General features: G+C 30.3%; 14 protein-coding genes and 1 non-coding gene across 24 annotated transcripts in view; 9 read left to right on the forward strand and 6 right to left on the reverse strand.

Moving 5' to 3' along the window:
• LOC133777789 (uncharacterized) overlaps positions 1-1,495 on the forward strand; it is a 3,045-nt gene extending 1,550 nt beyond the window's left edge. The window contains exons 4-6 of the mRNA XM_062217529.1: positions 258-446; positions 790-932; positions 1,085-1,495. Coding sequence (XP_062073513.1) covers positions 258-446; positions 790-932; positions 1,085-1,266 — 514 coding nt within the window. The 3' untranslated portion in view covers positions 1,267-1,495. The remainder of the gene's footprint in view (positions 1-257; positions 447-789; positions 933-1,084) is intronic.
• Positions 1,496-29,390: 27,895 nt separating this feature from the next.
• On the forward strand, positions 29,391-32,807 carry LOC133834212 (uncharacterized). Its single transcript, XM_062263742.1, has 2 exons — positions 29,391-30,755; positions 31,680-32,807. Exons 1-2 carry the CDS (start codon positions 29,625-29,627, stop codon positions 32,655-32,657), a joined length of 2,109 nt encoding a protein of 702 aa, XP_062119726.1. The 5' UTR covers positions 29,391-29,624; the 3' UTR covers positions 32,658-32,807.
• A 12-nt stretch (positions 32,808-32,819) lies between these two features.
• On the reverse strand, positions 32,820-33,603 carry LOC133834217 (cinnamoyl-CoA reductase-like SNL6). 3 transcript variants are annotated; one of them, XM_062263749.1, is made up of 2 exons: positions 33,366-33,603; positions 32,820-33,271 (listed from the first exon to the last, which is right to left on the reverse strand). In XM_062263749.1, exons 1-2 carry the CDS (start codon positions 33,385-33,387, stop codon positions 32,901-32,903), a joined length of 393 nt encoding a protein of 130 aa, XP_062119733.1. In that variant the 5' UTR covers positions 33,388-33,603; the 3' UTR covers positions 32,820-32,900. The 3 variants fall into 3 exon arrangements, with proteins under 3 accessions (XP_062119733.1, XP_062119734.1, XP_062119735.1); XM_062263750.1 differs by having other exon boundaries at positions 32,820-33,268; positions 33,366-33,602; XM_062263751.1 differs by having other exon boundaries at positions 32,820-33,268; positions 33,381-33,601.
• Positions 33,604-34,569: 966 nt separating this feature from the next.
• On the forward strand, positions 34,570-38,521 carry LOC133777792 (uncharacterized). The gene is made up of 7 exons (XM_062217533.1): positions 34,570-34,813; positions 34,925-35,026; positions 35,276-35,315; positions 35,431-35,546; positions 37,304-37,492; positions 37,882-38,024; positions 38,174-38,521. The coding sequence occupies exons 1-7, from the start codon at positions 34,764-34,766 to the stop codon at positions 38,353-38,355; spliced, it is 822 nt and encodes a 273-aa protein (XP_062073517.1). The 5' UTR covers positions 34,570-34,763; the 3' UTR covers positions 38,356-38,521.
• On the forward strand, positions 38,255-64,891 carry LOC133834213 (uncharacterized). Its single transcript, XM_062263743.1, has 3 exons — positions 38,255-38,385; positions 61,896-62,740; positions 63,659-64,891. Exons 2-3 carry the CDS (start codon positions 61,940-61,942, stop codon positions 64,655-64,657), a joined length of 1,800 nt encoding a protein of 599 aa, XP_062119727.1. The 5' UTR covers positions 38,255-38,385; positions 61,896-61,939; the 3' UTR covers positions 64,658-64,891.
• LOC133780898 (small nucleolar RNA R71) lies at positions 44,973-45,079 on the reverse strand. Its single transcript, XR_009869705.1, has one exon. It is a non-coding gene; the product is annotated as a small nucleolar RNA R71 (small nucleolar RNA).
• On the reverse strand, positions 64,805-67,034 carry LOC133834216 (cinnamoyl-CoA reductase-like SNL6). 2 transcript variants are annotated; one of them, XM_062263746.1, is made up of 4 exons: positions 66,197-67,034; positions 65,933-66,087; positions 65,466-65,666; positions 64,805-65,352 (listed from the first exon to the last, which is right to left on the reverse strand). In XM_062263746.1, exons 1-4 carry the CDS (start codon positions 66,309-66,311, stop codon positions 64,918-64,920), a joined length of 906 nt encoding a protein of 301 aa, XP_062119730.1. In that variant the 5' UTR covers positions 66,312-67,034; the 3' UTR covers positions 64,805-64,917. The 2 variants fall into 2 exon arrangements, with proteins under 2 accessions (XP_062119730.1, XP_062119732.1); XM_062263748.1 differs by having other exon boundaries at positions 65,933-66,084; positions 66,197-66,789.
• Positions 67,035-67,778: 744 nt separating this feature from the next.
• Positions 67,779-72,784, reverse strand: LOC133834215 (uncharacterized). 3 transcript variants are annotated; one of them, XM_062263744.1, is made up of 12 exons: positions 72,577-72,777; positions 72,324-72,379; positions 72,153-72,208; positions 71,540-71,669; positions 71,366-71,460; positions 70,659-70,864; positions 70,297-70,485; positions 69,997-70,197; positions 69,257-69,410; positions 69,086-69,149; positions 68,302-68,367; positions 67,779-68,221 (listed from the first exon to the last, which is right to left on the reverse strand). In XM_062263744.1, exons 1-12 carry the CDS (start codon positions 72,651-72,653, stop codon positions 68,145-68,147), a joined length of 1,371 nt encoding a protein of 456 aa, XP_062119728.1. In that variant the 5' UTR covers positions 72,654-72,777; the 3' UTR covers positions 67,779-68,144. The 3 variants fall into 3 exon arrangements, 2 of the variants coding, with proteins under 2 accessions (XP_062119728.1, XP_062119729.1); XM_062263745.1 differs by lacking the exon at positions 72,153-72,208 and having other exon boundaries at positions 71,540-71,665; positions 72,577-72,776; XR_009893322.1 differs by lacking the exon at positions 67,779-68,221 and having other exon boundaries at positions 69,257-69,367; positions 72,577-72,784.
• Positions 72,785-72,927: 143 nt separating this feature from the next.
• LOC133834211 (protein FAR1-RELATED SEQUENCE 4) lies at positions 72,928-76,734 on the forward strand. 4 transcript variants are annotated; one of them, XM_062263738.1, is made up of 4 exons: positions 72,928-73,162; positions 73,630-75,845; positions 76,256-76,309; positions 76,397-76,734. In XM_062263738.1, the coding sequence occupies exons 2-4, from the start codon at positions 73,704-73,706 to the stop codon at positions 76,598-76,600; spliced, it is 2,400 nt and encodes a 799-aa protein (XP_062119722.1). In that variant the 5' UTR covers positions 72,928-73,162; positions 73,630-73,703; the 3' UTR covers positions 76,601-76,734. The 4 variants fall into 4 exon arrangements, with proteins under 4 accessions (XP_062119722.1, XP_062119723.1, XP_062119725.1 ...); XM_062263739.1 differs by having other exon boundaries at positions 73,637-75,845; XM_062263741.1 differs by having other exon boundaries at positions 73,767-75,845.
• Positions 76,735-77,540: 806 nt separating this feature from the next.
• On the forward strand, positions 77,541-80,170 carry LOC133834218 (inositol-tetrakisphosphate 1-kinase 2-like). Its single transcript, XM_062263752.1, has 2 exons — positions 77,541-77,772; positions 79,013-80,170. The coding sequence occupies exon 2, from the start codon at positions 79,017-79,019 to the stop codon at positions 79,953-79,955; it is 939 nt and encodes a 312-aa protein (XP_062119736.1). The 5' UTR covers positions 77,541-77,772; positions 79,013-79,016; the 3' UTR covers positions 79,956-80,170.
• Positions 80,171-86,200: 6,030 nt separating this feature from the next.
• Positions 86,201-87,127, forward strand: LOC133777798 (inositol-tetrakisphosphate 1-kinase 2-like). The gene has a single exon (XM_062217538.1). It carries the CDS (start codon positions 86,201-86,203, stop codon positions 87,125-87,127), a length of 927 nt encoding a protein of 308 aa, XP_062073522.1.
• A 7,420-nt stretch (positions 87,128-94,547) lies between these two features.
• LOC133834219 (transcription factor MYB53-like) lies at positions 94,548-96,628 on the reverse strand. Of its 2 annotated transcripts, XM_062263753.1 has the most exons (4): positions 96,495-96,628; positions 96,128-96,403; positions 94,956-95,903; positions 94,548-94,855 (listed from the first exon to the last, which is right to left on the reverse strand). In XM_062263753.1, the coding sequence occupies exons 2-4, from the start codon at positions 96,388-96,390 to the stop codon at positions 94,816-94,818; spliced, it is 1,251 nt and encodes a 416-aa protein (XP_062119737.1). In that variant the 5' UTR covers positions 96,391-96,403; positions 96,495-96,628; the 3' UTR covers positions 94,548-94,815. The 2 variants fall into 2 exon arrangements, with proteins under 2 accessions (XP_062119737.1, XP_062119738.1); XM_062263754.1 differs by lacking the exon at positions 96,495-96,628 and having other exon boundaries at positions 96,128-96,478.
• Positions 96,629-109,232: 12,604 nt separating this feature from the next.
• Positions 109,233-112,734, forward strand: LOC133834222 (probable arabinosyltransferase ARAD1). Its single transcript, XM_062263756.1, has 9 exons — positions 109,233-109,717; positions 109,843-110,016; positions 110,279-110,436; positions 110,523-110,670; positions 110,993-111,108; positions 111,196-111,334; positions 111,914-112,024; positions 112,115-112,183; positions 112,274-112,734. Exons 1-9 carry the CDS (start codon positions 109,250-109,252, stop codon positions 112,400-112,402), a joined length of 1,512 nt encoding a protein of 503 aa, XP_062119740.1. The 5' UTR covers positions 109,233-109,249; the 3' UTR covers positions 112,403-112,734.
• A 77-nt stretch (positions 112,735-112,811) lies between these two features.
• LOC133777802 (FAS1 domain-containing protein SELMODRAFT_448915) lies at positions 112,812-113,728 on the forward strand. The gene has a single exon (XM_062217544.1). The coding sequence runs from the start codon at positions 112,979-112,981 to the stop codon at positions 113,726-113,728; it is 750 nt and encodes a 249-aa protein (XP_062073528.1). The 5' UTR covers positions 112,812-112,978.
• Positions 113,729-113,898: 170 nt separating this feature from the next.
• Positions 113,899-119,745, reverse strand: LOC133834220 (protein TORMOZ EMBRYO DEFECTIVE). The gene is made up of 14 exons (XM_062263755.1): positions 119,397-119,745; positions 119,123-119,305; positions 118,756-118,905; positions 118,462-118,664; positions 117,979-118,264; positions 117,589-117,723; positions 117,273-117,391; positions 116,545-116,701; positions 116,138-116,384; positions 115,974-116,050; positions 115,244-115,363; positions 114,822-114,952; positions 114,577-114,751; positions 113,899-114,460 (listed from the first exon to the last, which is right to left on the reverse strand). The coding sequence occupies exons 1-14, from the start codon at positions 119,691-119,693 to the stop codon at positions 114,146-114,148; spliced, it is 2,595 nt and encodes an 864-aa protein (XP_062119739.1). The 5' UTR covers positions 119,694-119,745; the 3' UTR covers positions 113,899-114,145.
• Positions 119,746-130,618: the final 10,873 nt, after the last annotated feature.

A 130,618-nucleotide genomic window follows, 5' to 3' on the forward strand; every position in this document is an offset into this window, starting at 1 on the left:
AGAATGATATCTAGCAAGACTAGCATAATTTAGAAAGTACATTGCAACAATGAAAACATAATTATTTTGTATTCGAAGTGAATCAAAGAGTTATAATGCGGCCATTTTAAGTTGGACACTAAACCACTGCACATGCCTATCTCAGTGATTATGTTGTGAGAAATAGGTTTGTTTCACATTGTAGTTGTTGTAGATAGTAACATCTGTGACATTTAGTTTGTCTTCCCTTTAATTTCGCCGAACTTCTTTTCTTGCAGTACCATTCAGCCAGGCTCTTTTCCACCAGAAGTCATTACCTATGACCAGTGGACTCAACAGAAACCAGAAACAAAGCCTATGTTTTCTGGTTGGCTTAAGGGTGCATTTGGAGGTGGAAAGAAAGAGATGCAAGAATCTATACAGCAGAACCTCAATTTTATTCTCAGTACTGCTCCAATTTGGGATAGGTTTGTCATTTATCTATACTATCAAGTATAAATACTTATTTCCTTTTTAAGGTATAAGAGATTGTTGCTTTGGTTGTATGAAGTCCTTATTTTTGAAGTCTTCTTTAAAACTTACCTGGTCATTATTATTGCTTTGTTAAAGAAAGGAGCAAATGCCATTTTTATTGAGGGAAAAAAGATTATTGTTTCTTATCTAATTTTGAAGAAAATTAAAGAAAAGGGGTTGTCAAATATAGTCCATTTGTTTCCATGAACTTTGTTCATTGGTTTCTCCCTTCTTTTTGTCTTAAATAGATATCTGGCTTTCACTAGAGGAAGATTTTACAATTTTGTTTGCACACAGGTTGGAGCTCAAAGGTAATAAATATGTACTTGGAGAATTTCTGGAGTTCAAGGGAAAGCCAGAAGATCTCCATGCCTTGAGAAATATCAAAAGATCGAAAGTCAGTCGTCTGATTATCCAGAAGACGAGCATGCTTGGATTAGGTGAAAATCCATTTCCATTTCTGAATAAAAATTAGCTGTGGTTGAAACATCTAATCTACACACTAACCTTTGTATCTTTTTCTATCAACTTTTTTTTTTTGAGTCTTCAGTTTCTCTTATTCATCATGTGCATTTTTCTTTCGAAATCACAGCGCATTCGACGCTCCAAGTTTTGTACTCGCCTAGGGATTATCGAAGCGAAGGAGCTTCAGCTTCGGAGTGGAAGGAGGTATGCGTGAGGTCGAGTACAGAGGTTGTCTTCCAGCCTCAGAACTCTACAAAAGTCCGCAAGTTCAAACTCTCTTCAGTGACTTCAACCTCGCTCAGTGCCTGAACCTTAAGTAATAATGGCTATGTTGAATAAGTAAGTACTCCATTCCCTCATCTATACCCAAAATGTCAGACTATTTGTACATATGGATATGACAAATTAATTTCATATTAGAGGCAGAGAGATCTCAAAATATGAAGATAACAACCATGCATATTGTAGTAATGAGTATTTTATAAGTATAATAATTTATAAAGGATATATGTAGAAAAAATAATTATTTTATTATTAATTCATAAATGAGAATTTAAATTTCTAAATTTCATGAAGGATTTATTTAAGAAAATGTAACACCCTAAATTCTAGCTTTAGTTGTAGAAAATAGAGATGTTGAACAATAAATGTACGAAATCGTAAAAATTGTTGTCTTATTTATTTATAATTTAAAATAAACATAATCCGGGTTTAAGAAAAATAAATAATAATCTTTACAATAAAATTAAATTAAAACTAGGTAACATTTTATAAAGTTCGTAATTTCCTAAGAAAATAACACACGACTATATGGTCCCCACATATTCACACCAGTCTTGCTATTGGGAATCTGCTCGCCACCGGTCATCTAAGATTAACTTATTCTGCAAAAATAAAAGAAGGTTAACTTATTCTGCAAAAATAAAAGAAAGGAATGAGCTTCTAAGCCCAGTAAGAAAAATACATAGCAATTCTTACATAAATCAATTATAAACTCACAACGAATTATTTCACATGCAATATTATATTCATAACAGAAACCAAGGTCATAATCTATCCTATATCAGCGCCATACTAAAAATTACACATATACCTAGATCATAAATTATATCCCGCAATCATAACATTATTCATAAACACATCATAAATAACAAATCATATAATCAATAGTCATAACAATCATACCATCAGTTCATACAAGAGTTCACAACAACATTAATTTATATTAATATTACAAGATCAAAATATATCCTAAGTCATAGGTCATAATCATAAATCATAGTCATAATAACAAGACAGATATAATAAAATGATAAGTGCTTATACAGGGGTGACAACTAAGCCCCGGACATAAGTCCTTCATACACTGGACACAACTTAGGTCCGCCATAAAATTTTGGCATCCGAGCCTACTGGACATAAGTCTGTCATATATCATTGGACACCTTAGGTCCGGCCACACTTACCCCTTTATTGTACCTGAAATGTTAACTCATACAAAACATAAACTAGGTCATAACTAAACTACTGAATTTTCCTTACCTTGAGTGTGGTGTACAGAAACTATACTTGAGTCATTTATATGCTAATCCCGCTTAGAACCCTATTTCACAAGCATGATACCATTATTAAAACATAAACTAATATATCTAAAACTCAAAAACAATCAAAACTTAGCTATACCTCAACCTTGATCTTGAAGAAAAACCCTAGATCCTTAAATGCTTGCATAGAATAGATCTATGCTATAATAATTATTACCACTAAATATTTAAAAAAACTAAATCTTATTTTATCACTACAACTCAAGTTAAATCTATTCTATAAAATAAAGACAACCTATAATCATATAAATAAAGAGGTCTAAGAGAAAGGTAATCTCAGTTACTACATAAAGAGAGGGAGAATTTTGAGACAAAAATAAGGAGTCTTAGCAATTAATTGCACGGTTATCAATATTATTATTAGCTTTGAAAAAAGAAATAATTAAAATTCTTTCATTTTTATAAGGAAAAAATACCAGTTTGACCTTGTGCTTTTTCTGAATACTCGATTGACTACTGTGTTTTATTAAATGATATTTTGGATCCCATGTTTTGCAAAATAGATCAAAATAAGACATTGAACTTGATTTTGGTAAAATTTATTTTAAATATGACCAAAATGCCTTCAGATTTTATTAATTAATGAATTCATTATATAATTAAAAATATATTTTATAACAAAAAATAATTTAAAAAACTACTTTAAATCTAAATCTAACCAAAATTAATCTTAAATCCTAAATGAAAACAAAATAAAACTAATTCTAAACAAAAAATAAATAAAATATTTAAACTTTTTCTTTCATTTCCCTCAACATTCATCCCCAAATTATTCCAAAATCTTGTTCATCCATAATCATGAAACATAAAAATTACAAATTAGAATTAATGAATCCATAGTTCATAACATATAACCTAGAAATTCAAAACATCAACAAAATTCAATTTAAAATCGTACACCATCATGTCTATATGAACTCAAGAACGTGACCTGCAACTCCAGAAAACTAAATTCAGATTTCAAAATCAAAATTAAAGTACAACAAAATCAAAACCAGATATCACACCCCCCATTTCAAAATCAAAGCCCAAAACCCTTTGTTTGTTCTTCTTCCTTAAATATCAAACCATACATATTACAAAAAATTCATATAGTACAACAAAATAGAAAATCTAGAAAGAGAGAAAACAATTCACACAACACACACCAAGCAACTTCAGTTACATATCCTTGGAAACACAACCTCTTTTCTTAATTATTTTTTATTGAAAATATATTTTTAATTATTAAATTATATCATTAATTAATAAAACCTGAGAGCATTTTGGTCATATTTAAAATAAGTTTAACTAAAATCAATGCAATGCACTATTTTGATCAATTTTGCAAAATATTAGGTCTTAAATGTCATTTATTAACAAAACATAAGAGATGGTTGAGTATTCGAGTAAAACACATAAATCAAACTAGTATTTTTCCTTTGAAGCTGATAAGAATAAGAATGATTTCTATCTTTTTTAATAATAAAGAGATCTTGAAAAATATGGTCTTCTTTGTTATTGAGAAGCAAAACAAAAAATGCATAATATGAAGTTTTAACACAAAAAGGAAAAAGAAAAGGAATTTGAAGTATATATTACTGCTTTTCATAAGAAGAATAGAATTATAATTTCTCTATTACAAGTTAAGAATAAAGTAGAGGGCAAAAGATTAAAAGTAAAAAATAAAGGATATATGTAGAAAAAATAATTATTTTATTATTAATTCATTAATGAGAATTTAAATTTCTAAATTTCATGAAGGATTTATTTAAGAAAAAGATGGAGAATTTTGAGACAAAAAAAAAGGAGTCTATTCAATTAATTGCACCGTTACCAATATTATTATTAGCTTTGAAAAAAGAAAGGATTAAAGCCTGAGAGCATTTTTGTCATATTTAAAATAAGTTTGATCAAAATCAGTGCAATGTACTATTTTGGTCCATTTTGCAAAAGATTAGATCCGAAATGTCATTTAACAAAACATAAATACCAATTGAGTATTCAGGTAAAACACAGAAATCAAATTAATATTTTTCTTTTTTATAATATTTCATTTCACATAATTTATACATACCTTTTTACTTCTTTATCAAATGTTATTGAAGCTTATAAAAATAATAATGATTTCTATTTTTTTTAATAATAAAGAGATCATGAAAAAGATGGTCTTCTACGTCATTGAGAAGCAAAACAAAAAATGCATAATTTGAGGTTTTAACACAAAAGGAAAAAAAAAAAGAATTTGAAGTATACATTATTGCTTTTGATGAGAAAATAGAATTATAATTTCTCTATGCAAGTTAAGAATAAAGTAGATGGGCAAAAGATTAAAAGAAAAAAAAAAAAAGAATGTATGTTACTTGGTGAATGAGAAAAGTTGTAATTGTCACTTTAGTCAAAAAGAAACAAGAAAGGAATGAGAATTAGAACTTAATGTAATTATATGTAATTAATGTAACTTGGTGAATGAGAAAAGTTGTAATTATCACTCTAGGTCAAAAAGAAACAAGAAAAGAATGATAATTATGAATTGTTTAAGAGATGGGTAAATTAACTACTAATTTGTATTGTATTTAAAGATAATATGAAAAAAAAAATATGTGAAAAAAAAGACTTCTGGAATTGAGAAACAAATTAAAAACAAAATGCATCAAAACAAGAATTTGGGTTTGGGCTGTATATTATAAAATTTTCTCTTGTACCGAAGCTGTTAGGTTCAAATTAGACATATAACTTTATTTTGATAAAGAATGTCAAAAATAAAGAAGAATAATAGTATATTGATTGCTTATGAGATGGGTAACTATTTCTTTTTTAGTCCAAATTCATGATAAATATGTTTTTTATCTTTAATAAAGAGATGAAAAGAGCTATAAATTATCATTGAGAATCAATTTTTTTTTAAAATTTTATTTATGTTTATTTTTCTTTTAACTATTTGAAAGAATAAAACTTTAATTTTACAAGTTTTCTTCTATATTTACATATCAGGAAAAAAAATTGATGACTAAATTGTTATAAATCTATGGAAGAGAATTATTCAATAATCGACTACATGTGTATATTGTATTTGCATAGAAATATAATTATACATATGTGTGGTTTATTTGTTTTAAAAATTCTCAACAAAAATTGCCTTTTGCATATTAATTTTATTTTGAACTGAAAATATAAAATTATAAATTATGATTCGGGTTTTCTATCATAAAAAAAATATTATTTTTAATTAAGAGTGTCTTTTTTTTTTTTATAATATATTATAGAGAGAATTTCTTTTTAAGAAATAATATCCATGGTAATTTTGTAGTTATAATAATCTATAACGTGTGTGGTAATAAATTTTAAAAATATATGAGATGTTTATTTAAAAAGGAAAAAACATTAATTGGTGATGATTTTAAAATCAAAGAATGATAAATTTAAAAAACGTAAAAAAATTCACATTTGTATAGAGTAAAATTTGACTTATTAGCACACAAATTATTTTCCTTTACCATATAATGGAAAAAATAAACCAAAAACAAAAACAAAAAATAAAATGAAAAAGCATAGTTTGACTTCTACTTTGAATGAGCTAACTAATAAATAGTAGGCAAAATTTGAGTCCCAAGAAAAGGCTTATAAATATTTTTTTTTTGCCTAATTTAATCCATAATTGCCAAAATTTGATTCTCTATCTTTAAAAATAAATAAAAAGTTATTCGCTCACCAAATATAATAATAATATCCTTTAAAATAATATAAATATATTACAAAAAAAAAACAGTGTAATAATATAAATAATTTACGCACCTTTATTGAAGAAATAAAATGATATGTATGTATTAAAGAAAAATAAATATAATATTTTAAATTCTTTGTAAATCATTGCATAGACCCCACCAATATTGCCCTTTTTCACGTTCATTTGTATTAGTAAACTAGAAAATATAACCGCGCTCCGCACAGTCTTTTGTAATTATTAAAACATATATATTTTAAAATATTTTTTGGGAGATTGTGGGGTGGTGATTCATTTTCATCATACTCGTACAACATGTTCTTTATATGGACATGTGAAGACATCTTGACCATAATTTTTTATTTCATGATGGTGTTCACTGTTATTTGTATAGCGAACCTCCTGTAGGTTTTTGAAAATTTTTGACAAATTAAAGTACTGAAAACAAAGTTAAAAAAGCTTGTTGTACATTTACTTTTATTTATTATTATACGCTTTGCGTAGTTCTTTTTAGAAAAAGTCTAAATTATGTATAAGAAAATTTATATTTTGTGTAAGATTTATTTTGGCCAATTACCTGTTTGAAGTCTTTATTTTTAAAAATTAACTTTTAGATCTCATGTTTTGTCAAAAGAATAAAAATTGGAATTGATAGATTGATTATTTGAACACTGTATTTTCGCTCATTATCCGTTTTGACCCTATATTTTTTAAAATGAACCTTTGGACCATGTATTTATTTAAAATGTTCAAATTTCTTATGAAAATTAAATTATATATTTATGTAATTTTTATTTTCTGTTATATAATTTAATTTTCTGTAAGAGTTCACACTATTTTGAACCTTGTATTTTAGTCGATCACCCATTATAACTTTTATTTTTACAAATTAACTTCTAGACCTCAAGTGTTGTCAAAATATTAAAATAGAAATAGATAAATCGATTATTTGAACACTATATTTTGGCCGATTACTCATTTTGATTATTTATTTTTAAAAAATAACCTGTGGATCATATATTTATTCAAAAGGTTAAAAATTATTTACAAAAAGTAAATTATATAAATATATATAATTTATGTTTTCTATAAGGGTTCACACCATTTTGAACCTTGTATTTTAGTTGTTTACCCATTTGACCATTAATTTTTTTTAAATTAACTTGTGGACCTTGTGTTTTGTCAAAAATTCAAAAATAGGAATATAAAGATAGATTATTTGAACCACGTATAATTTGGTTGATTACTCGTTTGAATATTTTATTGTTAAAAGTTAACATTTGGATCCCGTGTTTTGTCAAAAAGTTAAAATAGATTTTATTATTATTATTATATGTAGATATTTTTATCTATTATAATTTTTATTAAAATAAAAATGAGAAAAAAGAGAACAGACAAAATAGATAAAAAAATTCATTAATAAATTAATAGCCATAAATTAAAAAAGTAATATAAAAAATGAGAAAAAAATATTGTTTACTTATATTTATAATTTAATTAAATAAATGTTGTAATGAAATATCTAATCAAATTTAAATTCAAAATATACATCATTGAAATAAATCAAATTCAAATTAAATTATACATGTTGTTAATATATATTTTTGTAAAACTATTACATTTAAATTAAAAAAAAACACAAATAATTGAAATAAACATTTATTATTTTTGTCGTTGTGCATTATTTTATTTTTAGTAATATTATTTTTAATTCATAATGTGTTCCTTATTTCTAAAAAGAATTTTTCGTGTTTCACATCAACCTCCGTATCTTTTGTTGCTGCGGGAATGTCTACTAAAATTACAATCTATAAAATATTTATTTATTATAGTGAAAACAAATCACAAATCTAAATAATACCATTAGTAATATCTTATTTTCACAAGCTTAGTAAAATATCAAATAAGAGAAAAATCCAATTATAAATAATGATAATTGATGATAATAATTATAATATTTTGTAAAACTATTTACTTTTGAATAAAAACATAATTATACTATAATCAGAAAAATAGATATATAGAGAACCGAAAACTATTATGTAATTTTTAATTAAAATTTTTTAGTATTTTTCAATGATTAACTAGTTAAGATATTTAAGCAAATTAAATTTTTAATTAAATTAATATGTATATATATATTAATATTTTTAATTGTTAAGATATTTTAGAAAATAGAAAATGAATAAAAAAATTAGATTAAATGAGAAAATAGAAAGAGTATTTTGAATAAATTTTAGAGTCTCGCATAATCTCATCGAAACTCTCATTTATATATAGATATAGATATAAATATAAAGATATAGATTTAATATTTACTGAATTATATAGCGAAAAGAAAAATTGAAAATTTGGTACGTGGGTTCTTTAAAATTCACATATATAGTGTAAATCGATATACTCAGAGTTTACTTTCTTTAGTGAAAATAATAATAATTAGAATTTTAAATAAAAATGACATCATCAAGTGAATCAACATCCGATAATAAATAAAAACATAATTATAATATAATAAGAAAAATAGATATATAGATAATCGAAAATTATTACGTAATTTTTAATTAATTTTTTTTAGTATTTTTCAATAAATAAGTAGTTAAGATATTTAAACTAAATAAATTTTTAATCAAATTAATATGTATATATATTGATATTTTCAATTGTTAAGATATTTTAGAAAATAGAAAATGAATAAAAAAATTAGATTAAATGAGAAAATAGAAAGAGTGATTTGAAGAGATTTTAGAGTGCCACATAATCTACTTGAAGCTCTCTTTTATATATATATAGATAGTCGTAGTATATATATATATATATATTTATAGTGATTTAATATAAATAAATAAATAAAAGAGTACTACAAACAAATAAAATGAAATTTTGTCAAAAATAAAAACTTATAAAATGGAAGAATAGAAGACAAACTGGCTTTTGGAAAAAACCAAAAACACCATTAATAATCCCTAATTCAACGGTTAAGGAGGTGACATATTGCTCTTTGTGCAACATTTTAATAATAGCTATATATAATAGTATAGTTAGCTTCATATGATTTTACATGTTTTGCCGCTATTCAACATTTTAGTCATGAGCATAAATTACAAAGAGATGATTTTGATAATTAGCTTGATTGAATTACAGAGTTTAGCTTGATTGGACTTTTAATTAAAACAATGGGATATCCTAAATGAATTTTTATGTATTTAACATTTACTTTACAGTTTTTTTTATAAAGTTATGGTTATTTCATATGAACGTTTTCTGAAGATTAGTATAGTAGTTATTAATGGTCCAATGTCTAGAATAGTTAGGTCGTTACTACTATTAAACAATAAAATTATATTATTTAATAGGAATATTTCTCTAAACACATCTAATATTTCAGTTATATACAACAATATCACCAATATTAGAAAAATTAAATTTGTGTATGCTATCATTGTAATTTTCTTGATTTGTAGCCAAATAATAATATTAAAAAATATAACTATCTAGAATTTATATTAATGTTATATATTATATAAAAAAAAGCATCCGCATGAATATTAATATTATGATATTTTATTATTTTGTGATTTTACATGTTTTGTTTCTATTAGATGAACTAGTCAAACATATAGCATAGTAGAAAATTACTACAGGCTTATATATTCAATTTATGAAGAGTTTAAATATGTGGGAAGTAAGAAAAAAATGATGTTAGAGATAGAAACACTTTTAATAAATTTTATACTTATAAAATTCAAATTATGTAATTTTTTATTAAAAATGATAAACTAATTAAAATATAATAAAAATATGAACCTAAGTGATACAATTGATGAAGCTTGGGGACCCAATTATATTACTTAATTATGCCAAAAAGAAACAAAAAATAAAAAGAAGAAAACTATGAAATGTTTATGAGATGGGTAAACAATTTGTATTGTATTTAAGAAACTAATCAGAATAAAAATAATTTCTATCTCTTATGTTTAATAAATAGATGAAAAAGATAGTCTTCTAAGTCATTGAGAAGTAAAAAAATATATAAGAAGGAGTCACATTGAGTATTTTCTCTTTATAATTTTCCATGAATTACTTTTGTTGGTCAAATAAGAAAGTACTAATAAATAAATAAATATATTATGTATAATGTCAAAAGAAACAAGAAAAGAATAAGAATTGTTGTTGCTTATGAAACGGACAAACAATTTTCATTTTAAAAAAGCCAACAAGAATAAGAATCTCTATCATCTTTAATAAAGAAAAACAAAAATTTACAAAAATACATATAAAATAAGATTTTACAACTATTGATTTTATTGGGCATTAGTCAAATCACAACAATTTCTACACAAACAAATTTAAAGCACACAATTGGTGGCGAATTTTTTGATAACTTGGCAAACAATTTAAATTAATTGTCAAGCTCTTTTTCTTTGTCTTTGTGTGTGTAGTTATAATTGGCATGTGATGGAAAACAAATCAAACAACAAAAGGAAATATAAAATATAAAATAATTACAAAAAAATACCCTACTGAATTTTATTTACAAAAATATCTTCTCACGTCTTCAAAAAATACCAGATATTAAAAGTAATATACCTGAAATGGAAAAATTCATAGATTTACGAATTTTTTATTTTTCTGAGTTTTAAAAAGTAATTTTTTAGTTACTTATGATGCTAATAATTATGATTTGTTAATAATAAATAGATCATGAAAAAGATAATCGTCTACCTCATTGAGAAGCAAAACAAAAAATGCATAATATAAGATTTTAACACAAAAGAAAGAAAAAAAGAATTTGAACTATATATTACTACTTTTGATGAGAAAAATAGAATGAGAATTTCTCTAATGCAAGTTAAGAATAAAGTAAAGTCAAAAGATAAAAAAAAAAAAAAATGTATGAAACTTGGTGAATGAGAAAAATTGTAAATATCACTTTAATTTGGTAAAAAAGAAACAAGAAAAGAATAAGAATTATGAATTGTTTAAGAAATTGGTAAATTAACCATTAATTTGTATTATATTTAAAATTAATATGAATAAGTATAATTTTATCTTTTATTTTTTTAAAAAGAGATGGAACTAAGCAAATTAAAAACAAAATGCATCAATGAAAAACTGTTGAAAAATTTAGGATAAAATTTTCAAGCTACCTAGACATTTTTTTCCTATTCGTTGACTTCTTCTCCAATTGGGTTTATATATATCATTTATTATTTCAGATTGAGACGAATAAAATTAATAATATGTATTAAATATAAGTGTGTCTTTTTTTAATATATATAAATTATACACGTATTATTTGGTCAATTTTTTTTTATAATATTATAGTAATAGTAAATATTTTACCAAATTTTGAGATATTTTAAATAATTTACTAAGCTCAAAAAATAGAATTCGAATAGTTAATTGCACGTAATGTTCTTTTTTTATACATGCACAACTAATTATTTTGAATTTTTATTTTCAGCATTCTAAAATATTTAAAATAAAAATTGAAAATTAGTACCTAGCCTACTATAATTTCACATAAAAATATTTTGGTTGTAATTTCTCTACATGCTAGAATCAAAGACATTTATAATGTTGATCAAATAAATAAAAAGAATGTTATATCACTTTATTTTGATAAAGAATGTCAAAAAAGAAAAAGAGAATAATAGTATATTGATTGCTTATGAGATAGGTAAACTTTTTCTTTTTAGTCCAAATTCATGATAAAGATGTTTTATCTCTTTAATAAAGAGATGAAAAAAGCTAAAATTATCATGGAGGATCAATTTTTTTTAATTATATATATATATGTTTATTTTTCTTATAGTTGTTTGAAAGAATAAAACTTTAACTTTACAAGTTTTCTATAATATTTACATAACAGGAAAAAAATTAATTCATATAGCTATTATATTTATATAGCGATTTAATATAAATAAATAAAAAAAAAGACTAATAAAAACAAATTAAATGAAATTTTGTCAAAAATAAAAACTCATAAAATGGAAGAATAGAAGACAAAGTGGCTTTTGGAAAAAAAACAAAAAACACCATTAATAATCCCTAAATCAGCAGTTATTTTCAGCGGCCAAAATTATATAATTAATTCAACATTTTTTTATTTGACAAAATAATTAATTCAACATTTTATTTATAAAACTGCCCATTTTTCATTTTTTAATGGCCCAAATTTAAGTAGCTAAAAGGGTAGTGGTCAGCATATCTTGCAATTTTCAATACAACATTCAATGCTTAATTTCTTTTATAATTTTCCACTTTAATTTGTTATATATTATTATAAGTTACAGACTTATAATTTTCTTTAGTACTGTAGCTGCTAGGTTCAAATTAGACACATATAGAGATAAAGTTGATCAAACAAATAAAAAGAATGTTATATCACTTTATTTTGATAAAAAGAATATAAAAAAAAAAAGGAGAATAATAGTATATTAATTGCTTATGAGATGGGTAAACTATTTCTTTTTTTAGTCCAAATTCATGGTAAATATGTTTTCTATCTTTAATAAAGATATGAAAAGAGCTATAAATTATCATTGAGAATCAATTTTTTTTTAAAATTTTATTTATGTTTATTTTTCTTTTAACTTTGAAAGAATAAAACTTTAATTTTACAAGTTTAGGGTACCAAATATGTACGATTTTAAAATACAGGGTACTATATGAACATTATTGAAAACAGAGGGTACCAAAATGATACTTTGCAAAAACATAGGGTACCAAATGAGTATATTCTCTAAAAAATATAACTATCGAGAATTTATATTAATGTTATATACATGTAAAAAGAAGCATTGGCATGAATATTAATATTATGATATTTTATATTTTGTTTTATAAAATCTTACACGTAACACATTAATGTGATTTTGCATGTTTTGCTTCTACTATACGAGCTAGTCAAATATATATTATAGTAGATAATTACTACTGGCTTATATATTCATTTTACGAAGAGTTTAAATATGTAAAAAGTAAGAAAAAAATAATGTTACAAATAGAAATACTTTTAAAATTTAATTTATGAAATTTTTTTTATTAAAAATGATAAATTAATTAAAATATAAAGGTCGTGTACCTAAATGATACAATTGATGAAGCTTGGGGACCCCAATTACTATTTACTCAAATAAGAAAGTAATAAAAGAAGAAACTCACTACATATATTACTTAATTATGTTAAAAAGAAACAAAAAAATAAAATAGAGAAAATGATAGTCTTGTAAGTCATTGAGAAGTAAAAAAAAAACAATATAAAAAGGAGTCGCATTGGATATTTTCTCTTTATAATTTTCCATAAATTACTTTTGTTGGTCAAATAAGAAAGTAATAAAAAATAAATAAATATATTACGTATAATATCAAAAGAAACAAGAAAAGAATGAGAATTGTTATTGCTTATGAAATTGACAAACAATTTTCATTTTAACAAAGCCAACAAGAATAAGAATTTCTATCATCTTTAATAAAGAGAAGCACACAATTGGTTGCGAATTTTTTGATAACTTCGTAGACAATTTAAATTAATTGTCAAGCTCTTTTTCTTTTTCTTTTTCTTTTTCTTCTTCTTTGTGTGTACTTTCTATCTATGTTACATGCTTTTCTATTTTTGTTTTATATTTTAAATCATATATATATATATATGTATGTGTGTTGCATGTTGTCTTTTTCAATTCAAAATCAGATCATTTTGCACAAATTCATTCTTCCCATTTTCAAAGCTCAGTAAAAATAATAAAGAGAAGCACACGATTGGTTGTGAATTTTTTGATAACTTCATAGACAATTTAAATTAATTGTCAAGCTCTCTTTCTTTTTCTTCTTCATTGTGTGTGTACTTTATTAGCACACCAAATATAATAATAATATCCTTTAAAATAATATGAATATATTACAAAAAAACGTTTAGGCTTTTAGTTGTACAAAGAAAAATAAATTATATGAAATAATTTACGTACCTTTATTGAAGAAATAAAATAAAATAGTTGTATTAAAGAAAAATAAATATAATGTTTTAAATTATTTGTAAATCATTGCATAGACCCCACCAATATTGCCCTTTTTCACGTTCATTTATATTAGTAAATAGTCGTAGTATTTATATATATAGCAATTTAATATAAATAAATAAAAGAGTAATAAAAACATATGTGTGGCTTATTGCAGGAAAAATAATTGTCAACCAAAATTGCCTTTTGCATATTAATTTTATTTTGAATTGAATATATAAAAATGAAAATTATATGGTTCGGTTTTTCTATCATTAAATAATTATTATTTTTAATTGAGAGTGTTTTTTTTATAATATTTAATAGGGAGAATTTCTTAGTAAGAAATAATCCAATTTCTTTCATCAAAATCAGAAAAAGTGGAAGTAGTACTAGTAAGGTCATCTCTCCAAATAACAGCAATACTTGAAGAAGTGAAAATGACTTTGTGAATGGTATCATTTCATAATTACTTGGTGAATGGGGAAAGTTGTAATTATCATTTTAGGTAAAAAAAAATGAAAAAAGAATAAGAATTATGAATTGTTTAAAAGATAAGTAAATTAACTATTAATTTGTATTGTATTTAAGTCAATAAGAATATGAATAGTTTTATCTTTTATCTTTTAAAAATGAGATGTGAAATAGAAAGATTTCTGGAATTGAGAAGCAAATTAAAACCAAAATATCAAATTAAGTTCAAATTAGACATATATAGAGAGATAAGGTTGATCAAGTAAATAAAAAGAATGTTATATCACTTTGTTTTGATAAAGAATGTGAAAAAGAAAAGAGAAGAATAGTATATTGATTGTTTATGAGATGTTTTCTATCTTTAAAGTGAGTAGATACTTGGCTGAGTTTGTAAGGCAATTAGATGCCAGAAAGAAGTGAGTGAAAATAGAGATGTCGAAATTGAAATGTTGGAAGCAAAATTCAAAAGATGCAAAGAGAATAGTATATGAGTAATGATATGTGCACCCAAAATATATACACAAACATTACACACAGTAGTGATGTAACAGTTTAGCCTAGCCAATCACATTTATTAAAACTGAGACCCACTGTTTTAAAAAGCAGTGACACGTCACTGTGTGTAATGTTTGAGTGTATATTTTTGGTGCACATATCATTACTCATAGTATATATATGCTGAGAAATCCAATACTTTTTGCACAGACAAATCCAAAGCACACAATTGGTGGCGAATATGTTGATAACTTCGCCAGACATTGATTTAAATTAATTGTCACTTTCTATCTATGTTACATGCTTTTCTATTTTTGTTTTATATTTTAAATCATATATATATGTTGCATGTTGTCTTTTTCAATATACTCAAAATCATATTATTTTGCACAAGTCTATTCTTCCCATTTTCAAAACTCAGTAATAATAATAATTGGCATGTGATGGAAAACAAATAAAAAAATAAAAGGAAATATAAAATATAAAATAATTACAAAAAATATCCTAATGAATTTTATTTACAAAAATATATTTTCACGTCTTCAAAAAATACCAGATATTAAAAGTAATATACCTGAAATAGAAAAGTTCACAGAGTTACGAATTTTCTATTTTTCTGAGTTTTCAAAAGTAATTTTTTGGTTATTTATAATGCCAATAATTCTGATTGGTTAATAATAAATAGATCATGAAAAAGATAGTCTTCTACCTCATTGGGAAGTAAAACAAAAAATGCATCATATAAGGTTTCAACACAAAAAGAAGAAAAAAAGAATTTGAACTATATATTACTGCTTTTAATAAGAAAAATAGAATCATAATTTTACTACTGCAAGTTAAGAATAAAGTAGAGTCAAAATATTAAATCATATATATATATATATATTGCATGCTATCTTTTTCATTTCAAAAGTTATGTACTAATTAATGTAATTTTGCATGTTTAATTTGCTTCTATTATATAGAGATAATAACTCATTTCACAATTTCTCTACTGCAAGTTAAGAATAAAATAAATAGGCAAAAGATTAAAAGAAAAAAAAGTGAGAGAATGTAAAAAAAAAAAAAGAATGTATGTTACTTGGTGAATGAGAAAAGTTGTAATTATCACTTTAGGTAAAAAAGAAACAAAAAAAAATGAGAATTATGAATTGTTTAAGAGATGGATAAATTAATCATTAATTTGTATTGTTTTTAAAGTTAATATGAATAAGAATAGTTTTATCTTTTTTTTTTTTAAATGTGAAAAAGAAAGACTTCTGGAATTGAGAAGCATTAAAAACAAAATGCATCAAAACAAGAATTTGGGTTTGGGCTTTATATTATTAAAAATTAGAATAAAATTTTCTCTAAAGTACTGATGAAGCTGTTATATAGAGACAAGATTGATCAAATAAATAAAAAGAATGTTATATCACTTTATTTTGATAAAGAATGTCAAAAAGAAAAAGAGAAGAATAGTATATTGATTGCTTATGAGATGGGTAAATCATTTCTTTTTTAGTCCAAATTCATAGTAAAGATGTTTTCTATCTTTAATAAAGAGATGAAAAGAGCTATAAATTATCATTGAGGATCAATTTTTTTTTTTAATTACAAAAATGTTTAATTTTCTTTTAGTTGTTTGAAAGAATAAAACTTTAACAGGAAAAAAATTAATGACAAAATTGTTATTGATATATGGAAGAGAATTATTCAATAATGTCTACACATGTGTACATTGTATTTTATAGAAATATAATTATACATATGTGTGGCTAAAATTGCCTTTTGCATATTAATTTTATTTTGAATTGAAAATATATATTCTAGTGATCAATTGAAGATTACTACTGGCGTACTGAAGCTAGGTTTAAATTATAAATAAATATAGGGTTGTGTACTCTATAATCATAAATCTGAAATTCTGTGTTTTTCCATAACAAATTTTTCATTTTTTTTTTCACCGGCGAGGAAAAATAAAAAAAAAATCTTTGTCTATTCTGTTCAAAAAAAATGGGGAATGGCTATTCGCTTGAAAGGATTTCCAAATAAGCCCTAATGAATTGACTATGAAGGCGGCTGTTAGCTACATCAGCGCTCAAATTCCTTCATCGTTATTGACCTGGCTTCAATAACTCCAGACGAACTCTGCTTAGAACAAAAAAAAAGTAGTCAAGCCCTGGGAAGGTTCTTCGCTTTGCATCGAATTAAACCACATGCTCCACCGAACCCAAAATGGTACACTTTTCCTACAGGCAAGGGGTTGCTATCAAAAGTCGGCCTACCAACAACTAGGGTTCGCTTCTAGGCAAACCTCCTGGCTGTCTCTGCACCCCTACCTCCTTTATCACTGAGCGGTCATTTAGGGGCCTTAGCTGGTGATCCGGGCTGTTTCCCTCTCGACGATGAAGCTTATCCCCCACCGTCTCACTGGCCGACCTTGAGCTAACTATCGAGATTTTGGGCTATCTGGACACATACTTCGTGAAATGGTTCATGCGTGTTTGTTGCCCGGAGCAACAAGATCCAGTTGGTAAGGATTTAAATATCCCTTAATTTTCATTTTTCTATTTATTTCTATGATCATATATCATAGAGGGCCCCTTTACCATTCTGTACAAATGGGCTATCCCGAACCTGCCTCCGCCGCTGTCGCACGAACCATTTATGATGGCCGCGTCTGGGTGGATTGTGGTGCTACCATTCCTTTAGGATACCTTTCGGCTTCAGTAAAAACTCTTCCCCCTTAGTTTCTATAGATATTTTTTTTTTCTGAATTTGGAATCAAATAATGTCGGTGTTGTATTAATGGGTGACGGTTTGCTGATACAAGAAGGGAGTTCTGTAAAAGCAACAGGACGAATTGCTCAGATACCGGTAAGTGAGGCTTTTTTGGGTCGTGTTATAAATGCCCTGGCTAAACCTATTAATGGTCGAGGTGAAGAAGACGACTAAGCCTATTCGCCCCCCCAAGATATGCCGCCTTCGGGACTTCAACACAAGGAAGAGAGAGAAAGAAAAGTCAGTAACAGCGGAGTAGGTCATTCTACTTACCGGGAAAAGCCATCTTTTTCTCAACAATGTCTTTGTCATTTGATCCAATAGCGTTCCGTTAGATAGGAACAGCTTTGATAAATACTGATAACTCTCAGATGGAGTATTAGAACGGAAAAATCCATTAGATAATGAACTATTGGTTCTAAGCCATCTCTGGCGATAAATCAACAATTCGAAGTACTTTTCTTGCGTATTCTTGAGAAACCAGCGTTTATATATAGATGTAGGAAGATCTGTTTGGGAAGTAAGAAGCCCCTTTGACATCTCTTCATCTGCAAAGAATTCTCGATGTGAAAACACAGAGACAAAGGGCTGATCTTTGAATAGGAAAAAGAGTGGATCTGCAGGGTCCCAAATGAATTGGCTTATTCGAAAAAAGCCTTGTTCTTTGGAAGATCTATCTCGTGTCTGGTACTGCATGGTTCCACTCTGCAAGAACTCCGACCGCAGATCTGGCGCTAATGGCTTCTTCAATCAAGTTGATGTTGTTGTAGCCAAACAACCCCAATTTCCGAGTCACAAACTCCTTCTTCAGTCCTACTCTCCTCGTTCTCTTGAGATAGGGTATCGGATGTTTTGCCATGATGATGATGACAAAAGTCTGTTAGTTTGGGCCTAGGCCTTTCAGAAACCAGTATACCTTGTGCGTCTCAGGCACAGGACATCCTATCGCACACAAGACTCACATATTCTCTTAAAGGCACGCGCACCTGACGGAACGGAATGAAATCTAATGACCGGAAACTTCCTGGGATCGAAGAACATCCTGAGCATAGGCTCGTAAGCGCCCGAGCCATCAGTGAGATACCACTCTGGAAGAGCTAGACATGTACCTGCAGTAGCATTCAAGTAATGTCCTTTGATTTCCCCTGTTTCAGCCTGTGATTTATAAATTGCTTCTGCACAAAATAAGAAACGGTCTCTCCAACGCATAAATGGAAGACAGATGCCGAGAGAAACAGTTTCTTTATTGCGTTGCGAAAAGAGATCGAAGACGCAGATTTTCTAACGCAGTGCGGGCACTGGATGGAAAAGACAGATAAGAGAACAACCCACCGGAAGGGCATACCTCAAGAGCGCCCCAAAGTTTCAAGAGCTCGAGGGGACTTCGGCAGGGTGACCCACTTTCCCCTTTACTTTATGTTCTTGGTATGGATGTATTCTCAAGATATCTGTTGGAATTGGCCTCAAGAAATACAATCAGAGAATCTCCCAGTATGCTAAACAGTGACATCTCTCGTTACATCGAGAATGTGCATCCCGTTATGGATGATGCAGCTTCTCGGTTTGGCGAAGTGTTCTGTAGCAGAGTCGCCGGCAGTTATTCAATAGTATAACATGACTTATATACGCATGTCAACCAGTATCAACATCGACAAATATATCTAGACCCTTATTTATCTTATCTATCTCTATTTATCCACTTTTTTGGTTGAATAAATGAAATGAGTTAACAAGTTCAGATTTGATTTATAGACATAGGATTTCAAAATATTAAGTATTATTAAGTATAATGGGTTGCCAGGGACTCGAACCCGGAACTAGTCGGATGGAGTAGATTATTTTTAGAAAATAAAAAGCAATATATTGATTTTCTTCTCCAGCAACGGGCTCGATGTGGTAGCATCGACCTTTGTAGCGATCAAGGCTGGTAAGCCCGTCAGTCCATACAGTTGTCCATGTACCAGTAGAAGATTCAGCAGCTACCGCAGCCCCAGCTTCTTCAGGGGGAACTCCAGGTTGAGGAGTTACTCGAAATGCTGCCAAGATATCAGTATCTTTGGTTTCATACTCCGGAGTGTAATAAGTCAATTTATAATCTTTAACACCTGCTTTGAATCCAACACTTGCTTTAGTCTCTGTTTGTGGTGACATAAGTCCCTCCCTACAACTCATGAATTAAGAATTCTCGCAATAACAAGGTCTACTCGACATGAATTAGGAGTTAATGAAACCTTATCACAGGAATCTTTCACAAAGTATGTTCGTTATACCTTTCATGACTCGTTTAGGAATAACCAATTCGTGGGGTGGTTGGAGTATCACAGGGGGAACTATAACGAACCCGGGTATTTGATTTCAATCGAAATACTGGAATGGAGCATTAGTTCGTTCTCTCGTTCTTGAATCCATTGGAATGGAATGATGAATCTATTTCTTCTCCTCTTTGCCAATAAAAATAAATCAGAATTTTTGTGGAGAATAGAAGGGAATATTAGATTACAATGATCCCTATCTATAATTCGATTAAATTCTGAATAATCAGGAATACTGCTTTCTTTTTTCGGTTGTAGGTGTAACCAACCCGCTATTAAAGATATGACCGAAAGAACTAATAAAAAAAGAGCTCCATTATACAGATCTCCATTAGTACGTAAACCGATTGTATACCACCACTGATAAACACCCGAATAGGCTATATTCACTGGGCCAAGAGCACCCCCTCGAGTAAAAGCTTCCACAGCCGGTTGGCCAAAATGAGGATCCCAAATTGCATGAGCAATAGGTCTTACATGTAAAGGTTGGGATTTGTTCTTGTTTGTATATCCTTATTTTATATTCTATTAAATTCGTATTTTGTAGCTGCTGCACAACTCCTTATTTACGTGGGGGCTATAAATGTTTTAATTCTATTTGCTGTGATGTTCATGAATGGTTCAGAATATTACAAAGATTTTCATCTTTTGACCCTTGGGGATGGGGTTACTTTGCTGGTTTGTCGCAACTTCGAATATGTAATTCAAAGGGATCAAATAGGAAACGATACTCTGAATCATAGAACTATAATGAAATATATGATCAACCAACATTTCTCAAATTTGAAAAAGAGTCAGAAGAAATGGTTCGATCCTCTTATTTTTATTTCTCGAACCGAGAGATCCATGAATCGGGATCCTAATGCATATAGATACAAATGGTCCAATGGGAGCAAGAATTTACAGGAACATTTTGAACGATCTTTAAGACGAAAAAGAGTCCGCATGATCGTTTGCTCAACCCAAGTAAACCCGAAGGGGCTAACTTCATAGCCCGGTCACTCTAACTGAGGCTTTCTACCTGATCATAGTTACGCAACTCCGACGCTAGGCCTCACTCCATTTAGATTGAGTGAGTCATTGGGTGATCTCCTGCCTCTGGATTGCCTACCAAATGCAACTGGGGACATATCCATACGATTGAGTCCTTGGGTTTCCGAAATAGTGTAAAAAAGAAGTGCTTCAAATCATTGCTATTTGACTCGGACCTGTTCTAAAGAAGTCGAGGCATTTCGAATTGTTTGTTGACACGGACAAAGTCAAGGAAAACCTCCAATTAACCAACCAACAAAACTACTTGTTACAAATAACATCTTGTTGTTGCATCGAAACATATAAATGTTGACTAATCTGACTAACATTTTCTTATTGTATCGGCCCAAAACCTCGCGAATTGATCTTTACGGTGCTTCCTCTATCAATTAGATCCTTTATCCATAGAATAAAGTATCTAGGCATACCTATTTCTTCAGATTCATTTTTCAAAAATTCAAGTTGATTATGTTTCGCCTCTTCCTCGGAGAAAGACAATCAAACAATTCCCAATCATGGTCCTTGCGGATCGGATCATCCATATAATATACAAAAAGAAACTCCAGATATTTGATATCTTTCTCTTTGAATGAGATCTCAATTCCAACACACCTCATGTGGATCTAGCTTTCAACAGCGTAGAACACGTTATGAGAGATGTTGAAGGGGGCTGGTTGGTGAGGTACTTCTTTCGGTTTGAATAGGGGGTAGCCCTTTTTTTGGTTGAAGTAGCCGCGACTTTGGTCGTAGTCAGTTCCATCTGAGGCATTAATTTACCTACTAAAATATCGCCCGTCTCCACCCAAGACCCCAACTACGCTTGGCAATAGGTTTCATCAAGAATGAGAGAAGTAGGTGCAATGATCTTAGTTGACAAATGAGTTGTGGGATGCGCCCGTTGGTGGATCCAAAGATGAAAGGAGTGCCACTGTATCGGGAAGAAAAAAGCTTAGCTTAAGAGATTTGGGAAAATAATGGGATTTTTTTCTATAAATAGAAACGGGAAATAAAAAAAAAAATGCTAACTACCTCATAGATAGCATCCACAAGACACTGAATTCGCCTAGAAATGGGTGCATTTTTTTGCTATCTCTCACGACCTTTCGGTCCCCGGTTTCACTGGAAAATTGGAGGGTCATAAACCGCCCTCTACAGTTGCAAATGTGAAACGGTGCTAAAGCAGGACCCGTGACTATGAAAAATGACTGCTCAATCGAGACTTGAGTCACCTTGGAGTAAAGCCACATACTCAACAACGTTTCTGTCTGAACTGTGGAATCCCTAAAAACATACTATAATAACTTCAAACACAAAGCAAGCAACGTCAACCATTACTGCCAAAGTGTTCGATTCGCGAGTGAGTGGTTGATAAACTACGATTGCAGTTTTCTTTAGGAAGTCCCATAGCTGTGAGGCTTAACAGACAAAGAAAACGGTGGATACTTCCACTAGTTGGGTAGAAGGTGACGACCCTAATGAATCGACTATGAAGGCGGCTGTTAGCTACATCAGCGCTCAAATTCCTTCATCGTTATTGACCTGACTTCGATGATCAACCCCTGGCACATTTAGGTTTTGATCTTCGGCCATCCTGGTCCTCAGGACCCAACACAATATTATTCTTATATATTTCCTTTATTATAAAAGATGCAAAAGGTGTTGATACGTCCTATCCACATAGAAAGCTTACCCTCTTCCACACATTACCGGTGGATGCTAGAACCGCTATCACTTTGGCTGCAGGAGGGGAATGGTTAAGTGAAACTCTCGACGTCTTGTTTGGTAAACGGGATGTTTACCCCAGCGCCGTAGTCTTGCCTAACCGTTCGGTCGGAGATGCCTTTGTATGGTATAGCAAGTTGTTTAGCTACTTGTATCGATTTGCCACAGTGTGGTTAGATACAATGCGCTGGCAGCCTCAGCTTGGCAGGATGGGAATGAAGGTCGAGGGAGCAGGGAAGACAAGGGTGAGTGTATTGTCTTTTTTTTTTATTTAGTATTCATTTTATTTAGCTTATCCATAATATGTGAAAGAGACTTCATCCCTTTGAATATCTAGAGTTGGAAAAGTGAAGATTAGTTTCTGATTATTCAATGAGCATCTTGTATTTCATAAAAATTAGGGGCAATATAATCCTTACGTAAAGGCCATCCTATCCAACTTTCGGGCATTAAGATACGTTTCAGACGTGGATGATTATCATAATAGATTCCCAACATATCATAAGATTCTCTTTCTTGAAAATCCGCGCTTTTCCAAACCCAGAAAACAGACGGAATTCTAGGATTCTGCCTTGGAACAAATACTTTTATGCATACTTCTTCCGGTTGATCTATAGCATACTCTATTCTCGTAAGATGATATACACTAGCTAACAGTCCGCCCGGTGCTACATCATAGGCACATTGGGAACGTAGATAATTGTAACCATATACATATAAAATGACAGCAATGGAATGCCAATCCTCGGGCTTTATTTGTAAAGTCTCTATTCCTTGGTAATCGAAACCCAAAGATCTATGAACTAGCCCATGTTTGATTAACCAAACAGACAAACGACCCTGCATCTTTTTTCTCTCTCCAGCATTTTTTTTTTGTTTTTTTATTTATATACGTATTATTAAGTAATAAGTATTTCACATTTACTCCCCTTTATTTTAGTAGGCGCCAGTCTTCTTCATCTGGCCGCATTGCATCAATACACGTAATGGATCTTGAAGTACTATTTCCGCATCCCCTTGACCAAATCCACCCACATTAGGATTACTCGTTAATGGTTGATCCAGTTTGATGGATTCGGGCTAAGTAGCGCCTTCCCTTCTTCTCCTTTTGGGGAGTTCACTCGCGAAGAAAGCACCTACCCGGGGGAACTGCCTCGAAAGTATCATTTTAGTATCCTGTATTTATAAATAATGTTTATTTGATACCTTATATTTTGAAATCGTATATATTTGGTATCCTGTATTTTAAAATCGTATGTATTTGGTACCATGTATTTCAAAATTGTACATATTTGGTACTATAAACTCAAATTTAATTAATAAAATTTTACCAATTTAATCAAATTACTCTCAATCATACGAGCTACAAATTATATATAACTATTGACAGTTTGGTCATATATAACTCAAATAATATAAATATATTACAAAAAAACAGTGTTAATTAATAATATAAATAATTTACGTACCTTTATTGAAATAAAATGATATGTATGTATTAAAGAAAAAAAAAATAATGTTTTAAATTCTTTGTAAATCATTGCGTAGACCCCACCAATATTGCCCTTTTTCACGTTCATTCATATGAGTGGTAAATATTCGTAGTATATATATATGACAAATTTTGTTAAGGAGCTTCACTTTAACTCCTATCGGTGGGGCTTTCAGTGTTCTCGACCCATGAATAGTTTTCGGCGCGATTTTTTTTTTATGACTGTGTATATTGTAGCTATTTAGAGCATTATGCAAATTTTCAGAAAATTCCGAATAGTTTACAGTACCGAAAACTAAGTTCAAACATGTTGCACGCGTGACTAACTTTTTTTATGTGCGTGGAAAGCAACATGTTTGAACCTAGTTTTCGGTACTGTAAATTATTCGAAATTTTCTAAAAATTTGCAGGATGTTCTAAATAACTACAATATACACGGTCATAAAAAAAATTGCGCCGAAAACTGTTCACAGGTCAAGAAACACTGAGAGCCCTACCAGTAGGGCTTAAAATGAAGCCCCTATAGGAGAATTTCCCTATATATATAGCGATTTAATATAAATAAATAAAAACAAATAAAATGAAATTTTGTCAAAAATAAAAACTTATGAAATGGAAGAATAGAAGACAAACTGGCTTTTGGAAAAAACCAAAAACACCATTAATAATCCCTAATTCAGTGGTTAAGGAGGTGGCATAACGCTTTTAGTGTAACATTCTAATGATAGCTTCATATGATTTTACATGTTTTGCTGCTATTCAACATTTTAGTCATGAGCATAGACTATAAGAAGATCAGTTCCTATTTACATTTTAGTCCTGACCATACATTACAGAGAAATGATTTTGATAATTAGCCTGATTGGATTAGAGAGTTTAGCTTGATTGGACTTTTAATTAAAAGTCAAAAAATGGAAAGAACAAAAAAGTCTCAAAAAATCAAAACGACTGGATTGAATTTATATGAAAGTTAAAGTAAAAAGAAAAAGAAAGACATAAATGAGATTGCTTTACAACTATTGGTTGGTAATGAGTTTTTTGATCACTTAAATATTTGTGTATTCCTGCTTGTGCTTTCATTTATTATGATTATTTATTTTTCATATTTATGATGATTATCTTTCATTTTTTCACTAGTTACTTTTTTTTTTTAAGTGTTATTGACTGAATTAATATATATTCATGCCAGCTATTTTATTTTTTTTAGAATAATAAGCATACCCCATTTTAAAATCAAAATCAAAACTCAATATCCTTTGCTTGTTCTTCTTCATTAAAAATGAAAACATACATATTACAAATAATTCATACAACACAACAAAATAGAAAATCTAGAAAGAGAGAAAATAACATATCCTTGGAAAAACATCTTTTCTTAATTTTTTTAATTTAAAATATATTTTAATTATTAAATTATATCATTAATTAATAAAACCTGCGAGCATTTTGGTCATATTTAAAATAAGTTTGACCAAAATCAGTACAATGTACTATTTTGATCTATTTTGTAAAACAATAGGTGTGAAATGTCATTTCACAAAATATAAGGATCGATTGAGTATTCGGGTAAAACACAGAAGTCAAACTGGTATTTTTCCTTTCACATAATTTATACATACCTACTTACTTCTTTATGAAATGTTATTGAAGCTTATAAGAATAATAATGAGTTCTATCTTCTTTAATAATAAAGAGATCTTAAAAAAGATGGTCTTCTTCCTCATTGAGAAGCAAAACAAAAAATTCATAATACGAGGTTTTAACACAAAAGAAAAAAAGAAAAAGAAAAGGAATTTGAAGTATATATTACTGCTTTTGATGAGAAAATAGAATCATAATTTCTCTACTATAAGTTAAGAATAAAGTAGAGGGCAAAAGATTAAAAGAAAAAAATAAAGGATATATGTAGAAAAAATAATTATTTTATTATTAATTCATTAATGATAATTTAAATTTCTAAATTTCATGAAGGATTTATTTAAGAAAAAGAGGGAGAATTTTGAGACAAAAAAGAGAGTCTATTCAATTAATTGCACCGTTATCAATATTATTATTAGCTTTGAAAAAAGAAAGGATTAAAGCTTGAGAGCATTTTGGTCATATTTAAAATAAGTTTGATCAAAATCAGTGCAATGTACTATTTTGGTCCATTTTGCAAATGATTAGATCCGAAATGTCATTTAACAAAACATAAATACCAATTGAGTATTCAGGTAAAACACAGAAATCAAATTAATATTTTTCTTTTTTATAATATTTCCTTTCACATAATTTATACATACATTTTTACTTCTTTATCAAATGTTATTGAAGCTTATAAGAATAATAATGATTTCTATCTTCTTTAATAATAAAGAGATCATGAAAAAGATGGTCTTCTACGTCATTGAGAAGCAAAACAAAAAATGCTTAATTTGAGGTTTTAACACAAAAGGAAAAAAAAAAAGGAATTTGAAGTATATGTTACTGCTTTTGATGAGAAAATAGAATCATAATTTCTCTATGCAAGTTAAGAATAAAGTGGAGGGCAAAAGATTAAGTGAAAAAAAAAGAAAGAGAATGTATGTTATTTGGTGAAAGAGAAAAGTTGTAATTTTCACTTTAGGTCAAAAAGAAACAAGAAATGAATGAGAATTAGATGGGTAAACTAACCATTAATTTGTATTGTATTTAAAGTTAATATGAACAAGAATGGTTTCATCTTTTATTTTCAATAAAGAGATGTGAAAAAGAAAGACTTCTATCATTGAGAAGTAAAAAAAAAATGCTTGGTGTAAGTTTTTACACACATTAGAAAAAATAAAAAGGAATTTGAGCTATTTATTATTAAAAATTCTAATAAAATTTTCTCAGCTTAAGCAAAGTTTAAATTAGAGATAAATAGAGATAGGGCTGATCACATAAATAAAAAGAATTTTGTTACTTTATTTTTATATAAAGAATGTGAAAAAGAAAGGGGAATAAAGAGATGAGTAAACCATTTACCAAGTTTATGGTAAAGATGTTTCTATAGTTATAATTTGTCATTGATGATCAATTTTTTTAATTATATTTATGTTTATTTTTCTTTTAACTATTTGAAAGAATAAAACTTTAATTTTACAAGTTTTCTACTATATTTACATATGAGGAAAAAAATTGATATGTTATAGATCTATGGAAGAGAATTATTCAATTATCATCTACATGTGTATATTGTATTTTTATAGAAATATAATTATACACGTGTGGCTTATTTGTTTAAAAATTATCAACAAAAATTGCCTTTTGCATATTAATTTTATTTTGAATTGAAAATATAAAATTAAAAAATATGATTCAAATTTTCTATCACCAAAAACTTATTATTTTTAATTAAGGGTGTCTTTTTTTTTTATATAATATATTATAGAGAGAATTTCTTTTTAAGAAATAATTCCAGGTAATTTTGTAGTAATAATAATCTATAACATGTGAAAATAAATTTTAATAATACATGAGATGTTTATTTAAAAAGGAAAAAAACACTTATGGGTGTAGTTTAGAAGCAAACCTTAATTATTCCAAAAAAAATTATTTTTATAAAATAACACCTATATCCTCCTAAACTATTAAACAATTAAATTATATTATTTACTAGGAATATTGTCTAAACACATCTAATAATATTTCAGTTATATACAATAATATTACCAATATTAGAGAAATTAAATTTGTGTATGCTATCATTGTAATTTTCTTGATTTGTAGCCAAATAATAATAAAAAAATATAATTATCTAGAATTTATATTAATGTTATATATATGTAAAAAAAAAAAAGCATTCGCATGAATATTAATATTATGATCTTTATTATTTTGTTTTAAAAAATCTCAAAACACATTAATGTGATTTTACATGTTTTGTTTTAAAAAATCTCAAAACACATTAAAGTGTTATATGAACTAGTCAAATATATATTCTAGTAGAAAATTACTACATGCTTATATATTCAATATATGAAGAGTTTAAATATGTGGGAAGTAAGAAAAAAAATAATGTTAGAGATAATAACACTTTTAATAAATTTTATACTTATAAAAGTTAAATTGTATGATATTTTTTATTAAAAATGATAAACTAATTAAAATATAATAAAAATATAAAGGTCATGAACCTAAGTGATACAATTGATGAAGCTTGGGGACCAAAAAGAAACAAAAAATAAAAAGAAGAAAACTATGAAATGCTTATGAGATGGGTAAACAATTTTGTATTGTATTTATGAAGAATGATTTCTATCTTTTATGTTTAATAAATAGATGAAAAAGATAGTCTTCTAAGTCATTGAGAAGTAAACAAATATATATATAAGGAGTCGCATTGGATATTTTCCCTTTATAATTTTGCATGAATTACTTTTGTTGGTCAAATAAGAAAGTGGTAAAAAATAAATAAATATATTACGTATAATGTCAAAAGAAACAAGAAAAGAATGAGCATTGTTAATTGCTTATGAAATGGGCAAACAATTTTCATTTTAACTAAAATAAGAATCTCTATCATCTTTAATAAAGAGAAACAAAAATTTACAAAAATACATATAGCATAAGGTTTTATTACTATTGATTTTATTGGGAAAATTTTAAAATATTCATATATTTTCTAATAATGTTCATAATAAAGTAGAGATAAAGATAAAAGAAAAGGCAAAAGGCAAAAGTAAAGAATGAATATTACTTTATTTGTTATCCAATTTTTTATATAAATAATTATATATTACAAATTTTTAATTTTTGAATATATAGAAAATTTTCCAAAGGACTATTAATTATTTTAATTCTTTAATAATAAGTTGAGAGAATTGCAAAAGAGAAAAATACACAACAATGCACTATCAATGGGCAAATACTCATTGATTTCAAATTATTATAATTTTCTCAAAATATATGCTTCACATACAGGAAAAAGTTGTATTAAATAATGGGCAAGAAAAGCATTTCATATTATAAAATTTGTGCTCAAAGTAGTACTATATAATGGTATAGCTAGCTTCATGTGATTTTACATGTTTTACTTCTATTGTCTGAATTATTCAAATTGTGTGAGAATTGATGATGGGCACTATTCAGCATTTTAGTCATGGGCATACCCTATATGAACGTAAGTACGCAAATATATGGCGTTGCATAATATGCAAACAGCCAATCATTGCATCAGAAAGTCATTTCGATTGCTTCCAGTGCTGGCATAACATCCACAAAATATGTGCGGAGTTCCCAGAACATATCAATAACTCGTTGCATCTACACCCTCTCAGCCTCCGTAGATCATCATTCGAGAGTTCTATTCGCTGCTTTTATTGTGACAAATCCTTTACAGAAGAAGAATATGCTTACACTTGCAAGGATGACTGTGCTTTCTACATGCATGCCAAATGTGGTTCGATTCCACAACCCACAATAATAAGCAGCTACACTACTGGTGATGGTGAAGATGATGATGACGACTTCGTTCAATTCTCTTGCCATCAACATCCAATGGCACTTGTATTCGAGCTTGGAGATGGTAGTGATGAAGAAGATATTAATCTAGGTAAGAAATGCATAGCATGTCAATTACCTTGGTCCTATCCAGCCTACTCTTGCACATCACTTTCATGTCTAAATTTTTTTCATAAGTCGTGTGTAGATAAACTACCTCGAAAAGTTAAACACCCTTTTCATTCACACAAACCTCTTTCTCTTCAAATCAGTAAGCCTCAATCTTGTGATCTTTGTTGTAAAAGGGATTGCAGACTTATTTTCAGTTGTCGTGAAATCGGGTGTACCTTTAAGATTGGTACCGAATGTGCATTTCTTGATACAATTGTAAAATGTCGAAGTCATGATCATTTGCTTTGTCTTGTGGAAGGAGCATCTTGTGACGATATCAAATGTGATGCTTGTCAAAAATCTTATAAAGAGTTGGACAATCATGCTACATTTGAAATTCAGTTGACTCGATCATTCCTATTTCGTTGCATGGAGTGTAATTTCAACCTTCATTTTATATGCGGACCATTGCCATCTACTATTAAATACAAGTACCACATACACAACTTGACTCTTCTTGATTCAGTCGTTGAGGATAATTGTTACGAATATTATTGCGATGTGTGCGAAGAAGAAAGGAACTCAGATTTTCGTGTTTACAGCTGTTCTAACTGCCAATATGTAGCACACATACATTGTTTGATCCCTCAGGTACAAAATCTCTTATTAAATAATATTTAGATATATACATGTCTTATTTTAGGTTGATACATTATTTAATATCTCTTTTACTATGCAAATATCCATATATGATTTAGTATTATTAATTGAGTAGTGTTTGTTTTTAGAAATATTAAGTAATTTTGAATTTGAGGAAATATTTCACATCCTAAAATATATATATATCAAGTCAATTAACCACCGCGTTTATTTTTTTACTTCTAAGTTATTTAACTATTATTTATATACACATGATTTTTGTCACTTACCAGCTTAACATATATTTATATTTTTAATTAAAAAGAAATCTAATTGATTATGTAGTTATAAAAAAGAGCAAATTAATCATTTATAATATGAAATTTCGTATAAAAGAAATTGTTTTGTAATTAAAATATTTTTATAAATATTCAATACAAAAAGCATCTTAAGAAAAAACCGATTTGAAAATTAATGATAAAAAACAAATAAATAAACTGGGTGTTTGTCATAGAAAAACAAATAGTTTTCCTTAAAAAAAAAAAAGAACATAGTGTTATTAATAAACAAATATTATAATATATATACTAATAAATTTTCACATGAAATAGTATTCTGACATTTTAAAAAAAAAAAATGAATAGATTTTTATAGTATATACATAAACAAATTTGTATTATAAAAAAATAGGGATATTAATTAACGTATTCTTTAAGCTCCAGACAATGAAATTGTAAATTTTGTAAAGTATAATAGCATTATATGCGAAAATTTATTTGTAAATAAAAAATAATAATATCCATTTAGATAATTGTAATAATTTAATAATATGTGATTTAAGCATAGAAAGTATTTTAAAAATTCTAATATATATATTGACTTAGTTTTTATATATATTTTTATTATAAGATACTTACATTTAATATTATGTATTAGATTATGAAGTTGATCAAAGGAGTCAATGACATTAGTAATGATGTGGAGCTTTGGGCTTTAGGAGAAAATAGATGGAAGTGGGACATTGGAATTGATGAAAAAGATTATAATAATAATACTAAAAAAGAGACCGTTAGAGACTTGATGAATTATCTAACCCAAAAAGAAAAGGAGAAGCTACTTCAACCATGGACTTTATGGGGATTTTATGGGGACATACTATATTTGTATGATTATTTCAAAAATGCTAATTCTCGATTTCATCAATTAGGATCTATTGAAGATTTTGAAACAATTAGTGAATTTTTTCAAAAGTTCGATAGTTTGGTGAGGAATGACTTTGATAATGAGTTGTTATTCTATACTCCTAAAGAAGGTATAGAGATAAAGGAGAAGTATTTAAGGCAAAAGGTTAGGGAAGTGGATGGTAAGTACAAGGTACCCAACACATTGGCTCCTATTTTGAAAACATTGCTCGACAGCTATGGAGGAGATCTTGGAGGTTATTCTTGGTTGAGCCCAGCAATGAGGAGTGTATTTGCAACATTACTACTAATTGTCATTGACCAAATGTGTAGAACCAAAATTGAAGACGTGACATGGGATGATCTTAAACAATGGCATTTTTATCTACTTGCCATTTATGTGATTGCACATTTTAAAGTTCTGCCAAAGCTTCGGGAATTGAGAGAGAATTTCATTCGAAAGTATTGGACTTTCAAAGTCATAAGATTAAAACAAGTCTACACAAATCTTATAGATGAGAAGGTTGAATATCTGAAAGCTGAATTAAAAACATGGGAAGAGAATCGTGAGAAGTTCAAGAAGATAGACATAAATGGCATCTTGAGAACTACTGCTTTGCCGCTAAAGAAGATGGCCATCGACGAAGACTTCTCTGTAAGCATTGCTTCGGAACTAAAGCACGAGACTGTTGGTGACAGTTTTTTTGAGCTTTTAGATAAGGAATTTAGCTAAATATGTGTGTTTGTTTGTGTGTGTGCATCGTGTGCTTTCATTTTTTTCATGTTTCTTTCTTTCGTTATTTTTTTTCTTACTATTGTAATTGCTCTACTGAAGCTAAGAATATGTAAGTTCAGTACTTTTGTAATACAGAAGGCTTTCTTAGTTCCATTCCAGTATCACAATTACCTGTTCTTTAATTCCATTTGAGTCTAAACTTGCACAGATCCTAAACATATAAGAAGACAATCTATATAATTAGTGAAGCTGAATAAGACTATTATCAAAGTCAACCATGAGTTTGTTTAGTTTCTTGTTTGTTATTCTCTGTTGGTATACTGACGTATCCTCCTCCAAAGTGGCGACATTGGCCGAGGAGGGCGGCGATAGCATACGAGCCAGCTCAACCGCATCTTGGTTGCAGTTGACGACGCGGTCGAAGCAAAGATAGCGTCCATAGGCAGAGCTATCTTCAAAAACACAGATGTGAGCGTCCACCACAAACTTGAGATCAGCAGTCACCAGTACTCCCTTCAATGCATCCATTATGCTGTGATAGTCCAACAGATCAGAATGAAAGATTCTGACTTTTTTGGATTCAAAAGTCTGCACCAGCAATGGATCCCCTGCTTGAACACACCAGACAACAAAATACATTCATTTGGTTGAATGAAATGAATTAAGTAGAAGATAATTAAACATCCTTGACAGGACAACACCAACCAAAACCAAGCATACTCTCCATGGCCTTGGACTGCTGCTGCTCAGTGCTTAGTCTCCAACGAAGGAATGAATGAATGGTATGAACAAGTCAATGAGCTTCCAACGAAACGCTTGAGAAGAAAGTTAAAATTCATTCTACTGGGCACTGACCCTTATTGTCACTCAAAAAACTCAATCTTTGACTGTTTATACCTCTCTTAGCTCGAGAAAGACGCACACAAAGAGACCTTGGCTCATGGCTCATGGCTCATTTATGGGCCTTTCTCTATTGGGCTGGTTTAGTACTAACAGGCCCATCAAGTTTCTCCCTTTCTTTTCTGAGTTGAGTTTTGAAGACAGAAAGGTCGACATGCGTAAATGTTTTAATGATTATCAACTCCCTCCCCAACCAGACCAGTCCTAAGTTCACAGGCCTCAGCCTCAGCATCAACTGCCCAGCCAGTCGCTCAGCTCAGGCCCATCAAGAGCCCGCACCCACATACCCAAATTTGATTTTTAATTCAAAGGTAAACACCTTCTCCATCTGTTGAGAAACCAAAGTAGAGATTTTTTTTTTCTTTCTTTCTTTATTGTGGAAGAATAATAGAATTTCATATCTTTGCTTTTGTAAGTCTTCTGATTTGGATTTTGTTAAACCCATTTGATATGGCTACACAGGTATCAAGAAATTCACTTTGTACATCAATTCTTTGTCTTTTTTATTAGGACTTTTAATAAAGTGAGAAGGAAAAGTTCAGCATTTGGTAGACCTAAAAGCAAACATCTTTACCTTTTTCTTTTTTACCCTTTGTTTTTATATTAAAAAAAAAAAAGAAGAAGAAGAAGGGTTTTGTTCTTGTGTTGTGAGTGAGCACTGAGAGTAAGCAAATTACACCATTGTCCTTGTCCTATTTCCTACGAGGCATAGATGGAAAGTTGCCATGTTGTTTTTCCATCTCTATTTCAAATTACAATGACCAACTTATGTGCTTCCTTTCAATAATTCAATAATAATAATAATAATAATAATTAAGTATCTAAGTAAGTAAATAAATAAAGTTGTGGTCTTTAACTTCCAAACTCAATTCTCATGTAGCTCATACTGCTAGCAAAAAAAAAAACTCCATCACACTTCACTTCACTGAATTAATCCAATAAAATTAAAATCTATATATATTAGAAAAAAGCTGAGTCAAAATTAATAAATGAAAAAGTTGTAGTTTCAACAATAAAAAAAAAAAGAAAATAAAAATAATTTAAAGAAATAGAAATTTAAGCTTGATAGTCTAAGTTTGAAGCTTAGGTGGTAAGTATCCGAGTTCATCAATCAAGTACTGAATATCTCAAATCTTAATAGTATCATGTTCTCCCAAATATTCAATCTTTTGCTTCTTCTTCATCTTCTTGGATTGTACGGTCATGTGGGTGGAGACCTCCGACTCCAATGCCCTCTTCTCTGTCGCCGATCGGTACTTCTCTTTCTCTCTCTGTAAACATATACATATATATATATATATACAACAATTCGAACACCAATTCCCTTCCTTTACAATTTTCTGCTTCTGGGTTTTTGTTTGCAGACTTGAAAAGCTTTATGGTGGGAAGGCCTATGTTGGCCTTCGGATACCCGACGCTGACACCGGCACTCGACAGAACATCGATCTGGTTCTCCTCACCAAAGGGTATGCAAATTTCTTTCCCAAAATTATAAATTATAAATAAAAACCTCATCTTTATGTTCTCAACAGTGCAACTACGATACTCTCATTATATAACCTTGTACTACTACTCTGTTAACTAGCTCAATGCTTTCTGAATGCCTTTGCTTATTGCTGCACCCTTGATATGCTTGGATAAGTTATCTTTGGTTTAGTTTAGTTTGCTGTTCACTTTAGTTTAGTTAATTATGTGATACTCATGGTATTTGACAGCAAAAGCAAAATTAATGATTCAAATGGGGAAATAAATGATGTATACGGATCAAGTAATATCATGGATATGCATGCATAACCAAATCTACAGATTCCAAGTGTTTTTGTCTGGATTTTGGTCTTCAACTTGTTTCTTTCATATTGTTTATTTTTAGGTGGAGGAGACTAGAAAACAAGCTTCAATTCTTGAATCATATCTTGAACAAAGAGGAGTTGCTTTGCCTGAAGGATACTTGTCTTGCAAAGTTATACTTCCCAATCCGAAATGTTGGTATGCGATTAGTTTGAATGTTTCGTGATTTGACCTTTAGTTTCTTTACTTCACAGATAAATCTGTAGCTTTTGTTATGGTGTTTAAATTTCGTAAACTTACATATTACTTTTATGTATGTGTATGCGTGCACATGTTCGTGCTTATGTACCTATGTTTATTAGGAACTAAAAATCTTTTTTAGAAAAGAGGCAAAGAACTTGGCTGAGGACTATGGATTTTCACCTAGCTACAAGAAAATAAAATAAAAAAACTTAAACCAAATTGTTTTAATTACACTACATTTGGTATTTGAAAAAAAAAACAGAGAGACAACTGTAAATGTTCTCTCTCTCTCTCTCTCTCTCAGAAAACCTTGACTACAAAAACACAAGATCTTCTCCAACTCCAACAAAGCTCCTATAAAATGGCCAAAACACCCTTCTCTGGTAGCTCCTTTGACTTACTGGAACCAAAGTCTCAAAGCCATAGAACAATGCATGAACAATTGATCTATGTTCTCATCGTTCCTTTCACATAGGATGCTGAAACTATAACTTAAAGCCAGAATAGGACATTTCTTTTGCAACCTATCACATGAGCAATATGTTTTGACCTTACTGAGTGCCACAGACTTCCAAATTCCCAGAGAAGGCTTAAAAATCCAGACAATAGGTGACGAGTCAATGACCATTCCCTTTTACCATCTAATTTAACTCTCAACTGAAACCCCTCAAGAAGATTTAACAATGAGGAAAACTCAGTAGTGTTACATAGAAAGTTTAGAAATATTATCACCCCAAGATAAGAAAATACCAGGGAAAGAGATTTTAAAAGGAGAAAAGCCCCTCCATTAAACTTCCCTTAACCTAACTCTAAACACATTTCCCACTTCCAACTTAGAAAGAAAGAGAATAAGAGGAATAGCATGGGCTTCATAAAGGACCTCTAACAGCCATATTCACATATGGGGATAGAAGTTAGTACAAACTGTATCAAGGTAAGTCTCCACCTCTATGATGACCCACTGGTTCCCGCCCATCTAAGTTTTTACACTTTTTGAACTACTGGCCCCAAGATATTTGATTTGTTAGGATTGCCACACTCACTTCAGAAGCCAAGTCCCCACAACACAACCTTCAAACAATGTTAAATTTGTTCAATTGAGCTCTTATCTCAAAGTACAAAGCACAAAGCAGGAGACTGCAACAGTGAATGTGATAGACCCTGGATATTGATAGTGTATAGGTTATTGTAGTGAGGGGTAGTGGATGAGCTAGAATAAAGTAATTGAGTAGTATGTATAGGCGAGTTAGAAAAATGAGGGAGCATCATGATAAATAATTTAACTATTGCCTTAGGGAGAGTTGAGGTCATGCAAATACCTCATGGTTCTTTTGTTCTAGTATGTTCTCATCAATATGTTCAATTAAACAACACTTATCAGATTGGCCAATTTTCCATTTTCTTTGACCCTCAATGTCTCTATGTTTCTACCTATTGTTATGGCTATTGAATTGAGGATCCCTACATGGGGTCAATCAGAATGATATCTAGCATAATTTAGAAAGTGCATTGCCACAATGAAAACATAATTATTTTGTATTCGAAGTGAATTAAAGGGTTATAATGCGGCCATTTTAAGTTAGACACTAAACCACTGCACATGCCTATCTCAGTGATTTTGTAGGTTTGTTTCACATTGTAGTTGTAGATAGTAACATCTGTGACATTTAGTTTGTCTTCCCTTTAATTTCGCCGAACTTCTTTTCTTGCAGTACCATTCAGCCAGGCTCTTTTCCACCAGAAGTCATTCCCTATGACCAGTGGACTCAACAGAAACCAGAAACAAAACCTATGTTTTCTGGTTGGCTTAAGGGTGCATTTGGAGGTGGAAAGAAAGAGATGCAAGAATCTATACAGCAGAACCTCAATTTTATTCTCAGTACTGCTCCAATTTGGGATAGGTTTGTCACTTATCTATACTATCAAGTATAAATACTTATTTCCTTTTTAAGGTATAAGAGATTGTTGCTTTGGTTGTCTGAACATTAATGAATTAAGTATGAAGTCCTTATTTTTGAAGTCATTTCAAATGACATTTAGATACTGCTTTCCAATTGCAGTTTTTTATGCTTTGAACAAGTTTCTCAGTCTTCTTTAAAACTACCTGGTCATTATTATTGCTTTGTTAAAGAAAGGAGCACATGCCATTTTTATTGAGGGAAAAAAGCTTATTGTTTCTTATGTAATTTTGAAGAAAATTAAAGAAAAGGGGTTGTCAAATATAGTCCATTTGTTTCCATGATATCTGGCTTTCACTACTGGAAGATTTTACTACTTTGTTTGCACACAGGTTGGAGCTCAAAGGCAATAAATATGTACTTGGAGAATTTCTGGAGTTCAAGGGAAAGCCAGAAGATCTCCATGCCTTGAGAAATATCAAAAGATCGAAAGTCAGTCGTCTGATTATCCAGAAGACAAGCATGCTTGGATTAGGTAAAAATCCATTTCCATTTCTGAATAAAAATTAGCTGTGGTTGAGACATCTAATCTACACACTAACCTTTGTATCCATTTCCATCAACTTTTTTTTGAGTCTTCAGTTTCTCTAATTCATCATGTGCATTTTTCTTTCGAGATCACAGCGCATTCGACGCTCCAAGTTTTGTACTCGCCTAGGGATTATCGAAGCGAAGGAGCTTCAGCTTCGGAGTGGAAGGAGGTATGCGTGAGGTCGAGTACAGAGGTTGTCTTCCAGCCTCAGAACTCTACAAAAGTCCGCAAGTTCAAACTCTCTTCAGTGACTTCAACCTCGCTCAGTGCCTGAACCTTAAGTAATAATGGCTATGTTGAATAAGTAAGTACTCCGTTCCCTCATCTATACCCAAAAATGTCAGACTATTTGTACATATGGATATGACAAATTAATTTCATATTAGAGGCAGAGAGATCTCAAAATATGAAGATAACAACCATGCATATTATAGTAATGAGTATTTTATAAGTATAATAATTTATAAAGGATATATGTGGAAAAAATAATTATTTTATTATTAATTCATAAATGAGAATTTAAATTTCTAAATTTCATGAAGGATTTATTTAAGAAAATGTAACACCTTAAATTCTAGCTTTAATTGTAAAAAATAAAGATGTTGATAAATAAACGTACGAAATCGTAAAAAGTGTTGTCTTATTTATTTATAATTTAAAATAAATATAACCCGGGTTTAAGAAAAATAAATAATCTTTACAATAAAATTAAATTAAAACTAAGCAACATTTCATAAAGTTCATAATTTCCTAAGAAAATAACACACGGTTATACGGCCTTCACATATTCACACGAGTCTTGCTATTGGGAATCTGCTCGCCATCGGTCATCTAAGGTTAACTTATTCTGCAAGTATAAAATAAAGGAATGAGCTTCTAAGCCCAGTAAGGAAAATACACAGTAATTCTTACAGAAATCAATTATAAATTCACAACGAATAATTTCACATGTGAATAGTCATAATCTATTCTATATCAGCGTCATAAATTTCTAAATTTCATGAGAACACTTACATTGGATGAGCTAAAATGTGTTATTCTTTATAATATAGAGAAAAAATAGTTAAGTAGCCTTCCATTGGATGATGTAAAGTTATATTTTTTTACCTAAATAAATAGTATTTCTTTATATGTAGTGAAATACTATTCATCAAGCTATAAATATTTTATTATTTTTTTATAAACTTTTGTATATATATGAGTGTGATATTATTATGTTTAATTATTTTATTTCTTAAAATGAATAAAATATTTTTAAAAATATAATATATAAATAATGTAAAGAAGCAGATGTATGGTATAATGTAAAAGTTTTGAGGTAAATTATAAAAATGTATGTTTTTGTGATATATTTTATAATACACTTTCTTTATAATATTTAGCTAAAACTCATAAAAACATCTATATTTATAATAGCTATGCACAAACTCCAATTAATCCATATCTACATTTACATAATATTTACATATCCTTTATATAATATTTTAATATTTTTTATAACTTTTCTCTCTCTATTTAGTATATATTTATTATTTTCTTTTTCTTTTTCTTTTTCAACTATTTTATTTTACTTTAAGTAATAAAATATGTTTAAAGATATAATATTTAAATAATGTAAAGAAATATATAGAGAACTGATATATGGTATAATGTAAAACTTAGAGGTAAAATAGAAAAATGTGTGTTTTGATGAGGTATTTTAAAGAATAGAGTAGAGCACCCAATGGGAGTGTTTTGAAGAATTTATTTAAGAAAAAGAGGGAGAATTTTGAGACAAAAAAAATGAGTCTTAGTAATTAATTGCACGGTTATCAATATTATTATTAGCTTTGAAAAAAGAAATAATTAAAATTCTTTCATTTTTATAAGGAAAAATACTCGTTTGACCTTGTATTTTTTCCGAATACTCGATTGACTACTATGTTTTGTTAAATGATATTTTGGATCTTATGTTTTGCAAAATAGATTAAAATAAGACATTGAACATGATTTTGGTAAAATTTATTTTAAATATGACCAAAATGCCTTCAGATTTTATTAATTAATGAATTCATTATATAATTAAAAATATATTTTATAACAAAAAATAATTTAAAAAACTACTTTAAATCTAAATCTAACCAAAATTAATCTTAAATCCTAAATGAAAACAAAATAAAACTAATTCTAAACAAAAAATAAATAGAATATTTAAACCTTTTTTTTTTCATTTCCCTCAACATTCATCCCTAAATTATTCCAAAATCTTATTCATCCATAATCATGAAACATAAAAATTACAAATTAGAATTAATGAATCCATAGTTCATAAACATATAACCTAGAAATTCAAAACATCAACAAAATTCAAATTTAAAATCGTACACAATCATGTCTATATGAACTTAAGAACATGACCTGCAACTCCAGAAAACCAAATTCAGATTTCAAAATCAAAATTAAAGTACAACAAAATCAAACCCTAGATTTATCATCATATTTTAAAATCAAACCCAGATATCACACACCCCATTTCAAAATCAAAGCTCAAAACCCTTTGTTTGTTCTTCTTCCTTAAATATCAAACCATACATATAACAAAAATTTCATATAGTACAACAAAATAGAAAATCTAGAAAGAGAGAAAACAATTCACACAACACACACCAAAAAGCATCAATAACATATCCTTGGAAACATAACCTCTTTTCTTAATCTTTTTTATTTAAAATATATTTTTAATTATTAAATTATATCATTAATTAATAAAACCTCACAACATTTTGGTCATATTTAAAATAAGTTTGACCAAAATCAGAACAATGTACTATTTTGATCAATTTTGTAAAACAATAGGTATGAAATGTCATTTAACAAAACATAAGGACCGATTGAGTATTCGGGTAAAACACAGAAGTCAAACTTGTATTTTTCCTTTCACATAATTTATACATACCTACTTACTTCTTTATGAAATGTTATTGACGCTTATAAGAATAATAATGATTTCTATCTTCTTTAATAATAAAGAGATTTTGAAAAAGATGGTCTTCTTCGTCGTTGAGAAGCAAAACAAAAAATCCATAATATGAGGTTTTAACACAAAAGAAAAAAAAAAGGAATTTGAAGTATATATTATTGCTTTTGATGAGAAAATAGAATCATAATTTATCTACTGCAAGTTAAGAATAAAGTACAAAAGATTAAAAGAAAAAAAAAAGAATGTATGTTACTTGGTGAATGGGAAAAGAGTTGTAACTATCACTTTAGCTAAAAAAGAAACAAGAAATGAATTTAGCTAAAAAAGAAACAAGAAATGAATGAGAATCATGAATTGTTTAAGAGATGGGTAAATTAACCATTAATTTGTATTGTATTTAAAGTTAATATGAATAATCCATAATTACCAAAATTTGATTCTCTATCTTTAAAAATAAAAGAAAATTTATTAGCACACCAAATATTATAATAATAATATCCTTTTAAATAATATAATTATAAATTGATGACTAAATTGTTATAGATCTATGGAAGAGAATTATTCAATTATCATTTACATGTGTATATTGTATTTTTATAGAAATATAATTATACATATGTGTGGCTTATTTGTTTTAAAAACTATCAACAAAAATTGCCATTTGCATGTTAATTTTATTTTGAATTGAAAATATAAAATTAAAAAATATGATTCAAGTTTTCTATCACCAAAAAATTATTATTTTTAATTAACAGTGTCTTTTTTTTTGTATAATATATTATAGAAAGTGATAACTCTACAAAATAGAGTTATTTTACCATGTTTTACATGCTAATTGTTGCTTAGTTCATGAGTTTTTAATTAACTTATTAAGTTTTTATGTAATTTTTAATTTATTAGTCTTATTGTAGTTTTCTAGATTTTTATATGTTTTTATAGATATGTTATTATAATATGTTGTAGTTTAATTATTTAAAATTAGTATTGTTAGTTTGAATGCTAAAAATATGATTTTATTGAAATTAAATGTTATGTAAATTAAATTTTAATTAATGTTTTCATGGGAGTTATATGATATATTTTATTAATGAAAATATTTAATTTTAATTTAGTTTATAATTTATTGTGTAGGAAAATTATTGCCATTGAAAAGCAAGAAAATCAAAGGAAAGATGGTAATTTTGAAAGAAAGTAACAAGAAAAATGGTGTTTCTCCAAAAGCCCAACCACGTGAGGCCCACTCTAGGCCCAACCCGTGGCCCCCCCTCCAACACCCAACCACCACATTGCTGCCATTTCCCTTATTGAGCCCAACAAAAATGCATTTTGTCCCTTTGTCCCCTATGACAAAAATGCCAACTTTTTACCCTTTTTCCTACACATTTTCACCACAACATCATCATTACACCCTATAATTTACCTCTACATACCATATTTATTTTATTTAATTAATCTAATCAATTTAATTAATTTAAATTGATTATTTTAATAAACTCACTTTGGCTATAAATATGGACTTTCAAGACCATTTTTGGGGTGCTTAATTTTTTGGTTACCATCTTTTTCTCTCATTTTCTCTCTACCATTCTCTCTTCCATTTGGGTTTTTCAAGAGCATTTTGCAAGTATGTATGTCATTTATTTTGTAATTTCTATTCTAGTTATGTGCTTCTAATCTTTTTCATAAGATTATTAAGATCATGATGAAGCAACTTGTAACTAGGTAATATTTATGTTGTATGTTGATTTCCCTTGTAATGCAACAAAGTCTATGGATTTTTCTTCTTCATATATTTCTTTCATCTTAAATATCTTGTATTTTAGATTGTTAGAACATTTTTACACTTTGTTCTTCATTAGTGCATAAACATAATATTCTTTGTGTAAGATGTGTCATTAAATTGTACACATCCATGCTTAGAACAAAAATATTATGTTTTGCCTTATAAATAATGTTCATTGATTTATTTGCTATTTCATTAGATTGATTTACACTAAATGCTTTGAAATTATAATTTTGAAAAGTGAAGAAAAATCCTATCTTTTTATAAGAAAATTGTGCTTAAAATTATAAATATTTTTGGAAAATGATAGTTTAAATTATTTTAACTATCACTAAAACTTGGGAATCAATATACTAATAAATATTATTAAACTTACATTTTGTGGATTCTAGTATCTTAATAATCTTTTCTTTTAATACTTATTTTCAACTCATTATTGGTTTATTTTCATTATCTTAAAAAGCTTTATTTTTCAATATTTCATTTTATGTTCATACTATTAAAACTCATCAATATTTGGAACTAGGTTAGAATTTATTACTTTTGATTTAAAATAGTTTCATTTTCGATTTTAGACAACTCCTTTGGGTTCGACATCCTTGCTTACGATCACTATTCTATATGGACGATTCGTGCGCTTGCGATATATAAATTTTTAAACATACCCGTTTTGGGTCCATCAAGTTTTTGGCGCCATTGCCGGGGAGTTGCAAGAGAAAAGAAACGAATTTATCTCAAGGTTAGTGAATTCTTCTACTAGTTATTTTAATTTTTTTTACACTTAAAAAAAAAAAACAAAAAAATATATATCTATAAAATCTTAAAAAAAAAAAAAAGATAAAAAGAAATTTGGGACGGTTCAACCACCCATAAAAAAAAATATATACTTATATTTATATTTATTGTTTTTTTTTTTAGTTGACGGCACTTGTGCCTCCTATCTATCCTTTTAATTTTTATAGTCGATGGCACTTGTGCCTCCTAATTTTGTTATAATTTTGTTGTAATTTTATTTCTTTTATATCTTTGTTAATTGATGGCACTTGTGCCTCTTGACATTTGTTGTAATTTTCTTTATTTATATTGTTGTAATTTTTATTTTATTTAATTTCCGCAAATTACTAGTTGATGGCAATTTTGCCTCCTAGCTAGTTGATGGCAATTTTTGCCTCCTAGTCCTCTATCTTATGTTTAAGTTGATGGCACTTGTGCCTCCTAGTTTTTACCTTAATTTTGTTATGGTTGATGGCATGCTATGCCTCCCTACTCTTGCTTAAATTTTAGTCTTATTTAATTTTTGCCTTATTTTTCTTTGTCTTCTTTAATATTTTAGCGTAATATTGTGAAAAATACTTGAAAAAAAAAAAAAAAAAAAAAACCTAAATCTTGTCCTTTCACCATAAGCAATTCTTGCTTAAAGGAAATTTGACCAAAATTCCCATCCGCCTCTACTAATTAACCTCGGGGAGTTGTTAGTAGTGCGCGAGTAAGTGGAATCAAATAGGCCTGGGGACAAGTAAACCATAAGAATTATATTGTTGTGAAATCTCTAAAAATTCTAAGTATGCTCTGTGGTTGCGGTTTTAACTGATCTTCCACATCAGAAAATTGTTTGTTTGAGATTATCCTTGTTGCCTTGTTTGTGAAAAATTGTATGCATCATTGGGAACGTAACTCTAAAAAACGATTAGTAAAAAGACGTTTATCTTTGTTTGAAATTGAAAGTGTTAGTAAAAATTTGAGCATCATGGAACCTATTGCTAATATTGTTGATGAAAATGTTGTGCCTGAAAAAACTTTGCTTGAATATTTTGCACCTATTTCATCTAATGCTCCTTCATGCATTGTTTTACCTACTACTTCTGCTACTCATTTTGAGCTTAAACCCGCAATCATTCAATTATTGCCATCTTTTTATGGGTTAGATAGAGAGGATCCTTACATGCATGTCAAAGATTTCTTAGAAATTTGCTCAACATTTAAATTTCAAAATTTTTCTGATGAGTCGGTCAAACTAAGATTGTTCCCTTTTTCATTAAAAGACAAATCAAAAGCCTGGTTAAATTCCCTTCCCACGGGGTCTATAACTACATGGGATCAACTTTATAATAAATTCTTACTGAAATTTTTTCCTATGTCTAAAACTGATAGTCTAAGGAGAGAAATCTCCGAGTTTTTTCAAAAAGATAATGAAGAGTTTTATGAATGTTGGGAAAGATTTAAAGATTTATTATTAAAATGTCCTCATCATGGTTTTGAAAAATGGAGACTTGTAAAATATTTTTATGATGGTTTGACTCCCTCTAATCGTCAAATGATTCAATCTATGCATACTGGAAAATTTTTAAAATTTCAAGGACAAGAGGCGTGGGACGCCCTTGAAGATTTATCTGTCAATTCACAACAATGGAATTATTTTGATCCTAGGTCTAGGTCAACTAATTCACCAAAAAGAGGAGGAAGGTATGAAGTAAAAGAAGAATTAGACTTAAGAACATCCTTAGATAAATTAGCGAGAAAAGTAGAAGCTTTAGCCATAAGCCAAACTATAAACTCTCCAATTCAACCTAGAAAAGATGTTTGTTCTATATGTTCTAGTCCTTGCCATAATGCCCAATCATGCCCTTCCTACCAAGAAGCCTTTTCTGAGGAGGCCAATGCACTTCATACTTATGGGAAACCAAATGATAGCCCATTTTCGTCCACCTACAATCCAAATTGGAGAAACCATCCGAACTTTTCATGGAGACAAAACCAACCCCAAATGAATCAAGGGCACCAATACAACACACAAAACCAAGCTCATGCCCCACAAAATCAACCATATCCGCAACAAAGAAAACCTTCCTTAGAAGATACTTTACAACAATTTATGCAATCTACCCAACAAATCCTACAAAATCAATCTCAATCTATTACCAAACTCGAGACACAAGTAGGACAACTTGCCACTGCTTTAGCTGATAGAGAAAAAGGAACATTCCCTAGTCAACCTATCCCTAATCCAAAAGGTCAATATGAGATAGGAAAGTCTAGTCATAATGGAGAAGTCAAATCAATTTCAACTCTTAGGTCTGGAAAGAAAATTGTCAAACCCGATTACATACCCGAGGTTGAAAATGAAAAAGAAAAAGAAAAGAGTCAGCCTCCTAGTTCTAATCTCAATGACTCATCAAACAAAGAAACTCCAATCCATCCTTTCATTCCAAAAGCCCCATTCCCACAAAGATTACTTCCAATTAAAAAAGGCAGCCAATATAATGACATCTTAGAAGTTTTTAAACAAGTTAGTATCAATATCCCTTTCTTAGATGCCATTAAACAAATTCCTGCCTACTCTAAATTTTTAAAGGATCTTTGTACTGTTAAAAGAAACACTAATGTTCCTAAAAAGGCGTTTTTAACTGAACAAGCTAGTTCCATTATTCAATATAAGAGTCTTGTTAAATATAAAGATCCTGGGTGTCCCACAATTTCATGCATTATTGGTGATCATTTTATTAACAAAGCTTTACTTGATTTGGGTGCTAGTGTAAATTTATTGCCTTATTCTGTTTATAAGCAACTTGGTCTTGGTGAGCTAAAACCTACCTCTATAACTCTTCAATTAGCCGATCGTTCTGTAAAAATTCCTAGAGGCATTATAGAGGATGTTTTGATAAAAGTTGATAAATTTTATTTTCCTGTTGACTTCATTGTTCTTGATACTCAACCTGTGGAAAATATGCATGCTCAAATTCCTATCATTTTAGGTAGACCATTCTTAGCTACTTCTAATGCAATCATAAATTGTCGTAATGGTGTTTTGAAATTATCTTTTGGAAATATGACTGTTGAATTGAATGTTTTTAATGTGGTTAAATCTGTTGAGTGTGAAGAAGTGCATGAAGTTAACATGATAGATAGTATTTGTGAAAATGATGGAAATGACTTATTTGATTTTTGTGAAAAATACTTTGGTATGAACTTGCATGTTGATGACTCTAATGATGATGTGAATTCTTTGGTAGAGCCTATACCCTTAAATGAAACCAAAGTTGAACCTTTTTCACCCTTAGGTCATGTTCAATCAATTTCTGAGTCTCCAAAGTTAGACCTTAAACCTTTGCCAGAAAATTTAAAATATGCTTTTCTAGGAGAGTCTGAAACCTTACCTGTTATCATAGCATCCGCTTTAGATAAAGAACAAGAAGGTAAATTGTTAGATGTCCTTAGAAAACATAAAGAAGCCATAGGTTGGACCATTGGAGACATTAAAGGAATTAGCCCATCCATATGTATGCATAGAATCCATCTAGAAGAGAATGCTAAAACCTCTCGGGAATGTCAAAGAAGATTAAATCCAAATATGAAAGAAGTAGTTAGAGAAGAGGTCATAAAATTGTTAGACGTAGGTATCATTTACCCTATTTCTGATAGTCAATGGGTTAGTCCAGTTCAAGTTGTGCCTAAGAAGTCTGGGATCACAGTTGTTGAAAATGAGAAAAATGAATTAATCCCTACTAGAGTACAAACAGGGTGGAGAGTGTGCATAGATTATAGAAAGTTGAATAATGTTACTAGAAAAGACCATTTTCCATTGCCTTTTATTGATCAAATGCTTGAACGATTAGCTGGCCATGCATATTATTGTTTTCTTGATGGGTATTCGGGGTATAACCAAATCTCCATCGCCCCAGAAGATCAAGAAAAGACTACTTTTACATGCCCTTTTGGAACTTTTGCATATCGTCGCATGCCCTTTGGATTATGTAATGCACCTGCGACTTTTCAAAGATGTATGATTTCGATTTTTTCTGACATGGTTGAAAGATTTCTTGAAGTATTTATGGATGATTTTTCTATGTTTGGTTCCTCTTTTGATGAATGTTTGCACCATCTTTCACTTGTTTTAATTCGTTGCAAAGAGAAAAACCTTGTGCTTAACTGGGAAAAATGTCATTTTATGGTTAAAAAAGGAATTGTTTTAGGTCATGTAATCTCATCTAATGGAATAGAAGTTGATAAAGCTAAAGTTGACCTTATTTCAAAACTTCCCCCACCTAAAACTGTGAAAGAAATTAGATCATTCTTAGGCCATGCCGGTTTTTATAGAAGATTTATAAAAGACTTTAGCAAAATTTCTCGGCCTTTATGCCATTTACTTGGAAAAGAAAATGCTTTTGTCTTTGATAGTAATTGCCATGTTGCCTTTGAAAAATTAAAAAATTTGTTGACTACTGCACCCATTATTCGACCTCCTGATTGGAAAATACCTTTTGAAATAATGTGTGATGCTTCTGATTATGCTATAGGTGCTGTCTTAGGACAAAGACTTGAAAAAATACCTCATGTAATTTACTATGCTAGCAAAACTTTAAATGATGCTCAATTAAATTACTCCACAACCGAAAAAGAATTGCTTGCTGTTGTTTTTGCATTGGAGAAATTTAGATCTTATTTGTTAGGATCTAAAATTATTGTCTATTCTGATCATGCTGCATTAAAATATCTCTTATCGAAAAAAGATGCTAAGTCTCGTTTGATCCGTTGGATCCTGCTTTTACAAGAATTCGACTTAGAAATACGTGATAAAAAAGGATCTGAAAATGTTGTTGCTGATCATTTATCTAGACTAGTTGTTGAAACTATACATGATTCCACTCCTATCACTGAAACTTTTCCTGATGAACAATTAATGCATATTTCTTCATTACCTTGGTATGCTGATATTGTTAATTATTTGGTCACTAAAGAAATACCATCTCATTGGTCTAAGCATGATAAATCTAAATTTTATTCTGAGGTGAAAAACTTTATTTGGGATGATCCTTACTTGTTTAAATACTGCCCTGATCAAATAATTAGAAGATGCATTCCAAACTGTGATCAGTCTAAAATCATATCTTTTTGTCATGATCATGCATGTGGAGGACATTTTAGTGGTAAGAAAACAGCTGCTAAAGTTTTACAATGTGGTTTTTATTGGCCTACTATCTTTCATGATACATATGTTTATTGTAAAGCTTGTGAACGTTGCCAAAAGTTAGGAAGTTTAACTAAAAGAAACATGATGCCTTTAAATCCTATTCTTATTATTGACATATTTGATGTTTGGGGCATTGATTTTATGGGACCATTTCCTAACTCTTTTGGTAATCTTTATATTCTTGTTGGAGTCGATTATGTATCTAAATGGGTTGAAGCTATTGCATGCCACACTAATGACCACAAAGTTGTGCTTCGTTTTTTGAAAGAAAATATATTTTCCCGTTTTGGTTCACCACGTGCTATAATTAGTGATAACGGTACTCACTTTTGTAATAAGCCATTTGAACATTTAATGAAACAATATGGCATTACACATAAAGTCTCAACACCATATCACCCACAAACTAATGGTCAAGTTGAAGTGTCTAATAGGGAAGTTAAGCACATTTTAGAAAAAACTGTGAATCAAACTAGGAAAGATTGGTCCTTAAGACTCATTGATGCATTATGGGCGTATCGTACCGCGTACAAAACGCCCATTGGCATGTCACCCTACAGACTTGTGTATGGGAAGGCGTGCCATTTACCTGTTGAGTTAGAACATAGAGCCTTCTGGGCAATTAAGCAGTTAAATTTTTCTTTAGACAAAGCAGGTGAGAAACGAAAGCTTCAACTCAATGAACTAGACGAAATTAGGAATGATGCATATGACTATTCAAAAAAGTATAAGGATCGCATGAAATTTTACCATGATAAAAATATTTTGAGAAAAGATTTTTATCCAGGTCAGAAAGTCCTTTTATACAACTCTCGTTTGCATTTATTCCCGGGAAAGTTACGCTCTAGGTGGTCTGGTCCTTACATTGTTCGTATTGTTTTTTCACATGGAGCTATTGAAATTGAAAATCCTAAAAATGGTAATATATTTAAAGTTAATGGACAAAAATTAAAACCATTTTTGGAATTAAAAACTGATGAAGTGGATGAGATACTCCTTGAGGACCCTGTTTACCATGCTCTTTGATTCCTGTGTGATCTTGATAACTTGTGTTTTATTTGTATTGTTGTTTTATGTGCGATTTAATTTTTGTTAGTTGTATCCTGTTCTATCTTGTTCTATCTTCGCAATGCACAATATCGAGGTACGACCATTCTAAACTTTACACTCTTGTCAATTTTAATTTATATTTATATTTTGACACATTGAGGACAATGCTTAAATTAAGTTTGGGGGTATCGAGTTTTATTGTGTTTGTTTTGTGTTTTATTTATGTTTGCTTTGCATTGTTTTTAATGTTTTGTGTTTTATTTTATGTATGCTTGTTTGAAAAGAAAAAAAATGTTTGTTTGAATTTTTTTTTTATTTATTTATATGTTGTGGTTTTGTTAATTTTTTTTTTTTTTTATTTGTTCATTTTCATAAAAATTCAAAAAAAAAATAAAAAATAAAAAAATTATTTACAAAAAAAAAAAAAAATTTGGTGATATTTTTCATTTTCAATGATAAAAATTCTGATTGAGTTTGAAATTAATTCTCTTAAAAATATGAATAATTTTTAAGCTTTGTTTTTAATTATAGGGTCAATTTTGCTTGTAACAAAAATTACATTTTTCATAAAAATTCTTATTTCCTATAAGTTTAAGTGAAAAATAATTTTAATAAAAACATATTTTCTAAAAGCAAAATTGACAATTTAATTAATTATATAAGCTTAACTTTTATTCATAATAATTTCTGAGAGTTATTTTCATTGTGCAATTTTTGAGAAAATCATTTTTATATCACCAATAAAAAAAAATATATATATGTGTATTTTAATTTTTCTTTTGCTTGAGGACTAGCAAAACTTTAAGTTTGGGGGTGTGATAACTCTACAAAATAGAGTTATTTTACCATGTTTTACATGCTAATTGTTGCTTAGTTCATGAGTTTTTAATTAACTTATTAAGTTTTTATGTAATTTTTAATTTATTAGTCTTATTGTAGTTTTCTAGATTTTTATATGTTTTTATAGATATGTTATTATAATATGTTGTAGTTTAATTATTTAAAATTAGTATTGTTAGTTTGAATGCTAAAAATATGATTTTATTGAAATTAAATGTTATGTAAATTAAATTTTAATTAATGTTTTCATGGGAGTTATATGATATATTTTATTAATGAAAATATTTAATTTTAATTTAGTTTATAATTTATTGTGTAGGAAAATTATTGCCATTGAAAAGCAAGAAAATCAAAGGAAAGATGGTAATTTTGAAAGAAAGTAACAAGAAAAATGGTGTTTCTCCAAAAGCCCAACCACGTGAGGCCCACTCTAGGCCCAACCCGTGGCCCCCCCTCCAACACCCAACCACCACATTGCTGCCATTTCCCTTATTGAGCCCAACAAAAATGCATTTTGTCCCTTTGTCCCCTATGACAAAAATGCCAACTTTTTACCCTTTTTCCTACACATTTTCACCACAACATCATCATTACACCCTATAATTTACCTCTACATACCATATTTATTTTATTTAATTAATCTAATCAATTTAATTAATTTAAATTGATTATTTTAATAAACTCACTTTGGCTATAAATATGGACTTTCAAGACCATTTTTGGGGTGCTTAATTTTTTGGTTACCATCTTTTTCTCTCATTTTCTCTCTACCATTCTCTCTTCCATTTGGGTTTTTCAAGAGCATTTTGCAAGTATGTATGTCATTTATTTTGTAATTTCTATTCTAGTTATGTGCTTCTAATCTTTTTCATAAGATTATTAAGATCATGATGAAGCAACTTGTAACTAGGTAATATTTATGTTGTATGTTGATTTCCCTTGTAATGCAACAAAGTCTATGGATTTTTCTTCTTCATATATTTCTTTCATCTTAAATATCTTGTATTTTAGATTGTCAGAACATTTTTACACTTTGTTCTTCATTAGTGCATAAACATAATATTCTTTGTGTAAGATGTGTCATTAAATTGTACACATCCATGCTTAGAACAAAAATATTATGTTTTGCCTTATAAATAATGTTCATTGATTTATTTGCTATTTCATTAGATTGATTTACACTAAATGCTTTGAAATTATAATTTTGAAAAGTGAAGAAAAATCCTATCTTTTTATAAGAAAATTGTGCTTAAAATTATAAATATTTTTGGAAAATGATAGTTTAAATTATTTTAACTATCACTAAAACTTGGGAATCAATATACTAATAAATATTATTAAACTTACATTTTGTGGATTCTAGTATCTTAATAATCTTTTCTTTTAATACTTATTTTCAACTCATTATTGGTTTATTTTCATTATCTTAAAAAGCTTTATTTTTCAATATTTCATTTTATGTTCATACTATTAAAACTCATCAATATTTGGAACTAGGTTAGAATTTATTACTTTTGATTTAAAATAGTTTCATTTTCGATTTTAGACAACTCCTTTGGGTTCGACATCCTTGCTTACGATCACTATTCTATATGGACGATTCGTGCGCTTGCGATATATAAATTTTTAAACATACCCGTTTTGGGTCCATCAGAAAGAATTTCTTTTTAAGAAATAATCCATGGTAATTTTGTAGTAATAATAATGTATAAGGTGTGTGAAAATAAATTTTAAAAATATATGAGATGTTTATTTAAAAAGGAATATAACACTTATGGGTGTAGTTTAGAAGCAAACCTTAATTATTCAAAAAAAATTATTTTTATAAAATAACACCAATCTCCTCCTAAACTATTAACCAATAAAATTATATTATTTAATAGGAATATTTCTCTAAATACATCTAATATTTCAGTTATATACAATAATATCACCAATACTAGAAAAATTAAATTTGTGTATGCTATCATTGTAATTTTCTTGATTTGTAGCCAAATAATAATAATAAAAAATATAACTATCTAGAATTTATTTTAATGTTATATACATGTAAAAAGAAGCATTGGCATGAATATTAATATTATGATATTTTATTATTTTGTTTTATAAAATCTTACACGTAACACATTAATGTGATTTTGTATGTTTTGCTAGTCAAATATATATTATACGAGCTAGTCAAATATATATTATAGTAGATAATTATTACTGGCTTATATATTCAATTTACGAAGAGTTTAAATATGTAAAAAATAAGAAAAAAATAATGTTACAGATAGAAATACTTTTAATAAATTTCATATTTTTAAATTTAAATTATGTAATTTTTTTTATTAAAAATGATAAATTAATTAAAATATAAAGGTTGTGGACTTAAGTGATTCAATTGATAAAGCATAGGGACCCCAATTACCATTTACTCAAATAAGAAAGTAATAAAAAAAGAAACACACTACATATATTACTTAATTATGCCAAAAAGAAACAAAAAATAAAAATAGAGAAAAAGATAGTCTTGTAAGTCATTGAGAAGTAAAAAAAAACAATATAAAAAAGGAGTTGCATTAGATATTTTCTCTTTATAATTTTCCATAAATTACTTTTGTTAGTCAAATAAGAAAGTAATAAAAAATAAATAAATATATTACGTATAATATCAAAAGAAACAAGAAAAGAATGAGAATTGTTGTTGCTTACGAAACAGACAAACAGTTTTCATTTTAACAAAGTCAACAAGAATAAAAATCTCTATCATCTTCGTAGACAATTTAAATTAATTGTCAAGCTCTTTTTCTTTTTCTTTTTCTTTGTGTGTGTACTTTCTATCTATGTTACATGCTTTTCTATTTTTATTTTATATTTTAAATCATATATATGTGTGTGTTGCATGTTGTCTTTTTCAATATACTTAAAATCAGATTATTTTGCACAAGTTCATTCTTCGCATTTTCAAAGCTCAATAATAATAATAATTGGCATGTGATGGAAAACAATTAAAAAAACAACAGGAAAAATAAAATATAAAATAATTACAAAAAATACCCTAATGAATTTTATTTACAAAAATATCTTCTCACCTCTTAAAAAAATACTAGATATTAAAAGTAATATCCTTGAAATGGAAAAGTTCACAGAGTTACGAATTTTCTATTTTTCTGAGTTTTTAAAAGTAATTTTTTGGTTATTTAAGATGCCAATAATACTGATTGGTTAATAATAAATTGATCATAAAAAAGATAGTCTTCTAACTCATTGAGAAGCAAAACAAAAAATGCATAATATAAGGTTTTAACACAAAAGGAAGAAAAAAAGAATTTGAACTATAATATTACTATTTTGATGAGAAAATAGAATCATAATTTCTCTCCTGCAAGTTAAGAATAAAGTGAAGTCAAAAGATTAAAAAAAAAAGAGAATGTATGTAACTTGGTGAATGAGAAAAATTGTAAATATCACTTTAATTTGGTAAAAAAGAAACAAGAAAAGAATAAGAATTATGAATTGTTTAAGAGATAAGTAATTTAACTATTAATTAAAACTAATTTTTTGTTTTTAGTCACAAAATCTATTGTGACTAAAACTAAGATTTTTTGTAGTGATTTGTATTGTATTTAAAGTTAATATGAATAAGAATAGTTTTATTTTTTATTTTTTTTTAAAAAAAGATGTGAAATAGAAAGACTTCTGGAATTGAGAAGTAAATTAAAAACAAAATGCATCAAAACAAAAATTTGGGTTTGGGCTGTATTTTATTAAAATTTAGGATAAAATTTTCTCTAATACTGAAGCTGATGATAAAATAAATAAAAAAAATGTTATATCACTTTATTTTGATAAAGAATGTCAAAAAAAAAAAAGAATAATAGTATATTGATTGCTTATGAGATGGGTAAGCCATTTCTTTTTTAGTCTAAATTCATGATAAAGTTGATTTCTATCTTTAATAAATAGATGAAAAGAGCTATCAATTATCATTGAGGATTAATTTTTTGTAATTATATATATGTTTAGTTTCTTTTAGTTGTTTGAAAGAATACAACTTTAACTTTACAAGTTTTCTATAATATTTACATAACAGGAAAAAAATTAATTCATATAGCAATTTAATATAAATAAACAAAAAAAAAGACTAATAAAAACAAATTAAATGAAATTTTGTCAAAAATAAAAACTTATAAAATGGAAGAATAAAAAACAAAGTGGCTTTTGGAAAAGACAAAAAACACCATTAGTAATTCAACATTTTTTTTATTTGACAAAATAATTAATTCAACATTTTATTTATAAAACTGCCCATTTTTCATTTTTTAATGGCCCAAATATAGGTAGCTAAAAGGGTAGTGGTCAGTATGTCTTCCAATTTTCAATACAACATTCAATGATTAATTTCTGTTATAATTTTCCACTTTAATTTGTTATAAATTATTATAAGCTACTGAGTTATTTAATTAAGAGAATTGTTAAATGGCACTAGTTGTGTCTAACACCACAAGGAGGTGGCATAACGCTCTTCGTGCAACAGTTTAATGACAGCTATATATATAATAGTATAGCTAGTATCATATGATTTTACATGTTGTGCTGCTATATATTCAACATTTTAGTCATTAGCATAGACTATATGAAGATCGGTTCTCATTTACATTTTAGTCATGAGCATAAATTTCAGAGATATGATTTTGATAATTAGCTTGATTGGATCACAAAGTTTAGCTTGATTGGACTTTTAATTAAAAGTCAAAAAATGGAAGAAAAAAAAGTCTCAAAAAATCTAAATGACAAGATTGAATTTATGAAAGCTGAAATAAAAATAAAAAGATAGACACAAATGAGACTGTTTTACAACATTTAGGCTAAATATTTGTGTATCCATGTTTGTGCTTTCATTTATTATGATTATTTATTTTTCATGTTTATAATGATTATCTTTCATTCTTTCACTTGTTACATTTTTTTAAGTATTATCAACTAAATTAATATATATTCATGCCAGCTGTTTTATTTTTTTAGAATAATAATCATACCCCATTTTAAAATTAAAATCAAAACTCAATATCATTTAAACATCAAACCATACATATTACAAAAAATTCATACAATACAACAAAATAAAGAATCTAGAAAGAGATAAAACAATTCACACAACACATACCAAAAAGCATCAATAACATATCTTTGGAAACACAACCTCTTTTCTTAATTTTTTTATTTAAAATATATTTTTAATTATTAAATTATATTATTAATTAATAAAAGCTCAGAGCATTTTGGTCATATTTTAAATAAGTTTGGCCAAAATCAATGCAATGTACTATTTTGATCCATTTTACAAAACATTAGGTATGAAATGTCATTTAACAAAACATAAGGGCGGATTGAGTATTCGAGTAAAACACAGAAGTTAAATTAGTATTTTTCCTTTCACATAATTTTTACATACCTACTTACTTCTTTATCAAATGTTATCGAAGCTTATATGAATAATAATGATTTCTATTTCTTTAATAATAAAGAGATCATGAAAAAAATGGTCTTCGTCATTGAGAAGCAAAACAAAAAATGCATAATACGAGGTTTTTACACCAAAGGAAAAAAAGAAATGGAATTTGAAGTATATATTAATGTTTTTGATGAGAAAAATAGAATCATAATTTCTCTACTGTAAGTTAAGAATAAAGTAGAGGGCAAAAGATTAAAAGAAAAAAATAAAGGATATATTTAGAAAAAATAATTATTTTATTATTAATTCATTAATGAGAATTTAAATTTCTAAATTTCGTGAAGGATTTATTTAAGAAAAAGAGGGAGAATTTTGAGACAAAAAAAATGAGTCTATTCAATTAATTGTACCGTTATCAATATTATTATTAGCTTTGAAAAAAGAAAGGATTAAAGCCTAAGAGCATTTTGGTCATATTTAAAATAAGTTTGATCAAAATCAGTGCAATGTACTATTTTGGTCCATTTTGCAAAAGATTAGATTTGAAATGTCATTTAACAAAACTTAAATACCAATTGAGTATTTAGGTAAAACATAGAAATCAAATTAATATTTTTCTTTTTCATAATATTTCCTTTCACATAATTTATACATACATTTTTACTTTTTTATCAAATGTTATTGAAGCCTATAAGAATAATAATGATTTCTATCTTCTTTAATAGTTAAGAGATCATGAAAAAAATAGTCTTCTATGTCATTGAGAAGCAAAACAAAAAATACATAATTTGAGGTTTTAACACAAAAGGAAAAAAGAAAAAGAAAAAGAATTTGAAGTATATATTACTGCTTTTGATGAGAAAATAGAATAATAATTTCTCAATGCAAGTTAAGAATAAAATGGAGGGCAAAAGATTAAAAGAAAAAAAAAATGTATGTTACTTGGTAAATGGGAAAAGTTGTAATTATCACTTTAGGTCAAAAAGAAACAAGAAATAAATGAGAATTAGATGGGTAAATTAACCATTAATTTGTATTGTATTTAAAAATATGAATAAGAATGGTTTCACCTTTTATTTTCAATAAAGAGATGTGAAAAAGAAAGACTTCTATCATTGAGAAGTAAAAAAAAAATGCGTGGTGTAAGCTTTTACACACATTAGAAAAAAAAAATGAGCTATATATATTATTAAAAATTAGAATAAAATTTTCTCATAAGTAAAGTTTAAATTAGAGATAAATAGATATAGGTTGATCAAATAAATAAAAAGAATATTATTACTTTATTTTTTTATAAAGAATGTGAAAAAGAAAGGGGAATAAAGAGATGGGTAAACCATTTCTATTTTAGTTATAATTTGTCATTGATGATCAATTTTTTTTAATTATATTTATGTTTATTTTTCTTTTAACTGTTTGAAAGAATAAAACTTTAATTTTACAAGTTTTCTACTATATTTACATATGTGGAAAAAAAAATTGATGACTAAACTTTAATTATTCAATTATCGTCTACACATGTGTATATTGTATTTTTATGGAAATATAATTATACATATGTATGGCTTATTTGTTTTAAAAATTATCAACAAAAATTGCCTTGTGCATATTAATTTTATTTTGAATTGAAAATATAAAATTAAAAAATATGATTCAAGTATTCTATCACAAAAAAATTATTATTTTTAATTAAGAGTGTCTTTTTTTTTTGTATAATATATTATAGAGAGAATTTCTTTTTAAGGTGTGTAAAAATAAATTTTAAAAATATATGAGATGTTTATTTAAAAACGAAAAAAACCTGAATTATTCACAATATTTTTTTTTTATAAAATAACACCAATCTTCTCCTAAACTATTAAACAATAAAATTATATTATTTAATAGGAATATTTCTCTAAACACATCTAATATTTCAGTTATATACAATAATATCACCAATATTAGAAAAATTAAATTTGTGTATGCTATCATTGTAATTTTCTTGATTTGTAGCCAAATAATAATATTACAAAATATAACTATCTAGAATTTATATTAATGTTATAAATATGTAAAAAAAAAGCATTCGCATGAATATTAATAGTATGATATTTTATTATTTTATTTTATAAAATCTCTTGCAAGTAACACATTAGATTTTGCATGTTTTGCTTCTATTATATGAACTAGTCAAATATATATTCTAGTAGATAATTATTGGCTTATATATTCAATATATGAAGAGTTTAAATATGTGGGAAGATAGAAACACTTTTAATAAATTTTATATTTCTAGAAATTAAATTATTTTTTTTATTAAAAATTATGAACTAATTAATATATAATAAAAATATAAAGGCTATGGATTTAAGTGATACAATTGATGAAACTTGGGGACCTTAATTACTATTTACTCAAATAAGAAAGTAATAAAAAAAGAAATATATTACTTAATTATTGCCAAAAGAAACAAAATAATAAAAAAAATGAAAACTATGAAGTGCTTGTGAGATGGGTAAACAATTTGTATTGTATTTATGAAGCTAATAAGAATAAGAATTATTCTATATTTTATGTTTAATAAATAGATGAAAAAAATTGTCTTCTACGTCATTGAGAAGTAAAAAAAACAATATAAAAATGAGTTGCATTGGATATTTTCTCTTTATAATTTTCTATGAATTATTTTTGTTGGTCAATTATAAGAAAGTAATAAAAAATAAATAAATATATTACGTATAATGTCAAAAGAACAAGAAAAGAATAATACTTGTTGGTTGCTTATAAAATGGGCAAACAATTTTCATTTTAACAAAGTCATTTTAACAAAGTCAATAAGAATAAGAATCTTTGTCATCCTTAACAAAGAGAAACAAAAATTTACAAAAATACATATAGAATAAGGTTTTACCACTTATTGAGAAAATTTTAAAATATTCATATATTTTCTAATGAAGTTCATAATAAAGTAGAGATAGAGATAAAGGAAAAGGAAAAGGAAAAAGAAAAAGAAAAAAACATGTATATTACTTTATTTCTTATCCTTTTTTTTTATATAAAAATAATAAATATAAGAAATAATTATATATATTACAAATTTTTTAATTTTTGAATATATAGAAAAAATTTCAAAGGATTGTTAATTATTTTGATTATTTAATAATAAGTTGAGAGAATTGCAAAAGAGAAAAATACACACTACTACAAATATAGGGTTTTTTTGCGTTTTTTTTTCAATCTAAAATAAAAAGCGCAGAGAAAATGATTGAAGGACACTTAGGAACTTTGTTACTGCGGGTTTTTTAAAAAACGCAATGTAAAGTAAGAAAAGTGGGAGAAAAACGCAGAGAAAAGTTGCACTACTTTTCTCCGCGGTTTTCTTAAGAAAACCGCAGAGAAATAAAGACTTTTCTCCGCGGTTTTATTGAAAAAACCGAAGAGAAAAGTAGTGTAATTTTCAAAACTTTTACCAAGCATAACTTTTTGCTCGGTTGTCCGTTTTGATTGCTTTTTTTTTTTTTTAACTTTGATATTTTTTCGAGATCTATCCAAAGAAAAGACTATTGGAAGGAAGAAAAAAAATGATGTTAGAGATAGAAACACTTTTAATAAATTGTATACTTATAAAATTTAAATTATGTAATTTTTTTTATTAAAAATGATAAACTAATAAAAATATAAAGGTTGTGAACCTAAGTGATACAATTGATGAAGTTTGGGGACCCCAATTACTATTTACTCAAATAAGAAAGTAATAAAAAAAGAAATATATTACTTAATTATGCCAAAAAGAAACAAAAAATAAAAAGAAGAAAACTATGAAATGTTTATGAGATGGGTAAATAATTTGTATTGTATTTATGAAACTAATAAGAATAGGAATGATTTCTATCTTTTATGTTTAATAAATAGAAGAAAAAAATAGTCTTCTAAGTCATTGAGAAGGAAATACCTCCTCAATGAGTGCTTTCAATGAGTGTTCTACTCCATCCTTTAAAATACCTCATCAAAATATACATTTTTCTATTTTACCTTTAAGTTTTACATTATACCATACATCAGTTTCTCTATATATTTATCTACATTATTTAAATATTATATCTTTAAACATATTTTATTACTTAAAGTAAAATAAAATAATTGAAAAAAAAGAAATAATAAATATATACTAAATGGAGAGAGAAAGCTTATAAAGAAAATTAATAATATTAAAATATTATATAAATGATATGTAAATGTTATGTAAATGTAGATATGGATTAATTGGAGTTTGTGCATAGCTATTATAAATATATATATATATATATAAATGAGCTGATGGAAGATATTTTTATGAGTTTTAGCTAAATATTATAGAGAAGGTGTATTACAAAATATATCACCAAAGCATACATTTTTGTAATTTACCTCAAACTTTTACACTTTATTTTTTCTCTACATTATTTATATATTATATTTTTTAAATTATTTTATTCATTTTAAAAAATAAAATAATTAAATATAATAGCATCACACCTATATATATACACAAGTTTATAAAAAAAAATAAAGTATTTATAGCTTGATGAATAGTGTTTTACTACATATAGAGAAATAATATTCATTTAGGTAAAAAAATACAACTTTACATCACCCATTAGAAGACTACTTAACCAATTTTTTTTTATATTATAAATAATAACATATTTTAGCTCATCCATTGGGAGTGCTCTAAATCATTGAGAAGTAAAAAAAATATATATATAAGAAGTCACATTGAATATTTTCTCTTTATAATTTTCCATGAATTACTTTTGTTGGTCAAATAAGAAAGTAATAAAAAATAAATAAATATATTACGTATAATGTCAAAAGAAACAAGAAAAGAATGAGAATTGTTGATTGCTTATGAAATGAGCAAACAATTTTTATTTTAACAAAGCCAATAAGAATAAGAATCTCCATCATCTTTAATATAGAGAAATAAAAATACATATAGAATAAGGTTTTGCAACTATTAATTTTATTGGAAATTTTTTAAAATATTTATATATTCTCTAATGAAGTTAAGAATAAAGTAGAGATAAAATATAAAGATAAAGAAAAAGAATGTATATTACTTTATTTGTTATCCCATTTTTTATAAAAATAATACATATAAGCAATAATTATATATATTACAAATTTGTAATTTTTGAATATATTTTTTTTTTTCCAAAGGACTATTAATTATTTTAATTATTTAATAATAAGTTGAGAGAATTGCAAAAGAAAAAAATACACAACAATGTATTATCAATGGGCAAATATTGATTGATATCAAATTATTATAATTGTTCTCAAAATATATGCTTCATACATACATTAAAAAGTTGTATTAAATAATTTGATGACTTCTTTTTTTTTTTGGATAATCTTGCGTGAAAAATATTTCATATTATGAAAGTTGTGCACAAAGTAGTATTATATAATAGTATAGGTAGATTCATATGATTTTACATGTTTTGCTTCTATTGTCTAAACTAGTCAAATTGTGTGAGAATTGATGGAGAGCACTATTCAACATTTTAGTCATGAGCATAACCTACACAAAATTCAGAGCGTATATACATATAGTTGCAAAATATGCAATCAGTTAATCATTGCATCAGAAAGTTTTTTCTCTTGCTTTCACTGTTTTTATCAAATCCACAAAATATGTGCGGAGTTTCCAGAGCATATCAATAATTCGTTGCATCTACACCCTCTCAGCCTCCTTAGATCATCATTCAAGAGTTCTATTCGCTGCTTTTATTGTGATGAATCCTTTACAGAAGAAGAATATGCTTACACTTGCAAGGACGACTGTGCTTTCTACATGCATGCCAAATGTGGTTCGATTCCACAACCCACAATAATAAGCAGCTACATTACTGGTGATGGTGAAGATGATGATGACGACTTCATTCAATTCTCATGCCATCAACATCTAATGGCACTTGTAGTCGAGCTTGGAGATATTAATCTAGGTAAGAAATGCATAGTATGCCAATTACCTTGGTCCTATCCAGCCTACTCTTGCACATCACTTTCATGTCCAAATTTTTTTCATAAGTCGTGTGTAGATAAACTTCCTCGAAAAGTTAAACACCCTTTTCATTCACACAAACCTCTTTCTCTTCAAATTAGTAAGCCTCAATCTTGTGATCTTTGTTGTAAAAAGGATTGCAGACTCATTTTCAGTTGTCGTGAAATTGGGTGTACCTTTAAGATTGGTACCGAATGTGCATTTCTTGATACAATTGTAAAATGTCGAAGTCATGATCATTTGCTTTGTCTTGTGGAAGGAGCATCTTGTGACGATATCAAGTGTGATGGTTGTCAAAAATCTTATAAAGAGTTGGACAATCATGCTACATTTGAAATTCAGTCGACTCGATCATTCCTATTTCGTTGCATGGAATGTAATTTCAACCTTCATTTTATATGCGGTCCATTGCCATCCACTATTAAATACAAGTACCACATACACAACTTGACTCTTCTTGATTCAGTCGTTGAGGATAATTGTCACGAATATTATTGTGATGTGTGCGAAGAAGAAAGGAACTCAGATTTACGTGTTTACAGCTGTTCTAACTGCCAATATGTAGCCCACATACATTGTTTGATCCCCCAGGTACAAAATCTCTTATTAAATAATATTTAGATATATACATGCCTTATTTTAGGTTGATATTTCATTTAATATTTCTTTTACCATGCAAATATTCATATATGATTTAGTATTAATTGAGTGGTGTTTGTTTTTAGAATTATTAAGTTATTTTGAATTTGAGGAAATATTCCACATCGTATCGTATAAAATATATATCAAGCTAATTAACCACTGCGTTTATTTTCTTTTAAGTTATTTGACTATTATTTACATGCTCTTGATTTTTGTCACTTACCAACTTAACATATATTTATATTTTTAATTAAAAAGAAGTCCAATTGATTATGTAGTTATAAAAAAGAGCAAATTAACTATTTATAATATGAAATTTCGTATAAAAGAAATTGTTTTGTTATTAAAATATTTTTATAAATATTCAATACAAAAAGCATCTTAAGAAAAAACCAATTTGAAAATTAATGATAAAAAAACAACTAAATAAATTGGGTGTTTGTCATAGAAAAACAAACAGTATTCCTTAAAAAAAAAAGAGAACATAGTGTTATTAATAAACAAATATTATAATATATACGAATAGATTTTCACATGAAATAGTATCCTGACATTTTTTTTTTTAAAATGCATAGATTTTTATAATATATACATAAACAAATTTGTATTATAAAAAAATAGGGATATTAATTACGGTATTCTTTAAGCTCCAGATAATGAAATTGTAAATTTTGTAAAGTATAATAGCATTATATGTGAAAATTTATTTGTAAATAAAAAAAAATTATATCGATTTAGATAATTGTAATAATTTAATAATATGTGATTTAAGCGTAGAAAGTATTTAAAAAAATAATATATATATATTTACTTAGTTTTTATACATATTTTTATTACAAGATACTTACATTTAATGTTATGTATCAGATTATGAAGTTAATCAAAGGAGTCAATGACATTAGTAATGATGTGGAGCTTTGGGCTTTAGGAGAAAACAGATGGAAGTGGGACATTGGAATTGATGAAAAAGATTATAATAATAATACTCAAAAAGAGACAGTCAGGGACTTGATGAATTATCTAACCCAAGAAGAAAAGGAGAAGCTACTTCAACCATGGACTCTATGGGGACATAATTTTAGTTATAGAAGAAATTTGTATGATTATTACAAAAATGCTAATTCTCGATTTCATCAATTGGGATCTATTGAAGATTTTGAAACAATTAGTGAATTTTTTCAAAAGTTCTATAGTTTGGTGAGTAATGACTTTTTTTCGGAGTTGTTTTACTATACTCCTGAAGAAGGTATAGAGATAGAGGAGAAGTATTTAAGGCAAAAGGTTAGGGAAGTGGATGGTAAGTACAAGGTACCCAACACATTGGCTCCTATTTTGAAAACATTGCTCGACAGCTATGGAGGAGATCTTGGAGGTTATTCTTGGTTGAGCCCAGCAATGAGGAGTGTAACTGCAACATTACTACTAATTGTCATTGACCAAATGTGTAGAACCAAAATTGAAGACGTCACATGGGATGATCTTAAACAATGGTATTTTTATCTATATGTCATTTATAGGATTGCACATTTTAAAGTTTACCCAGACTTGTGGTATTTGAGACAGAATTTCATTCGAAAGTATTGGACTTTCAAAGTCATAAGATTAAAACAAGTCTACACAAATCTTATAGATGAGAAGGTTGAATATTTGAAAGCTGAATCAAAAAGATTGATAGCTGAATCAAAAAGATTGGAGGAGAATCGTGAGAAGTTCAAGAAGATAGACATAAATGGCTTCTTGAGAACTGCTTTGCCGCGAAAGAAGATGGCCATCGATGAAGGCTTCTCTGTAAGCATTGATTCGGAACTAAAGCACGAGACTGTTGGTGACAGTTTTTTTGAGCTTTTAGATGAGAGATTCAACTAAATATGTGTGTTTGTGTGTGTGCATCGTGTGCTTTCATTTTTTTTCATGTTTCTTTCTTTCGTTATTTTTTTCTTTATTTTGTAATTGCTCTACTGAAGCTAAGAATATGTAAAGTTCAGTACTTTACATATTTTCTTTCGAAACAACTAATACAGAAGGCTTTCTTGGTTCCATTCCAGTATCACAATTACCTGTTTTTCAATGGCATTTTAGTCTAAACTTGCACAGATCCTAAACATATAAGAAGACAATCTATATAATTAGTGAAGCTGAATAACACTATTATCAAAGTCAACCATGAGTTTGTTTAGTTTCCTGTTTGTTATTCTCTGTTGGTATACTGACGTATCCTCCTCCAAAGTGGCGACATTGGCCGAGGAGGGCGGCGATAGCATGCGAGCCAGCTCAACCGCACCTTGGTTGCAGTTGACTACGCTGTCGAAGCAAAGATAGCGTCCATAGGCAGAGCTATCTTCGAAAACACAGATGTGAGCGTCCACCACAAACTTGAGATCAGCAGTCACCAGTACTCCATTTTCGTACATCTCAGCAGCTCCTTTCAAATAAGGGTTGGTGATTGTAAGGTGTGAGGCCATCAACAGCCCTCCGTTGATGGAGACCATGTTCAATCCTCGGTCCATGGCCAGCGCCCACGCCGTCTTCTCGGCCAGGGTCTTCGATAGGGCGTGCCACAGCTGATCATAATCATTTGAAGTGAAAAACGGTTAAGTGTTGAATCAAGAAAAGAGTGAAAGTGAAATGGATTGATTAGTAGTAGGACTTAGTATGGAGTAGTTAAGTTAGTTACCTTCAACTTTTTACAGAAGTTGATATCACTCCAATTTCGTTCATCAAAATCAGAAAAAGTGGAAGTAGAACTAGTAAGGTCATCTCTCCAAATAACAGCAGTAACTGAAGAAGTGAAAATGACTTTGTGAATGGTGTCAGTTTGAGCACAAGCTTCCAGCACATTGTGAGCTGCTCTCACCTCAACCTCACCCATAAATTCCTGCACCACACACCACACAATGAACTCAATTAATTTTCTAATCCTTTCCAGACTGTACTCTCACTCACTCCTATTTTTGTTTATTTAATTAATAGACAGACCAGCTCTCTCACCAATGATCTCATCAATTATTTATTATTATTATTATAATGATCAAATTACACTCCTGGACATGAGACTCTAACAAACAAAAAAAACCCTTCTACTAGATGGATCCAATCCACATGGTGATGAGTATAGAATATGAAGGAGATGGAGGAACTTACATCATAGGAGGGATGATCAGAAGGAGGCTCAAAACAGTAAAACAAAGCACAACAACCCTTCAATGCATCCATTATGCTGTGATAGTCCAACAGATCAGAATGAAAGATTCTGACTTTTTTGGATTCAAAAGTCTGCACCAGCAATGGATCCCCTGCTTGAACACACCAGACAACAAAATACATTCATTTGGTTGAATGAAATGAATTAAGAAGAAGATAATTAAACATCCTTGACAGGACAACACCAACCAAAACCAAGCATACCATGGCCTTGGACTGCTGCGTGGACATTATAGCCTCTTTGGAGGAGACGCTGCACCAGAGTGGAGCCAAGGCGCCCAGAGGCGTCCATCACACACACAGTCTGAGGAGGCATCATAACTTTCACTTACTACTTAGGAGGACTTGGGATAGGAGGAGGAGAGATGCAAATACAAGTTGGCAGAAACACTATATATATATCTATATATTTGAAGTGAGAAGTATTAGGAAGAAAGAGATTTAATAGTTTGGACTTTTGGAGGAGCATTGAAAGAATGTGGTTACATGTATGTGTTTTGGAAGGTGGGAGGTTATGGTGGGGACAGACATAATCCCAACCCCTTGTTTCTCACTGCAGATTAGTACATTACTACTGCTCAGTGCTTACTCTCCATTTTTGACTCAATATGAGATAATTTAAGAGCGAGGGAGGTTGAGGGTTGAGACATAGACTTATTTGGGAGAGTCCATAATATTCGAATAACAACAACAACTACAACATCATTATCATTAATGTGGTCAACTTGGTGATTTGTCAGCTGCTATTGAAAGTTGGGCTTTAAGAAAACAAAGCAAAACAGCTATGTTATCATTTAATGCCACATTCATATATAACACGGCAAAGCGTGTCATATTTATGAGTGCGTGAACCTTCTAAAGTTTGAGAGCTTTGTATTACCAGGTTTTGCCAGCTGTTTAATAATAGCAAAGCAAAGGACCACATGTGACATGTGAAGTTTTTTTACCTTGGACATGGATGGACAATTCAACATTAGGAAATTAGTCAACTCCAAATAAAATAAAGCAAAAAAAAAGGCAAAGTTAGATCATATCATAGATGAGGTTCTAGAAAGGACACATTTCTTGTTCACTTGACCCTTTTGAACATCACAGCTGGACCCCTTTCTTTGCTTGCCAAACACAAAATGCTGCCATTAAGAGACCAAATATGAAGGCAGGTCCCTCACCTAGCTGGCCCTGCCAGTAAAATCACAGCTTTATCAAATATATAAATATTTATATATATTTTATGTTTTCATATCATACCTGCTCTCAATGCTCAACTTTTTTCTTTTAAAGCTCTTGCTGCCTGTAATGGGCATCTGACATTGACCATGCTTTTCTTCTTTCCAAAAAGAAAGTGACAGTGATGAATAGTTGAAAGCTAATTTTCTTCAGTCTAGGGAATAATTTGGTCTCTGAATATGGTCAACCCTGTTCAAATTCATTAAGGTTTAAAACCATGTAAAAACAGGCTTTATACATGTTTATGATAATCATGCAAAAGATTACAAAAATCTATGGAACCAAAGAGAAAACAAAAGGTAAAGATATGAAGAGAAAGAGAGGAGCTAACTATATTGCAAAAGAAGAATAAATGTTCTTTTATCATAAAATAATCAACAAAGTCTTATAAAAGACAAAAGATAATAAAATAACATAGAATGCTAAAAGACTAAAATAGCCTTAAGATAATAACTCTAACAGTTTATACACAAATATTCCACATAATTGCAGTGTCACTCATGGCCTCCCCACCATAACATGTGGTGTCTGCAATTGTAATGTGATTATCAAATTAAAATGAGGAGTTGGAATGTCACTGTAATAATTAATAATTAAGCATGAAAGGCAACGGTACATCCTTATCATGTCACAAAGTCCAAAAGGATCTGCTTAAGCACAAGTCCCATTCTCAGATTACATGGATAAAACACAACTACATTAAAACTTCATATGAAATCCATGCTCACTTCAGTCATCAATTAAGACTATATTTTTTAATCTGAAGCTAACAAAATTGGAAGGTCCTTTCATTGAACTGAAAATATGAATTTTTTTTTTCTTTTTTCTTATGGGCGTTCTGTGCCATATGATGTTATGTACAAGAACAAAATTTCAGCCCCATTGCTTGGAGCTTTCACTTCATATAGAAGAGGCTGGATTGTGCTCAGAATGATAGTTCCTCTGGTAGTTCTTGAAATTTTCCTGATAGAAAGCTCTTGTACTTTTGTTGAAGATCACTGGCTGAAATGAAGTACCCAATAATGACTTCAGTCATAATTATTATACTCTAAGAGAAAGCAGCCATTAGAAAATAAGGTCACCTTTTGTTTGTAGTGGTGGGATGTTCTTGGACAGACATGATTCCACCAACTTAAAGAAATCTTTCCCTAAGTATAAAAACGAATTGTGTCAAATTAAAGATAAGATATGTTGTGTCTCCAAAGAAAAAGAATATATATTAGGTTTAGATACATTAGGAAGGCCCAAATACTTACTACATGTATGCCAGAAACAAAGCAAACAAGTAGTCAAAGAATCACTGTCTATATTTCATTTAAGTATCTTTGATAGAAAAGATAAAATAGAGAAACAAAAACAAAAGGTACTTGAAGAGAAAGTTTCAATAAACCTACCATTGTTTAGTACATTATTTAAAACATATGACATTTTAGTAAATGGTTTATACCTTTTTGGACCCTGTGTTTTTTCACATTACCTGTTTGTTAAAATTACTTTTTGGACCCTATGTTTTGTAAATTTGTTAAAATAGAACCCTAAACCCGATTTTGGTCAATGTTTTTTCAACTAAAATCATAAATAATTTACTAAACTAACAATTCAGAATAAAAATAAAATTATTTTGCTTAAAAACTGTGTTGTTATATTTAATTTTTTCTTCATCAAAAATGAGTTTAGAGTTCTATTTTAACTATTTTACAAAATATAGGGTCCAAAAAGTAATTTGTCAAAACACAAGATCCAAACAGGTAATGGAAAAAAACACAGGATCCAAAAAGATATAAACCCTTTAGTAAATTACTCAGAATGAAACAAATGTAATTGAGGATTGCAAGAGAGTATTCAAGTTATTCAACATTATCTTACCAGTTAAACTCTCTTCTCCAACGCCAACATTAACTAAATATGAAGGGATTTGGTTGTCTTTTAACTGCAGCACAACAAAGAGGAATTCGGATAAAGTTAGGAAAAGTGATGAACAATAAAAACAAACTGCATAAACATATTCTTACGATCAAAGATTTTTTAAAATTTAACCTTGGAAAGAAGAGCAATTGCTAGGTCTGGTGGGTCAACTGATGAAGGGCCTTTGCAATATGCAGGCAAGAACTTCCCATTCTGATAACCAGCCAGGAAGTGGTAAGCCGCCTGGCCAGGAGAAAGCTTCGATATGTAAGGGATACTACCAGTACTGCTTCAATGGAAAAGAGAAGAGGGCAATTTGTTTAGGCATGCAGGTAGTAGGATAAGAAGTGGAATGGACAAAAGCCGATATGGATAGAATAATAAATGGTAAAAGAATGAGACAGAACTATCGGAAGAAAGCCACTATACATAGTTTATAAAACTAAAACACAGGCAAAAATAACTAACCGAAAAAGATCGTGAAATTAAAATGATACATTGGTTGCTTTTCCTTTCAAAACAAAGAAGAAGAGGACAAGGTGTGTTGGGCACTTTTTGGGCAATTTGGTTGGAGAGAAATAGTAGGATTTTTGAAGAGTCTTCCTGTTCTGTGGACTCTCTGTGGGATAAAATTAGGTTCTGGGTTGCAACGTGGATGTATAGATCGAAAGGTTTTGAGGGAGTTTATTTTTTGGATTTGTGTAGGGAGTGGGCGTTTTTGTGGCAGTAAATTAGTTCTGTTTTTACCACGCCATAAGTGAGGGTTCTTAATGTTATTGAGTAGAGGTCTCCTTTGACCTCTGTCTCTTTTTTCAAAAAAAAAAAGAAGAGGATAAGGATAAGGATAATATTTTAGATGTGTTATTCTTTACCTATCAGAAGATGCAAGAATGTTAGCAACTGGAGCTTCAAATAGATTTGAACCACCAGAACTTCCATCTCGAAATAATGTTGCAACACCTTGAGAAGAAAGAACCACACCAACATCTGCAGACACTAACTTATCTGCACAGCTCTTACCAATATTTTCAGGTGCAAACAAAAGGACCACAGAGTTGCCAAGGCCTAGAAGCCTGAAAATTTTAAAATCTCCAGATGTAAGTCGGAAACTAGCGAATTGCATCTAGAATGAAAACGCAAAATGCAAATCCAAAAACACATGAAAGATTTACCTTGCAGATAAAGGGAGGCCTCCCCGTGCGCTTATGATAGGTCCAGACAAGGCAGCCAGTGCTTCTTTAGTTCCATCCTTATCTGAGAAAGCTTTACCACATAACACAAGTAATGAATGCTCGACATCACCAACTATAAATCCGTTACTTCCTTGAGGTCCAAGGCCAATACTTTCTGCAACACCTGGACTGCATGTTATAAAATGTGACATAATATTTTTACAGCATGTTTTGTAAAGAAAACAAAGAAATGACTATAGGATCTGGCAAAAGCAAAACTAAAATGGCATCTTTGGAAGACCATAAATTTGTTTGATCTAATATGGCCGTGTAAGTAAAGAATGGATTAAAATTGAGCATACCCTATAGAAGTAGCCACAAAAACTGTTAAAGGACAAGAGTCGTGAGAAACTGCACGAGACGAAGTCTTCCAAAGAACATTAGAAAGTGATAACGCAGCAGTAGGATTCTCGCTTATTACACGAACTTTTGCATCACATTTTGGTGATGAACCAATGGTCCCATCATGAACAAAAACATTTGGGATGGATGATATGTGACTTGTGACCTAGCAAAACCAGAAAACAGAAAATAAAAAAGTATAAAAAATAATGATAATCAAAGCTCTTTGTTGGTTGATCATAGATGGATGTGTTTCAAGCATGCTAATATTACCAAAGACGATGAGTACAATAACAATAAAGCAGTTCAGATAGCCTTTCAGTTTCAGCAACCAACAACAAAAAAAAAATCATGCAGGTGAATACAATAACTTTAAATAAAGGGGAAAAGAAAAAGTCTTGCTAGACTATATTATGTTCAACCAATAACTAAACAGGCAGGACATCCCCAGAACTTCTACACAAGTCAAGCATAACAATCTAAAAAAATGCTTTTTCAAAAAAACAAAAACTATCTAAAGAAATGATAATAAACTCTCTTCACATACCAAGGTACAATGAAGAAAAGGACAAAATAATTATCTTAGAAAAGTTTGAAATTTACTGGTGGTGTTCTTGAAAATTATATTAGAGTTTAAGTAATTCATCCAATCCAAAAGAAGACATGCCTGCTTTAAGAGTTTGTTAAATTGTGTCCTTGATATTGTTGAAGTCTCTTCAAGGACATTTCCTCTAATATGAAGGGGAAGTCCTGACAAGGACTCTAAAAAGAAAGAAATTAGTTGAAAAAGAAAATAAGAAAAAATATCAACTAATGCCTAAAGCTCATATAGATAACTTACCTGTAATGATTGCATTTGCACCATGTTGTTGTAGCTCAGAAGAGTTTAAGTTGTAAAAAACTTTGTCTTTCACATGTATACCCTTTGCAGCCAACGCCAAATTAATCCCATAAGACAGTCTCCGGCCTTTCTACGGATACCAAACAATGCAAATCAAAGACAAATTTTTTTTTTTTTTGAAAAAGAGACAGAGGTCAAAGGAAACCTCAACTCAATAACAATAAAAACCCTCACTTATGGCGGAGGAATACACCCACTCCCACCACAAATACACCCGCTCCCTACACAAATCCAAAAAGTAAACTCCCTCAAAACCTTTCAATCTATACACCCACATTGCTACCCAGAACCTAAATTTATCCCAAAGAGAATCCGCAGAACAAGAAGACTCTTCAAAAATCCTACTATTTCTCGCCAACCAAATTGCCCAAAAAGTGCCCAACACGGTACTCTACCATAAACGGGCCTTCCTTTTTCCTCCCTCTAACTGACATAAAAACAATTGAGAACACGAGGAAGGCATACACCAAGAGACCCCGAACTCATTAAACACTTTACCCCCACAAAGCCCTGGAGAAAGAGCACTCGAGAAATAAATGGCTCGCTGACTCACCCTCGTTCTTACAGCAAACACACCAATTAGGCGACAACAAATGAAAAGGTCTTCTCCTTTGCAAAGACAAAAATGAAAAGAGTGTTTGTACTTTGTAATTAAAAGGTGCAAGTAAGCCAGCTTCTAATCTTCTTTATTATTACAATCATCAAAAATAAATATGGATATTACCTAGGATTAGGAAATACAACTGTTTCAGCTTCATCCTCGGCAGCTGGGACTGCATTCTGCAAAATCAAAAGGCAGATAATTTAAGATGAATGATATGTAGTTAGTTCCATTTGAAGCATGCTTGAAGTAATGAAACGAAAATTTCAATTGTGCAGGACCCCAGAAAACCAACATTAAAAACCAAAGACCAAACAAACAAACAAAAAAGATTACATATTTAACATGAAGAGAGAGAGAGAGAGAGAGAGCTGACAAGTTGGGAAGGAATGAATGGTATGAACAAGTCAATGAACTTCCAACGAAACGCTTGAGAAGAAAGTTAAACATCATTCTACTGGGTACTGACCCTTATTGTCACTCAAAAAAACTCAATCTTTAACTGTTTATACCTCTCTTAGCTCGAGAAAGACGCACACAAAGAACCTCTTGGCTCATGGCTCATGGCTCATGGCTCATGGGTTCCCTACTTCCCCCCGCTCACTGTCACAACAAGGAGGCAGCACAATTATGGGCCTTTCTCTATTGGGCTGGTTTAGTACTAACAGGCCCATCAAGTTTTTGCCTCTCTTTTCTGAGTTGAGTTTTGAAGACAAAAAGGTCTTCATGCGTAAATGTTTTAATGATTATCAACTCCCACCCCAACCAGACCATTCCTAAGTTCGCAGGCCTCAGCCTCAGCATCAAGTGCCAAGCCAGTCGCTCAGCTCAGGTCTCTGATTTGTTAAAATCTCCGAGAGACTCAAAACCTTAGGAAGGAAGCATTGGCGGATCGACTTAACTTTGTCTTTTGCTCCCTTCCGCCCGCACCCACGTACCAAAATTTGATTTTTATTTCAAAGGTAAACACCTTCTCCGTTTGTTGAGAAACCAAAGCAGAGATTTTTTTTTTCTTTCTTTATTGTGGAAGAATAATAGAATTTCATATCTTTGCTTTTGTAAGTCTTCTGATTTGGATTTTGTTAAACCCATTTGATATGACTACACAGGTATCAAGAAATTCACTTTTTACATCAATTCTTTGTCTTTTTTATTAGGGCTTTTAAGCCAATTTAGAGATATGCAATATTGGTCAATGTTAAACCGTAATCAACATTTGTAATGAAAAAATATCCAATTAATTATATATTGAAATAAACTACTTTCAAGTTGCAACTTTGGTAAGTAAAGGCTTACACTTCGTGCGGATATGAACAACCTCAATAGAGTTTCTTACACAACTAATCCATTTGATGAAAGAATATCATTGGTTTGTATTGTTGGAAAGAATTTTTTAGAAATTTTGTTGTAATAGTTTGGTTTTCTGTAGTATATAGGTTGCCATCGTTATGGGCTCAATGAGACAGAAGCTTATACTTTTTTTGTGGGAAGAGATTCGGTACAATGTTTATGGAGCATATGAAAAGGTGCAGACTGATTTCTAGCTCTGTTGGTGTTCAAGTGCAGGGTGGCTGCAAAGTGGATTTGAATATTCCCACAATGTCAATGGATTCTAATGTCATAATAGCAAGTCCTGTTGTTGAGCCTCATGATGGCATTGAATTCGAATCTCATGAGGATGCCTATACATTTTACAAAGAGTATGCCAAGTCAGTGGGATTTGGCACTGCCAAGTTGAGCAGTCGTCGGTCCAGGGCTTCCAAGGAATTTATTGATGCAAAATTTTCATGCATAAGATATGGAAATAAGCAACAGTCTGATGATGCCATTAATCCGCGGCCTTCTCCAAAAATCGGTTGTAAAGCAAGTATGCATGTGAAGAGAAAACAAAATGGCAAGTGGTACATTTACAGCTTTGTAAAGGAGCACAATCATGACCTTTTACCGGATCAGGCTCACTTTTTCAGAAGCCACAGAAATGCTGATCCTCTCAAGAATGATGTTAGAATACGCAGACGAAAGAACTTAGCTACTGTGTCCAAACTATTCAGTGCTTATCAAAATGTCGAATGTTTGGAGAGATATTTAAGAAATCAGCATGATATAGGACGTAATTTGATTTTAGAATCAGGGGATGCTGAAATGCTGCTTGAACATTTCATGCAAATGCAGGGAGAGAATCCGAAATTCTTCTACGCAGTTGATCTGAACGAAGAACATCGACTGAGAAATGTGTTCTGGGTTGATGCCAAAGGAATGGAAGATTATTCCAAATTTAACGATGCGATATCTTTCGACATCACCTATTTCTCCAACAAGTATAAAATACCTTTGGTACTCTTTATTGGAGTGAACCATCATACTCAACCTACATTGCTTGGATGTGCTTTGATTGCAGATGAGACTGTATATACTTTTGTTTGGTTAATGCAAACATGGTTTATCGCAATGGGTGAACAGGCTCCAAGAGTTATCCTCACTGACCAGAACAATGCCATCAAGGCAGCTGTTGCAGCTGTCTTCCCAGGCACCCGTCATTGCTTTTGTTTGTCGTATGTAATGGAAAAGGTACCGAGGCAGCTGGAGTTTTTGGGCATGTGGCATGATAGTTTTATGGAAAAATTTAACAAATGTATCTTTAAGTCGTGGTCAGAAGAACAATTTGACAAGAGGTGGTGGAAACTAATTGATAAATTTAATCTTAGACAAGTTGATTGGATTCAGTCCTTGTATGAAGACCGAATGTATTGGGTGCCTACGTTTGTGAGGGATATATCCTTTGCTGGTTTGTCTAGAACTTCTCGATTAGAAAGCTTGAATTCTTCGTTTGACAAATATGTCCAACGGGAAACATCATTGAGGGATTTCATGGAACGGTACAGAGAAATTCTCGAAGATAGGTACGAAGAAGAAGCTAAAGCAAACTTCGATGCTTGGCATGAAACCCCCGAGTTGAAATCTCCATCACCCTTTGAGAAACAAATGTCTCTTGTATACACACAAGAAATTTTTAAGAAATTTCAAGTTGAAGTTTTGGGAGCAGCCGCTTGCCATCTTAAGAAAGAAAATGAAGACGAGACAAGCACAACTTACAGTGTTAAAGATTTTGAGGATAATCAGAATTACGTAGTAAAATGGAACGAATCAAAATCAGATATATATTGTTTATGTCAATCATTTGAGTATAAAGGCTATCTTTGTAGACATGCCATTGTTGTTCTCCAAATGTCGGGCGTGTTCAGCATCCCACCTAAGTATGTGCTGCAGCGATGGACGAATGCTGCTATGAGTAGACATTCCATTGGTGAAAAGCTGGATAATGTTCAACGAAAGGTTCGCCGGTACAATGATTTATGTAGACGAGCCATAATATTGGGTGAGGAAGGATCCTTGTCCGAACAGAGTTACAATGCAGCTTTAAGTGCCATAAAGGAAGCTTTGAAGCAATGTGCAAGTTTGAACAACTCTTTAGAGAACAATGCAAGACCTGATACCTCAGCAGTAAGTGGTGTTTGCACTGTTGATGCAGAGAATCAATGCAGCAATGCTTCAAATTTTGAGGTGTCCAATCATAAAGTGACCCCAGCGAATAGGGCTTCTGGGAGAGCCGGTGCTGGGAAAGAGGCCGCTAGTAAAAAGGGAAAGGTGAGTGAGTTTTGATGTTGATTATGTCCCACTCCATTTATAAGGGAATTCTCCTATAGGGCTTCACTCTAAGCCTTATCAATGGGGGTCTCAGTGTTTTCGATTTTTGAATAGTTTTCGGCGTAATTTTATTTATGACCATGTAAATTGTAGCTATTTAGAGCATTAGCGCGATTTTCAGAAAATTCTGAATAGTTTACAGTACCGAAAATTTGGTTCAAACATGTTGTTAATGCTCGTGGAAAGCAACATGTTTGAAACTAGTTTTCGATATTGTAAACTATTCGAAATTTTTTAAAAATTTGCAGAATGCTCTAATTGTGTGTGAAGCCCTTGTAGAAAAATTGTCTAATATATATATATATATATATTTTCATAAGAGTAAAGAAATTTTTAAATTGTGTGTGCAGGTACATCAGACAGAAGCTGCAAGTGTTGGCACTCAAGGTGGCTTTCACCAAATGGTATGAGTATTATAACTAAATCCTTTGAGCATAAAATCATGTGCTTGATAAGGATAAGCATTGAGTTTGATTCTTTTTGTTTGAAAGCAGGAGCTGTCTGGACCAAACATGATGCAGCAGTTACAAAATGTGGTACCTGCCCATATACATAATATGAATCTGGTGCCTCCTCCTGCAATGTTTCAAAATGTTTCGTCAGCAGCAGCGGCAGCTGCAGCAGCACAGTTCCATAACATGGCTGCTGCTGCTTCGACCGCACATTTGCATCACAACCCTCGTCTTCCTCGCTGATGCAAACTTCTCTTGTAAAATCCAAAACATTATATTATATGTACATACATATATGGATTCTTTTATTTGGTGATAATATGAAACTAAACTAGTTGAGCACTCACTTACTCTAATCACAAACCCAGTTTGAAAAACCCTTTATTATTTCAAAGCTTACATCTTTAAGCAACTTTTTACACAAATTAACTCCCATATATGGATTGTTTTATTTGGTGATATGAAACTAGTACTAATTGACCAACCCAATTAGCAAAATCCTTTATTCTTTCCAAAGTATACATCTTTAAGCAACTTTTTGCACAAATTAACTCTCCTATATGGATTGTTTTATTTGGTGATATGAAACTAGTACTAATTGACCAACCCAATTAGCAAAATCCTTTGTTCTTTCCAAAGTTTACATCTTTAAGCAACTTTTTGCACAAAGTAGTTCTATTTGGTGTATGAAACTAAAGGCCCAATCCAATTTGCAAAGGGAAACCTTAATTTTTTCCAAAGTTTACATCTTTTAGCAACTTTTTGTATATATTAACCCTCTTATATGGATTCCTTAATTCGATGAATATTAAACTACAACAAATTGAACACTCCCTCTAATCACAAACCCAATTTGCAAAAAGCTTTATTCTTTTCAAAGTTGACATCTTTACGCAACTTCTTGCAGAAATCACCTCTCATAATACCGAAGAGTAATGATATGTACACCCAAAATATACATGTCACTGCTTTTTAAAATCGTAGGTCTCAGTTTTAATAAATGTGATTGACTAGGCCAAACTACCACATCTGTGTGTAACGTTTGAGTGCATATATCTTTACTCAATACCGAATCACAAAATAACATAAAGTATATGCCGAGTGAAAAGATGCCAAATTGTAAAGCAATGGGCTTGGGCCGTATTCCATAAACATATAAAACCCTTGCAGCTAAAGAAGAAAACTCAAAAAAGAGTATAGATTTTTTTTCTTTCTGTGATTTTTTCAGAGAGAGAGAGAGAGTAGTGACAACAACAGCAAGGGGCTGAGCAGTCACACTCTCATCTTCTCGTCTTATTCATCATCTTCTTCATCCTTGTTCATCATCACACTCAGACGCAAGGGACTGATTTCGCCGCCGTCTCGCCACCGCAGCTGGTCCAGTTCTCAGTCGTGGTGTCGCCATTTCCTTCAAGGTAAAATTTGTATAAATTCACACTTTTGATCTATGCATCCACCCACCATCTCCGTCTGTAGATGAATATGAGGTGTTTGTTTCTCTGCCTAACATCTCTGATTTTACATATGAGCTAGTGTTTTACAATACAGTCTAAATCTAACTCAGATGCTCGGAAATGATGTTTGAAGAACTCATTTGTATGATCTGATATACATTATGGAAAAAATCATCGAAATGGTGAAATAAATAGTGAACAACCTTTGATTACTTTTTTCCCTTTTGTCTTTTGAGGAAGGAATGGAAGAATCAGATTGCCCGGATTGGATTTTGTCCAAAAAGTCTTACTTTGTGTTTATATCTTTCTTCATTGCTTTGCTCATATGAAAAACTTAACCATGGTTAAAAAAATCACAAATTAGTTTGTGGCAACATTTGGATCTGTTTCTTTGTTGTTGTATTGTAGGAATCATTTGAACTAATCTGATTGTCTGCATAAGCAAACTTAGTGGTTCTTGTTTATTTGGGAAGATTTATGCTCTCTCATGAATACAAAATACATAATATTTTGGGCTAACTACATACACTGTTTCAAACAGGAAATTTTCTCATTTGGTTATCCTTTGATTGTGTAAAGTATCATTGTGCTGTATTCAACAATGCTCTTTGTTTTCAATAATAACCATATGTGAAAACATAGATATTAGTATTTAATTGATAAAATTTTGTTAATATAACCAAACTATTAGTAGTTATATATAATTTGTAGCTCGAATGATTAAGAGTAATTTGATTAAATTAGTAAAATTTTATTGATTAAATTTGAGTTTAGGGTACTAAATATATACAATTTTAAAATACAGTGTACCAAATATATACGATTTTAAAATGCTGCAAAATCACAGGGTAGCAATAAGATATTTTGCAAAAACAACCTTTCAAATATTTTGGGCTCATTAGTTTGAGTTATACACTGAAAGTTTCTATAGCAGTTTACTATGCATAGCATAATGTTTTTAACAGTGTTATACGAAATATATTAGTGCAGAGAAAAAATCGTATGAATTAGGAGCATGTTTGTGAAACTTGATAATAAGCATTCTCATGTTGTTTATATCATTGTTGATAGCATATTTAAATTTGGATTCTGCATTAGAATTCTATGACTATAAAGATAGATTCTGTGATAATTGGTAAACTGATTACATTTTCAGTGTCACAAACTAATAAAGGTTCTTCCTTTCTGTGATTCTGTTCAGAGTGATGACAACTACAGAAGAAACCACACGCTATCGCGTTGGCTACGCATTCGAGCCCAAGAAAGTGACGACCTTTATCGTAACATCCTTCGTCGACCTCGCCAACCAGAACGGAATCGACCTCGTACCCATCGAACCCACCAAACCACTCATCGAACAAGGCCCATTTCACTGCGTAATCCACAAACTCTACGGTCAACAATGGAAGCAACAGCTGATCGAGTTCACATCCAAATACCCCAACGCAGTCATCATCGACCCACCTGAGAAAATCGAGCCACTCCACAACCGGCTGACGATGCTGGACTCGGTGACCCGGATCAACATATCTCAACCGAAAACCAGCGTTGGGATCCCAAAACAGAAGGTGGTCGAAGACGGCGAGACTATAGAGGAGTTGGGGCTGAAGTATCCGGTGATAGCGAAGCCGTTGTTGGCCAACGGCGGAACGACGTCGCACGAGATGTGGGTGGTTCTGAACAGCAAAGGGTTCGAGAGTGTGAAGGATCAGACTCCGTTGCTGGTTCAGGAGTACGTCAACCACGGCGAGGTGGTGTTCAAGGTCTACGTCGTCGGCGACCACGTGGAGTGCGTGAAGCGGCGGTCGTTGGCTGATATTCACATCACGGAGGAGGAGGACGGAGAGTGGTCCGGGGTTTCGATACTGCCGTTTTCTCAGATATCGAACGCTGCTACGGTGGAGCACGAGAGTGCGAAGGTGGACGACGCCGAAATGCCGCCGCCGAAGCTGGTGGCGGAGCTGGGGAGAGAGCTGAGGAAGGCGTTGGGGCTTCGTTTGTTCAACTTTGATGTGATCAGAGAAAGTGAGGGAAAGTATGCTGTGATTGATATCAACTATTTTCCTGGGTTTGCAAAATTACCACATTTTGAGCAAATCTTTACAGATTTCCTACTCGATCAATGCAAGAGCAAATGCAATTAATATATATATATATATATATATAAGTATCTCATTCTTGTCTTTGCTATGAATCGAGTTTTAGTTTCTTGCTATATGAATAATATATAATAATAATAATATAAATATCGAATTATTATTCGAATTACCTTTTTCATTTTTTACCACTTTTTGTTGGTTTAATTTGTATTTTGGATATTTTTACTAATGATGCATTTGTAACTTTGCATTTTCTACTACACTACTTGTTGAATTCTCTCTCTTATTGTTATAATTATTATCTCACCTTGAGGCTTGAAACGATGGATGATATTTTTATTCGGGTTTTTAGTGTGACAATTTCTTAATTATACTTGATTTAATAAATTATTTTTCAATATCTTGTGACAAGAAAAATAAATTGGGAAGTATGGTAACAAAAATTGGCATAAATTACTAGTTATGCCCAAAAAAAAAAGAGAATTAAATACATGTCTTTAAGAAAATTTATCATTTTTGCCCCTTGAGCTTCAATCTATTCAAATCTTGTTCTCTCAATTATTCATGATGTTAAAAAATTCATCTGAAATATACACGTTATTGATATATCATACATTTCATTCTAAGTGGAAATCAGATAGATGGTGTGACATTTTGGCTACTAATGTGGCAATGTCACGTGTAGAATAATAAGTAATTTTGTCATCTGAACTTTGACCACAATCAAGCTGTGTCTCTTTTATTAAAAAAATAATTAAAAATTCTAATTTTTTTAAACTTAATTTTTATTTTAAAAATCATAGAAAAAGATTAAGAAAATAAAAAATACTCAAATTAAAAATATCAAAATATTAAAAATCTAATTAATGAAAAATAACTATATTTTTTTTACTTTTTTCTTTTATTTTCCGATATACAAAATATATTTTTAAAATAAAAATTAAAAATAATTCCTAAAATTAAGTTTTTCCCCATTCTTCATTCTCCTCCTTTTCTTATTTTTCTTTACCAATTCGCTTCATCTTTCCCAACCACCCCAAGTTCTACAGCAAAATGGATGGTCAGGGGAGACAACAGAGAATATCATATGACACAAGAGGATGGAGGATTGGAGGACGTTTGTATTGTGCAAATCTAGAATTGAACGGCCGACGTCAACCGACAACCTATAGTAATGGTAATTAATTGTCATCTCTTAGATACTACTATTTGCAGTTATATATTTCATTCTCAGCAGTTCATAACTTCGTGGTTATTGAAAACATCCATTTATTCAATTTTACATATGAAATTACTAAAAAGAAAAAAAAAATTGTAATATGAGTTTGTATTTGATGAACTCAAAGAACATACCGAAAAGAAGGAAGAAGAAAAATATAACATGAATTAAATGATTAATGTTTCAGAATTTTTTTTTATTTGTCTTAATCTTTTCAAAAAAAAATTTAAAGATTTTAATTACCTTTTTTAAGCAAATAATATTTTTATAATTTTTAAATTAATTTTTTAATAAAATGGGCACAATTTAGTAATGGTCAAAGTTTTAGAGACAAAATTGCTAATTACTCTACTAGTGGCATTGATCAGCGACCAAAATGGCCTCGTCATATTCTATTAGCAACTAGTACAAATTCTAACAAAAATCATGCATTTTAATAATGTGTATAATTCGATGAAATTTTTAACATCGCGAATCATTTGAGGACACGATCTGCATTGGTAATAGTTCGGAGGAAAAAAATGTTATTAATTCTATATTTAATATACTCAAAGTATCCATCAAAGAAAGAGAACTACTTGTCCTCTTGGTTTCATCTTCCTCGCAAGGTTAATTTCTTTTTGTTTAGTTTAGGTGATAAATACTATCATGGGAATTTACTTATTTGGTACCCTATATTTTTGCAAATATTTTGGTACCCTCTGTTTTCAATAATGCTCATATGGTACCCTGTATTTTAAAATTATACATATTTGATACCCTAGACTCAGATTTGATATATAAAATTTTGTCAATATGATCAAACTGTCATCAGTTATATGTAATTAAGTAATTAAATTTAAATTTGGAACTTACATAATTGATAGCAGTTTGATTAAATTGGTAAAATTTTATTAATTAAATTTGAGTTTAGGATACCAAATATGTACGATTTTAAAATACATGGTATCATATCAGCATTATTGAAAACAGAGTGTACAAAAATGATACTTTGCAAAAATACAGGATACCAAATGATTACCAACCCTACTATCATTTTGCTTTGGACCTTTGAGTCTTAGGCAGTCTTATGTACCCAAAATCGAAAAGATTGAGAAAATTACCAAAGACAATTTCGTTATTCTTTAAGATGAGTTTTTGAGAAATGTACCATTAATTATTGTTGAGAGAGATGAGTTTTATTATAGAAAGATATGCTTTTCCCCAAGCCAAAGTTCGAAGCTGAATCGTAGCCAACCAAGGTTATTATCTGCTTATTGATTAATTGTATGCTTATGGAAATAATATGATAAAATTTATTTATTTATGGGAATTCTCCTATGAAAATGACTAGTAAAGGAGTGAAAGCACAAAGTATATATATATATATATGGAGCTTTTTAGGTAAGGTCGTCACTTTTGTTCTTAGTGTCAGAGCGTTTTCTATTTTCAGTATTTTGATAAATTATAACTCAATTTTTTTGTATGATGATGTACATTATAGTTATAACAGATATCCTACTAATTTTTTTAAAAAAGTTTGAATAATTTACAGTGTCGAAATCAGAGTTTAAATAGTTTTTTTCCACACATATAAAAAAAATTGGGCACTTGTACAATTAACTGTTTGAACTTTGATTTTGACATCATAAATTATTCGAAATTTTCTGAAAATTAGCGGGATGCATGTTATAACTATTGTACACCAACATGCAAAAAAAATTTATTATAATTTCTCCAAATGCTAAAAATAAAAAACACTATAACTGTAGGGGCAAAAGTGATGCCCAGCCTAAAAAAATTCCTATATATAATTTAATTATTTTTTCTTTTTCATAAAAATATATATATATATATATATATTCTCATGTTAGCAACTGCTCATAGTAGGAGCATATGGAAATGAGTTGCTTTTTAGTAAAGAATATATTGTTTATTTGATATTGACGGTAATGGTTGTAAGTTTTTCCTAACTAATGATGTATAAATAATTGTTTATTCTCTTTAATTTATATTCGTATGTCTAACATGCTTGAATTTAAACCAATTTTGACTTTCTTGTCTAAAAGCATTTTTGTTTGTTGTTTAGTGTTATGTTGCTGCATTCATACTTGTAAAAAGTTCATGAGCATAAGTTCATATTAATTGAACAACATTTTTTGTTTTTATTGACGCGGTTTTTCGCCAACAGTATATTACATAATTAGTTAGAAGGATAAACCGTAATAAGGGTAATAACACTTAAGGATGCTCGGAATGAGATATTAAGAACACTTGTTCATTTTACGTGGCTTGGAGGCTAAAATCTCTCTAATCCACAAGTCGATATTATTACTGTATATCTCTCTATATTTTGACAGAGTATTTGCATTACAGAGAAAAAACCCAACCATTTTCCTATACAAGATCTTTGTATTTATAGAAAAACCATCCCATGTGAATACAAATCATTCCTGTGACCTCTCTTGCACAAATGATGAATATTACAATATATATTAAGGTATGGTCTAATCATTAGGTAAAACTGATCATGGGTCGTCTGGCATGATCGGACATGTGATGTCTGATCATGCACGTTTATGTTACGTGTCCGAGAATTTAGGGATAAAACGGACATGTAATGTCTGATCACACGTGTTTATATATAACGTATCCAGGTTTATAAAAACTCCTCGAAATGGCAGATCTTCAGCGTACCCTGACTTGGACATAACGCCAGCTCGCGTCTAGGACGCTGTGCTTTATATGCGTCTCCAGCTCATGTCCTATTGCTCCGTATTCATCAGCTCGTGTTATTTGTCCGGGGAGTCTCACTACCTTTGCAGAGGATTTATTAATCCGTGGATCATCTAGTATTGTCCTTGGCTAGCCAGCTGTACTCGAGTTGCCTAAAAGACCCGGGATGAAATATCAAGACGTACAGTTTTGCTAAATACTTTTGATGCTTTCCTATAACTATTTTGATCATGAGATAACTATCTTTAGAGACTTGATTTTGATGCAATTATCCCATGTGAAATTTTTGGATAAAAACTCTTGTCTAGTGAAAATATTAATGTGTTGTAATAAGTTAAAATAGGTTGCACTAATCCATGTTCATGTTTGTCAATTTTTTTGAAATTACAAAATATATCTGTACGTCCAGAGTGTATTCCCTAAAAATGAGTATATTGGTGCACTTCTTTCTGTTTTTTGATACCGATATGATTTTCGATGAATTTTTTTTATAACCACGTATATTATAATTATTTAGAGTATTATGTAAATTTTCGAAAAATTCCAAATAGTTTACATTACCAAAAATAATGTTCAAATAAATTGTTGCATGAGTGACTGTTTTTTCTTATACGCGTGAAAGATAACATGTTCGAACTATATTTTTTAGATTGTAAATTATTCAAAATTTTCTGAAAATTTATAATTGCTCTAAGTAACTAAAATGTATACGATCATAAAAAAAAATTTACACTGAAAATCATTCCAAAACCGAAAATAGAAAAATAGTACACCGATGCTCTAAGAAACATGGAGTGCACTAGCATTTTCCTAAACCTTTTCCTAACTAGAAAAATATTAAAATTCATCGTAGTTACCAAACTAACCTCACTCTATTACAAAAAATTTTAACAGTACAAAAATACTGCTAGCCAATAATACGAAAAAGTTGGTAATAAAATTCTTATTTTATAGTGGGACCATAACCCTATATAGTTTCTTTCAAAAGCTGTCAAAAACAGTAAATAACTATGTATAAAATACTGTGCAAGAAGGTAATAAACCGCATTTCAAAATATATATATAATAATAATAATAATAAAGGATTATTTTATATGGTGATAATATATGACTAAGGTGTGTCTAGAATTATATTAGACCATAACATTTTTAATTCACTGGTTGTGATTAATTACATATTATTATATGCAAATAGTGTGTATAATTTAAGTGTATCTCAATTATTAATCTTAATAAAATAGACGACTCGGATGATGGAACAACACAAGTCCCGTCTCCGTACGGGGCGGGACATCACCCGAATCCTATACAATACAATCTAATATAATTTGCAAATACCAACCCTATTTTGCAAACACCTTTATTTTTTAATGGAAAATAGACCTTACTAAAATCCCTCAAAAGTAAAACCTAATAGAAAAAAAAGCTCAAGAGAAGGTATTCTTTTCGTATTCACCATACATAATTTGTTAGTTGTCAAAGTAAGTTTGAGGGACAAAAATATTAATTATTTTATGCAAATCGTAATAGGGCACAGTCTGATAGTATCAATAGTTTAGTAAAAAAATTTAACTGACGATATATTTTAAGAACTCAATAAGATAGTGTCAAAAGTTCAGGGTAATGATATGTTCACCCAAAATATATACCCAAATATTACACACGGTAACGTATCACTACTTTTTAAAACACTGAGTCTCAATTTTAATATATGTGATTGACTCGATTAAACTATTTTATTTTATATTTTAGTTTCACGTATCATTACTCGAACATTACTCACATTTGTCTGTTAGTATTTTTTAACAGCGAATTTCAATTTTAATAATTATGATTGAATAGAGTAACGGTGTATATTTTGGCTGCTCATGAGTTATTCTTTGTACAAAGTATAGCTCTCATGTATTGACTACTGTATTTGTCAGAGTATGAAACAAATCGGCCGACCCAATTGACTAAAACCTTTATTCTTTCCAAACAGTACATCTTTCGTCAACTTTCTGTACAGAACAGACCTCGTATACAGGTATCTTTAATATCTGATGAATACGAAACTAAACCAAACCGCAAACCCACGTTGCCAAAACCTTTATTCCATTCAAAGCTGACATCTTTATGCATGTAACGAAATCAAAATACAACAAAAGTATACGCCAAATACTAAAGATGCCCATTCAGAACCAATGGGCCTAGGTTGCATTCCTTAAACCTATAAAACCGCATAGCCAAAGAAGAAGAAGACTCAACAAATACTAAAGATCTTCACTTTCTGTGATTTTTTGAGAGAAAAAGAGAATCCAGACTCGAGAAACAGTAAAGATCTTTTCTTTCTGTGATTTTTTTCTGTGTGTGTGTGATGACTGTCAAAGCTGGAACCCCACGCTGCCGCGTCGGCTACGCATTCGACCCCAAGAAAGTCGACACCTTTATCTCACCTTCCGTCGTCGACGTCGCCAGTCGGAACGGCATCGACCTCGTGGCCATCGAACCCGACAAGCCACTCATCGAGCAAGGCCCGTTTCACTGCGTACTCCACAAGCTCTACGGTCAAGAATGGAAGCAACAGCTGACCGAGTTCGCAGCCATGTACCCCGGCGCAGTCATAATCGACCCACCTGAGAAAATCGAGCCACTCCACAACCGGGTCACAATGCTGGACTCGGTGACCCGGATCCAGATAACCCAACCGCAAACAACCGTTGGGGTCCCAAAGCAGAGAGTTGTCGAGGAAGACGAGACTATAGAGGAGTCGGGGCTGAACTATCCGGTGATAGCGAAGCCGTTGTTGGCCAACGGCGGAACGACGTCGCACGACATGTGGGTGGTTCTGAACAGCGAAGGGTTCGAGAGTGTGAAGGATCAGACTCCGTTGCTGGTTCAGGAGTACGTCAACCACGGCGAGGTTGTGTTCAAGGTCTACGTGATGGGGGACCACGTGGAGTGCGTGAAGCGGCGGTCGTTGGCTGATATTCACCTCACGGCGGAGGACGGCGGAGAGTGGTCTGGGGTTTCGATAATGCCGTTTTCTAAGATATCGAGCACGGCTGCGGTGGAGCACGAGAGTGAGAAGTTGGATGAGGCGATAATGCCGCCGCCGGAGCTGGTGGCGGAGCTGGGGAGGGAGCTGAGGAAGGCGTTGGGGCTTCGTTTGTTCAACTTTGATGTGATCAGAGAAAGTGAGGGGAAGTATGATGTCATCGATATCAACTATTATCCAGGGTTTTCAAAATTACCACATTTTGACCAAATCTTTACGAATTTCATACTCGATATATGCAAATAATGCTATGAAATGAGTTGTGTTTTTTTAATTTCTAACTACATGAATAATGAATAATGAATAATTATAATATTATAAATATCAAATTATATTCAAATGACATTTTATTTTACCACTTTTTGTTGGTTTAATATAGAGTGTTTGTTGGTCGGTTTGGTCGGGTTATAACATATTTTAATTAATCCAATGTAAAAATCGAATTGCAAAAATTCAACTCTAACCCGTCCAATTAAAAAAAAAGTTTAACTCGTCCAATGTTTTAGGCAGTTTGGTCGGGTTAACCTGCCCAAACTAATCTTAAGTTTTTTAAAAAAAAATTCTAATAATTAAATTCAACAAACTAAAAGTACAGTATACATCTTCCAAAATTAGATATATTATTCTAAATTAAAACTTTAAAATATTATTCTAAATTTATTGTTAAAAATTTAAAAACAATATTTAATATTACATATAATATATGTAATAATATACATAATATGTGCATGTATAAATGAAAAACACTCTTAATCGGTTTATTCTGGTTATTTGGGTGGGTTGATATAATTCTCAAATTGTCCAATATAATAATTGGGCGGTTTAAATTTTTGTCGGGTTATTTGAGTTATATTTTTTGAGTTTTTTAGTTTGATTTGGATTGTTTATTCAAGTTGGAGAGTTTGTAAAAACTTTTGCATAACCCTACCATAATATGTATTTTGAATATTTTCTGTGTACTTATCTTATCTTATCATGTTGTGCATGGAATAGTGCAACTTGACATTTACTACTACTTGTTGAATTCTCTATCTTATTATTATAATTATTTTATACCTTGAATTATTATTAGGAAAATAGTCATTTAGAATTATTCTTCTCATAAACAAACAAAATGTGCCGGAATTTGAAAATTTTATTAATACAATAGATATATTAATTACAAAAAATAAAATAAAAAATCAATACACAGAAAACAACTAGAATTATATAAGGGTTTCATCTAAAAAAAGAATTATATAAGGGTAGATTACCATTTTAAATTTTTTAGTTTATAGGTACCTGTGGATGCCAAAAATCCACCAAATAAGAAATCTCTAGTCCCTGATTAGAACAGAAGGATAAATGCCACATAATCATGCAATTGGACTCGAGCCTGTAGGCCCTTTTTGAATACAGGAGTGTTGATGCTCAAAATCTCACCAAGGGAAAATATGAGATCAATGCGAGGCCCTCGGGCCATCATCATCTCGGGAAGTCGTCACACCATCACGTCACGAGTCTGGATCCATGCGTCATGGGATCAATGCCATGTGGCCCCCATTCGCAAAGCATAGATGCGAAACACCAGGCAGCCTAGCGCCCCAGCAGGCCCTCGGCCTCGCGCAGCCGCACACCAGGCGGCCTCGCGCCCCAGCAGGCCCTCGGCCTCGCGCAGCCACGCCCGCACACCAAGCGGCTTCGCGCCCCAGCAGGCCCTCGGCCTCGCGCAGCAGCGCCCGCACACCAGGTGGCCTCGCGCCCCAGCAGGCCCTCGGCCTCGCGCAGCCACGCCCGCAGCATCAGGTGTCTATGCGAATGGGGGCACGCATCAAAGGAGCCTCGCCACCAAGGGGCTCGCGAGGAAGTCATCTCACCTCGCACCTGTCTGTCAAGGCCCCATGCCTATCATTTATGCATGCAGGTGACCTCGGGGTGCTTCAGGCATCTCGTGTCAGGGACCCGAGAGCCTCGCCTCACGCCACCACCTTTACGCGCGCCCAATGTCCCGTCCCCTATACCTTGGGACCCCAATGCTTAGGGGCCCAGGTATGAGTTGAATGGAACGTAATTGTACGATCTCATACCCCAATGGGTACGGCCCTTAAGACCTTGTATGTCGAAATACGGACACCTGTACCAGTGGGGGAGTGGGAATGCAAGGATAGGAGTTATGGCCCGTACGTCTACGGCCAAGAGTCAGAGTCGACACCACTACCACCTGCACCACTACGTCTGCCACCACTCCTCTGACATGAGTACGGACAAGTAGTGGAGACATCTTCCTGACGCCTGCCCCTGTGCTGGATGTACGACCACAACCTCTGAAGCCACTCTCCTGACAAAGTACTTATGTACCACTTGGTCTCCTGGACCACCATGTACCCAGGGCCATTAGAGCTTACTATAAAATGAACTCTAACCCCACCTGAAGGGGGGTTGGAAAATTCATTGTAAGGAGAGGCTATTGAGAAATATACCAAGGCTTGCTCTATCATTTATCTGTGTTTACTTTTCCTTAAAGTTTATTCACAGTTCTTATATAAACATTACCTGACCTACCTTTGAGTTTTCCGATCTAATTTCGTTGACGAGATTTCACCGTCAACAGTACCCAATTTCTATTAAATATTACAATTTACCATTTAAAATTTATTCAAGGAAAAGCTACAATATACTGATTGTTTGTTTGTTTCTCTATCATTTCATGAATGTAATTTTTTTTCTCAAATCTTAATTTTTTGTTACCCCTATTTTCGTTACATAGAGAAGTTATAACCGTAATTTTTTGATGTAACCATGTACAATGTAATTATAGGAAATTTCCCACAAAATTTTGAGAAATTCAAAATAATTTACTATACAAAAAACAATGTTTAAATAGTCTATTGCATGCACGTGAAACAAGTTGTTGGAACCTCAATCAAGTATAAAAAAAAAATTTGAGATTTACCTATAAAAAATCTATAATATGGTCATTTTCACCCTTTTTTCCATTTATAACCCTCAATAAAGTTCAAAAAATTGAGATTTACCGTCAATCAATCTTCTTTAGGAGAAAGAAGTCAATCGTCTTCTTGAGAAGATTTATCAAGTCTTTCTTTGGAAGAAACAAAGCTCGATATTTGGGAGAAGAACAATTACCATTTGTTGAAGGGCACTCATACATGAACTTGATAACACAAACTTGGTTTGAAGATTAGTTATAAAAGTTTTTGCAATTCAAGTTAAGAAAGAGATAAAAAAATGGAAGGAAGGAAAATTTTAGAGAGAAAAGTGGAGAGAAGAAAAAAAAAATAGTTTGGTAAGAGGGAAGAGTGGAAAAAAAACAAAATAAGTGGGACCATGTCAAATATTTTCTCTCCAATTTGGAGAGAAAGTGGAGGAGAAAAAATGTGACTAAATATTTGATAAATACATGACTATAATGTCCTTATAAGTTGAATGAATAAAGAAACATTTGTAAGGATAAAAATGTCTTTTTCTCAATCTTAATTAAAATAATAAATGAAGAAAATATAATGATTTTTTTTTCATTTTCTTTCCTCTTTTTATACCAAACATAAAAAAGAGAAAATGTATTTATTTTCTTTCTTTTACTTTTTCTTTTTTTTTTTCTAATTTTTCTCACTTCCTAATTTCTATCCCCTCTACTAAACATAGGCTTAACTTAGAGCATTTATAATGGAGTGCCAAAAAGTTTGTGCAATGATATACTTAGCACATCTTACAAAAAGTACAACTCCAATGATGTTCCAAAAAGTGTGTCAAATTTGGCACAATATATAGCATGGGTCAAATTTAACACAATACTACTTTTTTATTTACCATATTGCCACTAGCTACTATAATTTAGTAGTTGACAATTAATGATCAACCATATATCATTTTTATTTATTTTTTTACTGACAAATTTCTTAGAGTACATAATTTGGATAATAAAAAATAATTTTTGTATGTTCTCAATAAATATTAAATGAAGTATTGAATTTTTTGTGTTAATTTGCATCTTGTGCATTTGAGCACAATTATAAATATTAGGTTAAATATAGCCTTAACTCATTTTTTGTGTTAAATTTGGCACAAAATTTACATCTTGCATTGGAGACGATCTTATTAAACAAAAAAAAAATACTATAATTACAATTTTCACTTTAAATTTAATATTTTTTAATGGTAAAAATAATAGGGTGTAAAGACTAAATTATAGCTTTTAATAGAAAATGAAGACCTATGTCCTCAAAATTTTGAAATGAGAACCTAATTAATATCATTGGTATAAAATGAGTACCTCAAGTACTATTTATCCATTATATGATTGGCATTATATTATTATTAATACTCACAACCATATCTTTTACAATTGATCTTTTTAGCTTTTGTTTGATCATCAACTCTTCTATTTTATTACTCTAACTTAAAACATATTTATTCTATTGCTCTCTCTCTCTCTCTCTCTCTCTCTTTATCTCATAAATGTGAAATGCATCATCATTATTATAAAGATAATAATGCACTAAACATACTATTTTTTTAAAAATGGTTGATAAATGAGTGAGAATTATTAGTACTATTAAAGTAATAAATAGAAAATATTAATAAAACATTTTCATTTACTTATATATAAATGATTTAAAAAAATAAAAATGAAAAGTAAATTATTATTTTTTTTAAAATGAGATAATAAAGATAAAGAATCTGAAAGCAAGGCATAAATATTATCACTCATCATCTCTTATAGTCTCAGCATTTATTATTATTATTATTATTATTATTATTATTATTATTATTATTATTATTATTATTATTATTATCTCACTTGAAAATGAGAGATGAGGTACATCTCACTATAGTTATGAATCATTTCATTATTTTAAAGCAAATACTTCTATGGAAAGGTCATACACTTTGACTACACAATGGGCTTTTTGGATGGATGTGATTCATTGTTTTTTATATAATTTTATTCAATGATCTTACTTAAGGTGGTTCAATTATTACTTAAAGAGCAAATCTAGCTATAATAAAATATGGTATTTTTAAATATTTGTAAGTGGAATGTTTTAATCTTTAAATTTTGCTGCCTACTAGTTAGGTATATAGCAATAAATATATACAAAAAAGAATTATATAAAAAAACCACTTGTAATTAACTATTGTATTGTATGTATTTATTATGGATATATGGAGAAATTAAAGATTTTGGCTATGGATAAATAATATAAATAATATATGATATATTTTCTCAAAAAAATCATATGATATTATGTTTCATTTAAATAAAATCTAGTTATTCATATGTTACATTTTCTTTGAATTTTTTCATAGGAATTTAATTATTTATTAGTATATTATACATGTCTAATACGTTTTTTCATTCCAAATATATAATATTGCAGAAACCGGTAAATATATAATTTCATTTACTAATAATTAAGTTAGAATAATATATTAAAATAGCATATTAATAACTATATTACATTGTGAATATATATACATAATAATAGATATGTATGTATTTATTATGGGAAATTAGGTAGGTTAGTTGATGATGTTGAAGGTAATAATGTCTAATATATTATAATATAATTAGTAAAATATCCAAATTAACTTATTAGGATTTGCTAGTTGAACTCTCTTGACCATTATTATAATTAGGTGTGTTCTTAAGTTTTTCGTTGGCAATTTAGTCTTTGAAAAAACATTTTCAATCAAGTTTTTTGTTTTTTGTTTATTTTTATTTTTCAATATATAACATTTCCAAAAAATAAAAATAGATATATTATAAAATTACATTAAAAATTTAAGAAGAAGAAAATAAACAATAAAGATTAATTTTTAGAATTCAAAAATTTTGATTCTCAAGGACTAAAATGCAAAATAGCAAAAAAAAAAATTGGAGATATTTTATGTTAAAAAATCATAAAATTTATTATTGAGTTTTATGATAATTATGACATATGTGTAGATGTATGTGTTTGGGAAATTAGGTAGGTTAGTTGATGATGTGAAAGGTGACTATGGTACCTACTCATTATTAAGTCCTTGTTTAGATTTAGACAAGCATGTTACTAGCTTGTAGTTTTAGTATTTTGTCATTTTATTGAGTTATATAAATATATATTTTTTCTTAATTATTTCCATAGAAGGAATGGAGATAATAAAATGAGAAAAATTGTTTATAAGTGCATTACTTTGAGTACCAATTAAATCCATATATATATATTTCATGGCAACATTTTCAACACTATCAACTTCATGGGATGGCTACTAGTTACTACTATATACTATATATATATATATGTATGAGACAAATTTCTATATGGGCTTCACTTTAAACTTTATTGGTGGGACTCTCAGTGTTTCTCGACCCGTGAATAGTTTTTGACGCGATTTTTTTTATGACCGTGTATATTGAGCTATTTAGAGCATCTGGAAATTTTCAGAAAATTCCGAACAATTTACAGTACCGAAAATTAGGTTCAAACATGTTGCTTTCCACGCGTATAAAAAAAAATTAGTCACGAGTACAACAATATGTTTGAACTTAGTTTTTGGTATTGTGAAATATTCAGAATTTTCTGAAAATTTGCAGGATGCTCTAAATAGCTACAATATACACGGTTATAAAAAAAATCGCATCGAAAACTACTCACGAGTCGAGAAACACTGAGAGCTCCACTGATAGGACTTAAAGTGAAACCCCTATAAAAAAAATTGTCATATATATACATTCATAACAATGCATGAGAGGAAAAAAGAGTGTTTAATAATAATAAAAATTAGGTTTGAGTAAATTACTTGTTTTAGTTTTGCATCGATGCCTTAAGTCACAAGCAACACATGTATATTCTCACCTAATAGGTAACAAAACCTCTTGACTTTTAATCACACACTTGGTTATTAGATATATAATCATATATATCAAATTAGTTAAATAACACTTTACTATATTATATATATATATAGTAAAATGTGAGTATATTTTGTCTTGAGGCCTATGACTATCCACGTTATATATAACTTATAAAGACAATTATATTGGTTTAATGTGAGATTTTTAACCCTTATCCAACAAAAATGTCAAATCTCTTGTCTTTATTATTATTATTAATTATATATTTTTCTAATCTCTCTCTTGAGCAGCTTACACGTGGCAAATAATGTATAAAAATTAATTAACTAACTAATAATTAATTATTATTAATATAATGAAACATCAAAATCAGTAACTACTGGTCATTAAGTTTAGTTAAACCATAATATATATAACGTATATATGGGTCATTAGTCTACCTATAGTTTCTAGATACACCAACTAATTATGTTCTAATAATATGATCCTAACAAATTAATAATTAAAAATAGTTTAAGGATCAATCTATGCATGTTACTCATCAGCCTGCATATTATATAATATTATAAATATAACAATTTTCTGACAGGTGTTTCACTTTAAATATATGATGCGCATAATAAAATTCTGAATAGTTTAGGGTACGAGAACTATGTTCAAATATGTTATTGCACGCGTAATTAATTTTTTGGATGCACGTAGAAAGCAACATGTTTGAACCTAATTTTCGGTACTGTAAACTGTTTGGAAATTTCTGAAAAATTTGCAGGATCCGAGAATACTAAAAATAGATGAATTATAGTAAGTAATAAGAACACTACTAAAACTATATAATATTTAATATATATTGTGTATACATATAAAGAGTTTCACAATGAATACATTAATTGGTAACAAATATATGGAATTACAAATGAATTAAAACTCAGTATAAAATAAAGTATATCATCATCGCATTATATATATTATGATTCAAAACCTTCTAAACTATTTGGTGTACATGTGTGTATATATATATATTATATTATATATGCATGTACATATATAACCCTTTATGAACAAACCCTTATATATATCAATGACCTGGAGATGAAATAATTCAGTCTACGAGATTGACCAATGTCTGAGAAGATGCTAACCTGCCAATTATTATATATATATATATATAATATTTTCGTAAGCAATAATTATTAATAATTATTAATGAATAATAAAACATATATAGTATAGTACACTTACTCCATGATATCCTTCCAATAACAAGAATCTTCATCATTTGCTGGTTCATGATCATCTTCTATAAGATCTCCCCAAGCTTGATCAAAGTTGGTTGATGATGATGAGTAGTTATTATTAGCCTTATCATTACTCTTATTATTATTTTGGTTTTTGCTATCACTACTGCTACTCATCAACATCATATCATCACCATCACCATCATCACCATCATTATCATTCGGTGAGGCTGCAGATGAAACCAACCTAGGAAGTTGATGATTGAAATCATCATGATGATGATCTATGATCATATTGGCAGAGTTTGATAATAGTTTGGAGCCAGACATGGTTGTGTATGGATTATCATCTAAGCTTATTATGGATTGTTGTTGATGAGTGGCTTCCATGGGATTATTGTTCATTAATGGTGGAGCATTATTATTATTATTATTATTATTAATAACAAAATGATCATCACTACCCAAAAGGCCACAACTAATAATGTTGTTGTTGTTGTAATGATCTTGTACTGACCTTAAGTACTCATCAACTATAGAGGGTTGAAGATTTTGATTACGATGATTGACCGAGGTCAAGGCTGAGGCTGAGACTGAGGCTGAGACTGATGATCCTAGAAGACTAAGCATTGCTTCCATATTAGGACTAGGAGTAGGAGCACTAGTGCCTAGAACTTGGAAAATATTGTGAAGAAGTTGGAGTTTTGAAGGGGTTGGTGATTGGGAAGTATCCCATGCAGTAGTGTTGTTGGTTGGATTGAGAAAGTTTGAGGCAAAGTTGGCAGCAGCAATGAGCTGTGGAAGATTGGAGAGAATAGTGAGATCAGTCCTAGGCCTATGAGTAACTGGATCAATCCCCATTTGCAGAAGCTTCTTCTTCAAATGAGTGTTCCACAAGTTCTTGATTTCATTATCTGTTCTCCCTGGAAGATGTCCTGCTATGGTTGACCACCTAAACATAACATAACATTATTCCATCATTCATATATCAGTTTACACAGAACCGAACTACCATGTATATCAAATTGCTTAGACCGATTTAACACATGTTCATAAGTCAGTTTACACAGAACCGACCTACTATGTATGTCAAAGATAAGCATGGGAGTTCGGTTACATGAGAACTGACCTAGGTAGGTCGGTTGTGTGTGATGATGATGAGTTTACTTTACTTACTTGTTGCCAAGAACAGCATGGAGATTGATGATGAGTTTCTCTTCATCTTCAGAGAACTTTCCTCTCTTGATATCAGGCCTGAGATAATTAGTCCAACGAAGTCTGCAACTCTTGCCACACCTGTTCAGACCAGCAAGCTTAGGCAGAGCTCTCCAGCTTCCATGGCCATGTCTTCTGATGTAATCCACAAGCTTCTCGTCCTCTTCTGGAGTCCATGGCCCTTTCTTCAACCCATTCTCATCAGAAGAGGGTGATCTCCCCATAATTATTAATAATCTATATATTAAGTTAATTAATAATTAGTTAATTAACAACTAACTATACAAGAAAGAAAAGAAAAGAGAAGAGATTATGAGTAAAGATTAACCTTGTTAAATCAGGTGGCTTAGAGAGAGATTGATAATGAAGAAGAAGATTATTTATAAATAAACTTTACTATTAGCTTTGAAAACACATATGTCAATGTATATATAGAGAAAAAGAGTAGAGTTGGTTTGGTGTTGGAAAATATGTCTGTCTAATACAACATAAAATTCCAAGCTTGTCCTTGTTGTTCTAAGTATCTATCTTTATATAAATATATATATATATATATTAGATCATTCTAAGGTACGCATACCTTTTGCGTTTTTTTTTAAGAATAGTTTTCGACCACGATTTTTTTATAATATTGTATTGTAGTTATTTAGAGCATTCTATAAATTTTTAGAAAATTCCGAATAATTTACAATGCCAAAAACACTACAAGAAAGTCTGAAATTAGAGGCAGACTTTGTTCGCCGGTAATGTACAGGTTATTAGTAGAAGACTACTGGTTCTACCGCTAATAATGTAGAAATATATATATAAAAAAAAATTTATTAGCGGCGGAAACCTTCGTCGGACGTAGTTATGTTATAGTGAAATTAGGTTCAAACAGGCTGTTTTCTACCCGCATAAAAGAAATTAGTCACGTCTGCAATAACATGTTTGAATCTAGTTTTCGGCACTGTAAATTATTCAGAATTTTCTGAAAATTTGCAGAATACTCTAAACAACTACAATAAACACGGTCATGAAAAGAAATCACGCCGAAAACTGTTTACGAGCTGTAAACACATAAAATATGCACTAGTGGATAAATTTTTAGGTATGCAAGATAGAATTATATGTATATATAGAGTAATGATATGTGCACCTAAAATATACACTCAAACATTACACATAATAATGTGACAGTTTAACATAGTCAATCACATTTATTAAAGCTGAGACCCACTATTTTAAAAAACAGTGACACATCACTACAAAATAATGCCTATATATATATTGCCTATATATATATGTATGAAGTAATGCTTGTACGTATAGATTATAGGTTTGAGATCATCACACGCAATACTATTGAGTCTTTCTATATATAGGCCCCACCCACTCCACTCTAAAACACACACACATTAATTCTTTGGTTTTAAGTTCTAAAATATGTACTTAATTTCAATGAACATATCCATTTCATCATGACTTTTTTTTAAACACAAATATATATATATAAATATATATATATATCTATATAGAGCAGCATCTATATACTATATTACCTTTATTAGTTATGTTCAAACGTATCAGTTAGAGCTAATGTTCGAATAATAATACTTCCGTATTCCACAAGTACTCTATTCTATTCTCTATTCTATATATATACCTAATTGGAATTTTAACAAGTTTGACTGTATATATTATTATTAAGAAAAGTCCTACATTTTACTACCAAAAAAAAAAGTAATTTATTATATCACTACCACTATTCTAATTATAAGAGAACTCATTAACCATTTCAATTTTTTTTAAAATCAGAATAATTGCTTATTTACAAAATTGATGGGTATGTATTCTGCTTTGTGTTCCAAGTAACTTATCGACTTTTCATAGAGATGTTCTTGCTTTTCTAGCGGTGTTGAATTGACTGGGTTTCAAGTTCTAGAACTCCTGGTTAGTAAAGTGTCTTGTGATTCTCTTTTTGAGGTGTAATTTGTGTAATTTTTTAATGACGTTAAAATTAGTGATGCACACGGGGTGGAGAATTTGTGGTGAATGTTCCCCCGTCCCCGTCCCCATCCCCATCCCCATTTATATTTTTAATCATCGTCCCTGCCTCATCCCCGTTTATTCTTCGTCAGGGGTGGGGAATCCCCTATTAGGGCGGGGATACCCACGGAAAACTCATTTATTTAAAAAATAAATTTTAAAATAAAAGTCATAAATTATATGTAAATTAAAATATTTCAGAATATTTATTATTTAAAATATTAAAATTATCTTAAATAAAATTTAAAATATTAAAAATGTTACTAATATACTATAATAACACATCAGAGAATATATAAAATACATATAAAATATTAAAAAATATATATATATATATAAAAATTTAAACGGGGCTCCGTCGGGACAGGGAGGGTTATCCTCGTCCCCACCTTATTTAACATTCAGGAATTGAAAATTATCTTCGTCCCTGCCCTATTCCCCATTTAAATGGGGATTCCCTGCTGGGTCCCTGTCGAGTCCCGTCTACATGAGGAAAATGTGCATCCCTAGTTAAAACTCTATTATTGTCTAATCTTTCGATAACATATCTCTCTCATATTGATTGTAATTTTAATATTGTGCCTCATAAATTAGTTAAGTATTCTTGGTTTGAAGTGACCTATCTCCTATTCTTATGTTTTTCAATTTTGAATATTAAAACAGTCTATTCCGACAAAAAAAAAAAAAATCAATATTCAAAAAAATTAAAATATATCCAAATTGAAAAAAAACGTCATAGTGTCCCCTTATTCACCAAAAGCTTTTGGAAGCTATATTTATGTATGTATATGTATATATATAAGTTTAAATAGTAGAAGATCTTCTAGATCTGATGTATATATAATCTTTTAGATCAGATTTTAAGAATCCAACTAATCTTGGGTGAGTTCATATATATATAAATATATATAATAATTGCACAGTTCACCTTCTTTTACCAAACGAACTTTCTATTCTTCCATACACACAATATATATATATATATAGTTGTATATATATAATATATCATCAATATTAATACATATATATATATACAATATTGTTATAATATTTGGTTGAAGTTATATTAATTAGTTTTGCATGCATGCAATGAATTTATATATATATATAATATAACAGAAGCATAATATCATTAACAAAATCTAATGATATTAATTAATAATTAATAACAAAACTATATATATTTATTGTAATTAATTAGTATCCAGTTGATATTGATGTTCATCATAAATATATGAGGAATAATATCATATATTTTTTAATAAATATATATAACGATTTATTTATAATATTATCTCTTTTTTTATGAGAGAAAAAAATGTACTTGGATATATATATGTAGCTATATGTAGCTGTTGTAGTGGTTAACAAACAATTAATATAAATTGCCTGAAACTAATTATATAATACAAATATATTATGATGAATAATGAGAATATAAAATATTAATTATTATTTGTGAAGGAATTAACTTAAGAATTAAATAATGCTTTAATAATTAATAATATGCATATGTATTATATATGAGTTCGCAGGCAATGACATAATATATATAAATAATAATAATAATAATTAAGGTTAATTTATTAATTTGATTATTAGTCAAAGGACAGTAGAGTCTGCTAGGGGTTTTCCTTCTAATCTTACCTCATTATCCTCCTTTACAAGTTATATAAATAATTACTTTTTCCATTTACTTAAAGAGTAATATTAATTAATATATGACATAATTAAAAAGTACATATGGTAATAATTTATATAAAAATAATAATAATTAATACTTATTATTGGTTATTATTATAATAATGAGTTTGGACTGTGTGAGAAGCTAAGTTACTTCTTCACTCAAAAACGATCGATTTTCCTAAGAAAGACTTAATTTGTAAAAACGGAATAAGTTTAAATTCTGAGATTATTTTTATAATTTTCTTCTTAATATGACTTTGCCTCTAATTATTGCTAAATTTCCAGAAATGAGCATCATTATATATATATATTCTTCCTTATAATTATATTAAGAAAAATTTGTGAAAATTGCATATGTTTTTAAGTGATTTTGTATTCTGGCATATTTCTGATAATTTTTTGCAAAATGACATCGGTCTAAAATTCGACTACTTGACTAAATTTTTCGACCAGCTATTTGAATTTTTCGACTATCTGTCTAAATTTTCGACTCGCTGTCTAAATTATGAGAGGTCATTTTGCAAATAATTATTAAAACTAAGCTAGAGTGCAAAATAATTTTAAAAAATAGTCTATTTTGCCAAGGACACTTATATTAATATATAGTAGTAATCACTCAAATAGAAATATATTTTAATAAATAAAGAGAAATTAGTGAAAATGACATTTTTTTAAAGTGATTTTGCACTCTGGCCTACTTTTGATAATTTTTTGTAAAATGACATTTGTATAAAATTCGATCAGTTGTCTAAATTTTTCAACCAGCTGTCTAAATTTTTCGACCGGCTGTTTGAATTTTTTAACTACTTGTCTAAATTTTCGATTACCTCTCTAAATTATGAAAGGTCATTTTGCAAATAATTATTAAAACTAAGCTAGATTGCAAAATAACTTTAAAAATAAGTTATTTTCACAAATCACCCATTAATAAAAATGTATGTTCAAATTAATTGAAACAAAAATCATCATTTTTTTTCTCTCTCTTGCACCACTATTCATTAATTAATATTAAATAACATACATGTATTTAAGATTATATTGATCAACCAATCTTATTACTTTTATTAGGAAATATAGAAAGAAAAAAGTAAAATGACTTTGGAGACATAATGTTGGCCACCAATAGGGATTTGTAATTGACCAGTATTTATAATCATTATTTATTGTTCTGTTATACTTTTCTGCATTGATGATAACGACCTTCATTGCAATTAATAAAACCAAAATTTTATGTGAAAAATAATAATAATAATAATAATAATATATAATAAAAACATAGGTACTTTGCTAAAATGATTTATTTTTTAAAGTTATTTTGCATTCTATTCTAGTTTTAATAATTTTTTGTAAAATAATCTCTCATAATTTAGATAGTTAGTCAAAAATTTAGACATGTATTCGAAAAATTCAAATAGTCAGTCAAAAATGGTCGAAAAATTTAGATAAATAGTCGAAATTTAGACAGATGTTATTTTGCAAAAATTATCAAAAATAGATCAGAATACAAAATCACTTCAAAAAATGTCATTTTCGCAAAGTTCTCTAAAAACATATATATAGTGATGATAATTAATAGTAATAATGAAAGTTATATAAGATTATTTTGTTATTATTATGAAAAAAGGCTGCCTATAGTTCCGTAAGGTTTATGACTATAGGGTGCAGAAGTAGGTAAACAATAAACTAATAATAATAATTACTTTCAAATTAACAAGTGATACATGGGGAGGTAACTAAATTTTTACCCGGCAAGGTACCACTTTTTTTGGTATGTAAAACTTAGAAAATACAAACCATAAAAACAACAAAAATAAGAATAGGAAATAGTTTTATCATTGTAATCTATGACTTTTTTTTAGAAGCGACTTAAAAACAATAGTAATGATATATTCACCAAAATATTATACCAACTCACTTGTCAGTTTCATTTAACCAATTAAATTTATTTAAGACGGGACTCGCTGTTTTATAAAATAGTGTCTTAATTGGTGTAATATTTTTGTGTATAATTTTGGTGCACATATCATTATTCTAAAAACAAATACAAAAAACATCAAACATAGAGAAATAAAAGCAATAGTCAACATAAGAAATATTTAGTTTGGATCATAAGCAATCCTATATCCAAGATAGAGACAACATAATTCTTAGTCAAATTCAGTAGATTTGTTTTGTTACATCGTTGATATAGTATTATCCTAATTAGGGGTGCACATGGGTCGGGCTTTCGGATTTTGGGTGCATTGGGTTTGAGTTTTGCGGGTTTCGGGTGGGAAAATAGGGTACCGAACCCGTTCCAAAGTTTTTTATTTTTGGGGTAATTTCGGGTTGTGGGTGTGGGGTTTGGTCAAGTGGGGTTGGGTTTCGAGTGGGATTGGTCCAAAAAATGAGTTTTGGGCCAAAAATAGGCATTGGTAAAAAAAATTCAAAAATACCATTTTTTGACACTTTTTTATTTTTTATATTTACTTTTCACATGTTTTTTTTAACTTTGTTGTTAGTTTGGTAATGTTGATTTTTTACAATTTGGGTCTTGGTATATTTTTTTTAAAAATGCATTAATCTCTAAAGTATTTTTTTTTTTAAATTATGTTCGAGTTTACCCTAACCCTGTGTCCTTAGTTTCAAAATTCGAACTTGACATGAATCATGTCAGGTTCGGACCGGATTTCACCCGAATCTGACGGGTTTTGCAAAAAATCGAGCTTTCGGGTTGCAGGTTTGCGGGTTTTTCGGGTCAAATGTTCACCCGTAATCTTAATTAAGCGGTATTGAACTCATGACCTCCTCCAAAAGATAAGAAGTGTGGAACCAACCAGGCTAATTAAACCTAGGTACACTAGTCAAATCCACTAGTTTAATGTTAGATATTATACCATCTTCAAAAGTATATCTCTCAAAAAATAATCTTGAGAATTTAGTATAGGTTTTTGTAAGAAATCAATTTTATGTTATTTTTGTAATCATTTAGTCAAAGTTGTATAAGAATGTATATTTGTAGAAGTATAGGTAAGCTAAAAAGTAGTAATTACTTTTAATTTTCAAAGCAGCAGTGTAACAAGAAGCAAATGGGATGTAATTAAAGGGATATTCCAATTAATGACCCCACATAAGCCAAAATTTGATAAAGACTACTCATTTTTATTAAAAGTTAATATAAAATCTCTTTTTATATTTTAAAAAATACATATAAATAATATACATTTTAAATATTTGACAAAATCAAATTCAATATATATATATATTTATATATGAAAACATGTTAAAGTAAAAAAAATGTATACATTATTTTTTAGAAAATTACAAAAACAAAATAAAATAATTAAAATTAACTTTGTCAAATTTTTTTTTGAAATAAAGTGTTAAGAATAATTATTTTAATGAATTGGTACTTATATATATTATTGAGGTGCAAATATAATCACTTAATATATATACTATATTAAAATGGATAAAATTATTTTGGACTTTTGTTTTAGATTATCTATTTTAAAATATACTTTTTTAAATTTTGTATTTTGTAAAATAGCTCATAATAGTCCTCTAAACTTTGATTTTATTTAAAATATTTTTGAAAATAGAGATCCACCTATTTTTCATATTGATGACCCTATAAATATAACTAAAGTGCCAAAATATTTTGACCAAAATTGTGTTTAGGGAACTATTTGAAACCAATTTACAAACCGTAGAATCAAAAAAAATTATTTTTCAAAATAGAAAGCCCAAAAAGTTATTTTGCAAAATCAAAAATTCCAAAATGGTATCCTTAACTATAAAGTAATAAATAGTAGTATTTGTCGTTATGAGTTTGGACTTAGCCTTATTGGATAAAAGGCCCATAAAAGGGGATCATTTTGTACTTGGAACTAAATGTAAGCTACGAGGGAGGTAAGTGGTAACATTACATATTAATTAATAGCTACTAAAAACAGAAAAATTATATGAAATACTAATTTTTGCTTAGAAATTTTTTATATTTTTTCAGTTTTGTCTTTTCTTTTTTTTTTTCAAGTTGTTTTTAGGTTTTTATTATTGATGTTTAGTAAGTTGTTTTCAAATTGCTTTTTAGTTGTTTTTTCCTAAAAGTCATATTTTCGTAATTATGAAATCTTATTTTTGAAAACTTGGGTGTGTATTTTTGAAGAAAAAAAATATGAACCGTAAAAAAGTAAAAAAAAAATTTGTATTTAAGAAAAATCTCAAAAACTGCTCACATAAAATACATTTGCACAAACACCAATAAGTACAAAGCTAAATGTAGCTAAGCTTCAAATGTGAATGCAAATATTTTTTTTAAATTCATTTTAATCTTTTTTTCCTTTCTCTCTCCCATCAGTTATTTTTTTTATTATTATTGTTTTCTTTTTCAAAATTTTCTTTTATTTTAACTAATAAATAATATTTATAAATATAATATCTACATGATATAAAAGAAAATATAGAGAAACTAATATATGGTGTAATGTAAAAGTAGTATTTTAATGAGGTATTTTGAGAGGAGAAATGTCAAGGGGCACCACTGGTGCTCAACATCACAAGGATGTGTCATATCGCTATTGGTGCAAAATCCAATATCGGGTCCCAAATATTTGAATTTAATAAGTATTATGAGGTATTGCTAACCAACTATAGGGTACCACCACATGTGGTGTTGGACAACTTAAGGTGTCAAATAACAACACTCTTTTGAGAGATAGAGTTTATCAATGATATCACACACATTGGGAATGCTCTTATAAGCCTTATGAAGTTCTTAGTTTGACTTTGATGTGTTCTACATATGAAACCAATCCAAGTGTGAGTCAACCTCAATCATCTTCTTTATCTCATTTTTCTATTAGAGAAACTGATGTACGATGTAATGTAAAAGTTTGAAAGGTAAAATAGAAAATGTGGGGTTTTAGTAGGGTAATTTGAAGGATAGAGTAAAACACTCGTTGGTAGTGCTCTTAGAAGCCTTACAAAGTTCTTAGTTTGACTTTGATGTGTTCTACATAGGAAATCAATTAATCCAAGTTCGAGTCTAACCTCAATCAAATATAGAAAAGCTGATGTACGATGTAATGTAAAAGTTTGAGATAAAAAGAAAAAGTGGGGTTTTAGTGATGTAATTTGAAAGATAGAGTAGAGGTCAGGAAGTCTTACAAAGTTCTTAGTTTTACTCGGATGTGTTCTACATAGAAAATTAACCAATCTAAGTAGATGTAATCTAAAATTTTGAGGTAAAATAGAAAAAGTAAAATTTTAGTAAGTAAACTTGAAGGAAAGAGTGGAACACTCATCGCAAGTATTCTTAGAAGCCCTACAAAGTTCTTAGTTTGACTCCGATGCGTTCTACATAGAAAACCAATCCAAGTCCGAGTCAACCTCAATCATCTTCTTTATCTCATTTTTCTATTAGAGAAACTGATGTACGATGTAATATAAAAGTTTGAAAGGTAAAATAGAAAATGTGAGGTTTTAGTAGAGTAATTTGAAGGATAGAGTAAAACACTCGTTGGTAGTGCTCTTAGAAGCCTTACAAAGTTCTTAGTTTGACTTTGATGTGTTCTACATAGGAAATCAATTAATCCAAGTCCGAGTCTAACCTCAATCAAATATAGAAAAGCTGATGTACGATGTAATGTAAAAGTTTGAGGTAAAATACAAAAAATGTGGGGTTTCAGTGATGTAATTTGAAAGATAGAGTAGAGCTCCTGGAAGTCTTACAAAGTTCTTAGTTTTACTCGGATGTGTGTTCTACGTAGAAAATTAACCAATCTAAGTATGATGTAATCAAAAATTTTGAGGTAAAATAGAAAAAGTAAAGTTTTAGTAAAATAATTTGAAGAATAAAGTCGAACACTCATTGTTAGTGCTCTTAGATGCCTTACAAAGTTCTTAGTTTGACTCGGATGTGTTCTACATAGAAAACCAATCCAAGTCCGAGTCAACCTCAATCATCTTCTTCATAAGCAAAGAAGCCTTCTCCCTACCTTTGGCCGATCCCCTAACAGAAAGATCAGCCAACACAGTCAAGAACTCAGGCAACCTCGTGGCATCTCTAACACAACTCTCACTCTCATCAAACAACATAACAAGTATCTCAGCAGCTCCTTCCTTGCTCAACATGCACCTTCCTCTCACCACATTCACCATTCGACTCACTATCCCTTCTGTTCTTCTAATCGCATTCAATCCCTCGTCGAACTTAGCCAGCAGACACAGCACAGCCACACAAGTCCCCGAAAGCTCCTCTCCATCGCTGCTCTCCACAACTTCCATCAGGGCCCGCACAGCACCAGACCGCACTGCCAGCGTCGAGTTCCCATGGAACTGCACCAGCTCGGCCAGGGAGCTGAGCAGGTGATGCCTTGCCAGCGCCACACCACGTCGATCCGCTCCTGATGATGACCCTGAAATCGCATCGATGAGCAGCTCAACCGTGCCTGCCACTCCAAACTTGGCCTTGTTCTTGTCGAGCATTGCCAGGCTGCAGACTATGGAGGAAGCCAGTCTGCCTGACTCGGTCGATATTGTTTCTGATGAGGCAATCATGGAGTTGAGGTGGGAAATGGTTTTCATGTCTGCTAGGGAGTTTTTCAGGTCGGGGTTTAGGGAGAGGTTGAAGAGAATGGCCAGAGAGAGAACTTGGATGATTGAAGAAGAAGAAGAAGAGTTTGAGAGAGTGAGTAAGACTGGTATTGCTCCATGTGATTGGGCCACCAAGTTCCTGTTCTGAGGGCTGACTTTGGTGATGGAAGCAAGAGTTCGGAGAGCCCTCTCCTGAGAATCATAGTTGTTCGATTGAGCCTCCGAGAGACACTGAACAATTTTATCATAAGCTATTGATGACATACTGTAGTATTATAGCAAATGTTTCCAAGTACATTTGTGAGGTGATATATATATATATATATATAAACATAGGTGAGGGTGAGACAACCTGTGGTAGATGATTCCAAGGAGGTTTGTTGTAAGTAGAGTTAGATGGTACCAAAGCTTAACAACCTCTCAAGTGCTTTGGATTCTTTGTTTTCCTCTTCCATGCTAATTAATCAGAATATATAATTTAAGAAGTATAGTAATTAATAATATTATAAAATTATTGGTGACTAATTGTGTTATAAAAATTATTAAAATTTATCAAAAATCATTACTATATAGTACAAATCAAAGTTACTATTTTGTAAATCTAAAAAAAATCAAATTGTTTATGATAAAATAGATATAAAATTTTAGGGGAATTCTCCAATAGGATCTTCACTTTAAGCCCTACCGGTAGGGCTCTCAGTGTTTACAACCCGTGAACAGTTTTCGGCGCGATTTTTTTTTATGATTGTGTATATTGTAGCTATTTAGAGCATCTTGCAAATTTTCAGAAAATTCCGAATAGTTTACAGTACCGAAAACTAGGTTCAAACATGTTGTTGCACGCGTGACTAATTTTTTTTATGCGCGTGGAAAACAACATGTTTGAACCTAGTTTTCGGTACTGTAAACTATTTGAAATTTTCTGAAAATTTGCAGGATGCTCTAAATAGCTACAATATACACGGTCATAAAAAAAAAGTCGCGCCGAAAACTGTTTACGGGTCGAGAAATACTGAGAGCCCTACCGGTAGGGCTTAAAGTGAAGCCCCTATAGAAGAATTGTCCTAAAATTTTAATACAATCTAACATATAATATTATGAAAAATTACAATAAATTCATTTTTATATTATACTAGGTAAAATCAATGTGCAATGCAAGTTTAATTAGTTTTATCGTTGTAAACATGCTCATTCAAACATGTATTTATTTTTATTATATTTTTGTAATTAACAAATTATTGATTTAAAAAAAATTAAATTCATCTTAAAAATTGATTAAATTCTTAGTTTTTTAAGATGATATTTTTATTGTTTTTGTTTAACTAATATTTCAATAAGTTGTTAATTAAAATATAATAATTAAAAAATTATTAAAATCTAATTTTCAAATAATTGAAATGTTAAGTAAAACAAAAACAATAAAAAAATCATCTTAAACATTTATTAAATTCTTAGTTTATAGTATATGAATTATTTGAACAAATTTAGCTAAATAAATGTTCAAAAATATTAAATGGATCCAATCCCATCAAATACATAACTAAGGGCACACATTCAATGGATAAAACTGAACCAATCCAATGGATAATTGGATCGGTTCGGTTCGGTTTGGTTGAGACAAGTTAATTTGATTTGATCGGTTGTAAAAATTCAACATCTAATGGATAATTTGATTGGATCAGATAGGCCTAAAAACATTGGATGTGATCCAATAAACACCCTTAGATTTACTGTTTTAAAAAGTAGTGCCACATCAATTGTTGGAATATTTTGATACATAATTTTAGTGCACATATCATTATTCTTATTTTAATGTGTTTCTTAACCTTGGTCGATTGGACTAAAAAATGGTATCACTGTGACCTACTCTTCAACATAATCGACCTACTCTTCAACATAATCATTTGAATCATATATTTTTTTTACCATTTCCAAAAAAGATGACCAAAATCAAAAATTACATTTTAGTTTCTCTTATAGTTTGTTACCGCACAAGTAACCAAATGAGTTCAATTGTGAGTTTTTTTTTGTTCGGGGCCGAAAGTAAGAGGGAATATAGAGACCGAGAGAGAAGAGAGAGAACGTGAACAAATGACAGAGGTATTTTGGGAACTAACTTAAAAAATAGGACCAAAATAAAACTCGTATAGTGATAAGATATTTTTTAAATACAGTCTCACTTAATGCATTAAAAGTCAAATTTGCGGCTCAATTATGTCAATAAATAATAATATTTAGGACAATTCTTCTATAGGGGCTTCACTTTAAGCCCTACCGGTAGGGCTCTCAATGTTTCTTGACCCGTGAACAGTTTCCAACGCATTTTTTTTTATGACTGTGTATATTGTAGCTATTTAGAGCATCGTGCAAATTTTTAGAAAATTCTAAATAGTTTACAATACCGAAAACTAAGTTCAAACATGTTACTTTCCACTCGCATAAAAAAATTAGTCACGCGTGCAACAATATGTTTGAACTAAGTTTTCAGTACTGTAAACTATTTGGAATTTTCTGAAAATCGCGCTGATGCTCTAGATAGCTACAATATACACGGTCATAAAAAAAATCACGCCAAAAACTGATAGGGCTTAGTGAAGCCCTCTAGGAAAATTCTCCATAATATTTATATGAGTAGTGATTTTGTTTAGAAAGAAAAAGCGGGTATTCGGAGCGGAGGCTCAACCCTTGCCCCGTTAAGAACCCGACCCGACCCGACCCGACCCGATAAGATCGTCTTCGTTTTCTTCTTGTTAGTTCATACTGTAGAAAGTAAGAGAGCAAAGAAGTGTAAAAATGGCATTGCTAGGGAAGCAAAACCAGAGATCCAAATCTCCATTTCTTCTTCTACTACTCCTTCCTCTCTTAGCCTTTTCCTTTCTCTTCTACCTCTTCTCATCCCCAAATCCCTACCAATTCCCCAACTCCAACTCCACTCCCTCCTCTTCCAATCCCCAAACCTCCTTCGTCGCCTCTCTCGACCACTTTCTTCTCACCCATGACACTGCTTCCCTCTCCGGAGGAGACACCGACGCCGACGCCGACGCCGAGAAGGTGGAAGAGCTGGACAACCTCATGTTCAAAGCCCAGACTCGGAGATTGTACGGAGATCCCCATTACCCAATCACATTCCCGATCAAGGTCTACGTTTACGACATGCCCAGCAAGTTCACCTACGATCTCCTCCGGCTTTTCGCTAAGACCTACAAGGATACTTCTAATCTCACCTCCAATGGCAGCCCCGTCCACCGCCTTATCGAACAGGTTTGTTCTTTATATTGATTGTTATTGATTAGGTTTTGGAAAATTGGCAATGGTGAACAAGTAAAGGTTGTTGCTTTTTGTTGTTTATGTAGTTTAAAGAGTGGATTTTTATTTATTTTATACAGCATTCTATTGATTACTGGCTTTGGGCGGATTTGATTGCCCCAGAATCAGAGAGGCTTCTGAAAACTGTTGTGAGAGTTGATAAGCAGGAGGAGGCTGACTTGTTCTACATACCCTTCTTCACCACCATTAGCTTCTTCTTAATGGAGAAACAACAATGCAAAGCTCTTTACAGGGTGTGAGTGCACTTCCATCTTTTTTATTATTATTATTATTGGATTGATAAGAGCCTAATGCCATGCTTAAACAGTAGTTGTACAATAAATCTGAACTTCTTCTTCAATACATGAAACTTGTTCTCTATAAAAGAAAACTTGAGCATTTGTGTTATCATATTCTTACTGAACTCTGGATGATGTTTTAACAAAAATTATCAAGTGAATGATATCAGCCAGTTCATGAGTTTTTAATTGAACCGTTACCCTTCCCTGGATGTAGGAAGTTTTGAAATGGGTAACAGACCAACCTGCATGGAAGCGATCTGAAGGAAGAGATCATATACTTCCAGTTCATCATCCATGGTCTTTCAAGTCTGTTCGTAGATTTGTCAAGAATGCAATTTGGCTGCTACCTGATATGGATTCTACAGGGAACTGGTGACTAATCAACTCCCTGTTAAGTTGTGGTCTTTACTCATTGTTGAACTTGTTCTTCAGTAATGTTTTACTCAAACTGTTTTTAGGTACAAGCGGGGACAGGTTTTCCTGGAGAAAGATTTAATTCTTCCTTATGTTCCCAATGTTGAATTATGTGATGCCAAATGCTTAGCTGCTACTGAACTGAAAAGAACAACACTTATTTTCTTCCGCGGGAGACTTAAAAGAAATGCTGTAAGACTCTTGACTCTCTGACTAATATCTTAAGAATTTTATTTTTTTACCTGTGGGAAATTCAGTTGCACGTGTGAATTATGATGGCACGAGAACAATTTCTAGTCAATTTTATGGAAGATAACATCTAGCTTTCAAAACTTCTTAGAATGCCATAATGAAAATGATTATATATGTACTATATAGATATGGCATATGGATGAGATTGCTGTTTCAGTTTCCGGTGAAAGATAGCTCCTTCTTCATTTGTAACTTATTCATTTCACACTCGTATTGGTGTTAGTTCATTTTATTCATTCTTCGTATTTACATTCTTATTCAGGGTGGTAAAATACGTGCAAAACTTGTATCAGAACTTAGTGGTGCCGAGGGTGTAGTTATAGAGGAGGGATCAGCTGGAGAGGGAGGAAAACTAGCTGCTCAGAATGGAATGCGCAAGTAAAGTCATGTGGATATCTACTCATGTTCTATGATGTGATTTATGTTACTTTGTCATAATCATTGAATTTCTTTCTCTGTCGTCAGGTCTATATTCTGTTTAAGCCCTGCTGGGGACACTCCATCATCTGCTAGACTGTTTGATGCTATTGTCAGTGGTTGCATACCAGTTATAGTCAGTGATGAATTGGAGCTTCCTTTTGAAGGAATACTAGACTACAGAAAGGTATGTTAAATAATTCTTGTACAGTTGTACTATCTTGATTTAATTAAGGCTTCCCTTATAACCTATAATACGTATATTGATCAATGCTAAATGAGGGGTTAGTATTAGTGATATTACAGTCGAGAATGATGTGACATGGGATGAAGTAAACTTCGGTTGGAGTAAAACCCACACACCTAAGGGCTTCGGTTAGTTGGGAAAAGCTTCTCTAATTTGAGCATCTGTATTAGTTTCGGTAGAGTTGTGGAGAAATCTGGCTGCATCAATTACAACGAGCTTATACCCTTTGCTCAATTGATTCTAAATCCGGTGTAATGGAGAATTTTTTGGTGTAGAGAATGTAAAATTCTTGCTGAATCGTTTGGTAGTCATGTAATTAGCTAGTCTGTCCTTGCTGTATATATTATACATTACGTAAGACATTCTTTGTGCAGCCTCCTGTATGCATAGAAACCATGTCATGCCCTGCATTTTTGGCCGAGCATCTACAACTACTCAATATCTCTTTCTCCCTTCTTTTATTATTGCAAATGTCCATTGAGCTCAAGGTGAATCTCTGGTCTTCTAAACTTTATGCAGATAGCAGTATTTGTTTCTTCCAGTGATGCTGTACAACCGGGTTGGCTTCTAAATTTTCTCAGAAGTATTACCCGTTCTCAAATAAGCGAAATGAGACAGAATCTTGCCAAGGTTTGTGATTCCCCGCATTCTTCATTTTGTAGGTCCCGTTATGTTATAGAATTGTTTTGAGTTGACCTTGTTATAATAATTTTGTTTCAGTACTCGAGACATTTTGTGTACTCGAGCCCAGCTCAACCCTTAGGCCCTGAAGACTTGGTGTGGAGAATGGTACGTTCTTTTTCAGTGTTAATTTTCTTCAAGTAAGGGAAAGGGAGGGACTGTGTGTGTAACACTTTGATTTACTGAGTTAATGAACAGATGGCTGGTAAGTTGGTGAATATCAAGCTTCACACTCGAAGATCGCAGCGAGTAGTCAAGGAGTCTCGAAGCATCTGCACTTGCTATTGCAGGCGTGCCAACCAAACCAATTCGACTCCCCTGTTGTAATCAACTTTACTTGTCTCAATATACTACAGCAGCATTGACATACAACATTTCATAGTAACACACAAGTCTATATATGTCAGTGTCCCCATTATTTGAAACTCTTCTGTAATGAATTTGATTGTTGACAGTATACATTGCAGTCTGTTCCACTCCACCACCTTCATGAGGCCATTTTGCAAATTTTGAGTTGAATCCTATCTTGCAATTGATATATCAATGCTATGGATTGATTTAGTTTGAATTTCCCTTATTTATATGGAACAAAATTTTATTAGAACTGTTCATTTGTAATTGGTAATCAGAGTTAAATCCACTGCACCAATGTCCTTCAATCTCAATATGTATTGGTTAAGCATAAAATTGGGACACTGAAATTAGACAAAAAATCTTGATTCAGGTCATTTAGATACTTTTGCACGTAAATGCTACCTCTAATAAAGAACAAAAAGCACACATGCAAAGGTTATGAAAGTGAGTTGTTGAGACACCATTCTTGCATGTCCAACTTAATCCACTTGTACCCAAAAACCATCCCATAATAAGGTTCTTACCACCAATCTGAAATCTCAAACCTTGATGGCAACCAACCTGCGCCTGTTGGTTCTGATGGCACTGCTTTCCCTAGTTTCTTCTGCAGACATTCCTCCGGAAACTCGAAACCAAGATCTCGTCATCGCCACTTCGGAGATGCAGAGAGCCAATTACTTCACCTTTGTCTTGCTCCTCAACATGGCCAAATTGGATCCAAGGCTTCAAGGAAACATCACCTTCTTGATGCCCAACGACCGAATGCTGTCGAAAATCACCCTGCAACAACACACCATTCCCGACTTCTTGCTCCGCCACTCGATCCCTTCCACCATGCTTTTCGACTATTTGCACCACATTCCAACAGGCTCAACAATTCCGAGTTCACACCCAGATTACATGCTTAAGATTTCCAACCATGGTAGGTGGAGCTTCTTCCTCAACAATGCGAAGCTCATCAGTCCAAACATATGCACTACAAGCTCCTCTGTTCGATGCCATGGCATCGACGGGGTTCTGTCTCTGGCTGTGCCTGCGAGTAACTTAACCGATGATGCTTCTCCTTCGGCTATTTGCTTTAGTAGCTCGAATTCTTCACCATCAGCAACACCACCACCGCCGCCGCCATTTCCTTTAGCTAGCGGAGCTAGTCACGGCCTTAACATGACGCCAGCCGCTGCCGCTGCCGCTGGCCCTAGTGTAAGTCCACCAAAATCAGGGTCTTCTGTGATTTCGACATTTTCAGTTACATGTATGGTGTTGTCACTGTGGGTTTCGTTTCTATCTATTGTTCCTTAGCTTGCACCAATCAATTTATTTGGTCATCTCCGAAGGAGTGTTCATGGTTCAAACAAAACATAAAGCAGTTGGCTTTGTAACTTGTATGCCATATGATTAGAATTGATGCCTAAAGAAATCGCTCAGAATACTAATATAGCAAAATTATATACAAAATAGAAAAACACGACTCAACTATGAAATGACTTTTAATAATAAGAGGCCAAAATGTTAGAACAAAAATGCCTAGTGTTCAATTGTTACTAGTATACAAAATTTCATTTGTACTCAAACCATCGTAAGAAACAAATGGAGAGGGGAAATCTAAAATAAATAAGTATTCGTTTTTCTACAATCAACTCCGATGACAAGGGTTGCAAAATCTGTTACCGGTGAAATAGAAGTTGCTCGGATATCGTCAGACGATTGTCACAACTCTTATGATACAGCAGCAACGCTGGTGTAAGCTACACCCTTGACTTTCTTTTGCTTCTTCCCATCTTTATGTTTGTCCGATTTTCGCTTCTTCAAGGCTGCCTTCGGCTTCAACCCTTCTTCGGGTGCCTGTTGTTCCTGGTCTGCCTTTTCTGAATGTGCTTGCAATTCCCTTGTATCAGTTTTTGGTTCAATGACCGACATTCCTGTAAGAGTGTAGTCTAACAAATATGTGCTTCTAACAAGCCTGTCTATTCGGCTAAAATGCCTCTGAGAATATGGTAGGAGCCCTTCAAGAAGTTCTGCAATACCTTTTATCTGGAATATCGTCGTATTTATCAGCAAATCGAATATTCACAATATATGTTTAGAAATTATAATCAGAAGTCCAGGCAAAGAAGAGGTCCTTGTTAAGCTAAAAGAGAAGCAAGTACCTCAATAATCTCGGTAGGAGGCACGTTGTTGAAAACTCTGAAAAGCACAAATTGTGCAACATGACAGAGTTTTGGTTTGGTATTCCATTCTCGAATATACTCCAGAAGTAACCGGAACTCCTCCTTGTTAAGAGCATGAAGGGCTTTCTGTATCTGGTTTTCAGCTTCTCTCTTCCTGCAAAGTACTCAATTGAGAAACATGCCAAGACACAGCAATAGCAATTAAAGATTAGACAATTGCAAACCTGCAAAGTTCTGCAAACAGCTCGAAAAGCTTGTGAGGCCTACGTAGCTGAAAAGCAATTTGTATTGCTTTTGTATAGTCAGCATCCACTATGGCATTTTGAAGTTCTTGACCCTTCAGAACACCTTCCTCCTGCATCAACATCACCAACATAGTACAATTAATCTCAACACACACTAAAGAAATCAATATAGCAACCACCGTTCGGGTACATTTATGTAAAATAATTCATCCATGATGTATTTATCATATAGGAAGTGCTTCATAAGCATTCACCCAAAAAACTTGTGTGCAAACTACAAACGATTTAAAGGTTAAAAGTTGTTGTTCTACAAGTTTCTCAACATGTATTGAATTAAAGTCTTTGTAATTTGCAACAAACAAGGAAAAAATTTAACAGTTATAATATATAAACTAACTAACCTCTCTCTGGAAAGCTTCCTCTTTTTCAGAAGCAGTAGAATCATGCCATATATTGACAACAGCATCGCCGCCCCCTGTTGCCAGCATTTCTGTCTTCTTCCCTACAGCCAAAGCCCAAATCTGCAGGACAGTGTCTTTATGAGTTTACTCATAAATATTAAAACTCCTTAAAATTTCAATCAGCCATTTAAATATTTCAGAAAAGGATTCGGCATAAAGTCTTTCATTTTTATTAAAATTCATATCTAAATGCATCTTAATTAAAAATCATAACTAAATGCATTGATTATATGATTTGAATTTCATTATTGCAGCTGATATAATAGGTTGTCCCCACACCAACTGTTAGGCCACCCATTCGGTTAACTAGTACTAGAAGGAATAAAAAAACTTAGGCTAATGTTAGTGAGCTGTCATTAAATATATTAAGACCTAGTGAGAGAGAGGGTTATCTAGAGAATTTGTTGTCTAGGTCAATCTATTCTAGGAGAGACCAAGCCTCTCGAAAGCTTGGAAAGTTGTAATAGCAGCAAGTTCAATAAAAGATTTCAAAGAACTTATTCAGAAAATGTTCACCAAGCTAGCTCCCTTTTTCTTCATTATGGTTCTGTTATCACTAAATCATCCAATATTATACACTTACAAGGAAATAGATCCTAGTCAATTTCATCATACGACCTCTTTCCCAGTTGCATTCACTATTCTTTTATCTATTAATACTAGCAAGTACCTTGTCCTCATGGTGATCATATGTAGCAATGCATTCATTGGTTTTGACTGTCCATAGCTTTACTAATCCATCGGCACCTGAAATTATCATCAAATTAATCAAATATGTCATCAAGCAAGGGGAAAAGAGAAAATTATAAATTCAATCAGCATTATCCGCATTACCACAAGAGACAAACTGAGTTCCACGAGTAATAAATGATGCTCTTAACACACTTGAGGTATGACCCTCGAATGTTTTCAAGCATGAACCATCAGCTATATCCCATAGCTTTATTGTCTTGTCTCCAGATGCTGTTATGACACATTGATCAACCGGAGAAAACTCGACTGACCAAATCCCCCTTTTATGCCCTTTAAGAACAACTCCAGGTACAAGATCCGGCAGCTTCCATATACAAGCAGTGCGGTCCTGATTAACCAAGAAAGGACAAATTAATCAATCAATGAGAAAAGGCTTTACATACTTCAAAGAGGACAACAGCATTACTATGTGGCTATATTCTTAGCTCTTAGTCCCACACAACAATTGAAAATAACAAATGGAAAAATAAAGATAAATAATTACTAACCTGGGAACCACTACAAACTAGACTATCATTCGGTGCAATAGCCAAAGAATTGATATCCTTATCATGTGCTGCCACAACAGCTTTAGCTTGTAGATCCACAGGTTGTTCCACATCATCTGAAAGACCATCGAAGTTCCACACCTTGAGGGTACGATCACTGAACAAATCAAACCATACAAATTAGGAAAGACAAGCAGAGCCTAATATCATAAAACAGCACCAGATATGTGATAGGACCCTATCAATATGATGTAAAAGTATTCATACACTGGAGCAGCGTGCTAGAAGCAAAATGCGCACTTAATGTTCAGTGGAAAACATCATATATAAATAAACCAACCAGCAGATATAAAGACCAAGAAGAAACACCAAATTAAGCTACACAGAAATTCCATATTTCATTTAAAACGAAATAAAACAAATAATCACCCAGCAAAAAAAAACAAATAATCATTTGGTCTTAGAGAGAAGAAAATGTTTTCGATTTCACAAAATTCTAAACCCAAAAATAGAGTTATCTTGAACTAACTACTTTTTGTGAATTGTAAATTGTGTAGAGCAGCCAACTTGACCCATAAGCACAACTTCCTTCTTTTTTTGGCTTGGCAAAAGCATACTCATACCTCCATTATAAATATAAATATTCAAGAAATGGGAACCCGGACCTTAGAGTTTTAACAAGGATTGATATCACAATAGAGTTTTCATTTAATGGCCTGCATTCTCACCTGCTACCACTAACAAAGAAGGATTTCCCTTTCTTTGAAAAGGCGACGGCTCCAACAGCACCCATATGACCTACACTGAACCCAAGGCAACGTCCGGTTTCTGAGTCCCACAATCTAACCTATACATATAATCAAGTCAGAGATTTGGAAATATACAATTATATGGAGTGCATTGAAGTGAATTTTTTAAAGCATAGAAAAATTGTAATTATAATTCTGCACTAGAAATTCAAAGACTGAAGAAAATTGATGAGTTAGTAGAAAAAAAGCAAAACCCAAGATGGCCTTGTGATTAGACAAAGAAATTGAAGCTTACACTTTTGTCCTTACTGCCAGTTACAATAAGCGTTCTTCCAGAGCTTGATACACAGGTGTCCACACTTAAAATAGTTTCAGTATGACCTGCCAATACATAGTGACATGACATTGATGCAAGGTCATACACTCGCACCTGCATAATTACAAATTGTATAGCATGATCAGAACTAAGACCTTAGAATATATATTTCCAATCCGTCTACTGCATCAGAAAGGATTTGGTGTTTGATAAAGAAGCTAGAATCTCTCCACTTCTCTAGCAAGAGCATGTTAGAAAAACAAGAATAAAAAATACACAACCATTCATGCACCCTTATCATTTAAACTTATACAGCAAGTATAGAATTTAGATGGTCCAACAAGGATATAAAATTCTCAAGCAAATGACCTGTTCAGTATTTGTAGCAACAGCAAGATATTGTTCTTCATCACCTAAGAACTTCATATCAACAATTTCTTCATTGTACCCTACAAGTCTTTTGCTCATGACTATATCAAAGATCCCTTCAGGTTGCTTTACAGGGGAATACACAAGAAGTTGTTGATCAACAGTCACGCAAAGCAAACCTTGATCCAGGGGAAGCATAATAGCAGTAGCAAAACCCCTTTTGCTGCCATCTTCATCTGAACTGACAGTAACATCTGAAGACTGTTGCTCAAATAGACAGGCTGCTCTGTCAAAATAAATACAGTGACAAAAACAAACTCATCATATATAATTCGCAATGAACAAAAAAACTTACAAAAATAAAATGCCACCAAAGCTGATAAGATATCAAAAGAAAAAATTATCCTATTATTTAATGATATGAATTATGAAATGTTACTAATATTAAATAATAAGTACATGGAAAACACCCCCATGGTTTACCTTTCAGAATTCCATATTCGTACAATCCCACGCTCACCGACAGTTACAAAATAAACTCCTTGTAACCCACTATTCTTTCCACTCTGCTCCAAACACGACACGAAAGGAGTTGCAGATCGAATAACACAAACAGCTTCAACAGCTTCGTAAGTCAATACAGTCTTTTTGCAACTGTAGTCGAGAAGGTCCCATAACATCACAACCTGAAATCAAGCAAAACATCAGCTAGAAGCTTAAAAAAAATCCAAACTAAACATCAGAACGTCTCTGCATGAGCAATGAAATAGTCATAACCTTATCTCGTCCAGCACTAAGCAACATCCCACCATCTTCAGATACTGCTATTGAAGTAACAGTTGAATGATGTCCGCCAAGTGTTGCAACACACTTCTTAGTTAAAAGATCCCAAACTTTTACAGTTGTATCATCACTTGCGGAAAATAGCTATAATTTGTGAATGAGAAAGATCAGTTAAACATATGCATGAAAAATAAGAATAACACTCAGCAAGAATGAGGGATTCAAAAAACTTTACTTCCCTTAAACTTTGATAAGTGCATATGTAAGTGTGAAAGTATATAGTATTGTCATACCATTCCTCCATTACAATCATCTCAAAAATTTAAGCAACTAATAATACAGTTTCTGGCATTGAACTTACAAGTGATTTGGTCGAATCAGGATGGAAGAGAATACTCGAAACAACCCCTTTGTGACCCTTAAAGTAATGAGTACAGAAACCACCATCAACATCCCAAACGAGAACTTTCCTATCAGCTCCAGCAGTCGCAAGCAAACCCCCCGAAGGATGACAAGCCATACCCATCACAGGACCATCATGTCCCTACACGACCCCCAAAAGCAACAAAAGATCAGTTTTTTTCACAGGCAAAACCAAATTCTCCCAACCAATATTTTCAATTCAATCCAATTACCTTCCAAGACCGAACGCATTTCAAGGTTGAGAGGTCCCAGACCCTAATCTGGCGACTGTGTCCGGAGGAGAAGAGCAGCTTATCGTCTGGGGTAAGAGCTAAAGCAGTGAAGGTCTCGGAGTCGCCGTCGATGGTTGCGCGTATAGCGGCATTGGAGGATTCGACGATTTTGATGGACTCGCCGCAAACACAGACGATGAAGGAGCCGTCGGATGAGACCACCAAGGGGCCACCGGTGTAGAACTGTTGCAGAGACGGTACACAGCGATAGCTCCTCTTGAGTGGTAGAGTCGCCATTGATTGAGAATGGAGAGTGAAGGTCTGAGAATTAGGGTTTTGCAGATGATAGATATTGTCGTAAGGGGTTTAAGGAGGAAGGCTCATCTACACCCGTTCTTTTATTAGTTTCCTTGTAATCGTCACTAAAAAAACGACAAAAAAAAAAAAAAAAAAAAGTATATAACTAAGGAATTTACTCTTTTGTTACCCTTTGTTTTTTCAAAGTATATTTTGAAAACATAGATATTTTGTATCATAATTGATAAAATTTTGTCAATATGACCAAACTTTCAGCAGTTATATATAATTTATAGCTCGTATGATTGAGAGTAATTTGATTAAATTAGTAAATTTTTATTAATTAAATTTGAGTTTAGGGTACCAAATATGTATAATTTTAAAATACAGGATACCAAATATGTATGGTTTTAAAATGCAAGGTACTAAATATGTACGATTTCAAAATGCAGGATACCAAATGAGCATTATTTGTAGATACAGGGTACCAAGATGATACTATGCAAACATACAGGGTACCAAATGGTTACATGCCCATATAACTACACTAAACTAAAAACATTAATTATTTATGACAATTCTTCTATAGGGACTTCGGTAGGTGGGGCTCTCAGTGTTCTCGACCTTTTAACAGTTTTCGGCTCGATTTTTTTTATGACCGTGTATATTGTAGCTATTTAGAGCATCAACGTAATTTTTAGAAAATTATGAATAGTTTACAGTATCGAAAACTAGGTTCAAACATGTTGTTGCACTCGTGACTAATTTTTTTTATGCACGTGGAAAACAACATGTTTGAACCCAGTTTTCGGTACTGTAAACTATTCGGAATTTTCTGAAAATCTGCAGGATGCTCTAAAAAACTACAATATATACGGTCATAAAAAAAATCGCGCCGAAAACTGTTCATGAGTCGAGAACACTGAAGAGTCCTACCGGTAGGGCTTAAAGTGAAGCCCTATAAGAGAATTATCCTAATCATTTATGCCACCAATTACTTTATTTTTTATGTACTAGGTAGAAGCAACGTGCAATACACATTTGCTTAGTTTTAAAATTGTATACATTGTCTATAATTTTAATAAAAGTCAGTTCACTATTTTTTTAAAATATGTATATATACAATAGAATAAATTATAATTCTATAGTATATATAAATATTTATATCAATAATCTCTATATATACAACATCTAAACACAACATTGACATATAATAATATTTTAAAAGAAATTAATAATATAAATAAAATAATAATAGAAAAAGTCATAGTGTAGACAATAGTATACATGTATAATTATTTTTATTTTCTAATGTATCTTGCAATGTCCTTTTGTGAATTTGATGAAGAAAAAAAAGTTTAAATCACTAAAAACAAACTATCACATAAATTTATAAGATAGAAAAATGATAAGTAAGTTTTTATTATTTTTAAATAAATATGATTTAATTATTTAAAATATCATAAAATATTTTAAAAAATCTTATTTGAATTAATTTATTTATTTATTTTTGTTAAAGATTATATATTATATGTTTAATATAATATTAAGTTTATAAGTTTAATTAAATTTTATTTAAGTTATAACATTTATGGTTTTATTATTTTTAAATAATTATCATTATAAAATATCTCAAAAATATCATATTTTAATTTGTTTAATTATTTATTGATTTATTTAATTTTATTTAAGTTTAAATCATGTTTACAATTGACCGTTAAATATAATTATGTTTTGTTAAATAAATAATATTTCGTTAAAGTTAAGGGAAAAAAAAATCTTTAAAACCAATCATTTTTGTTATTTACACACTTATTACATAGAAGAGATATTTTGCCTAATTATATTCTTCTAATACTATTGTTTTTCACTTCTAATAAAATAAAATCGTATGACCACTACATGAGTTATTTTGAAAAATAAAATAAATAAATAAATATATGTTATTTATATATTGAAAAATAAATAGCCACAATTTCATTTTGGCACCATTATTGATAGTCTGTGTATGAGATTATTAAGTGTGGTTATTTCTTGTCCACACATCAAGCTTATTTGACTTTTATATAGTTTTAGTGGTATATTTGCATTTTGTTTTGTTTTTGTAATTCGCATGAATGAAAATTGAATAATAGTAATTGTAGTAGCAAGTAGTATTGGTACGGGTGTTAATCTAACCCGTACTATTTTGATCATAACCAATCTAATATGCATTTTAGTTCAAAATTATTTTATGGTTTATACATTTTTAGACTCTGTGTTTTGTTTCATTATTTGTTTGGACCATGTGTTTTGTCTCATTACCTGTTTGGATTCTGTGTTTTGACAAATTATTTTTTAGACCCTGTATCTTGTAAAATTGTTCAAATAAACATCTAAACTTGATTTTGATGAACAAAAAATTAAATATAACAACACAGTTCTTAGGTAGAATGACTGTATATTTGTTCTGACTTACTAGTTTGATGAATTATTTGTAATTTTAGTTAAAAAAAAAAACTTTGATCAAAATCGAGTTTAGGGGTCTATTTGAACTATTTTAGAAAATATAGAGTCCAAAAAATAATTTTTTAAAACATAAAGTCTAACACAGGCAATAAGTCAAAACACAAGGTCTAAAAAAGCTTAAACCCAATAATTTATAAAAGTGCGAATTTGATTAATTATTGTAAATCAATTACTTTTTTCAGAAATTTTTTTAAAAAGTATTTATTAATTTTGATATTTTATAATTAATATTTATAATTTTACTTTTTGAAAAACAAAATTAGTAATAACATCAAATTATATAGCAAATAATTCAAAGTTTACACGTAAAAAAAAACTCAAATAATAAAACTAACTCTAACATCCACACTAAACATGAAGTTCATAGATTAAAAATTCAAGTATTATTTAAGATATTTTTATTTATTTTTTAAAATAATTATTATTATATCACTATTGTTACTTATATCAAATATATATAAATTTAAAATATTAATTTAGATATATATTTCAAAAAACTATCTATATAAATAAAATGCAGATTGTAAAACTTTCAATATAATCCAATCTGCACAAGTGTAGATATTCGTACTTTACATATGAGATTAGATTAAGTCGAGCATATTGAATTAAATTGAATCGTACAAATTGGATATGATCGGTTAAATCTTAAACAACGACAAACATACGTATAGATTCATCATTCTATGAACTTTGAGATGGGTCATGGTGATGGTGTGAACATGTGCATACCAAGTATGAATGATAACAATGTGATACATGGTATGGACAAAAAAAAAAGCATGAAAAAAATGAAAAGAAACAAAAAAACAATCACAAAGATTTAGTGAGTTGCACAAGATTTGGAGTTTGGAGTTGGAAAGTTGAGTGATCACATGCTTCTATGGTATCCATACTCACCTACCAACCTTGTGCCTCTTCTCATCAACTCTTCAAAACTAAACCTTCTCCACCCCAATTGTCCCATTGTATTGTCCTATCTATCTATATCTATCTCTATAAATATATATATATTCATAGGATATTTACTTAACTATACTATTCATATATTTATATATATATATTATCTTTAAAATATGCATTAGTTGAAACCACATGGGTCTTCTTACGTACAACAACAAAACAAAGACAAAAACAAGAAACCAATATGAGAAATTTGTGAAAATTGTATATTTTTTTTTAAGTGATTTTGCATTCTGGCCTACTTTTGATCATTTTTTACAAAATAATCTCTGTCTAAAATTCGACTAGTTGTCTAGATTTTTCGACCAGCTGTCTAAAATTTTCGACCGACTGTTTGAATTTTTCGACCAACTATCTAAATTTTCGACTCTCTGGCTAAATTATGAGAAACTAAGTTGCAAATAATTATTAAAATTAGGTTATAGTAAAAAATTACTTTAAAAAATAAGTCATTTTGCCTAAGAATCCAACTAATATATCATCGGTATAATTTGCAATCTAATTACAAATTTTTAATTTGTCAATAAACAATTAATTCTAACAAATGGTGGCTTCTTTTATAAATTACCAAAAAATTTTCAACCATTTAATTATTTTTTTTAACAATAATATCACGTAACTTTTAATTAGACTTGTATTGTGATTAATTAGTCTTAATATGTATAGGATTAACATATCATATACAAGCAAGTGGCAAATATCATGTAAGGACACCCACCTAACTACCAATTTATACATGTACGAGTTTACTATTTTGTAATTATAATTGAAATAAATCAACGAGTGTAGAACATTTAGAATCAATATTTATAATATATTGTTTGCTAAAATTAATTGGAAAATGAATGATAAACATGATATTTTCTTTACATAGGAATGCTTAAATTTACTACATTGTTTATTAATAAAATTATTGAAGAGGTAAACATGTATTTTAATTTTTAAATATAAAAAATAAATAAATGTTTTAAGGATAATGTCATTCCTTAAGAAAAGAGCAGTGTTATGGTCAACCTCCTATTTCAACCTCTTTGTCAATCTTAGCTTCCAAAAACATATGCCAGAGTATTTTTTTCTAATTTTTTTTTTATGATGGTATCCGTTGTAGCTACGGTATCATTCTTTTAAATTTTTGAACAATTTCGAATACTTTACAGCAGAAAAATAAAAATTCCTGATACTTTCTAATATTTCGGTTTACCACGCATGTTCGAAAAAATACAAATCTGTTTTCGGCACAGTAAAGTATTCTGTTTTCTTTTTAAATTTACAAGAAGGATGTTATAACTACAACGAACACCGCTATGAAAAAAATAAATACTCTGACATGTGTTTTTGGGGACAGGGGTTAACTAAGAACTTCTCCAACCACACTACACTACTACAAAGCAAGCCCTAAAAAAGTTTTTAGGACTCGCGAGGCACAAGTCCTCTATTTGAGAGCCTTAAAAAGTGAGATTTTTTAGGACTCACAAATAATTTTTTAGGGCTCGCATTGCGAGACATGAAAAGTTGTATTTTTAATTTTTAAAAAATTAATTGGTAGTCAAAGCTCCCGTCGGAGCTCCAATGATGACAACGGTGCCACCCCCCCACAGTGGTGGTTCAGTCCGATCCTTTAGTGGGTTTTGAAGCCCAAAGCACAAGGAATGCAGTGGTGGTGGTCATTTGGCTCGAGGTGGTCGGAAAATGCCCAAACAGTTTCGAAAACCCACATGGCCGCCGAACTTTGGAGGCTCCATCGAGAGGGCTAAAGAGAGCGTGAGCCTAGGGGCTCGCAGGGCTGGGGAAGACGGTGGGTGGCCGGAGAGCCGCCGTCGTGGCTAGGCAGCAAGCTTGCGAGAAAAAGAGAAAGAGAAATGGGGGAAGAGAGAGAAAATCCAAGGAAGAGAGAGAGAATGGGCTGTTTTTTTTTTTTCTTTTGTGATTTAATATATAATAAAAATTTAGTTAAAAAAAATTATTCAAATTTTTAGAATACACATAAGTTTTTAGGGCTCGCATTGCGTGTCCTAAAATAAATATTTAAGGATTCTTAATGAGTGTCCTAAAAAGTCCAGGAACTTTTGTTAAAAAAAAATCAAATTTTTAGGACACACATAAGTCTTTAGGGCTCGCATCGCGTGTCCTGAAAAAATTATTTAAAGACTCTCAATGAGTGTTCTAAAAAGTCCAAAAGATGTTTTTAGGGCTTGCTTCTAGGTGAGTGCCCTAAAAATGTGTCCTAAAAGCATGTTTTTGTAGTAGTGCTAGGTTAATCCCCCTTTTTTTTAGCTAAAATAGCTAAAATAAAAATAATTTTGTATTTTTTATCACTCCAAGGAACTAGTTAGTAGCTATATTTTAACCATTTTAAATTTGACATTTTTGTCTCTCCAAATATAGAGAGCATTCATGGCTAGCTAAATTATATTTTATCATCATTGTTACTATTTGATTATTATTTTAATAAAATGTATATTTATGAAAAACCAAATTATGTTCCATAAAAAATATTAAATTATTCAATAACTAGCTATAATAATAGAAAGTGTGATTGTAGGTGTTAAGTTAAAAGTGACTTATTTTAACTAAAAAAATAGAGAGCATAATTGAAATAGTAGGTTGTTAGCAATCCTCTTGAGAAAATAAAGAGGAAGAATTATTTTTCTTTTCTCATTATTTTATGTGGGTCCCGCTAATTTTTCTAATTACTCATTTTAAAAAACAAATAAATAAGAATCATTACTATGTTTCTATCAAGAAATCTTAAGAATTTTTTTTTATATATATTTTTTCCAACTCTCTTAACTCAATATATTAAATATAGATATTATTTAATTATCTTATATTTTAAAATAAAATCCACGAATCAATCTTGACATATTCTTGGACCCTCGTATAATTTTTTTTAATTACCTTTAATATTATAAATTTGACCAAAATTATAAAAAAATTTAAGTATTTTATTTTTATTTTTGATATTTATGAACTCTAGGCTTGAAGAGGTCCTCTCCTACATGTTATTGTCATTGTATATATACTAAATACAAGTAACAATGTAATTTTGTTTGGTTTTCTTTATAGAATTTATTAATTATATTTTATTAAAGTTGTATTATTGTCATATAAATTTAAATAAATAAACAATATTATATATATAAAAAATAACATAAATATATTAAATAAAAAATTAAACCAAAACACTATTTATGATTTTGTTAAATATATATATAATATGATAATTTTTTTAAACATAAATAATAATTTTTTCAATAAAAATTAAGATTATGTATTATATATTGTTATCCAATAAATTAGCATTGTTGACGTGGCAAGTAATCCCTGGACACGTGGCTGACATCTGGAAGCGTCTGCTAGAGTATCGACCAGAGGGCACATTAGAAGCACTGTAAGCTTGTCTTACCCGCGACCAGTCTGGTCGATGATTCCGTGTACAAGGCGACATTTATGGGAAGATCTTTATGAATCCCGAACTTATCTCATAGAATCTTCTGGGTATCCAATTATTCAGGAGAGAATATCTGTAACAATCTTTTGTAATCTCCCTTGAGCCTATAAATAGCAAGAGATAGCTCAAGGGAGGGGACTTTTTGGCTTTTGAATCATTGAAAACTATAATTATTTTCCTATGAATATTGTACTGTTCTTGAGAGGTTAGTGAAACTCATTGAACCCTGGTTCTTTGATCACTCTTCTGATTCTTATATCAATATCAGTCTAAGTGGATGTAGGTCATTACCAGATCCTGGGGCCGAACCACTATAAATTACTGTGTTTTGTTTACTTTTGTCATTACGTTCTTCTCTATACATTCATTCATATCAATCACGTTTTGACTCCGTGTCAGTTGGCAAAATCTTGGGTCAACATATATTATTATAATAATATTTTATATTATTTTAAATTTATATTGATATAAGTATTAAATATCTACTATTGTATTAAATATGTTATCCCCATTTCCTGCATGGGCTCGGGGCCTTCGCCCAGGCCCATTGTCAGGGGCCATGTAAGCATGCGGGCCCAGCCCAAGGCCTCTTGGTACGGAAAATGTCCGAGGGTAGGGGTATGGACCGGGGGTGCATGTCTGGGCCCATTTGAGGGGTCCGGCATGGCCCTCCGGGTTCCGTCCTCCAGGACGGTCGTCCGGGTGATGTACAGATCATTCGGATCCCCCACAACCTACGCGTCCAGATCCCGGACCCTGGTACGGTCCGGGCCTGTGGTAAATGAAGAGGGACAAAGGTAAACGGACCCGGATCACCTCATCCCCGATTGGAGGGGTCAAGCGTCCTGGACCCTGAAGCCGCCCCACTCCGCGTGGGCGTTGTCCCCACTTTTCACCTGCAGAAAAGGCCACCTCGGGATTGCACGCCGTTGTTTCAGGTCTGCGCTGCCAAGTACTGTGATTTGTCTTGTCTCCTGAATCTGCCTCGTAACTCGAAATGTCCAGACCAAAAGCACTGTTTTGTCGGGCGAGATATAGCTCCTGAGTCAACTTATTGGGCCTTAGCTGGTCTGGAATTCATGTATTTTGTATCTTTTGTATTTGGGCTTCCACTAGAAAGGCCAAGAATATCCATATCTCCGATGGGCCCGGGTCGTACCCGGCCCAGACCCAGCATTCCCATAAGCCTATAAATATAAGCTACAGAATACTGTAAAAATGATCTATCTTCATCTGAGATACAGTAACCCTGTCAAAATACAGAGAGAAACTTCATTGTAAAAGGTTTTTCAAGCTCTAATACTACAGACTCGTGGACTAAGGTTAGTTAACGCCCCAACCACATAAAAACCCCATGTTAATCTTCAGCTTTCATTACAATTATCCTTAAGTAACATTTATTAATATAGTTACCGAAAATCTCGGTTAACAAAATATTATTATAATATTTGAATTCATATTAATATAATTAGTAAAAAATTAGAATAATATATTAATATCATAATAATATTTTATAATATTTAAATTTACATTAATATAATTTTTAAATATTTAGTTTTATATTAAATATTACTATAATAATAATATTTTATAATGTTTGAATTTATGTTAATGTAATTGACAAATATCTATTTTTAAGTTAATTTTAAATGTATACTTCATTAAATATCTAGAATATTCAATTAAAGTTAACAAAATAAACCGTTAAAACAAAAAATTACCGTTATGTACTTATCTTTTATATATATAGATTCACATATGTATCATGAATTATGCCACATTGAGAGCATGTTAAATTTCCTACCTATTAGGTATAAATAGTAGCTCGTTATAAATGAGTGATAGTGACATTAAAAACGTTATCTTTGAGGACATTATATATATATATATATGCATAGATATAGGTATAGATATACATGTATATATATATGGTCCAAATATGTATGTATGTATAATAGAATTGAGTGGTAGCAAAGGGTTTTACGTGGGTTAACATGTGACAAAAGAGAATTAGGTGGATCAAGAGGCCTCACGAAGAGGAGGGTAGCCTTATACAACTCTACATATATATATATATACTAGATAGAAAAAAGTTTTATTTATAAAATTTATTATTTATTTTTATTAAATTTATATTAATGTTATATAAATTTTAAAATAAATATTATATTTTAATTAAATAATTTATTTATTTTATTTAAATTTATGTTTGTTCTAATTTTTAAATTTAATATTTAATGTAATATTAAATATCATACTCGGATTTTAAATTTAAATTTCTTTCAAGTTTTTTTTAAAAAAAAAACAATTTGGTGCTAATTTATAGTAGATTATATTATATGTTTAATATGATATTATTCTAATAAGTAAGTTTAAGTTTAATTAAATGTTTATTTAAGTTATAAAACATATGATTTTATTATTTTTAAATAATTATCGTTGTAAAACATCTCAAAAATATCATATTTTAATTTGTTTAATTATTTATTATTTAAAAATCATTATTATTGTACAATATCTCAAAAATATCTTTTTTTAATTTTTTAATTATTTTTTTGTTTTATTTAAGTTTTAATATTTACAAACTACCGTTAAATATAAGAATATTTTGTTAAATATAATAATATTCTGTTAAAGTTAACCTTAAAAAAATAAAAAACCGTTAAAACCAAGAATTTTCGTTATCTACACACTTATTATATAGAAGAGATATGTCTACATATATATATATGACAGCACTCATAATGGTTACTACTCATGAATGATTACTTTATTATTAATTATTGGATTAAGATCAATCATTCATATTTATAGTTGTTAATTGATATTTCTAAAAATAAATTTTGATTTTTTTAAATTTTTGGAAGAGTTACCTGATGAAAAACGTGTATTTATTATGAAAATATAATATTGTAAACATTTTATTTTTCAAATACATGTAAATTTCTAAATACAGTTAGTGTCTTTCATTGGTTGGAAACAACATTAATTATGACAAAAAAGAAATAACTAAATTCGAAATTAATGTAGAAAAAAAATATTTACTTATTAGTGACTTGCTATACAAAGTCATTATGTTGCCACATCATCATAATTGTTAGTACCCATCTATAGGTAGCCTCCATTCAAAAATCTTCCATATATATATATTATATATATTATAGATATATATATATATATTAATAAATTGTGGGAAAAATCAATAGAGGAGAACCTTGTGCTAATAGTAAACTAAAAAAATTCAAAACAACTAACAAAACAACCTTAAAAAAATATTACAATTAGGTACATGTTTAATGAAGAAAACATGTGTGTGTATACAATGACAAAATGTTATTTTCTCCGGAACTATAACATTTATAGACTTTTGTCTTCTGAATTTTTTTGCTTGGCAAAAGTACTCTCGATTTATAACACTTGTAGAATTTTACCAATTCCATTTAATATAGTAACGGTTTACTGACATGGTAGTTAAACTATTAATTAATTGATTTTGAATTAGAAAAAATATATAAAAATTATTTTGAAAAATAAAAAATTTATAAAAATTGATTTTCAAATTTATGAAATTAAAACTCCTATAAAAAAATTAATAAACATAAATTTCTTTTAATGCAAATATAATTTTGAAAAACCTAAAATCAATATTTCTAAGCTAAATTGAAATCTTTAAACTAAATTAAATTAAAAAATCAACTAAATCTATATTTCAAACGTAGATAATCAAATACATTTAGAAAACAATCAAGCAAAAAAATAAATATTTTAATTTAGTTTAGTTCAAAATATAATTTAGTTTAGAATTCATTTTAGTTTTTTTTTAATTATATATAGATTAAAACTTATTTATGTCTATTAATTTTTTATTTATTGGATTTTATATGATTTAATAATTTTAAAAATCAGTTTTTATTTAAATATTTTTTTTTAATTTAAAATTAATTAATTATAAATATTTTAAAATATTTTTTAACTGGCACATCAGCAAACTGTTAATAGACAT

Source organism: Humulus lupulus, chromosome 5 (assembly GCF_963169125.1).
Source record: "Humulus lupulus chromosome 5, drHumLupu1.1, whole genome shotgun sequence".
Lineage (NCBI taxonomy): Eukaryota > Viridiplantae > Streptophyta > Magnoliopsida > Rosales > Cannabaceae > Humulus > Humulus lupulus.

What these genes read in the sequence shown, in the direction of transcription:
- LOC133777802 (XM_062217544.1), top strand. Translation starts at nt 112,979, where the DNA reads ATGGCAACCAACCTGCGCCTGTTGGTTCTGATGGCACTGCTTTCCCTA.
- LOC133834211 (XM_062263738.1), top strand. Translation starts at nt 73,704, where the DNA reads ATGTTTATGGAGCATATGAAAAGGTGCAGACTGATTTCTAGCTCTGTT. An exon ending in CCGCTAGTAAAAAGGGAAAG is followed by an intron (nt 75,846 to 76,255) that starts GTGAGTGAGTTT and finishes TTGTGTGTGCAG; the next exon opens with GTACATCAGACAGAAGCTGC. An exon ending in AAGGTGGCTTTCACCAAATG is followed by an intron (nt 76,310 to 76,396) that starts GTATGAGTATTA and finishes TTTGTTTGAAAG; the next exon opens with CAGGAGCTGTCTGGACCAAA.
- LOC133834222 (XM_062263756.1), top strand. Translation starts at nt 109,250, where the DNA reads ATGGCATTGCTAGGGAAGCAAAACCAGAGATCCAAATCTCCATTTCTT. An exon ending in TCCACCGCCTTATCGAACAG is followed by an intron (nt 109,718 to 109,842) that starts GTTTGTTCTTTA and finishes TATTTTATACAG; the next exon opens with CATTCTATTGATTACTGGCT. An exon ending in GAATACTAGACTACAGAAAG is followed by an intron (nt 111,335 to 111,913) that starts GTATGTTAAATA and finishes AACTTTATGCAG; the next exon opens with ATAGCAGTATTTGTTTCTTC.
- LOC133777792 (XM_062217533.1), top strand. Translation starts at nt 34,764, where the DNA reads ATGTGGGTGGAGACCTCCGACTCCAATGCCCTCTTCTCTGTCGCCGAT. An exon ending in CTGGTTCTCCTCACCAAAGG is followed by an intron (nt 35,027 to 35,275) that starts GTATGCAAATTT and finishes GGTATTTGACAG; the next exon opens with CAAAAGCAAAATTAATGATT. An exon ending in CAAATGGGGAAATAAATGAT is followed by an intron (nt 35,316 to 35,430) that starts GTATACGGATCA and finishes GTTTATTTTTAG; the next exon opens with GTGGAGGAGACTAGAAAACA.
- LOC133834219 (XM_062263753.1), bottom strand. Translation starts at nt 96,390, where the DNA reads ATGGGGAGATCACCCTCTTCTGATGAGAATGGGTTGAAGAAAGGGCCA. An exon ending in CATGCTGTTCTTGGCAACAA is followed by an intron (nt 95,904 to 96,127) that starts GTAAGTAAAGTA and finishes TGTTATGTTTAG; the next exon opens with GTGGTCAACCATAGCAGGAC. An exon ending in TATTGGAAGGATATCATGGA is followed by an intron (nt 94,856 to 94,955) that starts GTAAGTGTACTA and finishes AATAATTGGCAG; the next exon opens with GTTAGCATCTTCTCAGACAT.
- LOC133777798 (XM_062217538.1), top strand. Translation starts at nt 86,201, where the DNA reads ATGACTGTCAAAGCTGGAACCCCACGCTGCCGCGTCGGCTACGCATTC.
- LOC133834220 (XM_062263755.1), bottom strand. Translation starts at nt 119,693, where the DNA reads ATGGCGACTCTACCACTCAAGAGGAGCTATCGCTGTGTACCGTCTCTG. An exon ending in CGAATATGGAATTCTGAAAG is followed by an intron (nt 118,265 to 118,461) that starts GTAAACCATGGG and finishes TTATTTTGACAG; the next exon opens with AGCAGCCTGTCTATTTGAGC. An exon ending in CTGTTTGCAGAACTTTGCAG is followed by an intron (nt 114,752 to 114,821) that starts GTTTGCAATTGT and finishes AGTACTTTGCAG; the next exon opens with GAAGAGAGAAGCTGAAAACC.
- LOC133834215 (XM_062263744.1), bottom strand. Translation starts at nt 72,653, where the DNA reads ATGATGTTTAACTTTCTTCTCAAGCGTTTCGTTGGAAGTTCATTGACT. An exon ending in CATTCATTCCTTCCCAACTT is followed by an intron (nt 72,380 to 72,576) that starts GTCAGCTCTCTC and finishes TTGATTTTGCAG; the next exon opens with AATGCAGTCCCAGCTGCCGA. An exon ending in ATTCTTGCATCTTCTGATAG is followed by an intron (nt 69,411 to 69,996) that starts GTAAAGAATAAC and finishes CCATTGAAGCAG; the next exon opens with TACTGGTAGTATCCCTTACA.
- LOC133834218 (XM_062263752.1), top strand. Translation starts at nt 79,017, where the DNA reads ATGACAACTACAGAAGAAACCACACGCTATCGCGTTGGCTACGCATTC.
- LOC133834217 (XM_062263749.1), bottom strand. Translation starts at nt 33,387, where the DNA reads ATGGAGAGTATGCTTGGTTTTG. An exon ending in GGAGAGTATGCTTGGTTTTG is followed by an intron (nt 33,272 to 33,365) that starts GTTGGTGTTGTC and finishes GGTGTGTTCAAG; the next exon opens with CAGGGGATCCATTGCTGGTG.
- LOC133834213 (XM_062263743.1), top strand. Translation starts at nt 61,940, where the DNA reads ATGCATGCCAAATGTGGTTCGATTCCACAACCCACAATAATAAGCAGC. An exon ending in TACATTGTTTGATCCCCCAG is followed by an intron (nt 62,741 to 63,658) that starts GTACAAAATCTC and finishes GTTATGTATCAG; the next exon opens with ATTATGAAGTTAATCAAAGG.
- LOC133834216 (XM_062263746.1), bottom strand. Translation starts at nt 66,311, where the DNA reads ATGATGCCTCCTCAGACTGTGTGTGTGATGGACGCCTCTGGGCGCCTT. An exon ending in CGCAGCAGTCCAAGGCCATG is followed by an intron (nt 66,088 to 66,196) that starts GTATGCTTGGTT and finishes GGTGTGTTCAAG; the next exon opens with CAGGGGATCCATTGCTGGTG. An exon ending in ACTTCTGTAAAAAGTTGAAG is followed by an intron (nt 65,353 to 65,465) that starts GTAACTAACTTA and finishes GATTATGATCAG; the next exon opens with CTGTGGCACGCCCTATCGAA.
- LOC133834212 (XM_062263742.1), top strand. Translation starts at nt 29,625, where the DNA reads ATGATGGGCACTATTCAGCATTTTAGTCATGGGCATACCCTATATGAA. An exon ending in TACATTGTTTGATCCCTCAG is followed by an intron (nt 30,756 to 31,679) that starts GTACAAAATCTC and finishes ATTATGTATTAG; the next exon opens with ATTATGAAGTTGATCAAAGG.